The sequence below is a fragment of the Schistosoma haematobium genome, chromosome 4 (assembly GCF_000699445.3).
Source record: "Schistosoma haematobium chromosome 4, whole genome shotgun sequence".
Taxonomy (NCBI): domain Eukaryota; kingdom Metazoa; phylum Platyhelminthes; class Trematoda; order Strigeidida; family Schistosomatidae; genus Schistosoma; species Schistosoma haematobium.
The window spans coordinates 21,898,113-22,042,291 of NC_067199.1; the positions used below are offsets into that span (position 1 = coordinate 21,898,113).

Genomic DNA, 144,179 nt, shown 5'->3' on the forward strand with positions numbered 1-144,179 from the left:
GATTACGTAATTTCAAGAAGTAGAAATATAATTAAATTGTTAATCTGTAAATCTTACTTTAGAGCTGTAACAATCTCTTTTGGAGTACTTTCAAAATAAGTATATAACCATTGGAATACATGATTAACCACTCGAAGAGTAGTAAAGAGAATGAAATAAATCTTACAGATTCCTCTTTAAATTATGATAATTGAGATAGTTGTTTCATAACATCTAATCCTGTTTCTTTGTTTAGTAATTCAATTTTAAGTGTGTTGAAGACAATCCAAAAGATAATATGAATTTCATTGAATACTAGACACCGTAATTGCATTAATTTACTGATGATAAACCAATATATGTATTCATCTTCAGTGATTGTTAAGAAGTTCGCATGAACAAATGAAATGAAGACATGGAGGTCAAATGAGCTGTATGTTTTAAGAAGAAGGTTAATTATTTTCTAACTAAGGCTGATGAATTTTGTTTCAAAGTCTAATGTACGTTACCCTTCTCTTTTTCATTCGTGAGATTTTTTCATGTACACAAGCTGCTTAGAATACTTGTATTAACTCATATCATAAATGAATTATGCCTACTCATGGCTAGATATATGAATTTGAAAAATACCATTGATTAGTAAATTTGATCCTGAATAATAGAACGGAAAATTTCAATCGGTCTCTTAACACTGATGCTCATAGACCTAAATAATATATCTAAAAATACATATTTCCCGGTAAGATTCTTAGTAAGTACACTACGTGTATCTTATCGGTCATCAGTTGGTTTGAAGTAACCACTATACGGAAAAAAATTTCAGCATGTTTAAAATTAAAGATAATAACTTGATAATTGCTAAGTATTGAGTTATGTTCAAGATTTGTGAACTAGATATTGACTGAATAACCGCCATTTAGTTCAATTAAAATAGGTACTATTTATCTAGTTTACTCAAATATGATCATACCTTTACTTCTTATTCACATGACAACTTAGTAGTATAATATTTAGGGAACCAAACAAACGAATATCATTGTACCAATAATTCAGTCTATTAAAACAGGTTACCCTGATATTATGCGAATTGAACAACGAATATACTATGTAAAAATATCAGTCTAGTTTTTTTTGTTGCTATAGTGATCTTTCTTGTATAATTATTGGCTAGAACTTAGATCATTTTATTATTCTTATCACTAATAGTACACTTGTCTTTTTATTATCGATCTGTACTTTTTACCGATTATTTGTGTTTGTCATCTATTTCAGTATCATCATTAACTCATAGATTGCCTTGATTGGCTGAATATTTTTATATACCTTTACAAATATTCATACATATTCGTGTAAATAATAATGACAATCTAATCGCTTATGTGTTCTTCCAAACCATTAATTATCATCTACGGTTTTTTTTCCTGGCTAGATGGTAATATCTGTCACTAATTCAATCATCAACATGAGTTTGAAGCTCTAAAAGTGTCATCATTCATCTTTAAGCATGAAGTCAAACCTTGCTAATGGGAAGAAAAAAAACAAGAAATCTAGGAACAAAACTTTAGTTTCTCAAAACGTTACTCGATAATTTCAGCATAGATACTCTTATGTTCTACAGAATTTTATACATAATCAATAGAATGATTTGGTGAATGGTTCAGATAGAGAAAACATAATCTATTTGTTAAAAGTTCATTTTGTAAACTCATAAGTATACGTATATTTATTCTTTCTTACGTCTACCTAGACTGAATACTTTTAGAAGCCACTCACCTTTATTGTGAATACTATTACTTATACAAACATTGTTACTTGAACGAATAAAAGGGCAGAGTACGTTCATTCTACCAACATTGTTTTTATTCACCAACCATATGTTTCATGTTATTTTTATAGTTACTATTATTATTAGTAGTTTCATTTAATGTTATTGTATTTTTTTTCAATCACCAGACTACTTACATTGATCAAACCTCTGATTTATTGTACTAAATTAAAGAGACTATATCCTTTCCTCAATTCTCACGAACATATGCACGATCGAACTATGTATTGCACTTAATTTTTTTGTTAAATACTATTGAAGTATCATCTGTCTTTTGTTTTTTTTTAAAATAATTTTACTAACAATACTGACACTAAGATGACACATTGAACGCTTTCACATATACATGTAAGTATTATAGTCTTGATTTAGGATAATAGACGGAGAGGATCTAGTTTGGAACAAGAACCTATGACTTTGAAATGTATTTTTGTGATATAGCCCAACTTCATATGGTACATTTTTGCCTAGATAAACACTAATGATATGACTCATATATGGGGTAAGTGGTAATGTGGGTAGAATAATTGTATTTCTCGTCATAATGACAACTGAAAATGTTTAAGAGATGGGTGCGAAAACAAAGTATCCTGATCCCCCATTTTTCTGAATATATATATATATATATATATATATATATATATATATAATGTTTATAGATGGCTATCCATATGTTAACAAATAACATCTTACATTGTGAATAATTTTGTCTTGTCACAAAAAATATACTACAATTTAGAAGACAAGTAAACTGATTCGTAAGGTGACAGTATTTGCTGACAACTTAACCCTAGGTTTTAATACATTTAAAATAATGGAGTAGTTTTGTTTAAATAACTATATATATCGTATTATCAATCTATTAATGGAAAATGGATAACACTTTGTATTTTAAGAAGTTAACTGGTTCGAGTGTACACAAGTACATCATCTTTATAGATAGATACACAGAGATAAGATGTCATACTGTTTGGTTCGCGGCTTGTGTAAGAACGTTGATGATGTTGTGAACAAAGTCGCATAGTACCATAATGGTTACAAGCGATTATCAGGGTTTGTCCATTGTTTATTAAATGTAGGGTTTCTTCAGTTTGGAATGGAGTTTTCCAATTAATAGAATTCATTTTTTTATATTCTGACCAATTAATAATTATTCTATCATCGATATCGAATTGATATGACCATTGAGTGTTTCATTTAGTTGTACCTTATTAATGACAAACTTGTGTTTAAGAGTAGACAATTTCCCTCTCGGAGAGTACAACCGACAGGGTAAACATTGTTATTATTTTTTTGGGGTACTTTTTGATTACACATGGGTGAGTGAAACTGAGAGTCGTTGAGTACCTCTTGCCAGTTCCTTGCTTACCATTAGTCCATATATTTAATTATTTACTTACAAGTCTTAAATATGATCAAACGTGCTTCTTGAATTCCGCTGGTATCCATTATCAGAATACATAACTGACACTAATAATAATAATAATAATAATAATAATAATAATAATAATAATAATCGAAAAACGGTTAGTTTTTATATGAGATCGTTTTCAACAATTTACAGAAGTGGAGAAAAGCTAAATATTCAGGTTACAACATGTTGCATCAGTAAAGGAGATAGAACTATTCTACTTGGAATTGAAATAAATCACTTGTATTATCTTTAAGGATCCCTATAAAGTGTATCATTGCTAATCAACAGAACTATTTATACAACCAATTTATAGAACACATATGTTTATTTTATTTAGTAAACTTAAAATCTAAATAAACGAGATAATTGACTGATTATAAAGCTACCTATTGATTTCCAACAATTGGATAACTTTCAGATTAAATATGAATTACTTCAATACATACTATTGATAATTAATCACCAGCAGAAGGTCTATGATCAATCCTTGACTATTTTCATTTATTAAAATATCACTTAATGACCTAAACATATATTGATCTAATCTAAAATGGTATTTGTATTATACTTTGGACAAAAAGTTACTACTCCGAGTACATTACGTAATAATGTTGCTTAATTGATAGAGAAGACAAAACAGACTATGAATAATACTCATTATTTGTTCATATAAATAATATATACGCATAAATGATTGTATAAATGGTCTTATCATGATATCTATTCGATGAACAATGGAAAATCATTCTAAGAATTTGACTATTCAAAATAATGAAATCCAATGTTTAGTCTATTCGCATACATCAAAGCATAATTCACTACTTAAAGAAAAACACTTCAGTCAAGAAAATACTACAATAAATTTGAATAATACAAATTTAGATTTCAACTTTAAATTGACCCATACAAAATATCATAATGATACAGTTTCAAATTTATATTTAGATAATATGAATCAATTATCTAATCAAATAATTAATCCACAATTTCGTAAAACTGCTATCATTGACATTTGTAAATCTATTGATGATAATAAATTGGATATAGGATATTTAATTTATTCACGTCCAGGTATTATAGCTGCATTACTCCTAGAAATTGTACAACATTATCCAACTGATAAAAGTATATCACTTTCATCAGAATCATTGGAAGTAAGTGCATGTGTGTGTGTGTGTGTAAAAATCAACTCATCTATCATTTAATCTTTTATCGTTAAATAAATAAGGTTTCTTAATAATCATTTATAATTACTTTTTGTCATTGAAATCATGTGCTTCTGTGCATATAAAGATTTTATTTAAGTCCACTCGATATATTGTGTCTATCTATCAAGTGAGAAAACGAAGAACTCTTGAATATTCTTGATTTTAACTTGACTAACTACCAAGGAAATTGTTCAGAAGTTTATAGAGCAATATGCTAGTATGTTTGATGCAACAAACAACAACAGGGATTCAGTGAAGGTTTAACTTATTGAGTTGAATTAATTTAGTTACAAAAGACCGTTGTAAAAGAACTAAATACTATCTTTAATGCATTTAGTAGAAATAAATATTTAGAAGAACTGTGGTGTATGCTACTTATATTTGTCGGCATAAGTAGTATGTAACATCAATTGGAAGTGGAAACCCTGTCTTCAGAGGCCTAAGAAGATCTAACTGAAAAGGATGGGAATGAATTATACAGAATTTGAAGTATATATGATGGATATTTGCAAACGAAGTATGCAATGTATGGTTCTCATGTTTTACGATTAGATTCTTTAGTTTTGTGTTCGGATATAATCTGTTGTCCCTACCTATGTTCTCGTTCACAACAAATTTATAAATAACTAGATGAACAAGTCTAAGATAAAGCCATAAATAATAATAACCAAGGCACTATTGTTTTTAAAACTGGAGTACAGAGGTGATGTCACCAATAGAATTGTGTCGGTATATTAGGAATTCTCAGCAGAAAATGTATACTACATTCAAATTGTTTAACCCACAATTAAATCTAATGTTTTTAGCAGCTGTAACTAAAGATAATACATGTTAATCCATCTTTTATATCAATCTAAATGTTCACCAACTCCGGTAGAGCTAGTTATATTGGGAACGCAAGTGGAAGAATTCGTTGTACAAGGCGGTTAGACAAAAATTGCGATCTGCAGATTTTACATTAATTTGAATACGATGTATTCAGTGGGCAAAATGGAGTATTTTTGAAATTGAATGCCTATGTGAGATATAAAAAAGCTCGTCATAAACATTACGAAAAACCAGACTTCCTCGATCAGCATTGTTTGGAAATTGGAACGCATATTTGTGTGTCATATTAGTTTCGATGTTGAACAAAAAACTTGTTAGACTTGAAAATCATTGAGACATTAGAACTAATGTTTTCATTCTTAAGTGCGCGGTCAAACAGTTTAATTGAACAGGGTAAATATGTGGACTATTATTTAATGGTCAGTATGGAGTTGTGGAGATTATCAAGTTTCTGATTGAGATCATGAACCGATTGATGTTAGACCACTACTGAAAACCTGAAAGCACTGGATGGCCGTTTCGTCTGTGGATGAGCACTACTGAGGAGTCCCAAAATATTACGTGATGGGCCATTGAACCTATATTTTAGTAAGGTTAAAGAATATAAAAATGACTTCCTGATATCATTCTTATCAAGATCTTTGACGTAAATTCATGAAATATTTTTGATCTTAGAGAGTCAGAAAACCGAATAATAGTGTAAATTAAAAACTGACAGACGTCTTAATCGTTGTGTTTAGTATTATGTAAATAGATAAACGAAAAATTCCCGGAGAAGATACATTTCAACCTCAGAAATTAAAGAAATGAATGGAAATAAACTGAGAAAAGTGAATAATGATCAAGGGGAAGTTATCAAAACACTGATTAATAAACGATTCCCCACACATTGAGTTTCAGAATGAGTGAACATTTATATAGTGAAAAGTTGTAAATACTTGATAACGTTAGACATTGATTTTTGCAACATTTAAACATACAAATTGTCATATAACAGTGTAAATGACCATGTAGCAGTTAACAAATTTATTCTGTAATATCTCTGTACTTTCTATAATATTAAACTCATTTATTTGTTGACGAAAATCACAAAACAATGAAGGCGCTAGTTCTGAACCCACATACCCCAATACCCATATTGTTACTGTGGGATCGATAGCTTATCGGTTAGAGCAAACAACTTTAAACAATCAGGTATCTGGTTTAAAGCTCACTTCACCTAATTCAGTCTAGATAGCTAAATTATATCTCCAGCTCTCGGACATATGCGTGTATCTTAAAACTGAGTACATGAATCAACATTTAGTAAATAAATTATATTATGTTTTAATTTACCTTTGATATTACAGTATTCAAACAAGTACAGAATTTAGATGGATGGTAAATAATGTGTACTAACGCACTGAGTTTAAGTATAATAAATTCCACTTATCGCATGAACAAACTTAGTGAAGTTATAATTTTTCACTTATATATTTCTAGTATAGGAGTTGTGGAGATTATTATGTTTTTGATTGAGATCATGAACCGATTGATGTTAGACCACCACAATTGAAAACCTGGAAGCACTGGACGGCCGTTTCGTCCTATTGTGGGACTCCTCAGCAGTGCGCATCCACGATCCCGCTCACGGGATTCGAACCCAGGGCCTTCGGTTTCGCCCGCGAACGCTTAAGCAACTGGACCACTGAGCCGGCATGCAATGGTGATAGTTTCTAACATCAATCCAAGTTTTCAATTGTGGTGGTCTAACATCAATCGGTTCATGATCTCAATCAAAAACTTAATAATCTCCACAACTCCTATACTAGTAATCAACATGTGCTCACTAGTGACTAGCTTCGTGAGGGAATTCTCGGAGTTCTAGTGAGAAGCCGTGACCAGTGGAGCTAATCCTTGTCGGGTAGAGACAGGTATCTACCTCAGTACAACGGAAGTTGGTCGCGCAATTTCGTGGATTGGTTGATGTTAGAAACTATCACTATTGCATGCCGACTCAGTGGTCCAGTTGCTTAAGCGTTCGCGGGCGAAACCGAAGGCCCTGGGTTCGAATCCCGTGAGCGGGATCGTGGATGCGCACTGCTGAGGAGTCCCACAATAGGACGAAACGGCCGTCCAGTGCTTCCAAGTTTTCAATTGTGGTGGTCTAACATCAATCGGTTCATGATCTCAATCAAAAACTTATATATTTATTTGATTGTTTTTTTTAATTTCTCTCCATTTCTGGTGGGGGTTCTTTTTTTCTGTTTATTTTTCAGATTATATGTTCAATAATTGCAATATTTCAACAAATTATACTCAACAACAAATTTCGTACTGATTTTATTAGCACAGGTCTTTTAACATATTTATTACCTTATTTTAACATTGAATGTCAAACTGATGATACTGAACATTTACGTATTAGTTTATTAAGTTTATATGGTACAGTAACAAGTAAATTATCAATCAATGAAATAGAAGATTTTCTTTTGCCAGAATCTAATACACATTTCAATGATGAAACAATAAGTGAAGAAAGATTAGAAATAACCGATAAACAAGTGAATTTTAATTCTATTCATAATACTTATTATGTTTTAAATGATTTATTTAAACAAACATTGAAAGCATTAATTCAATGTCATACTGAAATTGGAAAAACTATAGCACTTATTTTATTAGCACGTTTATTGAATTGTCCAAATCAACGAACTTGTCTCTATCATAATCGTAGTTTATTTAATGAATTAATTTCATGTCTTACACAAATGATTCAATATATGGTACAAAAATTCACTATTGAAATACAACAACAATTTAAGCATAAAATTCATTTATATGAACAATATGATAAAATAATATTTATAAAAGCTAAACGTTTATTACAATTTACATTAGAATGTTTTAATCAATTAATGATTGACTTGAAATTACGTAATCGTTTACGTTATAGTTTACCCATTGAATTACGTTCAAATTTATTTTCTGTTATATTATTACATGATCAAGATGTTCAATTATGGCTTGAAAAAATTTGGTTACAATTAGGATGGGACAAAATGAATTAAGAATGTGCATTACAAATTACTTTATAATATAATACTTTAATTTCATAGTTTAATGCATTTTGTTTAGTAAATACATATTTTTTTCTCAGTTGTATACTGGTCAGACTTTTGTTTAAATAAATAAGGATTACAATTAGTTATTAAGTATTTTAAATAAAATAAATCAACTTTTTATGAGGAAAAAATATTTGACCGATATTGCCATAAAAGTAGGAGAATTGTGTGATGTGTGCTAGTGATATAGACAAATATAAGTAGTATGTATCACCAATCAAAAGTGGAATGCTTGGAGGCAGAAAGTGGAGAAGATTGAAGAGAACAGAATGAAAACAGAGAATGATTGATATGGAAACAAAGGAACAATCAAGTCTGAGACAACTGATAGATATTTTGCAAATAAATTATTTACTGTATGGTTCTCAAATTTTACTAAGATTCTGTAATTTTGTTTTCAAATACATTTAGCTGTCTCCACTGGTGTTCTCGTTCACTACAATGATAGCACCTATAACGTTTGATTTATTGATTCTGTGAGGTGGATAGTTTCTGATTGAATATAGGATTTTTCACACAATTTTCCCAGTGATAAAATGAACTTAGACGAGAACGAACATAGCAGAATAATATGAATAGAAACATTTCGTGGTTAATTTTCATTTACTTACATACAGTTTAGAAGTAATGGTGTCAATTATTCCAAAAAATAAACTGTGTACATACTTTAGATTAAAAAAGTTCTCATCAATAAGGATTCATAAAATGGTAATAATAATAATATGGAAGTTCTAGTAGGGAATTTTAAAAGAGGATAGAGACAGATTAATCACAAAAATATTAAAAGTTACGTAATAACAGCAAAAAGGATTGATTATTAAATTAAAATGAGTGGAGCTCAAATAAAGTCCAAGAAAGAATGAGAAAAGTGAATTTCTTATTGTAGATACCAATTGTTGAACAACTACACATTGGAAATTGAGGTCACCGGGGGGATGCCAAAGTGATAACAACATCGTTATGAATGTACAAATCCGATTTAAGGTATTTGATTTAGGCAAAACGTAGAGTTGGAGACCGTTTGTTTATCAATAACTTTGAATTGTTTTGAAATCTCAGCTTTATATACAGTATTAGGTAAATGATAGGCAGTCACAATATTGAAGGCGTGTTGACCTCTTTGTCTCAATTTCTAAGGAGTGTGCTTGGAGATGCGAACGTTAACTTTCCTTTCCTTCCACTACTTTTGCTTCGTCATGTACATGTAACTTGATATACACAATTCAGAGTAACCTAACGGGAGTATCTGTCCATTTTTTTAACGAGGAATTCATTTGACCAATTAAAATATTTTTTGGGGCCTATCAAGTTCTTTTTAATGAAGTCCTTACCTTAGAATCAATCTTCTCAGATATTTCCTCACCTTTGAAATCAAGTTGTCTTGACATAAGGTTTCTCTCAGCCGTATCATACTCTATTACCTTCATTCTTGTAGTTCAATTTTAACATCATCTTTAAATTTTTATGTGAAATTTAAATATTCTGTTACAGTATTTTGTTTCACGAATAAACCGCTTTCTTTTTACGAAACGGTCTGAATCTTTCTTTTCATTTAAAGCACACTCAAATGTTGTCTAACATTAGAGGTTCAATAATTTACTTAACTATGAGGAGTTGAGCTTAGAGAACTAGTGTTCAGTTATTCCCCGGTATATAACTGTTAGAATGATGAAGAAATATAATCACAGGTACCTTAGGAGTGCCAGTTGTATCTGATGGAGTCATCACATTGAAGTAAAGTAAATTCATTTGATTGTAAAAGATTTGTATTATTACTAAGTGATCAGCAATTATCTGTTTGAACGAAAATCTTCATAGACATCAAGAGATGCACTACATAAACACGGAGGCTTCCTATACCGATTCAATGTGAATATCTTTCCTTTGAAGTAATGGGATCATGAACCAACCACCTTTCTAAGTTTTTCAGGAAATTTCAACAGTAATTAATGAAGGTAACTACCAAGATGGGGTACGTTAGTAGAGGGAAAGGTAACAGTTTCTATATTTTGCTAATGCTTATAAATCTATTAAATCGAAGCTCAAAATTGGTGAGGGTTCTAAATTTGATATAAATTAATGGTAAGAAGCATTAAGTGACCTCTTAAAACAGATGCTAACAACCAGGTTTTTTTAATTTATCATCTTTTAATCAACAGCTCTGTCTATAAGTTATTTTCCCATGGATTTTTTCTGAATTAATGACTATGACCATCTTATTTTACACTGGTTAGCGTTTTTTCAGCGAGTTAGTTTTCTAAGGGATGGGGTTGCTAACTCCATGCGCAACTCCCCTCCTTTATCCAGGATTGGGACCGGCAGTAGCCGCAGAGAGGCTCCAGGCGGAGTTAATTACTTTATACATAACCATTTGATTGGTTCTAATGTTAAATGAGAACATATTTGAAAGAGCACAATTTTGTTGTATAAAGAGTAACGAAACAAGCTATTAACATGATTATATTAAATATTGATTCAATAATGAATGTTGTTGGACAGATGATATTACCTTATTTTGCACATACTATTTTAACAAAACTTTGCAGTGACTGAAAAATTTTTTCATCGTAAACTTATCTTTAACAGAACAAATATGAAACTACATCAAAAAATACACATGCAAAATGCAATGGAAATGCTTGCTAATACCTTTACTAGTATAAATGGTTGTAAGAAAGAAATTGATATTAAAGTTTTTCCGTTGAGGATAAAATGGTAGATAGATCGCTGTTGTATAACTTCATTTTAATATTTTTGCGAAGCATCCGCTTGCATTTCATGCATACTTTTTTGCTGGGAATCTTAGATTTTGACTAAACACGTAGTATTGGATAAATGGGGTGTTATTACCACTGAAGTGTAACGAATTCAAAAACTTTCTTACTCCATCAAATTCTAGTCTAGATTATCAGAATGTCTTAGTTTCACGCTTGTGTTACTGCTAACTCTTGTCGACTGTTTTTGTTATTAAGTGTAAGTGAATTCTGTGCATTTGCCACGTCGTAGAATCACCTTAACTCTTGTCCTCTTTTTTTCAGCTTTCCTCATGCACCCTCCCCTAATACCCAAAATATCTCCAGGCTAGATGTGAACTACTAAAGAAGATATATTTCTAATGTTAACGATCGATTGATTTATGTTAAAATGGTAATAACCATGTTTATATTCATGATAAGTTGATTTTTTTTAAAATATTTCTAATTGTAATTACTCACCTTGAGGGTAACTAAAACACACACAAAAATACTGAGTACTAAAAGACAAATAAAAACTAAGGTAGGTAGGTTGTTACATTGTAAAAAAAAAGTGAAAAAATATTTTGCGAGTGACAAATGCTTTTCTCCATTGTACATGAAAATTATTTTTCACTTAGGCATGAGTACATATGTTACTACTTTCTTATTCATCTATCTGAGTTTATACAAGTAACCATGTTCATACATGTTATTATTATTATTGTTAGTTTAATATGAATAGAAACTATAGTGTATACTGATATAGAAACTGAACTGCATATGACCTCACAGTGTACACCTAAATGAAAATACGTGGTACACAGTGTGTTTTTCACAAATTGTTGTCATTTTATTATTGTTTAGCTTTGCTTCTAGTCATTTTTTCTCTCTGCTACCTTTTTTTTAAGAAAAAGAAATGATTATTATTACTTCAAAACTTATTTTATCATTTAAATTCACTTGCTACCACTTAGCTGAATTATTGTTAATGTCAAGAAGGAATAGTGATTCTAATGTTCATATCTATCTGTCTTGACAACGGGGTTTTTTCTAAAAAAAAAAGCAATTTTTCACCAGATGACTTTGATGAACACAGATCAATAAAATTATTCAATTGTGAACAACGAGAACAATTTTTCACGTTTAAACAAAAAGAAAAGAAAAGCTTATATTAGTCTATTAACATTTTAAATGAGAATAAACATAATTGAATATGGATTGTATTTTGATAAGAATTAGTCAATAGCTGATAGATGGTTGTTTCAAGAAAATAAGATGTGAATACTTTCTAGAATTGAACATTTACTTATCTGTTTGCGTAATTCGAAGAAACAACATTGTAAAATGTAATGCTAACTAATGGAATTAAATACAAAATAAAATGTATTATACTTACTGATGGTTACGTTAATGTTAGTTTTAGAAAAGAATGTCAAATATCATATAAGCACGAATAACTCATCCATTTTTTGTGAAGATTTTTTACCTCTGGGACTGATGACTCATAGTTATCATAGAACCAGAGATTGATAGATGTCGATTTGATCCATACAAACTTTATTTTTGTTATTTTTAATAGTTGAGATTATGAGTAAATTGAAGCTACACCACCACGGAAAACTTGGGATTACTGGACGGCCGTTTCGTCCCACTGCGGGACTCCTCAGCAGTGCGCATCCACGACCCGCCTCGCGAGACTCGAACACAGGACCTATCGGTTTCGCCCGCGAACGCCTAACCTCTAGCCCACTGAGCCGGCCGGGACCCAACGGTGTTAATGTCTAACTTCAACCAATCCATGAAATTGAGCGACACATTCACCAATGCCTTCAGTGAGTTATTACCTCGCAACAGACCCGGTTGAACTCCATTGGTCACTGCTTCTCACTAGAACTCCAGGAAATACCTCTTGAAGTCAGTCAACTAGTGAGTATATGTTGATTAGTATCAGAAAGGAGTTTGTGGATATTATTGTAATTTTAGTAGTTGAGATCATGAGTCAGATGAAGCTATTTTGTTGTCATCTTGACGTATAAAATTAGTTGTAAATAATTCAAGAGATGGGGAATTAACCATAAGCTTTAATTCTCATATTCTAATGTGATAATGTAACAAATATATTTGTTGTCTCATTTTAGATTTGTTCAGCTATTTATTATTTAAAACAAGTTAATGACTTGACCTCAGAATATTTAGAAATAAGTAAAGGAGCACCATGTTGTATGAAACATTATTTTGTGTGAAAACATATGAATGTGAACAATTAAGGATGAACTGTAAAAATTATTCTCAATTAAATTAGTATTCATTTTGATGACGTAACAATTATGCAGTCGAGATCAGTTGTAACATCCAATTTGTCTGAATTTGGACAGAACTAAACAAATGTAAACCATTTAAATATGATCTTATTAGTTTTTTTTAAAAGAAACTATATATTATTTTCACATATTTCACGAGTGAACTAACAAAGATCACTTTAACGGGGTCGTTAAGTCATGCACTTTAGTTGGTAATTAGGAGACCAGATTACTAATTCATATGTATTGGTAATTTGAATCTTCCCATTGATCAGTCTCTTGTTGGCATATGCGTATCCTGTGTACATGGCCCCGATATCGCGATTAAGTTAAAAGGTTTTTTTTTTTCAAATCAGAGATGGATGGTTGTTGGCAGTAGAATCCAGGAAGTGAGTACCATCATATTTGGGACTCGTCAGTTAGGTGTACCTCCATTTCAGAGTTAATGTTCCCTCTGGATGTACAAATGCCAAAAAGAGACTGATCATTAAGAGTCCTAAAACAACAATGGAAAAATTTAAACAACCACTACAAATTAATCGAAAATTCAACCCATTTCACAAACCATTAGGTAACTGGCCCCAAAAGCTAAGTGAATAACGCGATGGCATTGGGTTCGAGTTCCGGAATGAACATCAACTCAGGGATGCAGGTACATTCAGCTAAAGTCCCAAACAAGATGACACACACGTCTCGGATTTAGCTGCTAACCACCATCCATATCTGCTTATAATGTTAAGTTATAAGTTAATCTTTACCCACAATTATAGGAAAGTTGACAATCCAAAAAATGAAGAATCTTATTGAATTCAAGATATAAAAATAGTGGTATTACTTTATTTTCTACGTTGTATTAGTTTTTAGAATAGTTTTCCTTCAAATAATTATGAATAACTATTGTATTTCAATAGAATAGTCGATAATTTCATATTATTTGTCAACAACGATGTTTGTCTAACACTCAGTTTAGCTGTACTGGATGTTAGATGGATACCAGCTTCTCAATACAACTATATGAATCCATTTGGATGTTAGTCATCACTAAACAAACGGATATGATTAATATAGAGAGTCAATAAACTTGATTTGCGTCATTAACTGATAAAAGCTGGGAGACCACAGGAAATCAAAAGAACCGAACACCTATAATACCCCAGTTTGGGACTTGATATTTTATGGATTCCCGCGACCCTAATCATGATTGAAACCAGTACCTTGAGATGTTTTGCTAAAGACCAGCATTTCCAACTGCACTCAGTTAGCAACACAGCGATTACTGTTTCATTTCTGACGTAGTTGAACTCTATTGACCATAGCTTCTCACAAAACCTCCGATCATGTGTGTACACTGCAAATCAGGTTCCAAATTAAGTGAAACATATATGTAGTGACTGGTACTATGTCAAGCTCACATGGGTCATTAAAGCTTCTGGATAAACTAATTTATTCATTCTTCTTCAATCACATTTTGACCTTGTTAATTATTCGCTTATTAACTTTGACTGTTTCTATATGAGCGCATGTGCGTTAATTTCTCACCCTATTCATTACGTGTCTGTAACGTATTTTTCCTGAGTATAAATATAGAGTCACGCTTGATTAAATCGATTTGGATCACTCGCCTTCTCTGAATCACTTCGTTTCCCATTTTTCCAAGGAAATTGTCCGCTTCACTTCGCTTTCTCCACCTCGTTTCTTTGTCTGTTCGAATCAATGAGTGTACGAAATATCAGAACTCGAAATTCATAGTGGCTTATATATTATCAATATCCTCCAAACTGAATGAATAATAATTGCTCAACTGATAAGATGAGAAAGCTTTTAACACATATCTAGATTATTGATAGAGGCTTTTTGATGAATAACTCGAATATCGAATAAGAGTATATTCATTTTAGTCGGTTAGCAGATATTAGGTCAGATTTACGACTTACATTTGTATATTAGGGGGACAATTTGTGAGCGAAAAATTCATTGAGCTATCAAATAAGTACATTATTCTGAAGACACAGTTACTAAACTGCAACAGTATATAAATTTGCTATTGTTCACTTTACCAATGGAATTTTTATTTATGAACGATACTACTTACAATTTGTTAGTAATAAAATGTGATTTGAAAAGGCAATTGTAAAATAAGGTCTCTATAAAGCTTGTCTAATAAAAAAAATTATTTATTCAAAATATATATCTAAATAAATATATACTTAAATCACACTAACATGTCGTTGAAATCTACTTAAAATTAAATAAAGAATAGAGAGTGATCAGAATGTATGGTATATTCTCAAGACAATTTCATCAGTTTAGTTGATAATTCAAACGATTTTTTCAAATAGACAGCTACTTACATAAACCTTTAATTAAATATTGTCTTTGACTTATTCAGTAGAGCTTCTCAAACTTTAAACATTATTCGAAAAAAATTTCAAGATACCTTTTCTTAAATTGCAATTCCATTGTACATATTAATGGATAGAGGTTGAGATATTTAGATCAATTGTGAATGAACTGGAATTATTAATGACCATACCTTGTTTTCGTCAGTTACTAACATAAACTCATTCTTTGTAATAAAATAAAATTCACGCTGTTTGTTTGATCCTACTAAACATATATTATACCTGTTCTAAGTTATTAGTCTGAAATTTTTATAATTTGTCCTTCTTCTCAAGTCTATAAAAGTTTTTAGAAATTAAAAATGAGGTTCAAATCTGTATTATTTGAAATAAAAATGATCGCTACAACTTCACCCAGTAAAGAAAAACTAATAAATATAATTACTTTTAAGACGTATCTTTTATACTAGAGATAATGATAACAACCGTCTGGGATTGAAGTTCAAACCGGTGACAGTAATTGTTAGAACATGAAATTCCGAAATCATAATCATAATGTCGAGTAGTAATTGAGAAAATTAGAAACAATATAAGCATCTATTGGCATAATAAATCAATCAATATTTTAAATCAAGATACTTGATGAGTGTAGTTTCTAACATTGGCTAGTAAACTGAGTATTGCTACACAGCCAATCGTTCTATAGCTGACAAACTACTAACAGGTGGTAAAATAGAACTCTTTCATATTTACTTTGATTTTGGCAATCGGGTACTATCACAAGACTTTGTAAACAACGTGTCAGTATATAAAATGTTACAATAATAGCTTGTTACTATCAAATCTCGAGAAACTTGCGTAATATCTATAATAATCTGTAAGACGTTTTTGCAGAATAGATGGACCAGTGACTAGCAGTGGAAAATGCTTATATGAGGTACCGACTGATCAAAAATCACCCAAGATTACCGGCAACGAAATAATTTAAATCCTTTCTTATAATTTGCAAGACAGTAGATCATTCTTTTGAAAAATGCTTATTTAGGATTTGCTTAATATTTAAAACAAGGGGTGTGACATTGAAATAAATCATGTAATCACTTCGGTTGCACAATTATATTACGTTTGCTTATGAAATACAAAGTGGGTATTCACTGTATAGTTTGTTAACTAGTTCATTTACTTCCTTAAAGGAAATATTAACACTTATCTCCCGTTAAATATGTTACTTTCATGTGTAACTGGCATTTCATAGAAGCTTAGTGGTTACGGCATTTAACTCTCAGCCACGAATCCCCAGGTTAGAACTCCGCTCCACCTACTTCACCTTAAGTAACGGGGTAGTATCACTAGTCCTCAAACTTAGAGTGTGGCTCATATTCGAGTACCTGATGGATGAGTTGACTTAAACTTTCATAAAAGCTGAGCTTTAGTAAATTACTGTATTTATTTTATCTTTATTTATCCACCAAATTTAATAAGAGTTCCAACAAGAACGAAACGTTTGGGGTCTAGTCAAGTATAAGTCAATGCAACTCATAGTTGAAGTTTTTGAACTTAGCATCATGTGACTATTGATTATCTAACATCAATCAAATATGAGAACTATCTTTTGAATAAATCATACCTTCACATAACACATTCATAACTTGTTTGATTTATATTAATAAATAGCCAAGAAAGTTGATCTGTTAAAATCTTTAGGAATACCTACACCGAGATGTCTTTTAAATATATTCTTACGTTTATTCAGGAAAATACTAGTGCCCATATTCGGTTTATTTAATATGAGAATCAGAAGAGTTATATAGTAGTAATTCATTTTCCTATTATTTTTTGCATTGTAGATAATGCCCTACTACCAATGCATTTTTTTCTTCGAAATGAATGGTATTATGGGAGTGGAATAAATTTAATTGGCTAACATCAGTAATTTTACTTAAGGTACATGAACTACTCATAAAATGATAGTAGTTTGACTATTTGAAGTTTCAAAGGAGCTGTCATCAGTATAAATAGTAAACTGAGTCATACTTTCGATAGTAGTTTACCTCAGAAAATTAGCATACCAACTATTTTCATGAACAAGAATCAAAGTCTGATAGTTTGATCTAATCCGGTACTTAAGATGAATCAAAGTTGACAGTCTACCCGTCCTTGAAAGATCTCAACGTCTCCTTAACATAATAGAAACGACAAGTAAGCAACATCGAACCAAATTACCCTCTTTGTTGGATGGGCACATCTAGAGTCGCTTCCTTGAATAATACATGATATAGGAGAAGAGTAAGGAACAGGTCAATCGTCTACCATGTTAAGATAAGTTGAATTATTTAGGTTTAGTACAATTAATTGTATGGATAGAAACGTTGTTTAAGGTATTACTAGTCAAATAATTCTGGATCATAGTTACTCAGTCACGAACAATCTAGAACCTGGTATAAGTACACGAAGTCACTAACTACTGGTCTGGCCATGTAGGGAGATGAAGACTTTCAGGTCGTGGTCCGCGAGATAACCACAATCTACCATTATAGAACAAGTGATAATTCAAAAAACCCTGAATTTCAGTAATTTAACACTTGATTTAGCATTCACCTACGATTCTTTCTCCCCTGAACTAATGTAAATTGGTCTGACAGCCGTTTGTTTCAGCTTCTCAGTCACATATCTGTCGAACGAAATGTGTTTTGAACAGGACTACCAGATATCGCTAAACTTATTGGTCATGTGAACCAATGCAAACTTTCAAATGTCATAGTATGAGGAGCAAGAATTATATTTTGCATGTCTTTTTGAAAAACTCTAATGTTAAATTACCTTCCATACTCAAACTTGAACGATAAGCTGACAACATGACACACATTAGGAAGACAGTCAAGAATTTACTGCTTCGCGAAGCATATCGTGAAAATTTTTATAAAACATGTGCATCTTAAAATATTTTATAATGTGAATTGCGACACGATCTCATCATTTTGTTAATATATCATATTATGAACTAAATTCTGAAGTTACATACTAAATAATTAAAGCTTGATCCTTTATTGATTGGTAAAAACCAATCTAGATACTTCAAGCAGTAATTATAAAGCATGTGAATACTTTCTACCCAATGTCTACACAAATTTCATCTACTGACCACTACACACTAAAATTTGCCACACTATTTTTTCTTAGGAACGCGAGTATTACATTTATTTTAAGTGAGATAAAAGGATTCAAAAAGTAAGAATTCTGTTTCCACAAACGGGATGAATTTTTATTTGGTAAAATGAATCACTGAAAAAACCAGCAAATTAAATGAACTGAATGAAGTCACGAAGGGAAGTAAGAAGTGTACACCAATGTGAAATTCAAATAAATCTTTTAAGTCGCAAAATTTCGCAACCTTTCTAGAAAATAAGAATTTCAGGAGAGAAATTTAAATACATACCTTGTACAACCGCGTTGATTCATCATCAGTAGACACTTTATTCTCTTTAAAACTAGACTGAATTCTCTTTTTTAGATAACTTTTATCGGAATGCTTTAGGTTATTCACATATGTTAAGAGATTTTTGTAAAGTGACAGGATTTCTCTTCTGGAAGCCATTTATTCAATTCAGTTCAAAATTCTTTCAATAGACCGAATAGAATTTGGGAAAATCTGTAACAAAAAAGCATAGATTTTATTATGCATAGTATATCGACAGATTCATCAAGTACGTGAGTATGAGCTACACTCAGAAAGTAAGGGGTGATGGTGATAACCGGATGTCCAAACCGAAGTAGGTGGAGAGGGATTGGAACATGAAACTTAGTGACCGAAAGCTGAACGTCTAATCACTGTGCCATCGCTCCATTAGCGTTTATGACGAACATACAGCTACTTAAAAATGATGAAATATACAATTATAACTTGCGGGTTCGAGGAAAAAATAATCGAAAGCATTATCAATGTAGGCTTGTTTATTTCACTGGGACATTCGAAAAAAAAGCGACAGTAAAGTTATCCCTTTATATTATTTACAACAATGAAATTGTTTCTTTACGATGGATTGTGCACAAATACTATTAGCTAATTGCATCTATAGAAAAGACTATAAAAACACCATCCCCGTTAGTTAAAATGCCATCGATATTGAAATGTAGCCAAACAACTTAATAAAAGTTAGATATAAACTATCATCGGTACTTAGGCCAACATTTGATGAGTTGTATCAAGGTGTAAGTGCAGAAAGATATTTACTCAGTAAAACGATGTGAAAGTTATACATAGTGAAGTCGTGGTAGCAAAGTTAATGAGAGGAACACGATATAGTAACACACTTGTCAGTCAGTGAGATACAAGGTAGGACCAGGTACATATATGCATCAGTCCAAGTTGCCATACCTCATTAGCACAGCAAGATGAACACCGGATTCATAAAAGTAGTTAATTTAGAGGTGGTAATATATAAAAGAAAGATTGCAATCAAGGATATAGTACAGGAAGAAAAAACTAGTTCATAGAAAGAAAGATATGAAGCAATTTTAATCTCTTAGTTTAAGGGAAGACAGAGAGTGTATACACCAACGCCATTGTGATTGATTCAGAGCCATGTCACCAAGAGTCTCCAACCATTGGTTACGATAGTCACGCGGACCCCAACCAAGTAGTCTGCATCTACCAACATGGCTCAGACTAGAAGTTAGTGACTTCAAGCACTGATGCCACGTTTTGGTTTGGCCGCCCCTAACTTTCGTCTAACCATCTCCAGCACCGGTTAGCATTGCACGTCGTGGTAATCGGTGTTCGGGCATACGTAGCACGTGGCCCAACCATCTCAGTCGATGAAGATTAACAACCTCATCAACTAATTTACAATCATTCCTTAATACCCTGTGTCTAACCTCACTATTACTTATCCGGTGATCCAAGCAAATGCGAGCAATATTTCTAAGGCATCTGTGGTCAAATACTAGTAGCTTACGAGTGTCTTCTACTCTTAATGGCCATGTTTCGCTGTCGTAAAGTAGAACAGAACGGACTGCCGCGCAGTATACTCGTCCTTTTATTGATAGACGGATATCTCGCCTTCGTCATAGGTGACGTAAGTTGGCAAAAGCCAAACGAGCTTTTCGAATCCGTGCTGAGATTTCGTCAGACACTAACCCATCAGGGCTGATCAGACTTCCAAGATAAGTGATGTTGTCAACGCGTTCGACTACTTCACTCCCTATCCTTAGTTCAGGTGTTGACGCAGACTAGTCCTGAAGCAACAACTTGCATTTAGAGGGAGAGAAGCGCATTCCAAACATTCTGGCATTGTTGCTTAGTGCTACCAGAAGACTCAGAATTTTATCAGCGTCTTCACCAAACAGGACTATGTCATCTGAGTATTCTAAATCGATAAGTGGACCTCCTGGAAGGAGATCAATACCCGAGAATTCAGTCGACGAGAATGTTATACCCATCAGTAAGTCTATGATGAAGTTAAACAAAAATGGAGAAAGTGGACAACCTTGACGGACACCAATTGGGGCTGCAAAAGCAGATGACATTTCGCCATAAGCTTTGGCTCGACTAGTAGTATTCGAGTAAAGAGCCTTTACAAGGTTTATGCACTTCTGAGGTACGCCTTTCAATAACAGACACTGCCACAGAATCTCGCGGTCTATTGAGTCAAATGCTGCTTTTAAGTCAAGAAAGACCACAATTGTCGGACGCCGATAAGTATACCTGTGTTCCAGAACCTGACGAATGGTGAATATGTGGTCGATGCAGCCACGACCATGTCTGAAGTCAGCCTGAATTTCTCGTAACACACTTGAAGGGATTAAGATAATGGAGAGAAGGCGAGTAGAACAACAAGTGGATAGAGCGCAAAACTTGACAGGGGTCAATCTAGGAAACAGAAGATAAACGAAATGACCAGGTGAATAATTACTTAAACAGAATAAGGAATCAAGAACAAGATGTTGATATGGTGGAAATTTACAGAAAGATGAGAAACAAATACATTCCAACGAATGAAACCGATTTTGCCTGATTTTACCCATTGATTTAGGCTTTTTATGTTGATAGCTCGGAATAAATTCTTACAAGTACTTCCGATTAAAGAGACTATAAAAGTGATAACTTTTCCGTAAGTCCTATTAACTACGTCAGTCATGCATATGACTCGGGGTGCATATGCAACGGTTTAAATTCCAAAACCTCATGTCAGCACAGCGAGGGAATTAAAAAGAAATAAGTGCTAAACATAACAAAACACAACTCAAAAGGAATAAATAAAGCAAAAAAATGAAGAACTAGGTATGACAACTAATTTAATATTTAGAAGATGGAGAACAAATCCAACCAAACCACTTTAAGTCATGTCAGCCGACGTCTACAACCACTTACTATGACTATTAGGTAAGACGAAACCATGAAATTTCCAACTGTCAAGACAGCACAGATCACCAGTAAATAGATTCAGGGACTGATGCTAGGTCTTTATCGACCTTCTCCAGGCTTTCCTGCATACTGAACTGCGTGATAAGTATCAGCTAAGCATTTGTAGTACATAGCTTATTCATATCAACTGATGTAGATTGATGACCTGAATAACCGGTGTACCCTATACTCTACGTCTAACTCCAATATCACTCATCCTGTGATCCAACCTTATAAGGGTAGTGATTTCCAGTACATTACAAACATTCATACGCTTTTACTTAAGAGATCCGAGAAATTACATTTCGCCTTTGCTTACCAGAACTGCGTCACCTTACGGATCATACTCCCGTTAAGAAGACGACCCAGATCTCTTACAGAGTACAGAAGACCACAATTCCAGAGGTCTTTGGCCTAACTTACGATGAGCGACTTCATAGGTCAGACCATATCAAATTGAGAGGCCATTTCATTATGATGCACAAGGTACTATGAAATGATTTTGAGGAATTACTTTTTATTTTTCCAAATCAAATCAGGACAACTAAAAGGACACAGCAGGCGAGTTCGTCAATAAAGAACGAACAGAATATTCTAGTAACGGATTAATTTCAGTCGCATGCATGGGTTCAACTACCAAAAACGAAGATACAGTCGTGTCTTCAAAATATAGAAAGCGTTGCAATTTTCAGCAATTTTACGCTTTCGGTTTATCATGAAAGTACGTTATTAGCTAACGTGTATGAGGAGCTACGTTTAAACATTCAGTTTCAGTTTGGAAAGGACAGTAGGCTTCATGGTATGTGTCAGTCCTGGCAATAGTGGTCTCTCAGTTGATCCAACTTTCTTTTGAAAGAGTCGACGGATGGAGCCTCAACCACGTGCTGAGGCAATGAATTCCACTAGTTGATGATTCGATGGGAAAGTCGATAGTCAGCTGACAAGTAATTTGTTCTCGGCTTATGAACTTTTTTGGAGTGTCCTCGTAAATTCTCTGTTTTAGAAGACAAGAAAAATGAGGGCATATCAGGTGCAAATTTATCACTAAGCAATTTGAAAACTGTAATCAAGTCGCCTCTAGTTCTACGATAAGACAGTGAGAAAAGGTTTAGCTTGGCCAGTCGAGCATCATACGAAAGCTTCACTATTCCGTGAATCAGCTTAGTCGCCGTTCTCTGAACCTTTTCCAGAAGCTCACTCTTTTTTAAGCGGAGGCTAGCCGCTTGTATGCAGTACTCAAGTTTAGGACGTACAAACACTGTATACAAAGTCAAAAACGTTTTAGCGTCGACATGACTAAAAGACCTACTTATTGACCATAAGGTTCTAAAACCTTTGGCGGCTATTGCACGGCAGTGTACAGTAGTCTTTAAGTCTTGGCTAACGATGACTCCTAAATCATTACGTGTCTGGGCAACAGGTAGCTCAGTGTTATTCATCGTGTATGTATCTGTACCTTGATGACCGATATGTATCACAACACACTTGGAAGTATTTCTCGGCAACTGCCAGGTTTGAGGTTATTCAGGGGACTTCAATGCACCTATGGTAGACTAGGAAAATCTGCGAACTAAATCGTCGGAGAATTCTTTCGAGCAGGAACTAGTTGATGCGGTTATCACATGTGCCTTAGTGCAACATGTGAAGGAAGCGACTAGGTACGACCTGGACTCTGAACCTTCCTTACTAGATCATACATTTACTCACTATGAGGATGACGTTGCGAACCTCCATTACATGCCACCCCTGGGTAAAACTGATCACGCAGTTTTAACTTTCGACTTCCATATAACTGTCAATCACGAGCACGCGTTAGCTCAATCCAGACCTAACGTCTGGAAAGCAAACATACCAGATATCATGCACTCAGCATCGTTAATAGATTGGACAATAGACCCAGAGTCCTCCATTGAAACGGCTTGGAACGCATTTCGAAATTTATACTTAAAAGTTACCACACCTCACATCCCTTGAACTATACCAAAGGGGCCGAAAAACTCACCACCATGGTTCAGTAGGGAGGCCCACATCCTTCTCCGTAAGAAAAGAAAAATGTGGGATAGATTTAGGTTACTGAGGACCGATGAGATAAAATCTCAGTATCGAAAAGCTCGGAATACCTGTGCCTCGACCCTCCGTAAGTCTAGGAAGTTATACGAAGAAAATATTGTCAAGGAATCCATAGAATGTCCTAAACGCTTGTATTCCTATATAAGCCAAAAGACAAAAAGAAGACGAAATATTCCTGAACTATGGGGAAACAGTACTGCCGCATCATTAGTGGAGGACGACTTTGGAAAGGCTCAAGTGTTCTCGAACTACTTTAGCAATGTATATACCATAGAAGCACCCTTCCCGTCAGCGCATACAAATCCCCCCACGCATACACTGGATAGAGTGACCATTAAAGAACTCGATGTCTTTGGTCTGCTAAATAAGCTTGACATAGGTAAATCCACGGGGCCCGATGAATTAGATCCTAGGCTACTGAAGGAATTATCTAATTTCGTTGCAAGCCCTTTAAGTACATGCTTTAAGTTATCCGTAACGCAGGCTCGTTTACCAAAAGACTGAAAGAACGCCATAGTAAATCCTGTCTTCAAAACAGGTACGAAACATAAACCTGAGAATTACCGACCCGTTAGCCTAACTAGTGTGGTTGCTAAAATCGTAGAAAAGATTATTCAGAAGGAGCTGTTTAAGTACCTCGATAAAAACCGGATCCTTTCGGAGAGGCAGCACGGTTTCAGAATAGGTTATTCTTGTCTCACTAACTTATAAGTGCGCTCTTAAGGACCAAAAGCCTTCATTGATTTCAGCAAAGCTTTTGACAACGTTCCGCACAACCGGCTGTTATATAAGTTAAGAAACGTCGGAATTGGAGGCAATTTATTGATGTGGATGAAAGACTTCCTAGTTGGGTGCCAATAAAGAGTAAGGGTGAACTCAAAGTTATCTAGCTGGGAAACTGTGCTTAGTGGAGTGCCCCAGGGTACAGTTTTGGGGCCAGTGCTATTCCGCTTGTATGTGAATGACCTTGCTCGTCTCTTATCATCATCGGTCTTGCTATATGCTGACGATGTCAAGATATGGAGAACGATACGATGTAAGGGTGATAGCTAAGAACTCCTAAATGACCTGGAGAAATTATCTGAATGGCCTCAAACCTGGCAGTTGCCGAGAAATACTTCCAAGTGTGTTGTGATACATATTGGTCATCAAGGTACAGATACATACACGATGAATAACACTGAGCTACCTGTTGCCCAGACACGTAATGATTTAGGAGTCATCGTTAGCCAAGACTTAAAGACTACTGTACACTGCCGTGCAATAGCCGCCAAAGGTTTTAGAACCTTATGGTCAATAAGTAGGTCTTTTAGTCATGTCGACGCTAAAACGTTTTTGACTTTGTATACAGTGTTTGTACGTCCTAAACTTGAGTACTGCATACAAGCGGCTAGCCTCCGCTTAAAAAAGAGTGAGCTTCTGGAAAAGGTTCAGAGAACGGCGACTAAGCTGATTCCCGGAATAGTGAAGCTTTCGTATGATGCTCGACTGGCCAAGCTAAACCTTTTCTCACTGTCTTATCGTAGAACTAGAGGCGACTTGATTACAGTTTTCAAATTGCTTAGTGATAAATTTGCACCTGATATGCCCTCATTTTTCTTGTCTTCTAAAACAGAGAATTTACGAGGACACTCCAAAAAAGTTCATAAGCCGAGAACAAATTACTTGTCAGCTGACTATCGACTTTCCCATCGAATCATCAACTAGTGGAATTCATTGCCTCAGCACGTGGTTGAGGCTCCATCCGTCGACTCTTTCAAAAGAAAGTTGGATCAACTGAGAGACCACTATTGCCAGGACTGACACATACCATGAAGCCTACTGTCCTTTCCAAACTGAAACTGACTATAAGTAGCGTAAGCTTTCGAATGAGTTCCAGAGTTCACTGTTGGTCCTTGAGTGTGAATTCAATATTCACCGGACTTGGATTTGATTGGTTGTCCCAAAAATATTTCAAGGACAGTGGGCTTCAAAAATGCTAGTCGAAGGTCAGTATTTCTTCTTGATATTTGCAGTAAGTATGTTCGTGACATCGTGGTTCGTAGATTATGACGTTCACTGAGCTGGTATTACTTGTTTGCGTAAGGCGGACAGATGTAACTTATGTATATCCAACCAATAAAGCTTAGATACAAATCTTAGCAATATTGTCAACGAATATTCGTTGATATAAATTAAGAATATTTTAGATCATATCTCTCAGGACTCCACTCGTCTTAACTCTCTATCCGTATAGCATCAGATTCACTCTTGCTTCATGCAATTCAGCCTTTTAAAGGCAGTGATTTGAACGTGTGAATTATCTTTGCTTTTGTGCATTTATTGCATCAAAGTATACTTGGTCAACTTTGACTTGATTTATCCTGGTTAAGGCTTGGAACTTTTCCTAAAATCCATTTTGTGTTACCTTTTTTAGTTGATTATCACACTAGTGATTATCTTGTGTATTTCTCCCCTTTACATCATTTTAAAATGGTCGGCTCTGCTCCCAAATGTGAACAGCCAAATCGCTTATTCATTGTAGAAGATGGAATTCAATATAATGAGTGCAAAACATAGCTCTATGAAATGAGTACTCGTTTAAATCCCATCGCATATAAAAGGTGCTCAAAGCCTACCTTCGATTGGGTTTGCATGCTTTATTGTTCGAGTAAAGCATAACTCGTCCAATAGACAATTAGCCTTCTGGTGTTGGCCAACAAAATGTTGATGAGGGCTAAATTGGTAACATGGGTAATGACAGAGAAGAATGTGTCAGTGTAGTAAGTGCTGTTACGGAACGAGCCCAACAACCAACCGCGCAACATGCATTAGATAAATCCCTTTTGAAACAATTCATTAGTAAAATACCACTGAATATTGGTAGTCACGATTCTAAGAATTTGGTCTCATCGAATATTATCGTAATTTGCTCGAATCAAATGACTCTGATCGTTAAACAGCCAAAGTAAAGCTTCTAGTTGTTAACAGGTAGAAAATGACAACACGATCAAAAGCCGTGAACAACACTTCCAAAGAAGTCAAATCCATTCTTAATTTAGAAAAGAAATGACTCTGCCATAAAACATACACACAATTTGGATTTAGTTGGATCCGCCATCAGAAATGTACTACCAGAAGAGATTTCAGTGGTAAATATCACTAAAGGGACGAGACTCTGTAAAAAGTTTGGAGGTGAGACCCCATCAAGTGAGAGTGTGATGCTAGTACTTGAAATTTACGAAGAAAGGACGTTATACTAAATGGCTCATGCAAAACTCGTGATCTGAATATCCATATCTGACCAGATCAGTCACCTGAGAATTGGATCAAGTTGAAGAATGCCCTTACTGAGTTAGAAACTCAAAAGCGAAACGGCAAAGCAAACCTTAGGGTTTAGAGATTTTGGGTAGTCAGGTATTAGAAGCCAATTCTTCCGAGACCTGTATGGGTAGAATTAGTGATTCTTAAAACACCTTAAATGTGTGCCACACGAACGCTCGTAGTCTTAGAAATGAAACGTACGAGCTAAGTTTGATGGTGGACAAGTTAAGTTGCGATATAATTGTTGTCACAGAAACGTAGCTTATTGTAGATACAAACTGTCCTCCAATCATTGCAAGGTATAGCTGTATTAAAAGTGATAGAGTAATAAACCGCAGGAGACACGAGTGACAATAGGAGGAATATACCGTAGTCCATCTTGTTTTGCTAACGGCTTTATCTTATGTTATATCTATTCTTGGAGTGAAGCTGAATGTTGTCTCACCGTTGGAGATTTCAACTCACTGCAAATCAGCTGGATAGAGCTTACAACTCCAGGTGAATGTTTCGTTAGCAACCTTCTACCAATCATTATTCAGTGTGCACTTGTACAATGTATCTTTAAACCGACACATTGATTTGGGACACGAACCGTCATTGCTGGACCTTGTCTTTACACACCACTGTGATGTCATTGATATTCAACGCCTCTCACTATCAAATAGTGATCACGTTGCACCGTAATTTAGGTTTCGAACACAGTATGCAATGCGTATCTGCTTCAGTCTTTCCCAATATCTGGTGAGCTAACATTCTAGCAGTCAGAGACTGTACTATCTCAACAGACTGGTCGATCAATGCAGATGTATCAATCGAAGACGAATGGGATAAGTTTAAAGCTACATTCTAATTCGTAACATCACCGTATATCCTATGGTAAATAGGTAGGCTATCACATTGCCCTCCATGGATGGACAATGAAAGCCGAAAGCTGCTGAGGCGTCGGAAACACTTCTACAACTTATTCTTGTCAACAGGCCACAAATCATTTAAGTGTGGATACCGAAATATATGTAAAAAGGCATAGCTAGATGCCGTACCATTTATGAGGGATAGTTGACAAATGATAGCTATACCTGTCCATAACGCTTGTTTTCGTGCATTAAACGAAGAACAAAACGTAGTGACGGTATTCCTCCATTACCGTTGCACGAAAATTCAGATATACTAGCTGGGTCAAATCTGAGACTCAGACTATTTCAGCAAAGTCTATCGTACGAGTATTGTTAACAATACCCCTTGCGGACAATATATCTGGGGCAATCAAGATGCTCTTCGACATCTTCCTTTCCCACACTCAACTCCTTAGGGATTGGAAAGATGCTATAGTTGGTCCTGTATTTAAAGATGGTCAGAGATAGACAGTGTCTATGGCTGCCTAACTGTTTTTCTAGTTGTATATTTCAGTAACAACTAGGAAAACAGTTAGGCAGCCATGTAAGTGATGCCCACCCCGAGGCAGCATGGAATGATATCCGAAAAGCTGTCGAAACAGCAGTGATATCTGCTAGTAAGGTAAACCACAAGGTTAGGGAGAAACACTGGATCTCAGCAGCATCTACCGCACTGATAGATGCTCGGAAACTCATTCCACCCGGCTCTGAACATAATGAAGAACAGAGTCAGCTTAAGCGCAAGCTGACGAGAAGTCTATGCAATGATCGTGAACAGTGGTGGGTAGCGAAAGCAAGAGAGATGGAAAAGGCAGCGGCAATAGGTAATAGCAGACAATTGTTCAGACTTGTTAAGGAAACCGACTGTTAGCGAAACAATCTCAGAGAAAGACGGACATATACATTCTCAATCCAGGAGATTGAATCGGTGGGCAGAACACTTTAGGGATCAATTCAACTGGCCTTCAGCCACACTTCGGTTTCCCACGATCTCCAGTCAACCTGAATGGCAAGTTAATGTAGGTCCTCCGTCTCTTTACGAAGTTGAAAAAGCCATAGGAAATCTGAAGCGAGGGAGAGCAGCAGGCCCTGACAGATTTACTCCTGAGATTTTTAAGGATGGTGGTTCAGTATTAGCAGTGAGATTAACTGAGGTCTTAGGTAGAATTTGGGAACTGGACGTAATCCCATTTGACTGGTCTCAATCACTGATTGTGCCAGTCTATAAGAAAGGACAAAAGTCCTCTTGTGACAATCACAGAGGAATCAGTTTGACAAATATAGTGTCTAAAATATTAGCTTCAATAATACTTCGACGCCTAACCAAAGCTCGTGAAGAGCAGGCTAGAGAAAATCAGGCTGGTTTTCGACCTGGACGTGGTTGTAAAGACCAGATATTTACACTACTTCAGGTTCTAGGACATAGACATACGTTCAGACGCCACACAATCGTAGTATTTCTCGACCTTAAGGCAGCATTCGACTCTGTTGGTCGTGATGTTTTGTGGCAGTGTTTGTCACTAAAAGGAGTACCAAAGAAGTACATCAACCTTATAAAGGCTCTCTACTCGAACACAACTGGTCGAGTGAGAGCTTATGGCGAACTGTCATCAGAATTGATTACCTCAAGTGGTGTTCGTCAAGGCTGTCCACTCTCTTCATTCTTGTTCAACTTTGTCGTTGATGTGCTTTTAGAGATAACACTTTCCTCATCTAAATTTCCAAGGGTTGGACTTCTACCGGGAGATTCACATTTTGACCTAGAATATACCGATGACATAGTTCTGTTTGGTGAGGACAATGAAAAAATACAGTCTTCTGACCAGCACATAAGCAACAATGCAAGCATGTTCGGGATGCGATTTCCCCTCCCCTCGAAAAGCAAAATGTTGCTTCAGGATTGGTTTGCATTGACACCCGAACTAATGATAGGGAGTGAAGTAGTTGAGCGTGTCGACTGCTTCACTTATCTTGGAAGTCTGATCAGCCCTTGTGGTCTGGTGTGTGACGAAATCTCAGCACGGATACAGAAGGCTCGACTGGCTTTTACCAACTTGCGTCATTTATGGCGTAGGCGAGATATCCGTCTATCAACCAAAGGACGGGTTTACTGCGCAGCAGTTCGTTCCGTCCTACTTTATGACAGTGAAACATGGCCGGTAAGAGTAGAGGATATCCGTAGGTTACTAGTATTTGATCATTGGTGTCTTCGAAACATTGCTCGTATATCCTGGGACCATCGAGTAAGTAATGCAGTTGTTAGGAAATGGGTACTATTTAAGAATGGCAAATCAATCGATGTAGTGGAACTTCATCAGTTGAGATGGCTGGGACATGTGTTACGTATGCCCAACCACCGACTGCCTCGATGTGCGATGTTCAGTGGTATAGGAGTAGGTTGGAAGAAAGCTAGGGGTGGCCAGACCAAGTGTTCTTCGTAAGGGAGTTTGGGAAGAGCCTTCACTACGTTTTTTTCCTACACGCTGAACAAGTTCAAATAAGTTAGTATCCTTAATAAGACATGGACCGGCATCTTTGATACAGTACCCTTGGTGTGGTCTGATACAGGCAGTATATAAAATCCCCCAAACGCCCTGGTACGGCAGAGAGTGGGGAGAGTCCGCTCTTCCTCTCGAAATACTCTCACACGGCCACGCGTATACAGCCTCTGCCAGGGAAGTCCTACTCATTGCCTTCTCATGGCGGGGGTGTTGTTTACGAAAACGAGAGGACGAAAAGCGAATGTCCGGCGCTTTAACCGGACCCAAAACCAATGGTGCACATAGGCTCTAGTATCCTGCGGGAACAAATGGCGTATGAACCAATCGTTGGTCATCAGCTACCATGGGACTGCATCTCCTTACGATGCTCCACTGCCTTGTGGGTTAGACCTTTAGGTCAAAGGCTCGTGGTGTGGCCCCCTAAGATAACCGCCTGCTTCGGTCTGAGCACCCGGGCAGTATCACGGCCCACACACAAATATGATGAACTGCCTATAATTATGGAAACTACTTTACTTGCTTCCACTAACAATCAAATGATTCAAATTATTATTATTATTATTTACCACATTATTCACCCTCTTTTATACTTATACAGCGGCGCGTCTTTGGTGGAAATTCGACTGTATCTAAACGTTCTCGAGTCACCGTCCGGTTGAAAATTGTATATTACTACTGATTATGAGTACTGAAGCGGTTTTTCTGAAACCACGTGCACCATTCAAACAGGCTGCCTTCAACGTTCGCACACTTATGCAGGTTAGACAACAGATAGGGCTGGCTATGTGTTTGGAAAGTCTTAATATCGATGTCTGCTGTCTATCAGAGGTTCGTATTCAAGACTCTAGTGAAGTACTAGAAATTCGCTCTTTGTCTGTCGCTTCGAAAAGCTTGTTTTACGTGCGCTTATCCGGGGACCCTGTGGCATCTTCGTCTGGTCTTGCTGGCGTTGGTGTCACACTAAGCGCTAGAGCTGAGATAGCACTAATCGATTGGATCCCCATTAACAGTCGGCTATGTGCTGTTAGATTAAAAAGTTCCATCAAAGTGAGAAGAAATCGGCGTAAGAAACGATGTCTTTTCGTCATCACCGCCTATGCCCCGACAGATTGCAGCCCGGATGCAATCAAGGATGAGTTTTACCACCAGTTATCTGTTCTTCTCCACAAAGTGCGTTCGACAGATATTGTAGTACTAGCCGGAGACTTGAATGCTCAGGTCGGGCGTCTAGACACAGAAGAGAGGACTCGTTGGTCGCAGGTCAGATAACGGGGACCGTCTACTGCAACTGTGCACAGACCACAACCTGTTTCTGGCTAGCACTAACTTTCGGCATAGTCATCGCCGATCTGCCACCTGGCGTTCTCCCTCTGCATCCCAAGCCTGGACTCAGATTGATCACATCGCGATCAGTTACGCTGGCGTGGTTGTGTACAAGACTACCGCCCCTTTTGGAGTACCTATCTCGACTCTGACCATGCCTTGGTCTGCGCCAATCTTACCTTTTCAGTGGACAACGAAGTGACCCCCACCACCGGATTGATGTTAGCAAGCTGGTAGCAACTTCTGTTGCAAGTAAGTATCGAACCGAGCTAGTTTCTAGGATAGCTACCATTCCACCGAAAAGTATAGATGAGCACTGGCTGCAATTGCATGACGCCATGAAAATGGCGGGTACAGTCAGTTGTGGGTTTGCGAAACGTCCCGCTTTTAAGCACTGGGTTTCTTCTGGTTCCTTACAACTCATTGAAGCCCGTCGGTCTACTCCGGGTGACCGTGAGTTTGACCACAAACGAAGGATGTTATGTAAGGAAATTGGGAAAAGCTTGCGTAAGGACCGAGAAGCCTGGTGGTCGGAGCATGGTAATGAGCTGGAAGCAGCGGCTGCATATGGTAACTACCGGAAGCTCTTCCAACTCATCCGAGCCACTGGCAGCAAGAAGTCTGGTGTGAGCGAAACTATCTGCGAGAATGATGGGATGCCAATCACTAACATCCATTGACGTCTTGGACGATGGGCAGAATTTTTCGAAGGGCAGTTCAACTGGCCTGCTGCTCCGACAACATCGGTCAGAATGTCCTGCACTCCATGGCCGGTGACGACTGATCCACCAAATGAGGCGGAAGTCCGCAAGGAACTCCAACTCTTGAAGCGTTACAAACCACCTGGCCCAGATGACTTACCTCCGGCTTTTTTTAAAGATGGTGGTGACTTTCTGACTAAGGAATTGACGACGTTGTTTACAAAGGTTTGGGAGCTAGAGAGTGTACCAACGTCATGGAGTGAGTCGATAGTTGTCCCTATCTTTAAAAAGGGTTCACTTCGTTCCTGTTACAACTATCGGAGGATAAGTCTACTTCCGATTGCGTCCAAGCTATTGGCTTCCGTCATACTTCGTAGGTTGTTCAAAACCCGAGAAAGATTGACTCGCGAGGAGCAGGCTGGGTTTCGTTCTTGTCGAGGATGTATTGATCATATCTTCACCCTCCGCCAAATGTTAGAACACCGCCATACTTATCAAAGGCCAACAATCGTAGTGTTTCTTGACATCAGGGCTACCTTCGATTTGTTGGATAGGACTGTTCTCTGGGATTGTCTATTGAAGAAGGGTGTGCCTGAGAAGTTTATTAACATCCTAAAAGCCCTATATACAAACACTTTAAACAGAGTGAGGGCATACAACCACCTCACTCCATTGTTTCATTCAAACAGTGGGGTTAGACAGGGTTGCCCAATCTCACCATTCCTCTTCAACTTTGCCATCCATGACATTCTGTAAACAGCGCTGATGGATGTAAGTAATGGCGGTGTGGATCTGTTGCCTGGAGAAAGACTTCTGTACTTCGAGTATGCGGATGATATTGTCTTACTGTACAATAATACCCAAGGCATGCAATCCGCACTTAATTAGTTGGCAATCAGTGTCCGTAGGTATGGTATGTGCTTTGCACCTTCGAAGTGCAAAGTACTTCTACAAGACTAGCAGGATTCTAATACTCACCCTGGACGGTGAGCAGATAGAAGTCGAGAAGTCCGTGTATCTAGGTAGCTGCATAAGTGCTGGTGGGGGTGTGAGTGATGAGCTCAATGCACGTATAGTGAAAGCCAGAGCGGCTTATGCCAATCTGGGCCACCTTTGGCGCCTCCGTGATGTTAGTCTGGCTGTAAAAGGTCGGATCTACAACGCGTCGGTGAGAGCAGTTTTGCTCTATGCTTGTGAAACCTGGTCTCTCCGAGTTGAGGACATTAGACGACTCTCTGTGTTCGATCATCGTTGTCTCCGGGGGATTGCTGACATCCAGTGGCAACACCATGTTAGTAATGCAGAGGTTCGGCATCGTGTGTTCGGGCACAGAGATGATAATGCAATCGATGTCACCATCTTGAAACACCGACTTCGGTGGCTTGGACATGTTCTACGAATGTCGTCCCAGAGAATTCCACGTCGTGCATTATTTGCCGACTCTGGGACTGGTTAGAAGAAGCGGAGAGGTGGTCAGCGCATGACATGGTGTCGTGGCATGAAAGAAAGCTGCAAAGGACTGGCTTGTGTTGGTCCTTCACGACTCCCCGGTTGGGGTCCGAGAGATGGTGCTACACAGTGGCTAGAGACGTTATCAGATATGGCTTAGAATAGAAGCTAGTGGCGATCCTGCTGTAACCTTCTTTTACTTTCTTCATAAAAAAGTGGTTGTGTCTCCCTTAACTGAAAGACTTCTTCTGATTGTAGCTTTCCGTTCCTTCATTATTACTACACTACCCTACACCAATCCCTTCGTTATTGTTTTCTTTTTTTTACACTCCTTACCTTTTTTTCTCTTCGAATTCTCATTGTTTTGTGTGGTGCATATATATTGGCGCTCTCTTGTACCAATATTTGTGTTCAAATAAATAAATAAAATAAATTTGGATACTCGGCGAGGTAACCATAACGCACAAAAACCTTTGGCAGCTGCTGCGTTGCAATGTGTAGTTGTTTTGAAGTCGCGACTTACTTTTGTGTTCCTGTACTTATGGAAGCAATGTACCGTTGATAGCATACTGGTAACTATTATCATGCCCAATGTGCATGAGCACACTCTTACTGAAGTTAATTCCTAACCTCCAGATTTAGGACCATCTAACTAGTTGGTTTAAGACAGCTTGGAGGTCGAGTGACCAGTCTCACTTCTTACTGCTCTCCAGATTTTGACATCGTCCGCAGACAATAATGACGATGAACTAAGAGATCGCGGTAATTTATTGACGTGGAGAAGGAGAAGTAGAAGACCTTAGATGGTGCTTCCATCCAGGTAGTGTCCCATTTACTCTCACTTTCTGTCTTCGACCGCAGAGGAAGTTTCTCATCCATTCCTGTATATTACCAGCTATTCCGAATCTCGAGAGCTTCTGCATAAGACCTAAGTGAGAGACCTTACCAAATGCTTTGCTTAAGTCTATGAATATATCAACAGCACACTGTTATCTTGGGCTGCTGTCCAATCCTCTCTCGCAATAAGTAATTTGCCTAAAAATGAATGCTTATATCGAAAACTGTGTTGTTCGGGAGTTAACAGATCGTATGATTCTATGTGACTTAGTAATTTAACCCGAATCACCTTTTCAAGTAACTTAACCACTATTTGGTCAGACTGACAGGCCTGCAGTTAGACACAATCAGTCAGTAACAACGCAGAACTTCGTACGTACGTACATCAGTTCAAGTTGCCACACCACATTAGCACAGAGACGCAGTGATCGACTCAAATCCCGTAGAGCTAGATGTAGTAAAATTAAAAGCTGTAATCAGAAAAATTAGGGTTTGAAGATGTTATTCAAGGAGTATAATCCAGTGAAATAAATTTGGAAAGAGAAAAAAAGGGACATGAAGAATTCAGAAGATTAGAATTTAGGAGAACACAAAGAGTGGATGCACCTGCGCCATTGCAAACGATTTTGAGCTATGTCATTCAGGGTCTCTAACTATCGGTTGCTATCATCTCGCGGTCCCCAACCAGGTAGTCTACACCTACCAACATGACCCAGTCTACTTGTCAGTGACTTTATGGACTTGTGCCATGTTTTGGTCTGGCTACCCCTAGCTTTCTTCCAACCTACTCCTATACCACTGAACATCGCACATCGAGGCAGTCGGTGGTTGGGCATACGTAACACATGTCCCAGCCATCTCAACTGATGAAGTTCCACTACATCGATTGATTTGCCATTCTTAAATAGTACCCATTTCCTAACAACTGCATTACTTACTCGATGGTCCCAGGATATACGAGCAATGTTTCGAAGACACCAATGATCAAATACTAGTAACCTACGGATATCCTCTACTCTTACCGGCCATGTTTCACTGTCATAAAGTAGGACGGAACGAACTGCTGCGCAGTAAACCCGTCCTTTGGTTGATAGACGGATATCTCGCCTACGCCATAAATGACGCAAGTTGGTAAAAGCCAGTCGAGCCTTCTGTATCCGTGCTGAGATTTCGTCACACACCAGACCACAAGGGCTGATCAGACTTCCAAGATAAGTGAAGCAGTCGACACGCTCAACTACTTCACTCCCTATCATTAGTTCGGGTGTCAATGCAAACCAATCCTGAAGCAACATTTTGCTTTTCGAGGGGAGGGGAAATCGCATCCCGAACATGCTTGCATTGTTGCTTATGTGCTGGTCAGAAGACTGTATTTTTTCATTGTCCTCACCAAACAGAACTATGTCATCGGTATATTCTAGGTCAAAATGTGAATCTCCCGGTAGAAGTCCAACCCTTGGAAATTTAGATGAGGAAAGTGTTATCTCTAAAAGCACATCAACGACAAAGTTGAACAAGAATGAAGAGAGTGGACAGCCTTGACGAACACCACTTGAGGTAATCAATTCTGATGACAGTTCGCCATAAGCTCTCACTCGACCAGTTGACACCTTACTAACGAAGATGAACACAAATCATTCATTTGCTGGTAGCCGAAATCACCGTAAGCAGTATTTGGAGCTGTTTGAATGATATCGATTGAAAAACAACATGGCCTTTAGTTTAAAATGGTTCGGTATTGCAGGGATTTCCGACCGTTGCTGCTACCTTGACGTCGTAGTTGAACTCGCCTATCGTGACGAACCAATCGAGCTATACTGGCTGCAACAGTCGGTCCTACCATGTCAGACAGGTCGGTTGAAGAGCGGTGAGACTAAAAGCCGCAAACCCAAGGTCCGAGGGCGAAGTCGTACTGCTGACTGTACAGAGGTGTGACGGCAGCAAGGTGTTTCCTTCAGACAATCAGTATAACAGCGGTGATGCCTTCCCTCAAGGAGAGGTAGGGTTGGAAAAGGTCGGCCCTAAAAATGCACACCTCGCCTTATCCCACGGATATCTGTCTCCGGCGGTAAGGTTCCAATAAGAACGGAGCTAACACGAAAATTACTCACAGAGGTCGTGTGTGACCGACCCCAATCAGGTGTCCCTTGGGCACTGCGGCGGCACTCTCAGATCACTGAGACCACCCCTAACCCAATTTCCTTTTCAAGTACCTCCAGAAAAATTTTTCCACGGTATGGGATACCGGGAAGTGTTAAATGCCCTCATAGCTCTAACAGCACTGATCACTGCAGTGATTGCTCTTGTTACGTGGATCACAACCAGACGGTCTACACAAATTCCTATTTATCAGCTCAAGGACCGGTGGCTTCATGAACTGGTATCATCTCTTGGTTTGGTTCCTATCGATTTTCTTCCAGCTAACTCTTGCACTAGGCAATATCGCACATCTAGGTAATCGGTAGTTTGTACTATGTAGTGCTTATCCCATGCACCTCAGTTGATGAATATTCGCTATCTCATCAGTCTGTCTACCATCTTTTCCCAGTAGCCTACCGGACTCCAATGTTGTTCACTTAATGGTCCTAACATACACGAGTAACACTTCGAAGGTATCTATGATCAAATAACCTAACCTATTATTATCCTCTATTCGTAATTGATGTTTCACAGCCATGCAGTAGAACAGAACGAACTATGTTATACACTGGTTCTTTAGTTGATAGACGGACATAGCGCCTAATCCGCAGAACATGCAAGTTGGCAAGGGCAAATAAACTTAGGTCTGCACTTAGTTTTGGTCAAACACCAACCAGGACTGACGGGACTCCTGACATAAGTGAGATTCTCGATTTGCTCAACGTTGCTACACTTGTTTACATGATTTTGCTTTGGAACTGTGCACAAACTGAAGTCATGGCTTAGTATTTTGACTATATTATGTTTGGACTGAGCATAATTGGTTTAAAACTATCACGGATTTCGAACAAAAACTCTCAAGTTCAAGCTGTTTGTTTTGGCATCTAATATCAAATGATTTCTGAAAATGTTTGTTGTATTAACTGTTCTTGTAGTTCCTCATGAAGCGTAAGCTATCTGATGATGGTGTTACCAGCCTCCCAAAAGTTATGAAGGTATCCAGTATACCTGAAATGAGTCAGTAAACTTGTTTTATTAGTAAATATTCTTATTTTAGAAACAGTATGTGATGCTCTTGAATATCTGTTTAGTCTATATCCTTCTATGAACTCAAAAAATCTTGGCCGCCCAATCGTTTTGAAGTCACAGTTATACACTCTTGTAAATAATCGGAACAAAGTAGAATCTCAACTGGTTTGTCGTGTTTTAATCATTTCTAATGCTCACTGTTTTTAGTCAGATATGCAGACATCTCAGAGAATACGTTTATTAAACATTGACGACCAAATCGATGATTCCGTTGGTATAATGAAATCTGATGATTTTGTAAATTCTTTCAGAGATTTCTCTATTGATGAGTCAAAGATTTTAGGTTTAGTTATAATTATATTATTCCTAAGTTTTCAGAACGATTTGCGGAATTCACTAGTCAAAAGTATCATTATTTAAGCTTATGTAAACGTGTTGCATCGGAGAATTTTTCGGATAATGAGATAAGCATTCTAATACAAAATGGAGCTTTAACCATCAAATCCGAGAACAGTTGGTACATTTCCACTCCATATCTTGGTGCATTTATTCGTGCCTACAAAGCTGGTCAACGGGGTTTATTAACAATAATTAAGAAGACGCGATTCAAAGAATTATTGCTATCTGTGAGTTCATTTTGCATATAAATGCTCTTTTAGTTAGTAAAACGGATAGCTAATTCCTACAGTTAGTTGTGTTTTTATGTATTCACTGAAATGAAAGTTTAGTATTTTAAGCAATATTTATGTGTATATTGTTTATCTAATTGAAAGAAGTTAAGCATAATTAAAAGGTAATGAAGCCAAATTGTTTTTGCGAAATATTATTTGGATTAAATAAATGCTTGTTTTGGCTGTAAGCGATTATTATTATACGCTAGTTCGACTTATTACACTTGATATTTTAAGCATTCAATTTTTAACAGGCGATTTGAGCACGGTTTCATCTACTCTCATTTTAGTATTTGGATAGCGTTCCTTCCTCTTATGTTAAAGTACTGCTTAAAACCTATTATTAAAATCAAAAATACTTACCATGAGGCTCAAGAGGGTTAAGCAAATAGGAAAGGATTACTTACCATGGGCTAGCGGAAAAAATCTATTTCTAAGGGTGAGAAAACAATAAGTGAAAGTACTTCATAGACATCTGGAGTCCGATCAACACTTAATGGCCACTTTTGTTGTTTTTGGAGATCTGGGATAATATAAGTCACTAAAACAGGCAAAACCTAGAAATCCTTGTTGCAAAAGATGGGATGCACTTATGTACAAAATAAGGTCTGAATGTTTTAAGTCTTAATATCCATTGTACTGCACACGATATATCGTTACTGTTGACTGCACCAATGTTCTAAATACTTGCAAAAACTATTGAATTTATACAATATGAATTCATATAAATTGTAAAGCCGCGTGCTCTTGACATGTGTTTCTTAGTCTTCCTACATGTTATCTGAAAAAAATACCAGTTTTTATCTTTAAAAATTTTGTTAATACTAATTATTAGACTATTGAAATTGATCGTGTTAATGTATTATAAAAATGTGTCTAGTAGATGATGAGTTCACTATTTCTAAATATGACACATTTATGACCATAGAAAAATAGACAGCTTTTCATAAAAATATTGTAGATGTTCAAAGGTGAAAAGTAAAGCAACACCTGTAATTTAGCAACTTTCTGGTCAAGGTACATATGCATAGCATATTTGTCGCGGTATTGGTCAAAACAATCTACAGTTTATAATGGTGAGACAAAGTCAAAATTGGAATTATAACCTGTTTTACATACAGGGAGATTTAGTAGATGAATAAAATAAAATGTCTGAGACGATCCTTAAGACACGATATATTTAGTTTCTAACTCGAAATTGAACTAAAAAGGCTAGTAAAATGCAATATTATGAGCTTACTTATGTACACTTCTTCATTCAACTAGCACCTTGTAATGATTTAATATATAAAATATAGATATTAGCTAATCCAAAAAATAAAAGTTCATACTCGGACTTTCTTTTACTCAAAGTCCCTTACGTCAGTGTCATTTGATTGCTTTTTCCATATCACAAAAAGCTGATGGTAGAATACGTACAACTTTTCACTTTATGTACCTTTAACACATTTGTTTTACTAGCGTATTGAAGGATTAAACTTATTGTTGCATAATGGCTAAGTAGTAATCAAAACATTTAACTTTCCACTACATGATGATATTTAAAATCCCGTTCTACTCTACCTAATTTGGTTTGTGGTCGAGTAGTTTTATTAACTTCTATAATAAATTTATAGCTCGAGGCAAAATTCACAGTCGTACAAGGTCAGTGAACCACATTTTTACCGATTTATTTTTTATCCTGTTTCTATATGTACTCAAATCGTAATAGGCATTTGAATACTTTTCTGGTTAGACAGTTCAATTCAGTCGTAAAAAATGTAGGACCAGGAACAGACGTGGTCAGTTCAAGTTGCTACACCTTATTAGCTCAGCGAGATTATTAAGAGAAATCCAAGAGTAGGAGAAGTAGTTCCAACATCAGTTGTAGTAGTAGAAACGACTAGACATAAACATTTTAAAAAATATATAAACTTTCAAGACTCAGGATCTAAGAGAATATGAAGAGTGAATGCATCTGCGCTACTACAACTGATTCTAAACCATATCACTTAACGTCTCCAACCATTGATTCATAATTACTGATCGGACACCAAAAGGATATTCTGAACCTACCTACTAGGTTCAATCTAAATGTTAATGACTCCAGAAATGACGTAAGTCGGTAATTAGATAAATATGTTAGGATCAGACATCTTCAATGAATATTCTTCGTTATTAAAACTTATACTTGAGTGTCTTTTCAGTTGGATAGGACGGGGTAAATTGTTTGATTCTCGGTGTTTGTTAATGAAAAGTCTCGTATGTACACAAAAACCACACATTACTTTCTCACTTTCAAATTTCCCCATTTGATTTACGTAAGGGGTCACCTTCATTTAATATACTTGTTTGTCATATCATTTATGCTTAAACCAGTATATAGATAGTTTCCTTGTTTATGGTTCTGGTTTTTCTTAGGGATAAAAGTGGAAGACTAACGTCTAAAGTTGTCTTTCCACAACTACCGTTCATCTTAAAGTGAGCATATAACTTTCTTCCAATTAAAAAAAATCTCAAATTTCAACCATGGATGTACTTAGTAAAAGAGATCACATTATCATAATAAACCTGAAAAAACCCAGTTTATTGCGTGTAGTTTCAAGGTTATTCATTGACAGGTACTATAACTAGGTGCGTGACATCCAAAAAATAACGACGATAAAATATTACATACGTTTCAGCAACATCATATCCATAACTAATAATTTCAACTTGTGAAATCTGTTGCTTCACTCGACAGTCTGGAAGTTCATTTACTAGTTTCTTCCGACGATATTTGAAAGTCACTTATTTATTTTGCCAAGTTACCTCAAATTTTTTTTACTGAATTACACGCAACTGCACATTAGTGAAATCGGAAAAATTACTCTTCTAGAAGTGGATCGTATTTCGAATTAACTACGTTAACGACACTCACTCTGAAAGCACTTATTAAACCTATACTCCTGACTATAAACGCACAGAATAACAAAGATTTAGCTACTTTCGATAACATAGTCGATGGAATATCTTTACTAATATTAAATTGTTAGCAGTTTGTCGTAGTTAATTCCTCAAACGGTTTTTGTCTAGCTGGTAGTCGATACCATATATCTCTTTGCAAGGCAGTTTTTGAAAGTAATGTTTTTTATCTTAAAAGATGAGTATTTCTCATCGCTAAACACTACATCTGTTGACACAATTCATTTAGATTGGATATCAAGTACTAATTGTGTTCAAAAAGCATACTCGTGGCGCAAACTAATCTTCCCATTATTTTCATCAATGCTTCAATTTATTGAATTATTACGCAATATATATCTAATGTTTATTTCATACACTTTTCTTCAGGAGATTTTTCATCGAAACCTGGGTAAAGGTGCTTATCTAGGTCATATGTATCACTTACTCGCCCATTTAGGAGCTGGAACTTTGAATTCGTAAGTCCGTCGTCTTCCTATTTACTTGCACATAAATCGGTATGTTTAATTCAAACGTTATAGAAGTTTTGCTTCCTGATAAGTATTCATGCACACAAAATCGATAAATAAGACAGTTCAACTCATTATAGAAATGACAATACCAGATGTAACATTGTCTCTGACCTAGCTCTTTTATCGGAATATGCTGGTACTAATGTGTGATATTAAAGCAGTTAAAAAGTAATCATTTTAAACGTCAACAACCATTACTAGTAAATAAGTAGTTGGTCAGGAACTCCAAGTTGTCGCGCTTACACTCAGTTCTTAGATTGCAACTCTGTAAAAGTGTACATATTTCAAGAAATGGATTAACTCTCATGATCAGTGTTTCTATTTTCAGATTTGAATCAGAGTCCCCATATATTGGATGGAACGCGTTGTCCATTATCTCTATGAGTCAAGCAAGGGAAACTGGTGGTTCCATGTCAGATAGTTTGAAACATTAGATTACTTCCCTGCCTATTATGGCTTAGTCGTTTAAGTGCTCGTATCTTATCTATCCAGCCACATGTCTCTTACTTAGTAGGATATGCATTATACTACGAAATAACCTTAGCCAACCAGTCATTGAAAAACAGGGAGCACCAAATAGCTGTTTTGTCTCCATATGGGATTTCTCAACGTTGGGTACCCTCAAGCGCATCTAAGACTAAATTTAGGACGTTCAAACCTAGCAGCAAACGCCTAATCTTCAAACCACCAAGTCAGCATCCAGTCGTTTTTGTAGATAAACTTTCTGCGTTCAGTTGGTTATACTATGATGTATTTATCTGGACGGAGGAAGTCTACTTTCATTCAGTAATAGCGTTGTGTAATTCACAAAAGTTTTGAACATGTTATTATGGGGAAACTTTGTACTATTACTATTATTTTCATAATACTCGGATGTCGATTTCACGAATATTGTTGTGTAGTTTGCTTTCACAAACATATACTTTTTGTCATACCAGTAATCTGTTTTTGCTCCTATTGGTGTTCACTCTTGTACAGGATTCAAACTAGCTCTGGTTTGCTTATCAGAATGTAACGCTTCAAGAAAAAATGATTAACTTTATACAACAGGTTCGACTGGTTCTACTTTGACAAATTATTGGGAAATTAACTTCACTGTTTCGGTTTCCACTTTTGGTATAATATAAAAAATGTTACTTTCTATATTTGTGTTGGTTAAAATCAAATCCATTTTATATTGTAATTAGCTTTTGCTTAAGATGCACATAGTAAACCAAACGTAGTGAACTTTCGAGTAGTTATTTAAAGATCTTGTAAGAAACGGTGAACTATCGGGATGAATGAACTAAACACATTAAATGAAGATGTCAGATTGTTTTAGCTATGCAATTGCCTTCATTTTAGCTATATCTAGATTTTATTTGGTTTCATTTATCACCTATTTTATGTTTTAACTCTTATCTTTGTTTAGTTATTATTAAAACGGTCAGTATCCTTCTGCATTTGTTTTTTTAGGCCCTAAGATTAGAATAAAGTAACTGCACGATGTAAATAAGTGTCTTTAGTATTTATATGGATTTAAGGATCTCGACAAACAGGCTGCACTCTTACTGAAATAGCGGATAACTCAAAACTACTTGGTGATAAATTAGTTGGAAAATTCCCAGCCAGTTTTATCTAGCCGAAGTTTTGTACAATAACGTTAACCCCAATTTAGTTTGCGATTGCGCATTGGTCTCAGCTAAACGAATCAATAGTCAAATATATGTAGTGTGTTGGTGGAGCTAGATACAATCATTTGTATCCAACTTGATATCTTGAAAGGCTAAGAATATCGTTAATGAGACCTCAGTGCTAGTCATCTTAACAGGATCACCTCTACAAGTAACATGTAATCGCAAGGTCTGTCTGAGTTCAACAGCAATTAACACACTAATTGTGTGGACAATTATAAACTACATGGTGATGGAAAATTGTTCAACGTAAAATGAAACCAGCAAGCCAAATAATATGACCAAATTCAGAATACTGATTTTGGACGATGGGGGCTTGTGTAGTGTTTCCAACTGTTAAAGCAAGGTCTGATTTCCCATCACAAATTTTAAACAGATATAAGAACATTTCTTTATAACAATAATATCTTCACCAATGAAGTATTGTCTTTTACAAGGAATCAGCCAAAAAGTATGATATCATAATGACCTGTTTCTCTAGATTTTTCACAGCACGTTGTACTTGGTGTAGTAAGACAATTTAAGTGAAGAGACAAAACTAGAGATTAGTGAATCTTCTTGTCATAAGAACTTATGGTTGTTCTACCGTAATACCTAAATTTTGGACAAACTTTCATAGTTTAATCAGTTTGTGGCTAGTGAGTCACTTTTACGTTCCCAATAGCCCTGTTCTCTTTGTAAGCAGCTACGACCTTCGACACATGCACCTCTTTTGTTCATATCCTTGTCAGCTATATGCTTATGTGTCCTAAGTGTAGGTATCTATATAATCATTATCTAACCCGACATCCATCTTCTTTCTCGGATTATTCATTATTACGACCTACATTAACGCTTGTAATAAGTAATATTTTGAGTAGACAGGTTTTGCCTTGTGTCTCTGATTTATGGCTGAGTGAAATACATGCATCCAAAAACTCGCATTTTATGTTATTCTGTTATTTATTGACGCAGTTAATCCGATGAATTTATACAAATTAAACCAAGTAGGTTTATTTCATCATTTCTCGTCTATAGTAGTCAACTACAGGTCAGAACCTCGATCTGACTAATCCCTAAAAGATTAAGATTACAACAATTGCTTAAACAATGAGGTTTTGTCGTACAGAAAGAACATAAACATTCATCACTAATGTTTGTTAAAAGGATATTTGAATGCAACTAATTCGGATTTTTGGTTATTTTACAATGTGTCCTGACGGCGAAGTTACACAACAGTTGAAAGTGTAAAAATGTACTATGATTGGGAAAAAGATATTGAGCTAGAACCGACATTTAAGAAGGCTCTTTTACCGTTAGGACATAATAAATTTGTTTAAAGGAGTACGATGCCTATTTTTGACATTTCCAAAGTGCTTACAGAGTGAAAATACATTTATCATTGTGAAATCAGGAAATGTTTAGTCTTCTTATATAGCCCTAACTAATTTTCTATCCGATGAAAACTAAGCTAGCAACATAATGTGCAGGAGTATGTGAAAATCCGCTCGTTTACTGCTTCCTGTGTGTGATCTCACTATGGATGTGATTTGGTACATAGAGCATATTGAATCCCCCATTTAATACGAGATAAAGTCGTTTTTCTCATACACCATTTTATTGAGACGAGGTGATAAATCACGTATAAACAAATCTTCAGTTATCATTCAATAAAATAATTAGGATGACGAACAATAAAAGTGGATTATGCGGTTGAACATTTTCTTGATTGTGCAAAAATATAGACAAATATGAAATAATTGTGAAAGACACTTAGCTTGTTTTATCTAATAAGCAATATGTTGTTAGTCTCTGGATTATGTTCGGATTACCACTGTGCGATTGTCAAATAGTGAGTCAGACTGTGAGTATGTCTTTGCAATTAGGTTAGAATCTATTGTGTTATCTTCCACAGATCCAATGGTCCCATAAGACCGGACTAATGACATTTGCCCACGCGAAATCGAGGCTGTGCTAAGAATTCGTTGACATCTAACAGTAGGTTCAACACGTCTTGGCCTGTATACCAGCAGATGAGCGGGATAACGACATACTGATTGGGCAAGACAATGGAAAACTACGAGGAATGTGACACAAACTATCAATGGTAAGAAGAAGCCAATATGACTAACTTCCTCCGTTCGGCATCGAAATAAGTTGTACCAAGCCCATTGTGTGCGATTTATGGCATTTTGTACGTCCAAACATACGGCGAAACGATGACCAGAGCGTTCTTTTACAAGGAAATTTTGATTCCCTCCTTCTAGAGAGTTATATCTTAGGAGATTATTAGTGTAGTAATCTAGGAGGCTATAATACGCTGCTGAACAATTTTGACAAACCGTCGAACTGATATTTAAGGTGCTAGGCGAGGGGAAATTTAATACATTGAGAATAGATATGTTGGGATTATTGATGAACTGCATGAAACAACTTAAAGCATCATCAAGCTTTTCGAAGAATGTACGCACGTTTTTACTGTAGACTTGCAAGTTGTATAGAGAATCCGTATGTAGAAGGCGTCTAGGCTGTTCTATGTTATTGAAAGAATCCGCTGATATACTAATGCTTTGATCGGAATAAACTTCTTCAAGACAATGGGAGCAGAAGGAACGATTCCATTTATCGAAAATGAAGTCGATAGAATCTATTGTACCCTGAAACCGAATAGTGATACCATAATAGTAAGAAATCTGCAAACAAAATCATACGCACATACAACATGAATTCCTGACATTTGTGCCTTTGAAGTAAAAGGAATAACGTTATTCACATAAATGCTTTAATATCTGTATAATTATCGCGCAACCGTCGTTAACTTTGTGGTTTAAAGCTATGTTTGAGAAAAATGTTACCGAGTTTGCTATAGCCCTACTTCAATTACATTCAACCTTTAAGGTAGTAGGTAATTGTTGAACGTTGATTTATTACACGCAAAAAAGATACCAATTCGACTACAGATTGAAATCCTCCCTATTTATATTGTGGATTGTCATGCCTTGTGTGTTGATAAATAGATTGCATTGTACACTGTTAGCCAATAACAATGCCGAATATCTTTTTTAGACGTTTTTAATAAGTAATAATGTACTGCAAGTACACTCGCGTTGTTGAATATGCACATGCAGTAGTTAATAAGCTCGTTATACATACACCTTAACGGTATGTTTTTCGTGTGAAGCCTGAAAGACATACAAAATTCGTTTCAGTTATTTATCAGTCGAGTTGAAAGGAACTGTTGAGGAACAGTCATTAATGACTGTTCCGTCGGAAGACGCATGTCTATGAAAACTCAGAGGTTCCTATACCTAGTCTTCATCACTAGAAAGCTATGAAGAAAAGAATAGTGGTCGTTTTCTAGAAGCAATATTCTTAACTTTTTCTTTTCGTTGACGGGAATAAACATCACTAGAAGTGCTGATAGGTCATGTAAAACATTACTTTTGTCCCATCCTATTAAGATCATAAGCATGAGTGGTAGGATTATAATTTATGGACAACCTTGAGCAACCGATGGTGACCTACAGACGATCCACTTTGCCACGGTCAAGAGATGGTATTTACGACTATGAACTACAGTAAGGATTTTCGTCACGAACTGACATAACCTATAATCGCAAAATACCATTTTCATACATGTGTGAATGTATTTTGTGTCCAAATTAAGGACTTGTTATCCTTAGTTTTATTGGTTCAGACGGGACTGTGATATAGGCTTTTCACATTGATGGTTTTACTGGGATTTCTGAGATCAGCATTTTAGAATATTACCACTCACTTCAAAGGCTGAGAATATTTAAGTTCATTTCAAAGACCTATCTTTTGTTTCTAAAATACAAATGAACAACCGAAAATTAATAAGTTTACCCTGATTCGAAGTGCAAACCTCGAAATCACTCACCCTTTCTGTATTCGCCAAGAGATCAGCACATGCCTCGCCATTCGCACTATAAGCCTCTTGCTCTTCTATGACTTTCTTTAGTTTATACACAGTTTCACTACACCAACCACAAAATGAAACGGGTGCTGTTTTGGTTGACATATTGTATATTATATTCTTAACGTATATCGACACATTTTTACGGTACTCAATGCAAATATTATTTATTAAGATGCTGTTATTCCCAAGTGATGAACATGCCTCGAAATAGATAGCCAACAAAAAAATTACTGAACTCAAGTACTTCCTAAGTGCCATTGCATCCCATAAGGCAGAGGAAAAATTCAAAAGTAACCCATACTCGACCTTCAAAGGACACGCTTTTACAAGCAGATAAACATGGAAAATTTAAAGTAGCTCCTTAGTTTCCGAAGGTACGTTAAGATTCCAAAAACAGCATAACTCATTTTGGAAATGGGCAAACCTGAAACGATTATTAGGAAAGATATTTGTTAGGCCTGAATAGCCTGACTAATCATAAACTGCAGGTCTGAAATCACCTACGAGAAGCTATGTATTCTGAATAGGTTTGCACGTTTGACGAACGTCGTCCGTTACTTTTCAGGACAGAAATTAACTTGTAAACTAAATCCTTCCCTGGATATACACCTCATTGAAACCAAAGTACAATTGATTATACATTTCTACAACTCTTTCTACGGGTACTGTATACAGGGACAAAATGTCCAACTTGTTTTTGTCTCACTAAGTTGTGAACAAGTTTGTGAAAGACCGCTTCAAGGTATGCTCTTTATTACTGCATAACATGTACATTCACATATGTAGATGCATGATGATATTCATGTGGGTTTGCAATAGCTCTTCTATATTCAGAACTGAAACTACCTGGGAATTTCTAATAAATATACATTTTCAGTTTTTCAGTATGTATCAAAGTGTGTTTAGGAATATACTGTCTACTTCCATCCATTATAGAATTCTCTTCATATTTCATTGGGACTTGGTTAGTTGTTGTGTATGTTTGAAATTCAATTCCCTCTTATCTCATAGCTTAGTTTCCTCATAACCTCGACCTTATTTTCGGCTGTTATCTTGCGATTGACATACAGATAAGATTAAATGATGTTTTAGTGAATCGAGAATCATTAGATGCAGATACACGTCATAAATACCAAAACGACACCTGATCCGAGACAAAATACCTATCGAGCGAAACATGTCCACGTCTCAAAAAACTAACTAAAATGGGTTGAATTTCTAATTGAATGGTTAGTATGAAAGTGATAAGCTGTTATTTACGCAATTGGCAATGTTAGCAACTGTGCGTTATCCAGCATTTTACAGTACATGTTCGCCTATAAACTGAGTGACTGACATATATTATGATGTAATATTCAATGGAAATTTGGTCTCAAGCCTTAACTTTGTTTTCATTCTGGAACTTTGAATGTGCTCCACTGACTTGTTCAAAAGAATTGGTTGTGGACAATCTTGGCAGTTCTGTCGATATCACAATAAGTTTGGTACTAAACCTACCAGGTGCAGCCAACCGTATGCCTGGCTCAAACAGGCTCCCAAGAAAATAAAAAACGAATAACCTTAACAACGGTGGCGGCGATTAAGTAGAGGTGCCTAAACAGTTGCCGATTTTACTTTAGAGATTGAAATTTGGGCTTGAACGTTTTAGTGGATACTAATACTGCATCATTTCTGAGAATAAATACAACTGGATCAAAATCTGTTACAGGAAGACTAAAGAACAAAAGGTGTGGTTAAAGGAGATCTGAACAAAGGTCAAAATACACGACAGGGAGAAGAAACAGGTAGATGATAGTACTGTCCAACAAAAATGCTGAGGAGGGATTTTCATCGTTCTCTTCCGTTACACTTTGTCTGTCTGCTTCGGAAGATTGATGGAATCCCTGAAGATAGATATTCGGTCCCATATTTTTAGGAATATTTTTATTGATTCTCAGATATTGAACTCTTTGGTATTAACTGTTTCTTTTGTTGTTTAGCACTCTAATATGTGTTAGGGAAACTTTTGACTATACAGCACATAAAGTGTGGTCAAAAGAGTTTTGAATAAAGGTTAAAATATACGACAGGGAGAAGGAACAGGTAGATGATAGTACTCTCCAACAAAAATGCTGCGGAGGGATTTTCATCGTTCTCTTTCCACTACAAAATGTTTGGCATCTGAAGAAACTACGAATTTCACAAATGTCAAATACAGTTACATAATTCTTCTAATTTTGGCACGAATTCCGCCACTGATAAGTTACAGTATGTACTGGTGAAGTTTGCATGCGTAATCTAATCGGACCCTCAAATTTTCCAAAGGCAAGCTTGAGATAAATCGCTCACTGAAAACAGAAGGCGCATCTGTGCTTGCTGGACTCAGGAGGCTAGCACCAGATAGGCCAAATCTAGCTGCCTGTTACAGTCCGGTATTATCCGTCCATTTGATAATAAATGAGAATTTAGTCTACTTATGTTTTAGGCTGATTTTTGAGGCTAGCAAACAACCAGAGGATTACCTGGCTCAAGGAAACTGGTTAACGTATTAGGAATCAGACTTCCTATTCTCTCCGAAAGTATCTGCTCCAAACAAATCATGGGGTGGTATGCTTAATCAACTGCTTGAAAACGTCTGAAAACTGATTGCGTTCTTCTCAAAACGTCTCAAACCAGGAGAGACAAAACGCCCCTGTTTAGGTAATGAACTCGCAATCTACTTAGCCTCTAGACATTTCGGACACATATTGGGAGGTAGAGAAATGATAATTCATACACATGCACTAGTTCCATCATGTGAAATGATTATATCGCGTTATTCATTCACAGCTTTGGCTACTTGTCATTAGTTATTCAATGTTTAGTTAACATTCTCCTATGATAAAGAAACGTTAAAATTGATGGTTGATTCAGTGTCACTTCACCAACAATAAATAACCACTATTCGAGTCACGATGTAATACATTATGATAATATTCCTCCTTACAATTATATTGTAAATCACCAACGTAGATGATCTATGTCGAAATGATTGGAGGCCTACTCGAGTTAGACGTGAATGGTGTGATAAAGTAGCTAACGTCGAAGTCACACCTCGTGGTCAGCACCTTACGTGGACTACCCCATTGACGTATCACGGTACCATAGATGCTTTGAAGACTGTACAACACAGAGGACGTTATCACAGAAATATATTAGTTAAGGTAGATACAAGCGAAAGTAAGACCACTGCCGCTTGGGCCAGTCCATGGCGTATGATTAAATAATGCGCGTTGCTTATACATGACCTTGGCAGGGAGCGATGATCTGTTCGACATCCAGTGATCCAACTGCCGGATGATTTGGCTACGGCTCAGTGACATTTCACTGGCCCTACAATACTCCCCCACCAGATTCAGCGGCCGTTTGAATCGGTACCAAACATGTTGGGAGCAGTCGCGCGCCGGAGAGTGCCAAACGAATATTATAAATCCTCCAGGTATTGCTTATCTGTAAAAGAAATGGAAAGGAGGCGGCAGAAACTGGTCGGGAAACAGCGAGTCATAATATGTTAGTAGGACGTTGCTTAAACGTAAATTGATTAACCATAGAAATAATGAAAAGAACAAAACGTTTTATTGTTCTATCAAGTCGCGCTGAAATATATAGCCTTGACAAGTAATTCAGTTCCTCCGATGACAAACGTTAAGTCTGCCGCAAGAGTAATGATGCTATAGCGATAGTAGGATAAGTGTATTATCAATCGATGTCCTTGTTTGTACTGTCATTAGTTTAAAGTTGTAAGTCGGACAGTGTCGTTGACAGCTATTAATTAGTGTCAAATTCTAGTTATAACTATATCTAACAGACTAACCGTAAGTACAGAAGTATAACAGTGAAGAGTGGTCGTTATTTCGTTGTGCGAAGCTATTGACCAACTTGTAGTCACAGTTTGAAAAGTCGATGACTGCTGTTACAGTCAGTAAGGGTTGAAGGCTACAAATCGACAGCAAAAGGTGGCACGATGAAGTCTCTAAAAGATGATAAACGGTGAATGCTACGTGTTTGTTCGGTTAGTGAACAGAAAAATATCGAAAAGAACATAAGAAACCAAGAGTGTCACTCTGGACTCATGTCATTGACACCCGTGAAAAACGCTGTCAGTGTTGGGATAGAGGCGACAATATCGTTTTCAGTTTGCAGGAGGTTCGCTCGACTGCATAAACTGATGATTCGCGCGAATGATATTGTCGTCAGACCACCAATTGAACTGGACAGGTTGTAAATCGTCGGGTAGTTGAACAACCGATTGATGTACCGAAATCATCGGTGAGATAACTGCCACGAGGAAACAATACTTCATAAAATGAAGTACGACATCGAAGTAGAACAACTACAATAGTTCAGATGTGTTACAATGTCAAGTCTAAATAACATCGTTCTTACGTATACTGACAGTTGCACTGAACGTTCGTTTAGGTATGATTAGCGTAACAGTTGGATGTGTGAATAAAAACATATACGAAAACTATGGTTGGGTTCGTGGGGAATTTTTGAGGACGATTAGATATTTTTCAAACCCGTATGGCATGTAAATAAACCGAAAATAGAATTAAAATGACTGTCGTGTAATAAGGAAATGGAGCCATGATTACCCGTGTGAATTAATAGCAAATACAAAGGGTATAATAAACATTAATTAAAATGGTAACCACCAATGTAACTAAGGTTTAGAGGGTCCAGGTAACGTGGCCATTTCGTAAAAGGCTGATACAAAGAGCTTATTACCTAGCGTTAAGTGACATATTAAGTACGACAACGTGTGCACTTGGGACATGGACTAAGCGTGCTCGTGTACATGCAATATGTTTTACCACAGTATGTCGACTAACGAGTCATAAATGTACATGATTTCGACTAAAACTTGACGGCAGTGACAGAATATATGACTAGTTTACGTGAAAGCAACTACGAAATGTTATCACGCATCATAAATATAGTACGAAATGATCTAATGAAATTATGAAACTCGCCTGGGTTACTCTTGCCTTTAAGTAATGAAGTAGGCAGTAGTTTGAATCTGGATTATGTACGAGGTACAGTTAATTAAATTTTTCGATTAACACAGCGTTGTAGACTGAATTTATATAAGTCCAGAATTAATGTAAGCCGAATAGATAGCATTACCTAAGAACAGTCTAAACGAGATCTAAGATCGCAGGAAATTTATAGTTCAAACTCACCGTAAACTTCTAGCATTCGTATCCTCTGTTTGGCCATGGAACTCAGCAATTGGAAATTAGACAGGCGGTGGTCAAAAAGAAAGTAAAACAGACTAGTGGATAGTGGTTAAGCAGAATGATGAATTTATAGTCGACAGTTAATCTTGTCTCGCTTATACCAGTGGATAAGTTACAGAGATATGCGTTCGTGTTGCCTTGTGGCTATACTCACGAGTGGTTGATATTTTAACAGACATATTACACAGGAGCATTTACATGCTGCTAGTGCTTGTTAAAGAACCACGATAGCCGATTATAATCGTAGTTGATTGGTTAGTTCTGTCGATTGAACGAATTATTTAGGTTTAAATGCCAATCAACATTGACATGAAGCAACGAAAGTTCACAGTAACAGATTAACACAGACGATGATAAAAATGAAAAACAATAAGTATAGAATACAATAATAAAGATCATAGTGATAAGTTGCGTTATTCGAAGTCTTGCTCACCAGTGTAAATCACCAACGTAGATGATCTATGTCGAAATGATTGGAGGCCTACTCGAGTTAGACGTGAATGGTGTGATAAAGTAGCTAACGTCGAAGTCACACCTCGTGGTCAGCACCTTACGTGGACTACCCCATTGACGTATCACGGTACCATAGATGCTTTGAAGACTGTACAACACAGAGGACGTTATCACAGAAATATATTAGTTAAGGTAGATACAAGCGAAAGTAAGACCACTGCCGCTTGGGCCAGTCCATGGCGTATGATTAAATAATGCGCGTTGCTTATACATGACCTTGGCAGGGAGCGATGATCTGTTCGACATCCAGTGATCCAACTGCCGGATGATTTGGCTACGGCTCAGTGACATTTCACTGGCCCTACAATACTCCCCCACCAGATTCAGCGGCCGTTTGAATCGGTACCAAACATGTTGGGAGCAGTCGCGCGCCGGAGAGTGCCAAACGAATATTATAAATCCTCCAGGTATTGCTTATCTGTAAAAGAAATGGAAAGGAGGCGGCAGAAACTGGTCGGGAAACAGCGAGTCATAATATGTTAGTAGGACGTTGCTTAAACGTAAATTGATTAACCATAGAAATAATGAAAAGAACAAAACGTTTTATTGTTCTATCAAGTCGCGCTGAAATATATAGCCTTGACAAGTAATTCAGTTCCTCCGATGACAAACGTTAAGTCTGCCGCAAGAGTAATGATGCTATAGCGATAGTAGGATAAGTGTATTATCAATCGATGTCCTTGTTTGTACTGTCATTAGTTTAAAGTTGTAAGTCGGACAGTGTCGTTGACAGCTATTAATTAGTGTCAAATTCTAGTCATAACTATATCTAACAGACTAACCGTAAGTACAGAAGTATAACAGTGAAGAGTGGTCGTGATTTCGTTGTGCGAAGCTATTGACCAACTTGTAGTCACAGTTTGAAAAGTCGATGACTGCTGTTACAGTCAGTAAGGGTTGAAGGCTACAAATCGACAGCAAAAGGTGGCACGATGAAGTCTCTAAAAGATGATAAACGGTGAATGCTACGTGTTTGTTCGGTTAGTGAACAGAAAAATATCGAAAAGAACATAAGAAACCAAGAGTGTCACTCTGGACTCATGTCATTGACACCCGTGAAAAACGCTGTCAGTGTTGGGATAGAGGCGACAATATCGTTTTCAGTTTGCAGGAGGTTCGCTCGACTGCATAAACTGATGATTCGCGCGAATGATATTGTCGTCAGACCACCAATTGAACTGGACAGGTCTTAAATCGTCGGGTAGTTGAACAACCGATTGATGTACCGAAATCATCGGTGAGATAACTGCCACGAGGAAACAATACTTCATAAAATAAAGTACGACATCGAAATAGAACAACTACAATAGTTCAGATGTGTTACAATGTCAAGTCTAAATAACATCGTTCTTACGTATACTGACAGTTGCACTGAACGTTCGTTTAGGTATGATTAGCGTAACAGTTGGATGTGTGAATAAAAACATATACGAAAACTATGGTTGGGTTCGTGGGGAATTTTTGAGGACGATTAGATATTTTTCAAACCCGTATGGCATGTAAATAAACCGAAAATAGAATTAAAATGACTGTCGTGTAATAAGGAAATGGAGCCATGATTACCCGTGTGAATTAATAGCAAATACAAAGGGTATAATAAACATTAATTAAAATGGTAACCACCAATGTAACTAAGGTTTAGAGGGTCCAGGTAACGTGGCCATTTCGTAAAAGGCTGATACAAAGAGCTTATTACCTAGCGTTAAGTGACATATTAAGTACGACAACGTGTGCACTTGGGACATGGACTAAGCGTGCTCGTGTACATGCAATATGTTTTACCACAGTATGTCGACTAACGAGTCATAAATGTACATGATTTCGACTAAAACTTGACGGCAGTGACAGAATATATGACTAGTTTACGTGAAAGCAACTACGAAATGTTATCACGCATCATAAATATAGTACGAAATGATCTAATGAAATTATGAAACTCGCCTGGGTTACTCTTGCCTTTAAGTAATGAAGTAGGCAGTAGTTTGAATCTGGATTATGTACGAGGTACAGTTAATTAAATTTTTCGATTAACACAGCGTTGTAGACTGAATTTATATAAGTCCAGAATTAATGTAAGCCGAATAGATAGCATTACCTAAGAACAGTCTAAACGAGATCTAAGATCGCAGGAAATTTATAGTTCAAACTCACCGTAAACTTCTAGCATTCGTATCCTCTGTTTGGCCATGGAACTCAGCAATTGGAAATTAGACAGGCGGTGGTCAAAAAGAAAGTAAAACAGACTAGTGGATAGTGGTTAAGCAGAATGATGAATTTATAGTCGACAGTTAATCTTGTCTCGCTTATACCAGTGGATAAGTTACAGAGATATGCGTTCGTGTTGCCTTGTGGCTATACTCACGAGTGGTTGATATTTTAACAGACATATTACACAGGAGCATTTACATGCTGCTAGTGCTTGTTAAAGAACCACGATAGCCGATTATAATCGTAGTTGATTGGTTAGTTCTGTCGATTGAACGAATTATTTAGGTTTAAATGCCAATCAACATTGACATGAAGCAACGAAAGTTCACAGTAACAGATTAACACAGACGATGATAAAAATGAAAAACAATAAGTATAGAATACAATAATAAAGATCATAGTGATAAGTTGCGTTATTCGAAGTCTTGCTCACCAGTGTAAATCACCAACGTAGATGATCTATGTCGAAATGATTGGAGGCCTACTCGAGTTAGACGTGAATGGTGTGATAAAGTAGCTAACGTCGAAGTCACACCTCGTGGTCAGCACCTTACGTGGACTACCCCATTGACGTATCACGGTACCATAGATGCTTTGAAGACTGTACAACACAGAGGACGTTATCACAGAAATATATTAGTTAAGGTAGATACAAGCGAAAGTAAGACCACTGCCGCTTGGGCCAGTCCATGGCGTATGATTAAATAATGCGCGTTGCTTATACATGACCTTGGCAGGGAGCGATGATCTGTTCGACATCCAGTGATCCAACTGCCGGATGATTTGGCTACGGCTCAGTGACATTTCACTGGCCCTACAATATACAACACAGGCTGCAAGTTTAACCCACCCAGGGTAGCTGGGAAGAGTGTAAATGTTTGCCCAAGTACTTTATTCGGTTGCTCTTCATTGAACTCGTCTCAACATAGCGACGTTTCTCTTATAGCAATCAAGTATGATGTGAATTTTTCAAATGGGTTTAGAAGTAAAGATCAGACGGTCTTGAATAGTTTCGGATTCAGACAGAAATAACAAAACAAATTATTCTTCATCGATTAGCAGAGTAAAACACACGAAGTGATACCCAAGTCCTTTCCAACAATAAAAATATAAATTTACGTCTAGTTGTTGATAAAGGAGTATAAAGAGAAGACCACGTGTGAGAGTCGGATATGGAAGAATAAGCGTAACCAGAAAATACGCTTAGTACACATATACTACACCTAAAATAATAATGAAAACACTCGATAATACAATCTATATAGATTTCCACGTCTGCGTGGCGTAGCAACGCATGCTCCCTATAACCAATTAGCTTCATGAAGAACCGTTCTTTACTTGTCGCAAAAAGTTGAACTTCGTTTACCTGGTTAATTTGAAATATAGTGGAACTTAACATCTAACTGTTGCACGACAAACAACACAATTGACTTCCGTTAATGTTCTTAAAAAGCCTAGTAAATCATGTGCTGTTTGACAAGTAACTATAAAGCTGATAGATACGAAACAACTGATTATGCCTGGAATGGTTAAAATATAATTGCGACCCACTAGTCAATGATGTTTCGTGGGAGGTACATTCGTAACACAACAATGTTGATTAGAAGTGTCGAGGTAACCAATTTTTAAATCTAAAGGTAAGTCATACGACTCAACGGCCATAACTTGGTAGGACTTAGTTCCTGTTTTTCAACACAGAATACATAAAACAGATATATGTATGATCTGAAGACCTTGGTTACGATAAGGAGTTCTGTGAGACCAAAGCTAGTTAAGCAATTTGCCCTCTATAGTCCAATATCACAGAAAAATTACATTGCGTTGTGTGATATTCCAGTGATTCGAAGCTCAATACCACTATCCTATAGACTGATTTACCCAAAATGGTAGCAACACCAGTATGGATATTTCTCAAAAGAATATACTATTTTCCACTGATTACATAAAATAAAACACTAGTTTGAAGCTGCAAAGTCTCTAAACAAAAGACAATATCATTCAGACAAAACAACACAGTAGTTTATTATGCTTTAAATGTTAAATCGGGCAGCAGTGATAAAAGACCGGATTACTTATCCATTGTATTGTAGACAGCCTATGGCAGCCAAAAATGGCTGACAAATAATCAGCCTAGAATCACCTGAAAATTTTGTATTTCAGAACGGGGTTAGGGGTCTCACTTTGAATTCTGAATAGGAGGAGACTGAGGTTGCTATTGACAGAGGATTACGATATTATGTGACAGTCAGATTAATAATCGCCAATAAATACGTATATCGTCTCGGGCAAAATCAATCGTCCAGAAAGTAAATAAGGTTAACTTAGGATAAACGTTAGAAAATATTTGTTTGACAAGGTAGACGTTCTACTAGTCTCCCAGTTTTGGTGATTATACATTCTCAAATGGTGTACGTTCTGGTTTTACGCGAGAAATAATGTTTAGTTTACAGAATATATTCGTTTGCTTTATTAAAAATAGTATGTTTATTTACATAGTATAAAATTAATAAGGAGTAAATTGTTTTCATTACGTCCCGAAAACCCAGTAAATCAAGTGACTGACAACAAGTATATTCACACTGTTACCCAACAAACGAAGACGTTGCTTCTCCGTTATGTGTTCTGGAAAATCTGTTAGATAAATATTCAAGTTGTCAGAGAAACTTCATTAACAATTACTGAAATGACTAGTTAATGAACAATTGAATACATATGATTTATCAATACATCTGTCTTTTAGACCTAAAGCTATTTAAATATCGAACATTACTTAGAGAAGTAGCGGAAGGCTACTCATTAGGCTAATTTAAAAGAAACCCGCAAACAGGTCAACTTATGTTTATTTTTCTTGTTTTTCTATCTGACTGTAAGTATTGAGTTGTGCTTTATTAAATTGAATTGGCACATTTGGCTTGTCCGACCAGCTTCTTTTCTATTATTCTCTGTTTACGTTAACGGATGTATGAAATATACATATCCAAAACCCATCCTCCTATTTGTCTTATTCTCTTCCTTTATTCACTAGCGCTCATCAAGTTAATAAATAAGTGCGAGGTTAGGCGGACTTATAAAGTGGTGAGCCCCACGTGATATGGTACTAGCGCTACAAAAGAAGTAAATGTTATCGGCCGTATTCCTTGAGAATGACACACTACGGAAGTTTCACCAACAGAATAAGTTTCATTTAAACATAGATTAAAATAAAATACTGACAAAAGAAAATAGCAAGGAGGGAGAAATAGCCCGTAAAAATATCTCCATGGAAGTCTATCAATAAGGACGATAGTACTCAATTTGAGGTGTCTATTAAAATCAAAGGGCAATACATGTTCTATGAATGCAAATAAGCAAACAAATGTGATTAGTTAGTGTAATTTGGTCATTGTCGACATTTTTGTGAATCAAGCTGAAAGTGAGATCTGATTTAAAGTATAACGATGATATATTGATTCTGAAACCGTGTTGTAATAAATACCTTTGGTAATTTTACCTTTCAATTGAGCAGTTATAACACGGATAAAATACAGGATAGACTAACGTAATGACAGCATACATATACAACTAGTTCTAAACAACAATGAACGGTCAGTCCATTACACAAGACAATCAATTATAATTAACCATTGGTTCAATTTATTTTAGCTAAATGTAAATGATGCCTTTACAAACTTTAAAATATGTTGATTCATCATTTTAAGTATCGACTGACCATGTGGTCGGATATATAAGATTTTAGAACTTCGTAGTGGTTTGAAGGAATCGTATTTGTAGCCAAAATCCACCTGTGGCAAAAAATTCCAGGTTCTTAATGACAAATATATAATTAAAGACCATTTATACTTGGGTAAAGTGATAATATCGGTCTTGATGAAGAGGAATGATGTATAAGCCATAATGGTTATAATAATTGTGTCAAAAAGTACAAAACGATTTTGAAAATCTGTTTGCCTAGAACATCTGAGTTTGCATTAAAGTACTCGCCCTAAAATACACTCTTATATCATGTTTGTTTAGAATCCTCTTGATTTCTTCTAATGTTCCACTACGGTATGGGATGACTACGGTGTACTTCCACACTTTTCGTATACATTCTAGTTTAGTTTTTCTTTTATTTTTAATAATCTTTAAAAATATTGTAATGTAAAAAATTTAATGAACAGAAGTACCAAGCTTGTGACAGATAAGGAAGACCAACGAACTGAACTGAATAAAGTATTTTCTACTCTTGAGGATAACAAATACACGAAAGTTTTTAAAGAAGATTGTTATATACGAAAAGTTTGGAAGTACACCGTAGTCATCCCATACCGTAGTGGAACATCAGAAGAAATCAAGAGGATTCTAAACAAACATGATATAAGAGTGTATTTTAGGGCGAGTAACACCTTAAGATCGACATTAGTGGAAGTTAAGGACAGGTTACCAAAGGAAAAACAACAGAATATTGTGTATGAGATCAACTGTCATGATTGTAATGCAGCCTATGTTGGAGAAACATCCAGACAATTGAATGTAAGGTTGAAGGAACACAAACAATGTTTGAAAAATGTTCCCAAATCCTCGGGTGATTTGAAGAAACTAGAGAATAGGTCTGCAATAGTGTTAAATGTGTTAGAAACAGAACACAGGATTAATTTTGAAGAAACTAAAATACTTCAGAAAGGTTTTAACACTCATAAAGAAAGATTGACAGCAGAAGTGCTGCATATATGGGGGAACAAGAACAGCCTGAACCGAAAGGATGATATTCAACTAGCGACTACCTGACAAATTTTCGTATGACAAGTAATTTGAATTTTCCCTTTATTCAACCTGTTTATTTCACATGCATAGTTATTTTTGACTGAATTCAATGAGTTTTTAGCAATACAATTATGTATTTTCAGAAGGGGTTTTTTGGAGATTTTAGAAATTTCACTGATTGAAATCATGAGTCATTTGAAGCTAGACCACCATGGAAAACCTGGAAGCACTTGACGGCCGTTTCGTCCTAGTATGGGACTCCTCAGCAGTGCTGATCCACGATCCCACGTAGTTGAATTTTTCACATGATTTGTGGCTAACTGACTCATTTTATCCTATTTTACAAAAATCAACATCTAAATTCGATTGGTGTAACACAGTATAGTTATGATTGTTAAAAGCTATATATTTCTTTGATGATTTTGATTTTGATTATTACTCTGAAGAAGTCCAAACAAGTTAGCTGGACGAAACGTTGGAATTATTTAAATTTCAATTGTTGAGATTATTTCAAATATAATTTTCACATATAATGACTTCTCTATACTTGGCGTCCAATTTCTTTCAAACTATTCGCTCTAATCTTGACGAATGTTCGTATAAAATATCCAACGAATTTATATTGCATTACTTACCATTTTCAGTGATGCTACTACATGATTTCTGTTCTTTCCTATTGCTTTACAAAACTGTTATCATCAGTATCGCAATCTACGAAGTCTTTCTATATAATAATAATAATAATAATAAACTAGATTTTGCAATTAAAACATGTGTATGAAGTAAACGCGAAGAAAGTGAACTACCAAATATCATGTTTGGAAGAAATCTAGAACAACTGAAAACTAACAATTATTTAAAATATATCTATCAATTAACATCAACTTGTACACCACATCCATTAGCTGGATGGAGGGATAATCATTGAGTTCTGTGTGTATAAAACCAAACAAATCCATCAAGTAAGAGAATAAATAAGCCTTAAACGCTTTACTGTTTGGATAATGAGAAATTCAGAACAGAATATTTGAATTAAGAATGCAGGAATGCTAATTAATAATCTCGAAATATCGTAATTGATAACTGATTTTGTTGAATTCTTATATTTTTCCTTTCTTAGTAACATTATTCTTCAGAAAAAATTATGATTTAAAGTTGAGTAAACTGCAAACAATATTTGCAGTGAATTTTTTTGTTGAATGATATATTATGTTTAGACGATGATTTAAATCGACCGACAGATATCAAAAGTTGAAAATATAATAGACTTTAACAAAAAAAAACATATTTGTGATAGAGTTCCTAAACTTTTCAATACAATATATTTTAATTACAACTTACCAAAACTTTTTGGGAAACACATCATATTGGCTACTTCACGAGAATGGAAAAAACGTAGTTTCAATAGTTTGGCATACTGTAACACAGCTTGTTCATCTTCTTTATTGGCCTCATAGTAGTTGGTTATTTTTTCACTTGTCTTTATAAGAAAGAGAAGAGAGTCACCAATTAGTACAAACAAAAACCAGTTATTACGGAATAGACGCACAATGACTAACAGTGGAATTCGGGAACCGCTTTTTGTCCTGTTTGGAACTCGTCAGCTTAGTGCAGCCTCATCTGAGAGTTTATGTTCACTCCGAGACTGAAAGCCAGTATCTTTCGCTTTAAATACTCAGGGGATTATCCACCTAACTAGTGAATCTAGATAGCCATTCAATTATGCAACGCGCTGGTTTTCAATCCCAGAATGAACATCAACTCTGAGGTGAAGGTAAACCCAACTAGAGTCATAAACAGGACGAGACGCACTTCCCGGATTCCAGTGCTTGCCACATATCACTTATTTTATTTAAAAAAACTTGTAACATAATGGCAGCCAGCACAGGATGTACATGCAGTAACCAAAACTGACCAAAATCCAGTCTCTAATATTAACGACAGAATAACCCGAAGCACTATGTTGCATGTATACAAATTATGAAAGGAAATTATTGAATACTTTAAATTTATCATTAAAGGGAAACAAATTATTAAGAACTCCCTTTAAACGATTCTGCTACTCTTATTGCCTACTATTTTTAGGACACTACTTCACTCGACTGGTCTCTGAATCAAAACACTGTAGAATAAGAACGAAACTACATTCCAAATAAACTAAATTGATTGGGAATAACAATTACAGTAAGAAAAACGTTAGTATATTTACACTATTAAACAAGAAGAATCTAGGGTCTCCAATATCCGCTAGTGTTGATTTGGGCAATAAATGGCCAATCGGCGTGCTCCAACACAGTCCTGAACTGAACGTGCTTTAATCCAATCCATATCCTTGTAACACAAACAAATCTAGATTCTTCGGTAGTTGTTATAAGGAGGACATATGAACTACTCAAGACTGGAGTTGTATCGAAAAAATAATACTAGAAATCAGATTTTTGTTGAAGATAATGATCGATATGAATTTATGACACGTTATAACCAGACCAATAATATAGCGAGTAGATAATCTCATATGCGATTAACAAATAGCAAAATAATGACATGTCCGTAAACTTCTTATGCGGTTCTAATGTACCGACCAACTTAGTAATTATGTGTAACGTTTATTTATAAGATTTTCAACCATATCTCTAGAGATTTTAACAATACTTATGAAGTGAACGAAGTTATGTATTCACAAACAACCTCTTTATTGATGAGCAAATGTCCACAACAGTATCCTTGTTCATTTCATAGAGAGTAAAATATGGAGATTTCTCAATATATACACACTGCCTTTAACAGTCTAACAAACAATATGAATTTTTACCTTACAAGCATACTTTGAAATATTTCAAGACTGAATTTATCAACACGTTGCTTGTGATTTAAACGATAGTTTACGCATATCTAAAGCCAGATAAACAACTAAATTTAGCATATCTATTTCTCGACCCGGAAAGATTGAAAAAGCATCAAACTCTAGAAATTAAAAATATACATATGTGTCAAAGGAGAATAAGTGTGGAATGAAAATTACTGTGAATAATAATGATTAATACTGAATTCATCTTATAATGATTATGTAGGCGCACTGAACTTATAAGATAGGTCTGTACATGTTTAAAATTCACAAAACACCAGATACATACCAGATAGTTAAAGTAAACGGGTTATTCTAATTCTATTAGTTACCTCTGTACTAATTAAAATGATTGATATTTGTATACAGTTTTCTCAACTGATAAATTGAACATCTATCATGACCTTAATCATCATTCCTAATTTCTTAACTCTTGTTTCTCAATTTTACTCAGCTAACTGTTGTGTCGTATTACTGGGGTTCAGTACGGTCTACGATGTTACGGATTAAAGAACGAAAACGATTGAGCTTCCTTAATGTGATCGGTTCTCTTCGGAGCTGACAATAGTCAATTATGCTCAACACATTAAACCTCGATGGCTAAGACAGGAAGAAGACGGAATTGCAGGTAACCTGATATCTGTAGTAGCACAAGCAACCCAAACGAAATTGGTACGAAAGTTGTTACTATAGTAGCAGAACATGACCTTTGAGCATGTAGCAATCTAGCAGAGGGCAAAGGTCATGTGGAAAATCGAATCGGTAAAAAGTATACGATCCGTTATCGTTCCGGGAGAGATCTTAGCTCTTCTAATGAAATTTGACTATTCTTGAGACTGCCTTAGCACTAATCTATTTTTTTAATACTACATTATCTCTGACACAAATCTCCAATTTCAAACGACTCTGTTCCCATGTTCTTTATAATTTCCTTTTCTAGAATATTTATACATTTCGTCTATAACTGAACAAACTTTCTAATTTCCCGGCAAATATATTTCCATAATTGTATGTCTACATGTCAAACTCAATGTTACTCAAGACCATATTGACATAGATTATGAGTATTTGTTGCTCCTTTGGTGATTAATATCAGTGTTTCAATATTGCAAACGGTTAAGGAAAATTCACAAAATAACTGAATTCGTATTGATCTGCTACACTTGTTATTTAACCTTCAGTCAGATTAGTATTTTATTCATAAGTATCAATAAAACCGAAACCAGTTAAGACGATTACCATGACTCATCATACGAATTTTCCCAAACAAAAGATTCTATTGGTGAACAGACCATCGTCAAAATAATCCGAAGTTAATTTTTCGATGGTTGAGCAAATATGCTTTTTAAACCAGTTTCTAAAAGAATGCTATACGTAGTGGAGAATTTTTTAAACAAAAATACCATTCTTCACATTTAAGAAAAGAGGCATACACCTACCTTATCATAACTTAATAACAAAATAGGCCTTTTCTTCTTACTAATAGAAGAAACTTACTTCATTTTCCATAGATGTTTGAAATACAGATCCTGTACCTTCCAATCGTTTTGAATAACCTTTTGTAAAACATCTTGTTTTCTTATCACAAGACCTGACGATATCAAGTACACGGAAATAACGTTGAAGGCACTTCTCATCTAGAAAGTATAACTTGTAAAAGTAGGCAAGTTAACTCATATAATCTTACCTCTTTAGGACTATCACTTGGTACCAATACAAACTCCGATATTGGTCGACAGAACTGGATATATTCAGTGAAATTGTCATCTGTATGTTCTATATGGCTTATATAAGAAAAATATATACACGGATATATACGTTTTGCAAAGAAAAACGCAGATTTTTGAAGGTCGAATATTATTAGCAGTTCTAGGTTATTTGATAATAAAGTCCCTTACTGAGTTTTTAGAGCCACGTGAAATAGTTATTAGGTGAGACTTTAATTTATGTACGAACCAATCAGATTTAGGATGACAGATCTCGGATTTTGGCTCGAAATTTATTTACTCAATTGTCTAAATAGCGTCCTGGCATTTTAGCTGATGTCAGTTCGTGATGAAAACCATAAACCTAATTCCTAACCCTAACTATTAACTGTAAATCATAATCTCATCATATTGCTTTATAACCCTCATTTAGCCATAGTAAGTAGGTGGACATTCCGCTTAAAGGCCATCCATAAATTATAGTCTCACCAGTTATTCTTTAGTGAAAAAATACTGGCCTACAGCAATTTAAACGCTTCATTTTTTACTTATGAAATATTATTGGTATCTATTAAACAGGATCTTTGTGTAGACAATAAACCTATTTCCATTTTATGCCAATAGAATATAGATTCATAAAAACGGAAGATATCAGGTTCATATTACTTTAAGGAGCACCTGCACTATATTTGATTATCTGCAACAAAACTACATGAGGAACCTGTTTTTTTTCAATATAAAAACCAAGCACTCAAAGAATTGTCCATCATCGTAATTGATTCATATAAGTAGAAGAGTGGAAAACTGTAGGATAGATGAAATGGATTCAAATGAATAGAAATATTGAACAAGCCGCTTTTTTGAAATAGTGAATCGGAACAATCTGTGGTCACTTAAGTTCATTGAACTGAAAATTAACTCTATCAGGTAAATCTGTCATAGTTAATGACTAATAATATAGTAGCTGGATTGGAACATAGTATAAAGTATACATACATAAACAATAGACTGTGAACATATATTTCACAAACTCGATCTGTTTAGAAGTTAAATATAAGGATTGTCGATGAGCTATTAACTAGGGTAGAAGGGCTCTTAAGTATTTCAGGAAATTATATTGTTTTTCAATCGCATCATTGTTTTCAGATGAAATGTGCTTCCTAAACATAAAAGAATATGGAATTCTACACTAATTATTGAAACTCAAAAATATTTACCTGATAACACCACTGCATGAAGTACATTGACAGCCAGGTAACATGGGTGCATCGACCGGTGGTCGCATATCAATCGACTCGGATTGTCCCATCTTAAAATTTGAATTCCAAGATGATGAACGCAAACGAGCAAGAAGATAGAAACGAAGGCGACAGTTAGGTATGCCGAATTGCAGAGGAGAAAGTAAAAATTGCTAAAATATAAACCAAATTAATTAGATATATAAATATAAAACGTAGTACGTTAGTTGATCGAGAAATACATTCAGTAGTTATATTTACATGTATATGTAACACATTCACTTTATTCAGATGCAAATGAAATTTAAATTTAATCAAATTAGGCTAATAAAGCTTTCTGATGAAATCTACCATTGGTTTATTGTTAAAATCAAACACTTAGTTGTATGTAAATGATAACACAAACATCATAGATATTTATTTACTCATAGTTCTATTGGTAACGGTTATTAATCTTCAGTAACTCTTGCAACACTAATAGTAATTACTAAATATTTACGGTTTGGTGAATTAATTTTTTGTAAACAAGTCTTCAATAACACTAGCAAAAGACTCCGTTTCGCAAGAATATTACTTGTGGACATCAAGTTAATCAGATAACCTAGGAGAATTAATCTTCATTCCTAAAGAACGTTACAAGTCAAAATGATTTCACGTAACGGTTTGTAAGGTTCTCATAATGTGGACGCACTTGCTAAACAATCTTGATTTTCCCGAAAACAAAGTTACTTTCAAGTTAGTAAACATGGATGGTTTGCGGTTACAGAAGAAAACTTAGGTTACAAGTGATAGTGGGATATAAGTAAATGTCGTCTAAGAAGAGTTAAATAAACCTCCGCATAAAAGCGCTATAAACCATTCTCAAGTATACTATGTTGAATAGTCTTCAACTTATTCCTTAGATTATGGTCCTGGTAATTAACAATCATTCTCATCACATATGTTTACATATTTTAACAAATGATATGACTCAAAACCAATTAATTCTCAGCCTTCTTGAATCCCATAAATCAGCAGTTCTTATAACTGCTCAGGAATTTCATATCTAATCTACCTAGGTCTCGTTTTAAGCTGGAATGATAGGTCGTGTATTCATTAATTTACACTATTGGGACATACAGAGACTTTTCTACTCTGAGGTACAACGCGAACGGCTTTCGTTTACATGTCACCATGACAGATTGAATAATATGTTAGCTTCATCAAGGTCATACAGCTTTCTAGTTGATTGTCGTCAAAACTTCCGTAATTATTCCTACTTTTTCACACAAAGATGCCTAAGCCCCATCAACGTGACTACATTTACAAATGACTGGTATACAATAACTTTTGAAAAAGCACATAACACAGACTTGAAACTTAAATTGATGGGAAGTATTACAGAGAGACTCGGATGTTACTTCTGTTCTGTCAAGTCCCCTTAAACGTGCATGGAATTGAATAATTACAAAGACTACCTTAATAAGCTAAATTTGCGGAGCTTTCATTACCGTTCCTGACAACGAGCACTAACAATCTACAGTGTATAATATTTATCCGACAAAACGAAGTGAACTATTTCTTCGGTGACTGATAAAATGACATCAGTTTGATATAAGCGGACTTGTCTACCGTTAGGTTCAAATGATAATCAGTTCATTTCGTTTAATGTACCGTATGGTTATTTTTCGCAGAATGTCGTAGTGTAAACAAATAACTATACAGAAATGGTTTAATAATATATGAAAGATCTAAATCTTAACTGATAAAATTTAATGATTTAATATCCGGCTTCAAAGAAAATGAGAGTAAAATTAGGTACTCTTACTCGATATTCATAATCACAACTGTTTAGTACTTCTATCAGTTGTCGCCATGGTTCAGAATGTTCAAATCCCTTTACGTTCTCAAGTATAATTCCTGTTGGTTTCAGACTAGAATTTATTTATGAAGTGATTGAACTCACATGCTTATTAGATCAAGAACATGAAAAAACGAAGAGCTCCTCTTATCTGCTTCACACATGCGTTTCCCTAACCTTGTGAATGGCTGACAAGGTGGACAGAGACTCCATATATTTGCATTTAAGCTGCACACATAGTCTGGACTAAAACTCTAGGGCTTAAAAACGTTGCACATAACTAATTACCTCGATAACACGATTTAGCGTCAATGTATTGGGGAAATTGTACTTATATACATCAGTTGCAACATCATTTATCTCTACGGCAGCAACTACTTCATGTTTCACAGTAGACCCTTAAAGTAACGTTAGTTGATATTTTGAATACCTTTAAAAGCAATATGCATTCCTCCTATTCCTGCATACAATTCCAAAACACGCATTTTAAATAAAAAAATGAATAATAGATATCTGGAATAAAAAGTTAAAGTATTTCATTATTGAACAGATATCAGAAATGTTCTTGCGAAGATTACACAGGTGAAATATATTACAATTAATAATTATACACAGCTTCAATTCTATTACAACTCGTTTAAGTTTCCTTCGAGTGTTTTTACCATTGTCGATATGATTGTTTTTATCTCTATAATTATTTTCTTAACTTTCTACCAATATATTACAACTGTGGATCGGCCTGAATCAACATATATTCGCAGAAGATACGACTCCATTTACTTTCGTTTGCCCTTAATAGCCATACTACATAAATATATAATGTCCTGTTAAAAAAATGAAACCTTGGTAAATTTAGGTTTTTCTCAATTGAGTCTGTGCATTCTGATTAAAAATTAGTAGGGATACGTCTAGTGTATAAATACAAATAATTGTGAAATGCACTTCTTCGTCACATAATAGAATGAAAAAAGCTCGTGTAACCAATATTTTTTTACCACAAAATATCAAATCATTTAACCGGGTTATAGGTTATCTAGTGTGAGCTCTTACAAACAACAGGAATATATTTTCTATTGACCTGAAATTTATTTGCATTACTAATCAATCATTGTTTAGGCTTGTTAGAAATCAATCCTAATTTACCTATCCTGAGTACAACTTCTTTGAGAACAAAGATTACTTCTGGTGCGACAGATTTTATGACACCGACCAAGACTAATCTGGAAGCCATTTACTCGAATACTAATAACCAGTTTAGAGCTTATGGTGACATTAAGTGTTATTTGTCAGAGCCGTCCGTCTCCGCTAAGTCGTGGACATACTCTTTTACCAGGATTCAGCCAGTTTTAGGCAAGATAGGAATCTAGCATAAATGTTCACTGATTCGAGTTGCCACACCACGTTAACATATGGAGGTGGTCGAATCAATCTAATCAGTGATAGTAAAAAAGGATGCGACGTAGAGAATAAGATATGCAAATAAATCCATGAAGCAAAAAGTATAAAGTGACATTGAAGCTAAGAATTCAAGGTTAGAGAAAAAATGAACGTATCTATGGAACTACGACCGATTTTTAGCCTACACTGAAAGTATTTAGACACTAATAATGATGAAGCTGACCCCGACAAAGAAGTCAAAATCTACCAACTGAGCGCAGACACACAGACAATAAACTAACGAATTAATCCGACTGTTTTCGTTTGCCCACCTTTCCCTCTCTTCCGACATATTGTTGCTCTAGACAACATTGAGTCTATTTATTTATTTGAACACGTAAATATTGGTACAAGAATGCGCCAAATATATATGCGCAACACAAAACAATGAGAATTTAAGGGGAAGGAAAAAAAAGAATAATAACGAAGAGATTGATGTAAGGTGGTGTAATAATAATAAATAAAAATGGGGAAACGGAAAGGTACAATCAGAAGAAATCTTTCAGTTAAGGGAGACACAACCACTTTTTTTATGAAGAAAGTCAGTCAGCTACAACGTAAGACCAGGCACATATATGCATCGGTCCAGGTTGCCATACCTCATTAGCACAGCAAGATGAACACCGGATTCATGGGAGTGGTTAGGTCAAAGGTGGTAATATATAGGAGAAAGATTGCATATAAGGATACAGTACAGGAAGAAAGAATTAGTTAGTAGAAAGAAAGATATGAAGTGATTTTAATCTCTTAGTTTAAGGGAAGACAGGGAGTGTGTACACCTACGCCATTGTGATCGATTCAGAGCCATGTCACCAAGAGTCTTCAACCATTGTTTACGAAAGTCACGCGGACCCCAACCAAGTAGTCTGCATCTACCAACATGGCTCAGACTAGAGGTTAGTGTCTTCAAGTACTGATGCCACGTTTTGGTTTGGCCGCCCCTAATTCTCTTCCAACCATCTCTAACACCCGTTATGAAGAAAGTAAAAGAAGGTTACAGCAGGATCGCCACTAGCTTCTATTCTGAGCCATATCTGATATCGTCTCTAGCCACTGTGTTGCACCATCTCTCGGACCCCAACCGGGGAGTCGTGAAGGACCAACACAAGCCAGTCCTTTGCAGCTTTCTTTCATGCCACGACACCATGTCATGCGCTGACCACCTCTCCGCTTCTTCTAACCAGTCCCAGAGTCGGCAAATAATGCACGACGTGGAATTCTCTGGGACGACATTCGTAGAACATGTCCAAGCCACCGAAGTCGGTGTTTCAAGATGGTGACACCGATTGCATTATCATCTCTGTGCCCGAACACACGATGCCGAACCTCTGCATTACTAACATGGTGTTGCCACTGGATGTCAGCAATCCTTCGGAGACAGCGATGATCGAACACAGAGAGTCGTCTAATGTCCTCAACTCGGAGAGGCCAGGTTTCACAAGCACAGAGCAAAACTGATCTCACCGACGCGTTGTAGATCCGACCTTTTACAACCAGACTAACATCACGAAGGCGTCAAAGATGGCCCAGATTGGCATAAGCCGCTCTGGCTTTCGCTATACGTGTGTTATGGTAGGTGGTGGTTGAGCATTAAAAAAATAGATATGCAGTGGCAGATAAATCGCCAAAATGAATAGTTTTGTAAGTTTTCGGCATTTGATGCTGACCTGATTAACTTCAGTGGACACGTCTAGCTTAAGTCGCTCGGTCACGCATCCACTGAGTAAGGAATCAAACCAAGCAAATAGAGGGTTTGGGACCCTGTACGATACGAGTTTATCTATAAGAAGTTGGTGGCTAACCATATCGAAGGCCTTAGAAACGTCAAAGCATAGCACTAAGACTGGATATCCTTGGTTACGTTGAGAAAAGACTAAATTAAAGAAGTCAAAGTGGCATGTCATACAAGATCGATTTCTAATAAATCCATGCTGAGAATCATTGATAAATCTTTGGCGAGTAAATAGTTGAAGAGTTCGTCACTAACAGTTTTTCCTATAATCCTAGAGATAATTGGAGTAATACTTATGGCCCAATAATTGTTTATGTCAATCATATCTCGAGATTTGTAACATGGTATGATATACACAGTGTTTCAAAAGTAAGGGTAAGTACCTGATTCCACTTACCGTATGTGGCGATCGGTTTCCCATTTGCCTTGTGTAAGTCGAAAACTGCTTCGTGCAGTCTGTCGTTTAACCTGGTTGGAAGGAAGCTAACTTCTGCGCAAGTGTCGACGAGGTAGAGAACTTTCATCATCACATCAGTGATGTACAATAGGTGGCTACGTTCCCTGGCTAAGGTTGCCGTTGAGGCGTGTTCCCGTGGAAACTTCCCGAAATGTTGTTGGTTGGCTAGGAGCCTGAGAAACTAGTTTTCTGAAATTTCTAGAGGATTTACCATACTTATTGTAGTACAAGCACCAATCAGTATTATTTGCTTTTCATGATCTACAGGCAGATCTTTTTCGTGACAAACTCTTTTTAGTTTGGGAGCGTCAACGGTTATGATGGGTATTAGGATAACGAGTCAGAATGTGACATCTGTAACGTTGTTTGAGGCTTTTATTTGACAGAATGAACCTCGGCGTTAAGGGTTCTGGTGATTTCTGCAATCCGGTCAACAAATGCAACCAGTTTGTTCACAGTGTCGTTCCGGAATAAGACAAGCACTACCTGCACTTGCTGGGAAAACAAACATGAAAAACCGTTTAAACAGACCCTCATCAAAGATCCCTTGACCAATGACCTTTCGCATTCGTAGTAACATGTCTGTTGCTGAGTCACGTTGTAGATCGGCGTTGTTGAATAGTTGGTCTAACTCGGCGAGACTCTAATTTAGCGACGACTTTTGAACGAATCTTAAGTGACCTTGACAATTATTAGCCAATCAGAAGACAGTTAGTATAAAGTGAGGATATATTGTAAGTAAGTAATTAATTACAGAGAATATTCTTCTTTTAAATGATTTAAAAACTTGTTAAGGTTTGATAAATGTTCAGAGGCTCTGAATTCATAATGCATATGGCATAGAAACTCGTTCATAGGGTTAGTGGTTAGGGTTGTAGCCTAGGGTTAGGGTGCTATCATGCGATCAGTTTACAACGGATTTTAGAGGTTAGGGTCAGGGTGGGGTTGTAGCTTGTCAAAAAACACCTCTTCTCTAAAATCCGATGTAAACCGATCGCATGTTAGCACCCTAACCCTAATCTAACCCTCAACCCTAAACTCTAACCTAACCCTAACCTTAACCTAACCCTTAACCCCAAACCCTAATCCCATGGACGAGTTCCTATACAATATGCACTATGAATTCAGAACTTCTGAGCCTTTATCAAACCTCAACAAGTTTTTAAATCACGTAAAAGAAGAATATCCTCTGTAATCCATTACTTTCTTGTAATATATTTTTACTCTATACTGTCTTCTGATTGACTAATAATTGAAATTGCTCAAACGCTTCTCATTGGCTCGTCCCTAAATTAGAGTTTCGCCGTCCCATCTGTTTTAACCTCTCATTAATCACCTCCTCTCTAAAATCCGCTGTGAACCGACCGTACGTTAGCATTGCGTATTGAACTTGGCTCCGTGACCTTGAAATCGCTCAAACGCTTCTGATTGGCTCGTCGCTAAATTAGAGTCTCGCCGACATCACAAATAAACATACTAAGTGTGACGTACTTGTCGCGATCGCGCTTTCACTACTGTGGGGAATTGTGCACGTGAAAAAGCATGAGGCTACGCAAAACTTGGCTTTACGCTAAAGTCGACTGATTTTTAACAGAGAAATGGAAATCCTGTTTTGAAATGTTACCAAACTCAGTGTTGTGATGAGATTTGTGTCAATATAACAATTCAAAGCACAATATATTGGTGGTATATGATGCACATGTATTTTCAAAAAGTGAAAACCAAATAAGGATTTGACACTGGCTTGTAACCTTGCGAGTTTTAAGCTGTAGCTTGAAAGAATGATGGCAGTAATTGAGTGCTTACCACTACATTCCACAAACCAATTGCTTTATACGTTAACTTTAAATGCAGTTCAAACTGCATAACATTTTTACTTATCATTAACGTAAATTGGAAGCTGTCTTCCGACAATTAAACACGAAACTATCCATCTAACCACAGATCTCCGAAGAAATGTAATATTCTAAGAAGTAGGTTTTGATATTGAGCATGACAATCAAATTAGTTATGTCACATTAGAAATTGCGGAAATGTCTCACAGACTTCGGGTAGAACAGGTTACTTACAATAATGCGCCAAGGTCACCGAAACCTAACGTAACGCAATTACTGAAAATCATGTTCGTATGCCAATATCACATTTTTGAAATTTAGATAAGTGATAACTTTTCCTGTTCTGCCACCGTATTTCCAAACTCTATTATGTATTAAAGGTTATATTTTTTCACTTTTAACACAAAAACCTGGAAACGTTTGACTACTGTGTTAGCGGTGCTTGTGAAGTCATTAGCTGTAAGTTAGCTATAGGATGTAGTACATTTATGCTAGAAGTCATCTATCGCAGCCCAAGCTGCTTAGCTGATGACTTTATTTCAGAGCACATTCATCTTTGGATTGAGAATACCAGATGCTTGATAATAGGAGACTTTAATGCACCTGATATTAGTTGGACTGAGATGACCACAGAAGGATCTATAAACTCCTTTGATAGTAGGTTACTGATAACAATAATGGAGCATGCACTAGTGCAGCATGTATCCCAACCCACACGTTTTGGTGTTAACCAGGGTTCTTCTCTGCTGGACTTGGTAATCACTCATGAGACTGAGGATATTGTCGACTTAAATATTCTTCCACCGTTAGTGAACAGCAATCACGCTGTTTTGTCATTCGCGTTTAGAACTAGGGACATGTTATACGATCAGGTTACACTTCGCCCAAGTGTATGAAAAGCTAACATATCAGCCATTCAGGAATGCGCTGCTAAGACAGATTGGTTAGTAGATACTAGCATATCAGTCGAAGAAGCATGGTCTGTATTTAAAGGTAAATTTAGACTAGTTACGTCCCCGTTCATACCATACTTGGTACCGCGAAGACCGAATAACCGCCCACCATGGATAACTAAAACGGTCAGGAAACTCCTTAGAAAAAGGAAGAATCACTGGAATATGTTCATCTCTACTGGCTTAGAACAACACAGATCCAGTTATTGTAAGATTAGGAATGCCTGTAAAGCGTTAATAAGCAGGACTAGACTATCATAAGAAAAACAATTGGTTAGGGATTCTAGATATAGTCCTAAACGGTTATTCTCGTATATTAAAAGGCGAACTAAGAGAAGCGATGGAGTTCTATCACTTTTGGTACGAGATAATCCGTTAATCTTAGCAGAGAATGATTCCGAAAAAGCTGAAGCTTTATCGGAATATTTTAGTAAAGTGTTTTCTATCGGTAATGAGGAACAACCGACGACTCATCGCGACCGTAACGGCTCTGATGGATCCTGCAGTCATTGAGAAAGATACTGTCCTAAGGCTACTTCAGCATCTCAAACCTGATAAGTCCAGTGGTCCTGATGATATTCATCCTAGGATTATGAAAGCCATATCAGATGAAATTGCTGAACCATTAGCGATACTGTTTGACATGTCTCTGAGACAGTCCAGACTTCCTAGAGACTGGAAAGACGCTATAATAAGTCCGGTGTATAAGGCTGGGAGTAGGGATTTAGTTAGTAACTATAGACCCGTTAGATTAACTAGTGTAGTTGTAAAACTGACGGAGAAAACCATTCGGATAGCTGTTATAAATTATGTTGAAGGGTAAAATCTTTTCTCCAGGACACAACATGGTTTTCGGAAAGGCCTATCTTGCTTGACAAATCTTCTCATTGCACGAGAAGAGTGGGCTGCGGCAAAGGATTGGAATGTTCCTGTGGATGTGATTTTCATAGATCTAAGTAAAGCCTTTGATAAGGTTTCCCACTCATTTCTTAAATTCAAACTGGAACGTTCTGAAATCCCTTATACAGTCGTCGATTGGATAAGTAACTTTCTCCATGACAGGAGACAAAGGGTAAGGGTTAATGGGGCTCTCTCCTCGTGGGTACCTGTAAAAAGTGGGGTTCCCCAAGGTACAATCCTAGGTCCTCTTCTCTTTTTACTTTATGTAAATGAATAACCGACTGTAGCAAAATCATCCGTTCTACTCTTCGTTGATGACATAAAGATTTGGAGACCCATACATAGTATGTCGGATAGAATAGTATTACATGACGATCTTAGCTCATTGGTGGCATGGTTAGACAGGTGGTCACTAGAATTAAATCCTAATAAGAGTGTAGTGATGCAGTTAAATAACTCTGATGAATCGTACGACTATATACTACGTGAATTCGTGCTACACAAAGCAAGAAACTATAGAGATTTAGGAGTCATATTAAGCAATGATCTCAAAACCACTAGTCACTGTAAGGCTGCTGCTGTAAAAGGCTATAGGGTATTATGGTCGATTCGTAGGTCTTTCCAGTATTTAGATGATGAAATGTTTAGATTATTATACCCGATTTACGTGCGACCACATTTAAAATACGGGATTCAAGCAGCGTGTCCTTGTTTCAAGAATGAAGCAGATATGCTAGAAAGAGTCCAACGACGAGTTGCTAAGATGGTACAAGGTCTATCTGGCCTATCTTATGAAGACAGACTGAGGCACCTTAACTTATTTCCATTATCTTACCGTAGAATACGGGGTGACCTAATATTGCCTTATCGTATACTGAACGATGATCTTGGTATTAACACGTCTTATCTTTTGCTTCCGTCTAGAACCGATCATTTGAGAAGACATTCGAAGAAAGTTCAAAAAACCGAGATCAAATAGTTTACGTCTGGAGTTCCGTTTCTCGCACAGAGTAGTGAATTACTGGAATTCTCTACCGGAACACGTAATATCAGCACCGTCTGTTAATATATTCAAAACGAGATTGGACCACCACAGTATTACAAACTGCAAGGATTATTATAGGTCGATAGACCTCCTATCCTTATTACTGAAGACTGAAGAAGACTACTATCATTTAAGAGGTTGTAGTGCGGAGTCGTTTTATTACGTTCATACAACTCAATCTATCTATTGGCCGAATAGAAAATATGTGCTGCGTGTCAATACGTACAGGCAACAACCTGGATATAATTTGTGCGAGAATAACAGACTCCGGATACCTACGTGAGGACATACAAAATAACTGATACTGAAGATGCCACAGATGTTTGGAGCTTGAAAACGCTTTAACCAGTAACACCTCATATGAATCGTACCCACCAAGTGAAATCAAGAGACAGAAGAGAGGAGGTCCGAAGATATATTTGGTAGGCTTTCAATATATCAAGGATCGTCTGATCTAATCTGGCTAGCGATTGCAGTAGATTTTGAGCACGGCGTTCTCACTCGTGATCTGGTGCGTATGCATGAATGAGCGCCTTCAGCTAGGTGAGTCCATTAAAACTAATATGATGAGCATCCAATGTCGAAAACAAGGGAAAGAAAGACTCTGAACAGTGCGATCACCAAACATCTCCTTGATACAGGACATCAGGTAGATACTTTACAATCCTTTAGGGTGATTAGTAAGCAGCCAAACTCCAGTCTTCTGAAGTTTGCTGAAGCCATTGCCATCAGGCGACAAAAACCTGACCTATGTATTCAAAAGGAGACGGTGGTTAATCTTTCCTTACCCTGGTGACAAATATTCCTTCACTGAACCTTAAAATTTTTTTCTTTTTTTTCCTCTTTTTTCTGTTGCATTTATTACATCATTGGTTCTAATTTATTTTTTCAACTATCTTTCAAATTAATAATCTTTCAACTGAACTCTAATCACTATATTCCTATCAATGTTTATTCATTGTGTAATCAATTGTTTCTAACCCATTTTTGAACTGTTGTCACAATTAATGATGTAGAATATTCTTTCACATTAGGTATACATTTACAATATTCTGTAAGCAATTTAAATCCATTATGCAATTATGATTTTTAAATATCACAGGTTGTAAGCAGCTGACGAGAACCTAAGAAATAAAATGAATTCATGCTATTCTGCTAGAATCTTTATTGGTTAGTCAGTATACAAATGAGAATGAATTTTACAGTTACCAGAAATATCAATGAGGGATAAACGTTGACGATTGACTTTCAAGTGTTTTCTTTATATTTATTAAAAATCATATTTAAATAAATTCAACTGGGTAGTATTAGGCATTATTTAATCAGTGAATTACTCCGCAAACAAAATTTACAGTATCATATGATATGTTCATTAGAAGTATTCGAATTATTGTATCACCCAGGAATTTCGAAAGCAATGCAATTTAAGATAAATAGAACTATATGAGCACAAACAAATTTATTGTATTTAGCATTCGAAATCAATCAGGAATCAAGAACAAAACAACCATTATTTCATATAAACACTACAGATGACCAAAGTGTTATCACCAAAAATGTAACTTTTCTTAATAAGATATATGATTACTCGGTCCTAACAAACATAAGATTCATTTGATGTAATGCTAAATATGAACCATCTGTCACAAAAGAGCCAGTCTAAAATTATTTATATGATTCTAGGTTTCAGTCGTTATTTTGAATTGGTTGTTTTTTTAGATTTCACTCAAGACTTGCTAAGTTGGTCTGTGCCGAGTTATTCATCATAATGGTCACAATAACTACCTTATGTTTCACGCATATGAGTAGCACTTATTATTATTAGTATGTGATAAAGATAGAAGATTTAATGATTGGATGAATTCATAATTATTTAAATACATTGGGAACGCTCTAGACATTTGCTTTAACAAAAAATTATTTGGATGTGTCTCCCAATTTCGTGTATTGGTTGAAGTTAGATATTAACACCGTTGGATGCCGGCTTAGTGGTCTAGAGGTTAAGCGTTCACGCGCGGGACCGATAGGTCCTGGATTAGAATCTCGCGGAGCGTGATCGTGGATGCTCACTTTTGAGGAGTCCCACACTAGGACGAAACGGCCGTCCAGTGATTTCAGGTTTTCCATGGTGGTCTAGCTTCAATTGACTCATGATCTCAACTATTAAAATGACTATAATATCCACAAACCCCTTCTGATACCAAATATTTTCTGCAACTTACTATGAAGTTGTTTTTGTTTTCAGAGAATAACTTATCCACCAAACTTTATAATTCTAATCTTTAAAGCAGTCAAGTTGCCTGGTGGAACAATAAAATATTCACAATTAAACGGTTCATTTCAAACAACAAAATATCTTTATTCGGGAAGTGTCCTTCCAATAAATCAATATATCCGAGTACATTTAGTATTTTGACACTTTCCTTATGATTGGCTGTTTGTGGTGTAGAATTAAGGAAGTTTATTATTTAAAATAAAATTCTATGGTAGGTGATGAAACTAAACTATACTAACTAATCTGAATGAATCAATAAGTTTTGAGATAGCACCTCCTTGATTTTTCCACGAAATAGATGACAGCGTTTATCGTATTAAGAAAAAGGAGATATATTAATATAGTTAAAATTAGTAAAAATATATGTCAAACCACATATCAAATTTACATTAGTGTGTGAGCCAAAATAACAAGAAAGACCCGCCAGAGATGAGAAATGTATTTGAATGTACTAGATGTGATTCATTGCATATTCAAGGATATTTGTGCAGACAAAAGTCATATAAGCACTCTTAGCAATAACTCTTTGTACCCTAAATCCTAATCCGAACACTCCTGATCATTACTGATAACCCTAGTTAAACCCCTAATACCAAATCCCTAGCCTTATTAATTATGGAACATGTAATGATTCATCAGTCATGTCAAAACTACTTATCCACTGTTATTTAGTTATTTTTTTTATGATCAAACACTATTTTCTAATAGTTTGGTAAGTCGCTCAATGTTGTCAGTATAGTTTAGACTTATAACTTTACTCATACTAAAGCTAAGTATAGTCGAAATCATTAGAATCCATTCAAAAGAATAAAATGTATAGGTTTAAAAGAATGTTGCATTTTTTCGATCATTGGCTTCAACATCTATACAGTTCACTTATGTATTGAATTCTGTATTAGCTAAACAGACACACAAAATCACCTTTTATTATGATGGGAAAGATAATGAGTTATTTATTTCACCCAACTGATCACTTGAAAACTCTTGATTAGCAACTAGTGTGAATTACCAATACAGTGATATTTAAGATCTTAAATTAATTTAAAACGTATATAAACTGACGTTTGTTGATTCCCATTATTAGAATAAAATTATGGTGATCTGATTGATTGATTGAGTTAACTCATAGGCTTTACTGAAATTTTTCTGTTGAAACCCATATGATGTATTAATTAGTTTACATTTGTCACTAATCTCATCCATAAATGAAAACAAACTACTTTCTGACCAATATATTCAACAATTGGTTTATAAAAACTTGCATTCTCCATCATTACCATTATCAACAAATATTTAGATCATGATTGGCTAGAATAAATCAATATGTAAACAATAAACTGTTGCTTAGTTATGATATCATCTTTTTTTCATGGAAAAACAATGATAACAAATATTTACCTTCATTTATTTAAACAAAATCAATTGACATTACAATAATGTTGATGACCGATACTTTTACTGCAGCTCATGACAATTTAATTAAAAATCACGGAACACCAGGATTATGGTTTGCTCATACAGCTGATCATTGTGAAACACCGCCGAAACCACGTGTACGGCTTGATGCCATTGGAATAGCTGATCGTAATAAAAAGCACCTGACAACAGCGGAAATTAGTGGATTCGTGAATGATTTTTCAAATGCTGGAACCAATTTCTCAACTGATGAAACAAACATAGAACAGAAACCACAATTACGTTTAAGAACACCAGAAGCATATGGTATCGCACAAAAGTCAAAATCAGAAAGTGATAAATGGTGCGATTTTGCTGAGAATTTACACTATCAACCTGTGGTAAGACCACCCAGAATAGGAACTGGAGAACTTGCCAAAGTAAGTTAATTTACAGTAAATCATTAATGTAAGTATGCAATCTTGAAAGTAATTGAATGATAAATGAACAGTGACTATGAATAAAGTATACGGAAGGAAAATATTAGCCATAACTAAACATGGTAAAAAACTTAGATCAAAACCATTATAGGCTCAATAGCGATAAACTTCAAGATAAGCTTCCGAATTCCCAGTGATAATTAGTGACTAGTGAGTTTCAAACGTCTCGGAATAAAGGTACGTTACCTGTCAACTCCATTGGATAACGTCATGGTTCGAATGGGCTTCATCCAATCCCTGACTGAACCATAGGTGCTTTTTGTTAAGGAGTCTTAAAGTGGCATAAAAATAATGTTTATTAAGTACTGCGTTTTATGGTTTCTCAGTTGATATCAGTCTGTAAAGAAAAGTAGTTTCAACTATTCATCAGAAACCTCTCACCTAAATAAAACTGTCATGTTAACGTCGTAAGTTTCTCTAGTTTTAGTAAATGTAATAGGATTGATTTTGAAATGTGCATACTATTTTGTTGATTAACACTTAACTTTAGAAACTTTTCTATTCGTACTTCAGTGATTGTAGAAGTCAAGTCAAACCTAACCATAATTTGAGCATTAGAACTTATACGGAAGAACATATACTAGTGTCTTGATTTAATAAAGAATTTTATAAATCTTAGTTCTGTTCACATTATATTATTAGGAAGACAAATGTACAACCATAAAATAATTCATTTCATCCAACAATTCTCATAGTATAATTTGTTTAATTCCACAGCAAACTTCTATGTGGATTAACGTTAGCTCCTAGGAAATATCATTTTATCATAAACTTGGCATGAAATAGGTAGCAAGAGATGAGTCAAGTATGAACAACAATAAAAACTAATATGTTTTTACAGATTCACTAAAAAACTTAAATACAAATAAGGGGGATTGAAGAATGCACTTCATTATTGATTAGTCCTGGTACGGCCGAGAGTGGGGAGAGTCCGCTCTCCCTCTCGAAATGTTCTCAAACGGCCACGCGTATATAGCCTCTGTCAGGGAAGTCCTACTCACTGTCTTTTGCTGGCGGGGGTGTTGTTTACGAAATTGAGAGGACGAAAAGAGAAACTTCAGCGATTTAACCGGGTTGGTGAAAACGGAGAGTTCACCCAGGGGAGTTTGAAAACCCTGATTCCAAGCCAGTGGTGCACATGGGCTCCAGTATCCTGAGTGAACAAATGGCGTATGAACCAGTCGTTGGTCACCAGCTACCATGGGACTGCATCTCCTTACGATGCTCCACTGCCTTATGGATCCGAACTGTAGGTCGAAGGCTCCGGGTGTGGCTCCCTAAGAATACCACCTGCTTCGGTTTGGGTACCCGTGCAGTATCATAGCCCTCACATAAATCAAATGAGATTTGTTTGGCGCATACGTATTTGGTGCCTCCTTGTATCAATATCTATGTGTTCAAATAATGATAATCGTAACTTATTAACTAGATTTACTATAATTGAGAAAGAAAATGGTCAATTCTTCTGTTTTCGAGTAAGGAATTCAAATGCTTCTAGAAGATCTGGGATAAAGTTTGAAGTGTGATAAGCTTTAAGTTTTTTGAATTTATGAGGATTAGTTGCATAGGAATGGATAATGGTTGGTACGGTAAAAATAATTTAACAAATCATTCCCATAGACTATAATCTGTATGAGGATTGCCGTATATTAGAAGTTCATTGAAGCTTGAGTTTTTTTATTATTTATTCTGTACCTAATTAGTGGTTGAATGTATTCATATTCTCTGAGGGACCTGAATACTTTGAATTCAACCCTGCATGGACTCATGATAAGCCCCGATTTTAAAAGTAAAAACCAATATACCGCAATCCAGCTTTCATTGGTTTTCAGGTTGACTTCAGTTCGAGATAATGGGCACCAAAAAGTATGTAATTTTCACTCAGTTATTAATAATCAATTGTGATATGCTTTCGCCTACATCACTAACGATAATTCCGTAAAATCCATATAAAATTCTTCCGTTCCAAACTACCAATCGAAGCACCATAAGAACCAGTTAAGCATCTGTTTTTTTCTATGTTTTTCAGAATCGAAAATTTAGGTGATTGTACGTATGAAGTACAAGACTAGAACCTACCACAAATAACAAATTTCAGTACATACATGGTGTAGACATCTGGGATTAGTTTTCTGCAATTCATGAGCAGTGAAAGAAAAAACAGCAGTCGAAAAGTCAAATAAAAGCATATATGTAAGGCACTATGAAAATACCACAAACCTGTTGCTCAGTAAATTTACGTTAAAAATATGCACACTGAATCCCTCAAATGATAACTTCTGAAACATAACATTATCAATGATTCATCCAGTTATAAAAAATCGAATGACCTCGGAATCGAAACCAATGAAAAGTTGTTTTAAGGAAAGATAAGGATTTGATAATTGTTCCATTTTATTTCAGTATTCTCCCAAAAGTAACCTATATCTCTATGTCAGTTCTTAGTTTACTCAATAGGCGATCGTTTATTATGGGATTTTAGATCATTTTCCTTAATATTTAGTTGATTATTCTTATGTTTTTGATAAGTTATTAAAATAATCTAGACACTGGATAAATGATATACCTTATAGAGGTTGTGAATTTTTTTATTCACTAGGCTATTTTAAAGAATATGACACAAGAATGTGATTGGTTTAAACATAAACCATTTAGTCAATCAAACGGTGAAATAACTTCTGCTAAAAAAATATCATCCAGTTACAGCCGGCGTAATGAAATGAACAATTGGTTTACACATTCACAAACGAAAGAACCTTCAAGTCACTCTACTTCTAACCATCCAGTTCGTTCAAGAGTAAAGTATGAAGGTGTAGAATATGCAATAAGAGATCGTGTAAGTGGATTGATGTCTTAGTACAGAGATTATGTAACTACGTATTGTAAAACAGTAAATTTATTATTTTGCATAAACTGATGATATTTTATCTCTCCGTAAATAAAATTCATTTTATCGGGTCTATTCTACTTCCATCTATAAGGTCGTTACACTTAGTCCAGTAAAGTTATTAGTTGTCTATAACAAAATATACATTGTATTATCTCTTTTGAAATTTTATATTATTTTATTTGAACATTTATAAGATAATTTAGTTGAGTATTGTCATTGAATGAACAAAGTATATTGATTCTTTAAATGGTTTTATAAGCTTGAATAAATGATTATTATTAAGGTTAGAATGAAGTAGATGTATGTCATGCACTTTTTCAAGTCATTATTTCATGATAAATGGATACAGTACAGGTCTAAATCAGGATTTAATTATCTACGACGATCAGTTCAGCATAATGTTGCAGTGTGTGTGTGTGTGTGTCAATTAACGGTTTGGATTATTTTTAAATAAAGGAATAACATGAAAAAGAAACTTTGATTTATTTACTACATAAGTATTTCGATACACATAAATCCGTTTAAAACGAGTGCAAGATGAGTGATTCATTTATCACAAATGGTTAGGTAACATCTGTGTGGTGCAGTTTATTTATGAATAGTAAATTGGGTCAATCTTTGAAATGGTACCAATATACTGATATACTTTTTTTTTCTGCATCTGAAATCGATTGTTGAATAAGGAGTTTGTAGTTATTCCAGATACACTAAATAGCATAGTAAAAGAAGTAATTAAGAGCAAAAATATACATATTTAAATGGTATTTCAATGAAATTTACCAATAGTATCGTTTGATTCAGTAACTAAGACATGAATGACTTTACTTTAGTGAGTGATATTCAAAACATATAGTTTAGACTGATTTTACGAAAATTCTTAGATCTTTTGAAATGAATTAGCCTTACTAACTGATATCAACTGTCTAAGGATAATATGATCACTATATGATCTGATTACTTTGAAGTTAGTATTTATGAATAGTTTCAACCTAGATTAGAAATATTGTTCTATGGTTGATTAATAATGTTTGATTATTTCTGAAAGTAAATACAATAAATTCACTTGATATTGTTTGTTTGAATCTTCTTATTGCTGTTTAGGACTACAACTGATCAGTCCGTTATTGGCATATGTACATACTGTGAGTATTGCCTTGATAAAGCCTTAATTCACAAGCACTATATGCAAAGATGGATAGTGGTTAGCAGTGGAATCCAGTTTGACGCACGTTCCGTCCTATTTAAGACTCGTCAGGTGAATGTACCTGCGTCTGAGTTGATGTTAACTCTGGGACTCGAACTCAGTACAATTCGCTTCAAACGCCATCGCGTTATCCACAATAAAGATTTGAAAAGTGCATTTTAATTAAATACATAGATGATTATAATAAACTGTCAACTGGATTAAACCAAAAGTTGATAAATGTAGCCTGTTTTTGAGTTTCGTTTTTTTAACTTAAACATAACAATAAACCACAATTTGAATGTTTTAAGATTTCATTTTTTTATATTGAAATAATTAGACTGGAAAAATATAACCATTAAAGATGCACTCGGTTTAGTCACATGACTATTGACAGTTGACTCATTTAGTCTAGTTTTAATTATAGTAATAAAGTTTAACAACCTAGTTTGTTACATTATCACTTCCACATTATATTTTACGAGTTTTCACATAATCACTAAATTATAGTAGGAAACGTTTATACGATCTACAATTTCAGTTGACTGATCACTGAGTGGTGATCAATGTCATGTATGTCAGGTGCTTCTTAGTACAGATCGAATCCTATCTGCCAAGTTGCAATGTGGCCACCAGTCGATAGGATTCGATCTGCACTAAAAAGCATCTGACATACATTACATTAATCACTATGCAGTGATCAATCAATTGCAAATACATCTCAGTCCTACAGGAGGTCAGTCGCGGCCCGGATTACTCAGTGGTAACGTCTCTGAACGTGACACGAGATCGAATCCCTTAGGGAGTATCAGTTCCCTCAAGATCGCAGATACACCTTGTTGACGAGTGCCAAGTAGCACGAGACCTAAATCCAGGGTTTCTTGTTGACTACCTCCAACCTTCATCTGATCTGTCATTTCTCTTAAGAGATTATTATGACGGTATTTCTATGTATTATGCAGTTGTTATATCAACGTTTATCTGTCTAAAATATCAATTTACGTTACATCATTAATTGGACAGTCTAACGATGTGTAATTTTGTCTATCACAACAAATAGGAGTCCAACTAACTGATAAAGATTGAAAATTACAAAGTATCATTTTATGTTGATGTTAAAATCCTCAAGTTGCATATAGTTGGTAACATTGTTTTGTAGTTACAGATTAGATCAATAATTTTTTATTACTTAACACTTTTTAAATATTCAGTTTTGGAAATAGTGCACCCTGATGTTGCTTTTTGAGGTCAAAAACCCCTGTTAAACTTGACCAATATTATATACTATGAATGAAAACTGAACTATGACGTCGTTTGATTTGCTTGTTTAGATCTGCAGATGAAGTGGCCTTATGTTATTACGTACTAATATAAAGTTTAGATGATTACAAGTAAAGATTACAAATAGGTGAATATAATTTGTTAGATAAATAATTCATTAAAAATAAATAAATAAGGGTAGAAATAACAAAGCATGACAATTAGTTATAATTTCTAATGTTAATTTCCTTATCCAACTTATTAATTTTTCGTTACAACAGGGTTTAGACAATTTGCTTAGCATGAAAATGTCACCTAACGAACTTTATAGCTCAGTTCCCTATGGATGCCCAACTAAGGAGGCACAAAACAATGCTCAATGGTCTAAAACAGGAACTGAAATGGCGTTGTGTTTAGGCAGAAATTTACAACAGACGGATATTGATAACCACTCGTCTTTGTTAACTCGACCACATTCTGCAACTGTCCGAGGATCTGATGCTGAGCAGTGGAGACTACTTGGTCGCAATGGACACATGAGTAATTCTATGTCTTTAGAAGCTGAAGAAGGTAATTTGTTGTATTCAAACAGGTTATTTTGACTGAAAGATTGTCGGTGAGAACAAAGTTTCTTCCAGATGTTTTTACTACTATCAACACCATCATTACTACCACTTCTACCACTGAGTCATATACATCTTTCATTGGTTTGATATTTTACATATGTGTATATAAATGCAACAATATATTTAAAATAAAGCCTGAGATGGATTGACTAAAAATAATTACTCTTAGCTTGTATATCTAGCTCTGAGGCAATGGGGATCTTAAATATCTGGAAATAAGATAGTTGTCAATGTCTTATCCCTCTAAAAAATAACGTTTGCTTGGGTTCGTTCCGTATTGTTGTATTCGTTGAATGTTGAGCATATTAATCATTAGTTTAAACAACATATAGCCATCCAACAGTCTACCACTGTTATCGTCATTATTACTACTTCCATTGTTTTCTATCTTCATGATTATAATAATGACAATATATCTTAAATAAATCTGTCATCTTCAACTTAATAAACCACTGAATGAACTAAATTGGGATAGTAGGACTTAAAGTATTCTAAAAGCCACTATATAATAAGTCAGGATGACCGAATATACTAATGCCATGTGACAAGTAAGTTTAGACACATGTGGAAATAAATCATTTAGTAATAGAAAGGGCTTTTAATTACTAATAATTGCCTTCAAACCCCGATTATTAACTCACTGTCTAACTAGACTGAATAACTTAATGAATGTATATTTAAACTGTCATTGTTTACGTATTCATTTTATTGAAATTAGACCCTTCAAACATTGTGCATCATCGTGTTCGACCAGATGGTGAAATCATTTTAGAGAAATCTGTTTCTGGTTCTCAAGTTATTGATTGCCTGAATATGTGCAATAATAATAAAGACGACAGTAATACTGCCTTTTCAGGTTACCGTCTAAGAACTGAAGAAGCTCTTGAAGCTATGAAAAGAAACCAAGGTCAAATGTCTGACTACTTAGGTAGTAAAGCAAGTTCAGTAACAAAATGTTATGGAAGAAAGTTTCAGGTAAGCTAATAGGAAATGTATCCTTGGTTCTGGAACCCTTTTCACTAACCTGATAGAAGCTGATATTTCTTTGTTGCTTAACGTCACTTCATAATCTTGCACAACTAAGCTGTCCAGTTTGACAGGGCTTTTTTCCAATCGCACTTAGAGATCCGAGAACAGCGATTATAAAAATATATAATTAAATAGTTTATGAAATTTGATCAGCTCAAAGACATTTATCACCACAGTTATATAAATGAAGAGGTTATCTAAAATCTAGAAGTTCTGGACAGTTATTTTCTTCTAACCTGGAAGTCAACCAACTGTACGACGCCGTGGTCGTAAGACATGAAGAATACAAGTTCAGTCCTGTATGAGCACTATGTCATTCATAATAACTCCATCAGTCATTAGTTTTTTTTGTTACTTCATGTATTCCCATATGATAGATAGTAAATTAACTATTCTTTTAGTCGTTTGATTTTAGAAAAAAGCTAGTTTATTTAGTCACTGAAGCCGTTTCATAAAAAACTGTCTAATAAATTTGCAGTTATAGAAGATAATCTTATATACAATCAAGATTTGATTTAAATTTTATTCTCTTTTACACTAATGACTAAATTTAGCTAGAAAATTATTGAAAACCAGAAACTATATACAGATTTGGGAATATTTTATTCATCTGTTGTGGTCTCTAGTCTTGAAACTTTAATTCTCAAATGGGTTTTGTAGATATGTAGATATAAGTTCATATGTGTATAATCTCACATTTTTGTGGTTAAAAGTCATCGTTAGCGAGAGATAACATGTTAATTTTATAATTTCTTTTAGTGAAATAATGGTAATTAGCTGTTCGTCGAAAAGATTAATGACATTTTTATTTATCCTTTTCCGATTTCATCACATAACTGGAAGATCCGTGCTGTAAGAGGATCAGAAGCACATGAAGCTGCATTGAATAATAAAGGTTCTGCCATGAAAGAATTAATCACTCATGATCATCTACCTCCCAGTCCTATTGGATGTGGATTTGCTCATGTTAGTCAAGAAGCCCAGGAAACTGCTAATCTGAGCCGTACAGGTATGATTTCTGGTTTACTCGGTGGTCCTTCAATGTCAAATATTCCACTTGTTGGAGTTGAAGCACCTCCACAAAGACATGTTCAATATGAAGCTATTGAATATGCCAATCGTGATCAAGGCCAAGAAATGAAAAGCATTTTAACACAGAATTGGAAATAAAATGAAATCTAGTTAACTTTACAGGGAGAAATAAATGTATTTATGACAAATGATGATTTGTCATTTCTCGGTACAATATAGTTACTCATTATGTAGACAGAAAGGTGAGATTATAATCTATGGACGATCTTTGAGCGATGCTAAAGTGACCCTGAGAATGCCCACGCACTAAATGGGACTAAATGAGGATTATAAAGCAGTGCGAGGAATTGGAATTATGATTTACAATTGGCGGTTACGGTTAGGAACTAGATTTAGGGTTTTTACCACGAACTGACATAAGCTAAAATGCCAAAACGCTGTTTAGCCAAATGGACGAATGGATTTCGCGCCAAAATCCAAGACCTTTTATCTTATATCTGATTGTTTCCTTCATAAGTTATAGTCTCACCGATGAAAAAATGATACAGATCAGGTAAAATTCGGATGGCTTTGAACAAAGACCTGGACAAAGCAGTAATAAAAAGCCTACTAGTCTTCCAAGATTTATGGTGCATACTTTAGTTTCTCATTTGAAGAGTCACTATTTAAATAACTAAATTATACAATCAATTGGTATACCAAGTTATTCAAATGAGGAGAGTTATGCTATGCTGCCAAGCCCATCAGGATAAGATGGAAAATTTTAGTTTCCTTGGATAAAATTCATATATAATCTCAAATAGCATTCAGCCAGTGGATAGCCTCTTTTATAGTATATCATTATTTAACGCTTAATTTGTTTATGATCAATAACCAAAGAATTACTGTGCCATATAAAGAAAATGACAACCTGTAAGTGAAACTACACAAAACTCTTACTTCTACTTAGGATGACTTGATCAAAAACGTAGAATAATAATAATTGGCTTCTTTTTTATTGAAAGCCAACTTTAGGCATTACAAATGAGTATTCTCGAGTCGTACGAATCGTCTAGAAACGTCAAGTGCGACTTTTACATAGCACTCAGGTAAGGGTCTTGTAGCGTCATTTTGTATGCATTTTACTTACTTTGAACAAACATATTGTGAAACTCGGGAAACTATTGACACGAGTACTTATAATTCGATAAATGACGCAAACACATTGAGGTTTTTTCGAATAAACCAGTATTTGGAGCATAAGTATTTTGGTTTAAAATTATTGAAACCGAACAAAGACCCTGAAGAGCTCAAACGACACCAAAAATTGGTATACGTATTTAAATTTAGTTAAACTTTTAGCGTTTTTAACGTCTTTCCATTTATTAACTGGTCAAAGTACAGTTGTCAATTAATAAGCAAAATACTTTGTCATATGTATTTAACTACTTATTAGTAGAATATATTTTCTTCAAAAAACCTCGCTCGTCATTTGCGTTTCGAATCGCATCACACGTAAGGTCAGAAAATTATGGGATTATTAACTAACTCACTTCCTGAATATCTGAGATAGCTTCTGCTGGCCGATCGTCATTGTGAAACATATAAAAGGGATGTGCGTTATCCTATGGTTTCCAATCAGTCTTCAGTTGATGTCATAAATATGAAGTAAAATAATCTTCAAAACTATTCAAAACATTTAATAGTCTCTATTTCACACATCCCAAATCACGTCAGTCAGATTATATCTAAGTCTATCATAACGTTTATTTGCAAGGACGAATATTATATTTTCATATATACATGAGTATTTATAGATAATCATACATAACTTTACTCACAGGTTGACATTATTTTCCATATTGAAAAGTGGTTTAAGAGGAATGTCGACTAAAACTATGAGACAACCATGACAAAATGGCTGGAGAAAAATAAAGGAAGTTAACTAACATTGTCTCAGCCACTTAACATAAATCTACTGTGTTCATTACAAAGGCTTGACACATTTTATTAGTGTGTGAAATATCAGACTATAACCTTATTGTTGGAGTTCGAAACTAAATGTTAATTTGACCTCATTATGTTACTATATTTGTCCCGGGAATAAATCTCATTGCACTTTTAATTATACGAACAAAATATTTGTATGTAGAAGCTTTTTGATGACTGATAAACTTTGGCCTTAAAGTTCTAATCACCATACTTATTTAGAGTTGAGTCAGGATACGGGCAATTTGACCTAGATTATTTTGTCTGTTCATGAGTCATTTGTTCGTATTATGAAGTTGACCTTTGAAATTATCGGTCGATTTTCATTAAAGTCAACTGAAATTAACATAATGAATAGATTAGTTGTTAGCCCGTTTAATTCAAACTGGTTACTCATTTTCATTGCTGTTAGTTTATATATTGAGACTAATCGGTGAGTTATTACTAACAACTTCTACACAAATAGAATTTATTGCTGTAATCATTAATGCTGTCCTTCATTTTGTATGATTACTCATTACACAATACACTTTCAGTGCCATTTTATGCAAAAATGAATGGTCAAGTAAATATATACATATGTATTAAATCCATTCGATAGTGGCTTAATTTTGTCTCATTTGAAAAGAATTTAACTTACAATTCATTTAATTACCTTTTTAATAACACGTTCCTTGGGAACCAATGAACAATAAAGAAAAAGAACAGAATGACAACAATCTTGTTCTGTTTTCTTTCAAACCAACACATTATTTTTATGTATCATGAATTACACAGTAATTAATGCAAGTGGTAAAGCTCAAATTTAATGCATTTAGTAATAATTTTAACCGAGATTCATGAAGTTCTACTGAAAAGTCATGATCAATGGAACTTGATCGTGTCGAGTGTAAGGTACGTAGCTATCGAAGACGATGGAAGATGGTTGTGCAATATTATTGACTGGCTAAAATTAGAAATGTACACTATTGGATCCCAACTAAGTGGTCTAGAGGTTAATCACTAGCGCTCGAGACCCAATGTCCTGATTTCGATCCTTTGTGGCAGAATTATGGGTACACACTATTAAGGAGTCCCATACTTGGACGAAATGGCCATTAAGTACTTCTAGATTTTCAGTAGTGGTCTAATTTTAATCGATTCGTGATTTGAACGAAATATTAATTATACTCTAAAACCTTCGTTAGTTTATCATACGTATCCATGACATATTTTTCATCTTTTATTTTAGTTCACTTGTTGTTATACCATGCTGATATATATATAAATCTTCAACTAACTTTGTTACTACAGCTATGTTACATTTCGTTTACAATGTTAGTATTAAAATATTACTGGTTGTATGCTGTTGATGAGATCCACTTTATGTTAGTCTAAAATCATTATTTATTATTTACCTTTATTTGATAGAAATGTAGGCCATTTTATCAAGTAATGATTTCAAATATTTATTTACTGGAATTCATTTTATATACTATACTTTTATATATAATTGTGTATGACGTGTATGATATTCAAACACGAATACTTCAGACAGATAGGTCAAGTTCATGGGTGAAAATAACCATTCATTCCTCTCTTCTTTTTTTTCAAAAAAAGAGAATTTCATTTCATCCAAACAACCTCAATTATAATACAAATTATAACATCAGATTATAAATTCACTTTAAGTACTCTTTCTTATTTCAATTTTGTTGAGGTTGTTGAAGAAACACTTAAATAGTGAATACGAATCGAATAACTTTTTCATAAAAGATAATTCAACTATTTACCAGACAATTCACATATATGGATAGTGGCTAGCAGTGGAATCCAGTTTGACGCCCATTTCGTCCTATTTAGGACTAGTCAGGTGGATATACCTGCGTCGCAGAGTTGATGTTCACTCCAGGACTCGAACTCACTACCGTTCGCTCCAAACGCCATCGCGTTATCCACTGTTTGCCACTATCCATCTTTGCTTAAAAAGCTTGTGACTTGAGGCTATATCGAGGCAATCTGCACAGGATGCACATATACCAACATCAGACTGATAAATTGCAGTCCTAAATAAGAATGGGAAGATACAAGCAAAACAACACCAAGTGAATTTAATTCACATATATTTTTTTGATTTAGATCATATGCCGATTGATGTTAGACCATCATTGAGAACCTGGAAGCACTGCAAGGCAGTTCCGTTCTATTGTGAGACTCCTTACCATGTGATCACTAGTCACTAGCTTCGTGAGGGAATTCTAAGAGTTCTAGTGAGAAGCTATGACCAGTGGAGCTAATCCGTGTCGAGTAGAGACAGGTATCTAACTCTGTAAAATGGAAGATTATGGCGCAATTTCGTGGATTGGTTGAGGTTATACATTAACACCGTTAGATGCCGACTCAGTGGTCTAGAGATTAAATATTCACGCACGAGACTGAAAACCCGGGGTTCGAGTCCCATGAGCAGGATCGTGGATGCACACTGCTGAGTAGTCCCATAATGGGATGAAACAACCGTCCACTACTTCCAGGTTTTCCATGGTGTTCTAACATCAATCGGTTCGTAAGTTGCATAAAAAACTTGGTAATCTTCATATATATATTTTGTATCACACAATTTTTTTCCATTGAAATCTCTTACTTTTTCTTCAGCAATTTTTCTTCTTCATTTTCTTTTTCGTTGCTTGTAATCACAGGAAAAAAGAAACTTAAGTTTGTATAATCATATATCTTCGGATTAGTTAGAGAATATCATTTTTGCCTAGATAACAAATAACAACACATAGATCAGTGATTACAACAATCTTATTATGACCTATCATTTGTTTTACTTAGAAAATATAGCTGATTATGATTGATTCACATGAAAAATGTAAAACTTTGCTTTCTCAAGTATGATCTATGATTAATCCAATAAATAAATTATTTATGAATAAATTATATTCATAATATGAATAATGGTAAACGAATGATTAATGAAAAGTTTGTTCTCGTTTAGATACTGTTTTGTTTGTTTCTTGTCCAAATCTTTCACTGTTTACAAATTTGAAAGAAGTGCTCATTAAATATAACTGGTAATTATTGAACAATATAGATTAATAATTACTAAGGTAATCTTTAAAAAAATATGCTTGGTTGCAAACATGTTGGGTTTTAGATTATTGTTTTCTTTTTTTTGTTGTTGTTGATTACATTCAGTGAATTTGTTCCCATCTCAGTTAACCAATATTACACATAACTATTATGTAATATGACTTGATTTATATTATTTCAAACATTATCGTATTAATGTATAGGATTGGTTTTAAAAATCACTGACAACTGTCCTCAATTATATCATTTATTAAGACTAAAAGTTAGTCCTGTTAATAGTTATAGTTTAAGTAAATCTTGAATCTGGGAGAAGTCAACTATGAATCCAATATATTAGTTACTGATTAATTCAAAATATCTAGCTGCTGAGATACTAGCCTGTTGATTAATCAGTGCAGGTAAATCTATTTATAGTTGATTGATCACTGAGTAGTGACCAATTTCATGTTTGTCTAATCCTTTTCAGTACTGATCGAATTATATCTATTAAGTTGTCATATGACCACTAGTCTAGATGAATCGATATTGTGTGTGATATGTTGAGATGTTAGACGGTTGAAGGTAATAAACGGAAATTTTGGGGTTTGGTGATCATGGTATTCGGGACTCTTTTTGAGGAAACTGACGTTCCCCGATAGATTAAAACCAGTGTGACCTGTCCTAATAACCTGAGACTTATTAACTCACATTGCATCGCGTCAATTAGACCAATGGTCATATTACAACTTAATTGGTAATAGTAGGTCAGTATTAATAAGGATTAAAAAATATGATTTTGTTCACAATTTATTGATCAATAAATTGTAGATGCCTCAGCACCGCAGTCGTTACCCAAATAGATGAGTGGTAACGTCTCAAACTCTGAAGCTGGATGGAGAGGGTTCGGACCTCACAGGGAAAATGAATCTCGAAATACCAGGCACACCTTGATAACTAGTACCGTAAAGCATGAAATCTATGTCCAGGGTTTCCTAAAGACTTCGTCCAACTAAAAATAGGTTTTTTAATGTTTAACCTTCACTGACATATAACCAAAAGTTACACTAAAAAATTGTTTGCTGAAAATGAAATCTAATTCTTCTGCATTCAGTCTGAGAGTGAATAGTTATTTTATACTACACATTAAAATACTTGAAACGATGTTTTATTTACTAATTCGGTGCAATAACGATTGAGTTAAGTAGCCAATGGTACCTTATAGGACCTCATTTAATAACCGAATTTCCTACTGTACGATGTTGGTCTTCGTAATAATAAATTAACAGAAGCATTAATAATAATATTGGTACTGTTTTCATTGTGTTTCTAGTGACTGTCACTTTATATCATTACTAAAATAAGCTTAGCATGGCATACACAATCAAACACTTGTTTGTTGGTGTGGTGTTTTATGAACGGTATGGCTTAAGTGTAAAGATTTTATTCTCGTTTAGAACAATATTATCGGTGTTTTATTTAAATAAAAGTGAGCTTTTTACATTATTCCACAAGCCATAAACCAATCTGTTTTGGTGACCCTACTTGTAATCGGTTGACGTCGTAAACTTTATTATCTTCTCATTTTCGTTAATAATTTTATTCGGATGGATTCTGACTATATGACTGATCGAATTTCGTCTTTGTAGATTGATAATCTGGATCTGTATTAATATGTTTATTGATTCTAGGTTGACCCTCATGAAGTCTTTCTGTAAACTCTCTAACACCTCAGTGGTCATGAAATCTCTGAGTCATATGTTTTAATTGTGGAGTTTTCATTGTCATATGGGGCATATTTAGCGCCCGACTCATGCACAAATCTTTGGTAACCGTAAAATTTCCTCGAAAATACCAAGTTACAAAGTCACTAGAAACGGTTGATTTATTACATATGTAAAAATTCTAGAAAACGCAATTTCTATGTTAACTAGAATCTGATAATATTGTCCATAATGGTAATGAAAGCTTCATAATTAACCTACCCAGATTACAGAACGTAATTGCACCAGAAATACTCACTTTACTTACAAATCTCTATCATTTCACATTTCTTTTGTTATTAATTCTGAAAGATTTTATTGTCTAGTGGTTTCAATTTTAGGAATATGGCATTTATGTTACAAGCCCTTCTAGCAATAGGTTTAGTTCGAAAAGGAACCTGTAAACCAGTACGCCTGAAGAATTCGAGTGCAGAATGAAGTGACTAAAACGTGCTTCTTCATTATCAATAGTTTCTTAAATAGTATCAGTTTTTTAAATTGAGAAACTATTCTCAGTTGCATACAGAAATTTACTTGACATTTTTGATGGATACTGTGTATTATCAATAATTGATTGCATAGTTTTCATTTCACTTTGACGAAAAATTTTCAGTGGTTGGCAAAAATTCTCATATTCATCGATGACCTGAATTCAATTAACTGCCGTTAAAATTAATGACTTCGTGTTCCCATTGGTTTTTTTCACAAGCATGTAAATAAAAACTAATTCACTCATCATTATGTTTCCTACTAATTCTCAACCTTATACATTATCAATGATTACTTAACGCATAATTTCATATCGTGATAAGAATCTTGAAATTCCCTAAGTTAATCAAATATACAAAATAAATACTCTATTTGATTGTTGGGTCACGATGATAGTTTCAATAGTCATTGAAAGAAGAACACTTATCATCAAGTGTCCAGTTATCAAAGTATTTTCAATGTACCCATTCTCACGTTACCGGGAACGTGTTTCTGTTACATTATCTATGATACACTTATGTTTAAAAGGGGTTTAAACAGTCAATATTGGTATCTTTTAATTCTGTATTATTGTTATCATTGACTCATAAACTAACTTCATTGGTTTAATAATTTCGTATATGCATATAAATAATACTGTATATTAGAGTAAAGCCTGGTGAGGATCTAATCGAAAACAATATTGTTCGCTGATATATGTTGTTCTAAATTCTGTATTAGTTTTAATTCAGCATCGATTATTAAATGCATTAATCAAAATTACAAAATTAAATTCTATATAGATTAACTTTTGAATGTTATGATCGAAAGCTGTGCATTGTATGACCATTAAATCGTAGGATCAAAAGATATGCTCATTAAAGATATCGGATCGTGAACAAATTACAAGGAGTTATTATCCCAGGAGTCTCTGTGCTTCATACAAGCACATCGGTTAAACAACAAAATGCTATAAATAACTTGGTAGATAGAACCTGATCAACACTATACCTCGGATTACATATTATAAATTACTGTTATGGATAAGGAGATTAATTAAGTATGAACACCAGATGCCTGTGTTGTTGACATCCTGGACTATGTACATCATGTAACATATTTGACCGATAAAGTATTGTATAGTATTTGTATTGAGTTATAAGAGTAATTTGGAGAAAAGCTAGGGGCAGTTTAACCAAAACGTGGCATTGGTCCATGAATTCATTGATTATTGGACTAGGATGTGTTGGTAGGTGAAAATGTCCAGAATGAAGTTCATTTGATTTTCTTAATCAGTTGATGGAGATTAATAACATAGATCAAAACAATTCGCAATCGCGTAGATGGATTCACTTTTTGTCTCCCCATAGATCTTGATTCGATAATTTATCTTGTGCTTTTCTATTCCACCGATTATTTATTCTGAAGTCATATCGTCGATGCCTAATTTTTCTACTACCATTGATACTGTTACTTTTCTGCTACTCTGGAGCTTGCATTGATATTTTCATTTTGTTATGCTGATGTGGTGTGACAAAGTGAATCGATGGGCATATATATCAGGTTCTACACTGCTGATGACTGACTGACTGACTGATTGTGTCGATTTACATAGTTCAAGTTATCAAAGTAGCCCTGAATTTCTTTAATTTCATTCTGAATAGCTTGACCAGTGTATACTTTTGTGAAGTTTCAAGACGAAATGACAAAACAATCCATTAGTCCATGATTTTCAGTCCGTTCTGTCAGTATGAAGTTGTAAATCATCTTTCAAATAACAAACAATCTCTTAATGTCATAATCTGAATGAAAAACAGAGGTCTAACTGTATTTTCATCAATAAATAATATAATTATCAGAATGGGTTTTGTGGAGAGTTTTAGAAATTTCACAGGTTGAAATCATGAGTCAGTTGAAGCTAGACCACCATTGAAAACCTGGAAGCTGAGGAGTCCCATACCAGGACGAAACGGCCGTCCAGTGCTTCCAGGTTTTCAATGGTGGTCTAGCTTCAACTGACTCATGATTTCAACCTGTGAAATAATATAATTGTAAAAAAGCCCATGGACTTATATAAAGTACTTTGATAACAACTGAAAACTTTGGAAATTCTAATTATTGCTTTATCTGCTCTGAAAATAAGTAACGATTTCAGACAAAATTATCCGTTTAAAATGGTTATATTTCAATTGTTCAATTTTCCATATAGTATGATGGAAGTCTATATGAAGTTATTTTGTAGTTTATTAAGAAAACCTTATGCATTATAAACATATATTGCCATACTTTAATAACTGACCAAATTTATGTGAAATGTGACCTACCAATATTTGATTGGCCGATGAATGACCTTAACGAGTGCAATTAATATCGGATGATGATCCGATGACATGATTCCCAAGGACAATTAGATTGCCATTGCATAGCAAAAGAAAAAAAACACGATACTAAACATTAAAAGTGAATAAAATAGTTGTGTAAAGCTGAATAAATCACACCAATCAATAGGAAAATTCTGGTAGATAGAAAAAACAATCTATACTATTTAAACCCATGTTCATTTTATACAACAATTTATAAATCTTAATAGTTGAATTCGTAAGTTGTTATAAGCTAGACCACCATTGAAAACCCGGAAACACTGGACGGCCGTTCCGTCCTAGTATGGGACTCCTCGGCAGTGCGAATCCATGATGCCACACGCGGGATCCGAGCCCAGGGCCTTTGGTCTCTCGTGAGAATGCTTAACCTCTAAACCACTGAGCTGGCGTCCAACGGTGTTAATGTCTGACTTCAACCAGTCCACGAAATTGAGCGACATATCCACCATTGTCTTCAGTAAGTTACTGAAGGTGCCACAGATATTTGGAGTTTGAAAACGCTTTTACCAGTAACACCTAATATGAATCGTATCCACCAAATGAAATCAAGAGACAAAAGCGAGGAGGTTCGATATATTTGATAAGCTATCAATATATCGAGGATCGTCTGATCTAATCTGGCTAGCGATTGCGGTAGGTTTTGAGCACGGCGTTCCCACTCGTGATCTGATGCGAATGCGTGACCGAGCGTCTTCAGCTAGGTGAGTCCATTAAAACTAATGTGGTGAGCATCCAATGTTGAAGACTTACAGAGCTATTTATTTTGGGAATTTATTTACCGCTACATTACTAACTCACAATCACTTAAGTTACCTAAAAAATAATAATAATTCGGAAATAAATAATCAAATTAAAAAGAATAACAATAGATGATAAGTAGTGCTTATTGTAGTTAAATAAATATAATTCATATATAATCTATCACTATAGAAATTATTAATTGTTTAGATTACTATATAGTGAAGTTATCAGTAGATTAAATTGAATTGAGCAAATTATCTTTTCAAATTTTTATTTCATTTACAAACATTTACTGAAAGGATTATTAAGATAATGAAGAGAATAAAAAAAACAAAACAACTAACATATGGTTGAAAAGAAGATACAAAAAGGATAATAATAATAATAATAATAATCAAGTTTGTGACTTCATTTTTCCCTCCTGTTGTTGATCATGAAATATCACAATTTGTTATACTCAATATAAGTGAGATCAATAATGATTAATAAGTATAGTCAATATATAACCAGCTAGATATAAGTGTAGAATTAATAATTAGGTAATAAAAACTTCATGTCAAGTTAATCTTTATCAAAGAGACTAATTGCTTTACACATTTTTCTAGATTATCAGTGAAGTTAATCATTGAGTGATTTTGTTTTCTCTATAGTATATATATATATATATATATATATATATATTCTGAAAAAAAACAATAATTACAGAATTCACGCCAGTTTACAGGCATGATCAATTTGATATAAATAATAACATTAGACGTGCAGAACAAACATGTGATAAAAGAAAGTTTTAAGTATACTAGTTCGGTAGTTGTTTAAGTAGTATATATATTACAGCGATCCTATACCTCATCCGGGAATTTTTAATATTTCTTAAATGGACAGCCTGTTGATTTATGAACGGTGTAATTAAGGTCAATTCGTGTGCCAGATCGAAATAATGATAATTATCTACAACTAGAGAAATTAAAACGAAAACAGAGAGCACGGAACAACAAAAAAGTAATTACCAAAATATATCAATCCGGTCTACCTAAATGCGTGTGTCATGTGACACAGTGATATACTGGTTGTGTTATTCAAATTAGTTAAAGTTGCTAGGGGCGGTGTTAACATATTGACAGCAAGTGGGTGATTTTCTAAGGGAATTCACTAATAAAGATGGCTAAACATTTAAGGTTCCTAAAATATCACTTGTGGAATGAGATGCACTTAAAGGCGCTAGACCACTCAATGCATTTTCAGAGGAGCAGTATGCATCGATGCAGCAAACAAATAATGGGAGTGATTTAATCGTGCGGATAGATTGTGGTAGGTTATTCCAGAGTCTAGAAAATTTACAGGTGAAGTAATTCATATAAAGAGATGATTTAGAATGAGTTTGTTTCACTAGTGCCAAGGAATTACGGATGTCATAATGAGAGGTTTCTGCATAGTGAATCGCGTGATCGGATGTAAACGATAGTTTATGAAGTAGTTTGAAGAAAAATATAAGATTTAGTTTGAGTCTCCTCCTTCATAAAGGGTCTAGCCCAAGTTTATTACATCTAGAATTATAAGTTAAGGTACAATCAGCTCCAAGAATACGAAGTGTAAATCGTCTCTGTACTGATTCCAGCCTTAATTTATCCTTTATGAGCGCACTGCTAAGAATAAACGTGCAGTATTCCAGAAGAGGTCGAGTACAAACTTTGTACATTAGAATACGTGACTCAGTGTTGTAAAGATTTCGAGTTATGTAACCTATTAGACGTTGAGACTTAAAGATCTGTTTTAATATATGTTCGGTAAACAACAGGTATTGAGAATATCTAAGTCCTAAGTCTACTACTGTATGTGACCTAGGTAACACTTCTCTATTTATGGTACTGTCTAGGTTGAGTGATGTATTGCCGAAACATATCCATCCACATTTAGCCGTATTAAGCTCCAGTTGCCATTTTAAGCACCACTGTGCTACCTTGTTAAGCTCCATGCTGATGCAATTCTGCATATTTTTCAGGTCATGTGGAGAAAATGAATATACTACTTTAAGATCATCTGCATATAGAAGGGGCTTACCGACACAAAAACTTTCACAAATATCATTGATAAACACTAAAAAGAGCAAAGGACCTAAGACACTACCTTGTATTACACCACTTCTAACAGGGACAGTGTTAGACAATGAAGAGTTAATTTTAACTATTTGATGTCGATTGCTGAGAAAGGAATCAAGCCAAGCAAGCAAAGGATTTTGAACCCCATAAGATGCGAGCTTACTTATAAGAAGTTGGTGGCCAACCATGTCAAAGGCTTTAGAAATGTCCAGATATAGCACTAAGACTAGATATCCTTGGCTACGTAGAGAATAGACTAAATTAAAGAAGTCAAAATGACATGTCATGCAAGAACGATTTTTAAGAAATCCATGTTGAGTATCATTGATAAATTTTCCTGCAAGTAAATAGTTGGAAAGTTCATCACTTATAATTTTTTCCATAATCCTAGAAATAACTGGAGTAATATTTATTGGCCGGTAATTGTTCATGTCAGTCTTATCTCCAGATTTTCAACGAGGTATGATGTACGCGGTTTTCCAACAGTAAGGGTAAGAACCGGTTTCCATAGAGAGAGTAAACAGCTTTAGAAGAAGAAGTGGAATATCTGGACCACCATATTTGTAGAGAAAAGATGAAATCCCGTCTACTCCGTGACCTTTCGAAAGCTTAAGGGTATTTATAGCCTTATTAATTTTCATGCATGTGAAGGAGATAGATTTTATTGAGTTGCTAGTCACGCACATAACTCTTGAAGCATAGCCACTTATGTTTTCTACACCATTCGCGAATATACTACTGAAAAGGTCGGCCATGGTTTTAGAGTCGTATATAAAAGTGCTATTATGCTGGATGCACGATATATCAACATTTCGAGTTGCTTTAGTGCGTTTATTGAAAAGGAGAGTTAAGTTTTGTACTTTCGAGTCAGTATTAAGGGCTAACAGCTCCTCATTAATGGCTTTTAACCTATGTTCCTCTTTAATTTGATTAAAAATTATTGTTATTTGTGCAACTGCTGTGAAGTCGTTTGACTTAAAATAACGATTCTGTAGGCGTTTTAGTTTATTACGATATTTAGCTGGTATATATAATTCGTAAGGTTTACTAAACCTGTACGTTTTAAGAGGTACACTGGAATCTAAACAAGAGTTAATGATCAGATAGAATTCGTCGATAGCATCCATGAGACTATTACATGAAAAAAGTTGTCCCAGTCTGAAAGTTTAATCAATGAATGCAGGAGGTCCCAGTCAGCATGCTTATAGTCTCTATATTGACATGTTTTTTGAATGGGTGGGTTATAAGAGAGATAGATAGGGAGAGTGCAAACTACTATCTTATGGTCACTGTTTTCAAATTCATCATATACCTTTACAGACAGTGGGATAACATCTCTACTAAATATTAGATCGAGTATAATATCGCCTCTGGTTGGGGCACAAACCCACTGTGACCAGCAGTGCATGTTAATGGTTGCCGAGATCTCATCATTACATGACTGACAACTACCGGTACTCCAGTTGATCCCAGGATAATTGAAATCCCCAGTGATAACCTTAGCATTAAAGTTTAGAGAGGTTGCATGTATGAATGCATTGATAATAAGATCATTCCCACTATTCGGACTATCAGGAGCTCTGTATATACATCCAAGTAGTAGACTATGATTTAGGGTGTTGACTGATATCCAGACTGATTCTGGTAAACTATTCAGGACACTATCTTCAACTTTATTAGTTGTTAGGGTATCCAAAGCATATATAATACAACCACCTCCTCGCTTAGTTTCTCTGTCGCAGCGATAAAGTCGATAGTTCTGGATATTTAATTCTGAATTTGATACTGCTTGAGAGCACCATGTTTCCGTGATAAGTATGAAAGGAGGTTTGGCTAGAAAAGCTAATGTTCTCAAGGCTGAAATTTTGTTCAGAAGTGAACGTGCATTGATAAGTAATAAGTTTAAAAAGGGAGTGTGGAGTGTAAAAAAACCGAGAGCTTCCCTATTGATGTTATGTAGTTTGGATTTGCATAAACTGTGGTTTATTATGTTTGACTGATAGTAGGTTTAATATCATAATTCAACTGAAGTTAAATGCATGGACTGATGGATAGTGTGGAATTCAATGGTACCGGGTTCAATTTCATGCACATTTATGAAGATGGACTTCTAAGAAGTACTTACCTGAGATATATATGCGGAAATTTAAAACGGTTCCTAGAAGAAGTGAATAATTATGATAACATAGTAATCATATGAATTTTAATACTAAAAAAGTTTATTTAACTGAATGACAACCAGTAAGAAACGATATTCGTTATTTACTATTCTGTTTTAAAGAATTTCCTAAATTAGTAAAATCACTAATACTTTACACAATATTTCACGGTGATATGTAGACCCATTCAATTTTCAAGCTGACTTTGTTGATTTATTCTGTAGGGCCAGTGAAATTCCACTGAGCCTTAGCCAAATCATTCTGCAGTTGGGTCATTGAATACCGAACAAATCTCCGATCGTAGTCAAGGTCAAGGAAAACCAACGTGCATCAGTTAATCGTACGCCATGAACTGACCCATGCGGCGGTGGTCTTACTTTCGCTTTAATATATTTCTGTAATAACGTCCTCTGTGTTGTACAGTCCTCAAAGCATCTATAGTACCTTGATACGTCAATGGGGTAGTCCACGTAAGGTGCTGACCACGAGGTGTGACTTCGACGTTAGCTGGTTCGTCACACCATTCCTGTCTATAACTCGAGTAGGCCTTCGATCATACGACATAGATCATCTACGTTGGTGATCTACAATCCATATAATCTAAAGCTTAATATTCATGAATTCATTCTAGGTAAAATGGTAGTCGTATGCATTATTCGCAATGAATATTGCCAGTATTTTACGTTTTGGAAAAGATAAGTTTTTGTGTCATTATAAATCATAACTTGAATACAACAGTGAGTTTACATTTAAGTTATTATCTAAAATTTTCAGGTGGAACGATTGGTTTAAATAGAGGAACTTGAATTTCAAGTGATAAGTTGTTCTCCTAGTTATTATTTATATGGGTTAAATCATCAACTCATCTTAACGAGACCATCTTTAAAAACCAGGAAGGACTGGACTTCAGTTTCAGCCCTCTTATAGGACTTCTTGCCAGTGGAGTTCAACTATGTCAGATGTGAGAGAGTTACTCACAGCGTGTAACGGAAGATGATCGAGCATCATCAGGAATAGATCGAAGCTAGACAATGTACACCACTGGACTCCGGTTGCGTGATCTAGAGGCTAAGTACTTGCAGCGACGGGATAGGTTTTGAGTTAGGTCGCCTGTGGAGGGATCGTGAATGCTCACTGTTAAATAGTTTCATGCTAAGAAGAAATGGTCATACACTGCTTCCTGGTTTTCAGTGGTGGTCTGGCTAAGATCACTTGGTGATTTGAACTATGAAAATTCTACAACATCCACAAAACCCTCTATATCAATTAATTGTATGAAATTCTTCGTTGTATCCGCACTGTCAGTCTTATTTTTATGAATCAATATTTATATATACCGTTACTACTAGGGAAATAAATTATCCTCTTGTTAACAGTAAGGAGTGACGTTTAATCAGTTTCTTATGGAAAATGTGTATTCTGTATAAATTATCACGATATGGCCATCTTGTCAGGAATTTTATGGAATAAGTGGATTGTGACTAACTGTAAAAGTTACTCGATTCAAGTCGTAACGTGAACTTTAACCTCTGGAATATAGTTGCATTCACATGACATTGAGCTGAGGCGGATATGATTCCCAGTCCTAACTATAGTGCACCTACTTTTAAAAAGTAATCTCAAATACTGTACGATATACAGGTTTATGTAACCACTACTTTTGTGCATTTACTACGATAGGTCCTGGGTTCGGATCTCACCGGGCGAATGGATGGATGCGCACTGCTGAGGACTCATGAATTCGACTTTTAAATTACCGAAATCTCCACAAAACCCCCTTCTTTGGTTATAGTCTGATTCCTAATTTTTTAAAAATAAATTATTTTCTAATTGACGCCATTCAAATATATTTTATTTCTTTTGGTCTAAAAACTTAGCAAAGACCCGGTGTTCAACTTATTTTCCTGTTTATAAAAACTTTTTTTCCCCATTTTATTCTATAATTCACTTACTAATGGACTTATAGAAAATCCGTCTGTTATTTACAGTTTGTCTGTTGGATAATAATAATAATAAATTACAGTATTTAGGATTATAAAAACTAAATCTTTTGTAGGGGAAATTTTCCACTTTGAAATTTTTATTAATTATAGTTTTTAAATAAACTAGTTAGTGATTTTCATCATTTAATATTAAAGTTAAAGAAATCCCATAATCTCTTGACGAATATAAGAAACATTCTTGGTTTAAAAACCTAAATAGAATAATGTGAGTTAATAATCATTACATGATTTGTTAAGGGTTAGTAATTTCATTGTTATGGATATTCAGTACTGCAATCGATCAATCTTTATTGTCATTTCTGAACAAGTTAGTGATTATCTAAACGCAGTAGCTTAATGGCTAACATGTTGAGTGCATGATGTTTCACTTAGCGATATATAAAACTTCATTGGTAAATCCAGAATGAAATAGATCATTGAAATAAATGAATAGAAATTGATATAAATCCAGAGGAAGACTATATGGAAGGAGTTGTTTATCAAGTTGTTTGTATAGAAATTAACTAGAAAAAAGGGTGTATGTTTCCGGTCGATTACAAGAACAGTAAGTCAGTGTAACTAAGACAATTATACTTCTCTTCTAATATGTCTTAAAAAAACTTGGTATAAACATTTCTCAGTAAGTTAATTTTAAGTACAGATGACTTCTGAGACAATTTATCACTAACAACGTTATATATTATACGTGACTTGAAATAAGATATCATATATTTATACTTGGAAGTATATAAATTGCTCATAAAATCTACGTAAGACAATAAATCTAGTTTACTTTTAAGACTATAAATTAATAAATCAGTGTTATTTAACCAAAACTAGTTAAAACAAAACTATATGTTTTCTTCTGCCTGCTTGATTATCTAAACTACTTATTCCTGTCATCAAGATATTTCAACAATTTATCTGTTTCCTTGTTTGTTTTAACACATGATTACGTTAATTAATTACATAACCTATTCAGGTGCGTTTACGACCTTTCGCTGTACAAGTTACAAAAACGTACAATCGGAGACATCGTAATAGCTGGCAATATGCGTTGAAAAGAATGAATATTATTCAGATGTCGACTTCTGAAATGCTAATATCTAACTAGAGATCACTCAATACTTATCGACAGTATCGATCAAGAAATAAGAAACGGAAACTCGCTGAAATACTTTGTGCTGAGAATTCTATATTGTACCAAAAATATAACATTGAATAAAGCTAATAATAAATAAATTACTGATAAGATTTACCAACATTGTTTCATAAAAGCAAACTGCTAAGAAGTATACTCGCAAATGGTGTTATTGAGCAAAGGTTAATGCACCGATGTTTTTCGCCACTGAATGCTGAATAAATCAATAAATCAAGTTTGCTAGGTTAAACTTATATAAACTAATTAATAGATATTAGTTGACCCACAATATCAATATTGCCTAACTTACATTATCAGAAAAATAATCTTAGAAATGTTCAATCACATTTCGAAAGTTTTGTGATGTTTGTATATGTCTCTATGCAACATTATCTAATAAACAACCGAAAACTCTAGAGTACTGGATAGCACTGTTGATGTTGTTTAAGATTATCTACCTAAATATACCACCAGTAATCGTATACGGAATGAAATCCAATTAATTCAAATCTTTTTTATAGTAAAGTATCTTTAAGCAATTGTTTTTAGAACAATAGTAGATATTTTTCTAAATTTAATAGATTTGTGATACAACTTAGCTATCGTCTAATGTAATCAATAAGCTACTATATTACTCACAACAGGGGGTGATTTCACTGGTTACATGTTTCGATAGTACTTCAGTAAATTCATCTTGAATCTAGTCACTTTATTTATCACATAATACATGAGAGAACAATATTAACACTTCCTAATCCAAAAGTTATAAGTGAATGGTTATTTTAGTCTATTAAAATAGAAGAATATCCTTAAGCTTTAGCGGTGACCCTTAGTAAGTTTTTGTTTACTATCAACCAAATGTCCTAGTATGGCTAAAGATTGAAAGAGTTCTCTCGAAATACATTCATATGACAAGAAGAGTGACAAAGGTTCGGATCCCTCAAAGTACATCAATTCCTACGACATCGGAGAAATGGCTTTCTAACGATTACCAATTGGCACACGACCTAGGTTCAAAGTTTTTTGCCTACTACCTTCGACCAGCTAACATCACTATTCGGTAATCATTTAATCACTATTTGAGTAAGAACTTTTTCGGTATATCATTATTCAATACGTGAACTGAATAAAGTAGATTAAGTCGTCCTCTTTTTGTCAGTAACTAATTATTAATTAATATAGTCCAGACGGAAAAATTGGATATATTTGATCTTTACAACCATATGTGCTGATGAACAATTACTACCATCCTTCTTTTCATGGTGTTAGACTCTTTTATACATAGGTTTTTCAACTGATATGCATCCTAAGATATTGCAATGAGCTTTTAGAGATTCCTTATAATTAATTCGAGCATTCTAATGCTAATTATCAGTAGTAAACTAAGTACTGAAATTTAAAAAGAGTGAAAACTGATATAGTTTTTCTTTAGTTTAATAACACCAACTCTTACCGAAAGTGAACGGATTGTTAATTATTTATGACTTCATCAGGAATGCTACTAATATAGGCTACCTAAAATGAAAAAGTTGATAAATGAAGACCACAACGTCATAATAAAAAAAATTTAAACATCTACTATTTTGATCGAGAATTTCATGAAACTATCCTTCTCCCAATATCTGAACAAAATTGATAAACCACAATGATTATACTTTATTCTGAAAGTTTAAATGCAAAATAGTCACCACTACCACCACCACCAAAAAAGGAACGTTTATGCTTAAACATCAATGAGGACAAATTTAACTTCAGTAATATCTATAAGCCTTGATAATTTTTTTTTAGTATTTTCAAAGTTGACCTAGTTTTATGACGGAAATGATTGTTGTTAATGGTACATTTTTATATACTGTCTTCTTCTTTTTTTTCTAATATTTAACCAACCAAAATGATTTTTATGTTCTCTATTTTTTTTCATTATTCTTTTTTTCAGTGAATTGATATATGTACACAATTTATTGGATTTAAGGTGAGATTTAAATTATTGAACCTTCTTTTTTCTCTCCCTAATCAGTTTAAAAACATGAATTAATGAAATCGACTAAAATCTAAAATGAAAGTTGTCTTGTTTTCCTCTATCGGTTTTTATATATTAAGATATAAAGGAACAATAATTTATTCATGTTTCAATTTTTTTTCATTTTATCTTAAAAATAACATGTTGAATTGTTTTAATTTGCACCAAGGTCATTCAAATGACCTGAGAGTTTAGGTTTGGGATTGTTTTGTTTTTTCTAGAAAGTTGTTTAATACACAGGAGATGATTTAGAAGAATAATGCATTATGATATTGACAAACCATTGTCATAGGAAAGAATCATACTTAATTCAGATTTTTTAATAATGTCTTTCCTCTAAATAGACGTTGAGATATTGTTTTAGGGACATGTATTAGTTGTGAAAAAAAATTTTTTTCATCCAGAAATATGCCAAAACCAACCCTCGGGTTAAATATGATACAGTTGAAAAGAAAAGGAGATGTAATCACTGAAATAATTAATCACAGGATGAATTCCTCGTTGAAGGTAACTTACCCATCAGCAAAATTAACGATGCTATGGGAAAAAAACTGCTCGCTCAAACAAACTAAAATTGACAGGTCCTATTTTTTTAGTAGCTCCAACTGTATTTACCAATTTACATGTATGTGCCAAAGCACATACATTGAAAGAACCAAGAGAAAAGTATATGTTTGCATTTCCAAGTATGTTCCAAAGAAATTGAAACTGAGAAGGGCAAGGGCTCTCAACAGTGCAATAGCTCGGCATTTACTTGACACTGGGCACACCGTTGACATTCCTCAAGCTTTCAAAATTATTAGCAGACAAAGAAGTATTGCTTCTCTTCTGTTTGCTGAATCGATTGAGTTTACCAACAGTGATCAGTCGAGGAGTGATTATTTCATAGTTAATCTAATTGAATTATGCTCTGAATATTGTGAGCTCAGACTCTTGGAGCAGTAAATGTTATTCTTAGGTTAAAAATACTAAACGAAAATATTTGTTCTAGAGATACCAGGAATCTATTTCATTTAACATCAGATTTCATACACAAACTCTCAGATTTCTTAGCTTAAAAGACGATGTATTCACGAAACACAACAAAAGTGAACATGAATTTCTACCAGTTTTACAAATTTTGATCAGTTTTGATAACAGTTTAGCAAATATGTATTATGTATCATTAAGTGAAATTGATTCGTAAAAGTTTCATTATTATATTTTACGGACACTGACCTAGTCCACGAATTAAGGTTGTATACGAGCTTTGTTTTACAGTGGAACACATTGAACAATTTTAGCCAGTGATAATCACATGATATTCTCTTTTTAAAATATGTTAGATTGTTTATTTATATCACTTCTGATAATCAGCAATCCAGTAACTGGTTAATATTAAAGTATTAATTATGGATAATCTACCTGGTCAATAAAAGTCCAACTTGAAAATCATAATAACGAAAATAATAATTCATAGGACTGTGTTGTGAGATGGTGTATTAAGAATGTGTAACATAATGAATTTTGAATTATATAGATGATAGTTAAGATTAAATAAGTTATAATGACTGGAAATAAACTCAAGTCCAGTTCGTAATTTTGACGGACTACTTAGCGACTAATCAGAATGAAGTGGGAATTACCAATTCCGCCACCTTTGTAAGCAATGACAGTTAGCTTAGCTCGTTGTTTTTTTTGGATTTTTGGTGTTGCTACAAAACTTAATCTTTTAGTGTTCTGAAATCCCTCAATTTGTGTGATACTTTTAGTGTTGATGCCAATTTTTTTAATCAGTTTTGTTTTTATGGCTTTTGCCAATGCTACTCAGGTCGGTGCACTCTTTCAGGCGTGCTTACGTGCATTATATGATAAAATGTTAATCCGTTTTGTCTTGAGTATTATTTCGTAGATATCAGAAACCAGAGTAAGCTGTTTTTTACTGTCCGCATGTTCGTTCATATCTATCATTTATGATTTTATCAAGAGCGATCAAAGGAAATGTACTCTAGTGTTATTTTCTTCAGTATTATGAATAATCCTATCCCATCAACAAGTCGAACTAGTACTGAGCGTCTAGTTGTTGTGGAAACCAGTGATGTTTTCGAAAGGATTATGAGACCCAGCTTTCCTATTCGAGTTATTTTTGGATAACCTTGCAGTTCAAGTAGTTCGTATATCCTCGAAAACTCGATTTCGATAACACTCATTGCCGCCATATAACTATTTCTCACAAAGCAAGTCCACTTATTCTCTTAAAATTGGTGATGTAGTCTTACTGCTAAGCTAATATCCTTATTCTGTATTTTAGGCAATCGATGAGAGCAAGTCACGACATGTGCATCTGCCGTATATTGCCATTTTACTCCAACTTTTACCTGTCATGTCTTATTTTTTTTAAAATAAAAGTATTGTATAATATCCAGTAAATATATACTTATTTACAATGAAGGCGATGAGGGAGATCATGACATAATTAACAGGACCGTAGTCGTATGTTCACTGAGAAGCTAAGCAAGCTCATAGATCGGTGTACTGTACCATATAGGGTGCCGTTATGCTAGTAGTGTTCCATTAGTATATTAGAGGGATTGCTGGCATATCATAGGGCATTCCAGTAAGTAACTATCAGATTAGACATAGAGACGGTTACGATATACATTACGCGTGTCCATACACTGACTACCGTGACGCTCTATGGTGGCTGGAATAGGTTGTAAGAAGGCTAGGGGCGTAACAATTTGTTTCCTTTGATAATGTATACTGGACCCAGGTCTGTAAGTTCCTCAAGAAAATAATAAAAGTATGTCCTTTATTACTCCCAAGTGTTACTTATTACATGTGAACTAGATGCTAAGACGCTCGCATTTCATGGACTTTTTATGATGGTTTATCTGATAAATCAAAATAGTGTCGGATTTTCAAATTTATTCAGGAATGGTTTAAATAACGATGGAATACCAAGCAAACATTTACGCCAGGTTTTCATTTACAACTTTCACATTGATAATGTTAAGTTGTAGTCCTTGTTATTCTTTTTAAACTAAAGGGCAAAAGAAGTAACTCGTAAATAGTGAAAGTGATTGCAAGACCAAAGTGAATGTACTGATTACTTTTTAGAAGGTGTTATTAGTACTGCCCTCCGTAGATTGTTCCATAGTATCATAATTCTGACGACGAAATAGTGTGTAAGGAGATCTGTGAGGGGTCACACCTTTTCCATTCTAAATAAACAAATGGTACTGGCTTTAGTTAAAAATTTGGAATAGGTCAATAAACAAATTACATGTTTTTCAGCAGCTAAGAATTTATATAACTGTGATTTACTAACATGTCCATGAATATTATTTAACGATTAGATCAGCTTTTATAACCTGTGAAATGCATAGTACGTGCTTAATACCGTATTGTACAGCTTTTAATCTTTTGCTCCAATTTATGTATTCTAATGTATTTGCGTCTTGTTTTACGGGAAGATATACAAGGTGTGTCTGGTAAACTAAAATTCCCAGTAGTTAAAAAGGTTTTTAATGTTTGTTTACAGCCAGCTCCATTTAATTAAGATACACAACACCCCTCTTCCAGGAATGTATGATGCTGTTTTCCAGGAAAGTAAAAACATCGACACTTGGTTACCCAGCTGTTGATGTTAATGCTGGGGAAATTGTGTAATACTAGTGATCTTGAAATATGATCAGAGCCAAACGTACAGTTTACAAACGAACACTAAACATATTCGTAAGCGATGATGGCTAGTGGCTAGCAGTGGAATCCAGGACGCGCGTTTCGTCCTATTCGGGACTCGTCAGCTGGATGTACCTGCATCTCAGAGTTGATTTTCACTCTGGGACTCGAACCCAGTACCATTCGCTTCAAACGCCATCTCGTTATCCACTCAGCTACTGAGTCCTGATAACCACTTGCTTGTGCAATGGGGTGAATTTGAATTCACTTGGTATTGTTTGGCTTGTATCTACCCATTGAGGTTTAAGATTGCAATCGATCAGTCTTAAACCTCAATGGGAAGATACAAGCCAAACAATACCAAGTGAACACTAAACATATTTATAACTTTTTCTTAAAAACGAACACTATTTTATCATGCGTGACAACATTAGCATCCAAAGTACTTTTTGTAAGGACTAGTGGGAATATAATAAATACGATACATAGATAACATATCCTCCTGTACTGCAAAAGTTCTAAGCTCTCAACTTCAGTTTCCGATAGCAAATTACACTGTAATGTATACATAATCTCACGTTAATCGTTTGCTAGTTTTGACGCTATAGCACACTATAGGAAATGAAAGATTGAGAAGCTCTACTTACTAAAATGATCTGCTTCATTGCTTCCTTCAAGCATTATAATTATATCGAATAAACTGAATTATACGATAACCAAGTATACTAAACTAAACAGATATCGTAATTATTTTTTTATTTGCAGAGACGTGTTACTTAAGGCAGTTAGCTATAGATTATTAAGTCTATAAACCCAAAAAACGAACTATACGCCAGGAAGGCTTACCCAATAGAGGACAAACGATATTGTTTCCAGACTGAAAACAACAGTCATTTACGCATAAAAACATAGTTTACAGAACAACAAACCTTTCTCCAGTAACATTATTCATTGATGGTTTAATTAAAAAAAAAGACTTTTATTAAGCTTTCTAGCATGCAATGCATGTCCGGCGTAACTCAGTATGAAGTGTTGAGTAAACATTACAGCCACAGCAAAATGCGCAGTCTAATCTAGTGTTTTAATAAAAATTACATCATAATATGACAAATTCATTGACTATATGAACTTAAATATGACCATTATTCCGGTCTGCGATACATTAAACTGACGTGACAACGTTGAGTATATTTCCACTCGTTATAATTAGTCATTAGTGTCATATTATTGTTGGAGTATTCATAAACAATAATGATCAGTTTAACATGTTAAGTTTATAAGTAAATATATTATACTATGAAGTAGTATTTCTTATTGAAGGACCTAAAACAATAACGGAGATCGTGTTGAAGATTTCGCCTACTCGGAGACACGATCTCAGGTATTAAATGATTAGGGATCGAGTCCGGTCAAATGTAAACTTTCAGTTGGTACTTTGTGATGTATTTATTAGACAATTTTACCATTGATAGTGAAAATCTTCAGGGCATGGAGAAGTGTGCTATATCTTGGAGGCTGTGTTTTCTAGTGTTCTTTATTGTTTTTTATTTGAGCATAATCATCTCAGATACTGGTGATCTGTGTGAAACAATGGCCACATTCTGGTACAGTCCTCAGTAAGAATTCAATCTCGGGCTTCACAATCTACCCAACTAACATGTTAATAACTCAAGATGCAATTGTTTCAGACAATACAGCTATATTAGTTCGTCTTGGTTGACAAGCTTGATCACTTCCTCAAGTCAGTGAGTAAGACCTGATAGAAATATCTCCGATATGAATTTTAGGCTACATTTTCGATAATACTTAAAGAGCTGTGGTGGATAGATTTATATTTGCTTCACAAAAACATTTTTTTCTATTCCTCGGCATCTTGAAAGACTAACTATGTACATTTAAGATATGTCAAAACCATTAAAGCGTAAATTTTAAAATGACCTCACTAAATGAATAATAATCTAGAGTGTGTTTAAACACATGACAACGGACCTCTCACTTATCTGCATAGTACTGATAGTGAATTACAACACACCTTCATGAGACTAGACCTCATAATCACACAATAGGACTGTTTGTTTCAGGGTAAATCTTTTCAAGCAGATCAAGCTAGTTATGCCATAACAATAAATGGTGTATATCTGGTAAAACGAAAAGTTTTATTTCCATTGTATTATACATTTTATATCTTCTATAATAGACGAATCTGTATAATATTTTCTCACATACGCAAATGGTTTACTTATTACGTTTGTTACCACACCTTACCTATTAATTTACTAAAGCAATGAGAACATTAAATATTTAACTGAATCAATCAAATCAATCAATGTTGACACGGAATGTATCATTACTAGAGAAATTTACAATTCTATTCCAATTCAATGAGATAGAATGATAACCAAGTACTAAGTAGTTCCATTATGTCTTTTAAAAGAAAAAAAAACATTAAATCATAAATAAAAATGACAATTTATCTGATAATAAATAATTTATTAGACGTAATAACCGAAAAAAAATTGAATCAACAATGAAACTCGACATTGAATTGCATGTCAATAATAATTTACTGATTTCATTTTTGTTTCTTTCAATATTTATCTAATTCAAACTTGAGTGTATGTTTTAATTATTAGAAACATTTATTGTTTAGTCTATAGAAGAGAAAAAAGAAAAGACTTTTCAATATCAATATCATGATTGATATGATTATTTTGATATTAAAAGTTTATTCATACAACATAAGAAATTCAAATGAATAGTAAGATGAGAAAGGATATATTGAAAAATATAGTCTCCCCCCTCCCACTCATTGATTTTGTGAATAAATTGTAAGTAATTGGTTTAGTATCCTCTAGAAGTTTTTGATGTACTTATTATTATTATTGCCCCCAAATGCCGTGGTATAGTCGAGGGTGGAGAGAATCCGTCTTCCCTTTCGAAATGCTCTCACATGGCCATGCATATACAGCCACTGCCAGGGAAATCCTACTCACTGCCTTCTCGTGGTGGGGTTATTTATGAAATTGAGAGGACGAAAAGTGAATGTCCGGCGCTTTAACCGGGTTGGTGGAAACGGAGAGTTCACCTAGGGGAGTTGGAAAACCCGGATTCCAAATCAATGGTGTATATGGGCTCCAGTATCCTGAAGGAACATATGGCGTATGAACCAATCGTTGGTCACCGGCTACCATGGGAGTGCATCACCTGACGTTTCTCCACTGCCTTATGGATTAGACCTTCAGGTCGAAGACTCCAGGTGTGGTCGCCTAGGAAAATCACCTGCTTCGGTCTGGGCAGTATCACAGCCCACACACAAATCAAGTGACTTGTGTGGAGCATATGTATTCTGTTCCCCTTTTGTAGCAATATTTATGTGTTCAAATAAATAATTATTATTATTACGAAATATAATATTAATTATTGTAGTAATTGTTAGAAATGTTAAAGAGGAATTTGTTACGATTATCAAGAAAAACTCATTATTTCATAATATGAACATGATCTGATCGTTAGATACCTATCTTAAAATTTCCTGATAAAATATACATTGGTTGTGAACTAAATAAATTTTTATCTCCTGATGAGCAACTTATAATGGAGTATGAACTTCTGACAACCGACACAGAGCCTAGATTCACAAGGCTCCCAATCGATTGTATATCATCATTTGGCATTGAAAAATAGATTATACTAAAATAACAAGTTATTAAGACTAGTGGCCATATTGCAAACTAGGACTCGATCGATCACATTATTTAGTATTAGTTTTTTCCTGAAAAACTGAAGTAACTTTGGCCGTGTATATTTCAAAGATGATTTTGTATATAGTTGTTAAAGGAAACATATAGTATACCACTAACTATTAGGGTGTATTACACTACAAATGAATGATGCTGACCCAATGTACTCTAGTGTTTGATTATTATAATCATCGAAAAACATATTAACAGGAAGTAGACAGCTAAATGTTGATAGATGGATGCCATAAATTACTTAAATCTGTTATATAGTGAATGCAAACAAGAATATCGTATTTGGTGTTATATGATTCTCCAGAATAGCCTAGATAGAATTCGGCATTCGTTAGCAATCGTCGGATGTACCCTAAAAAACCAATGACATCTCTATTATAAGAGGTTATATGAAATAATTTGGTCTGTAATCAACAACATGATTTTCTATAAGGCTTGAAGTACGAGTCTGTAACGAAGAAGTGAAGGTATGAATTATAAGTACATTAGCTTCATAAAAGTTGACACCAACATCATTGTTGTAACCTAATAAGAATCAAATTTCAATGAACATCTACTTGAGCCATACTTGAAATCTGTTAGCTGTACTCAATCATATTAACATGGAATGATTTTTCAATAAATCTAAGTTGTGTTTACTTTAAGTGAGCAGGTAAGTTTGTTTTTTTCTTTTTTAAGAAATGGATCAAATCATGCGAAACATTCAAACCAATTATATTGATTGATTGGTCATTGAGTGTTACTGTTAATTCATTTTGTCATAATATTGGTAGAAAGCAAAACAAATATCAAAATAGTAAGTTGAAATGCTGATACCGTAAACAAATCTCACTACTGAGAAGTACAATTCAATGAAGAAATCCCAAGTCAATTTATTATGTTATTCGAAGAACTAATTCAAAATTTTTGACCAATTCCATATAGACAGTAAACTGTATAACATTAGACTAATTTACGCTCCATTAAAAAAATGAATTGTGTCAACACTAAAAACATTATCGTGTAAGGATCAATGAATAAATTTAAGAGGTAGTTCATGGAGAAGCTGTGACTAGTCGAATTCAACCATTTCAGGCGTGAGCTAAGTATAATCAATAGAAATTAATGATGTTTTACCATAGTCGTGAATCAGGCATCAATTTAATTGTCTGAAAGTCAAGCGGTTACCTTGAAACCTCAAGGTTTTGGTGGGATCTTATGTGTACACTGCTGAGAAGCTTCCTTACAAATCGAAATCCCTGTACAATTCTTCCTACTTCTCAAAGGTTGTTTAACTGGAGACAGTTTATGGTGTAATGCTACGAAATTCAACAATATCCACAATATTCTATACTAAAACTACATTCAGTTAGAGGTCAAACCAAGTAATATTACTAGTTGAAACCATGAGTCAATTGAAGCTAGACCACCATGGAAAACCTGGAAGCACTGGACGGCCGTTTCGTCCTAGTAATGACTCATGGTTCCATCTAGTGAAATTTCTAAAATCTCCACTAAACCCCTTCTCAAGTAATATTAATTTGCCCATCACTATCTACATATTTAATGCTTAATTAGATCTAATTAGCGTTTGGTAACCACAGCGTATGACCAAACACTCTTAAGGTAATAATATATATATATATATATATATATATATATATACATAGTTGCCATTTACGGTACGTGTTACATCTTTCACGTTTGAAAAATCACCTGGTTATAAATGAAGTCATTATTTCATCTCACTCTAATAAGTTAAACAGTAAATATAAATGTATGTAGTATGATTAATGGATGGCAAATGAGTGCTCAATATTCGCTACGGGGTTGTGGAGATTGTTTAACTGCACTGAAATAATTAACTGATTTCAGCTAGTCCATCATTAAAGTTAGACATTAACACCATTGGATGCCGGCACAGTAGCCTAGAGGTTAAGGGTTCGCTTGTGAAGCCAAAAGTCCTGATTTTGATTTCTGTGTGAGGAATCGTGGATAAGCACTGGTGAGTAGTCCCATTCTAAGAAAAGGTGGCCGTCCAGTGCTTTCTAGTTTTCAATAGTGATCTAACATCGATCAGTTCATGATTTCAACGAAGTGCTTAATATTTGTTACTTAACGGATAAATGTACTTGCATTATAATGATGATTTTCTCACCCTATACTTACCACTTCAAGTTCTAACCCATTCGTTCACATGGCAACTAAGTTTAGATAATCTTTATTGTTATTATACATCACTTAGATTCGGTAGACTCTCGGCTTTTACCAGCAGCAGTAAGCCTAAACATACACAAGGTAAAAAGTGAAATCCTGAAACACAAAACAGAGAACACCAACCCAATCACACTTTCTGGAGAAGCTCTGGAAGAGGAAGAATATTTTACGCACTTAGATAGCATCATCGATGAACAAGGAAGATCTGATGCAGATGTCAAGGCAATCATTGGCAAAGCACGGGCATCATTCCTACAGTTGAAGAACATATAGAACTCAAAACAACTTTCAACCGATGTCAACTTCAGAATCTGCAGTATGAACGTCAAGACAGTTCTACGGTACGGAGGTGAAACTTGGAGAACTACCACAACCATCATCAAGAAGATGCGAGTACTTATAAACAAGTGTTGCGCAAGGTGCTCAATGTGCGTTGATTGGATACCACCAGCAACAGCCTACTTTGAGAGAGAACAAACCAGCTTTCAGCTGAAAAGGAAATTAGGAAAGTTGTATGAGGTGGATATGAAATACATTGTCGAAATCATGAAACTGCATCTCAGGGCAATTCCTCACTTTGAATCCTGAAGGCAAGAGGAAACAAGGTAGACCAAAGAACAAATTGCGCCGGGAATTGAAGACAGACAATAAATAATGGATAACAACTAGAAACAATTGGAATGGATTGGCCGTAACAGAGTTGGATGGAGAATCCTAGTAGGAGGTCTGTACTTTTCCATAATGGGTAACAGGTGTAATTAAGTAAATATGTAAGATTCAGTAGCTTGATGTATGACACAGCAACACATACAGTGATAAGTGCCAGGTTCGAATCTCAGTGTCACCATCGATACTGAGATACAAGTACGTTCAAAATTCAAACATTTGATAGATTTGTGACTATAGACAGTATCAAGGTATCCGCTTAAGCAGACTAAATATTCCAATATAACCTGATCAATTTCAGCCATGAATATTAACAACGATAGTACACAAACTCTTATGAGTAATTATTATTATTATTATTAATAGTAATAATAATAATAATAATAATAATAATAATAATAATAAGGATAAAACTATTTGCATTTCTTCTACATACGTGAATTAAAATATTGAAACATTAATTAAAACAAATTTCTCGTTATATTGTTCAACAATATGATGAATATTTTAAAATTTTTCGATGCACAAGTAAAATGTTTTTTTTAGCACAAAATAATATTGATAATGTAAAAATATGTTGTCTGACTGAATTTTTTTTCTATTCACCTTAGTAGGGAAGTAAAATATGAAAAACAATCTAATTCTTTCTCTTTTTTTTGAAGCACGTGTTATCTTCACCAAAAAAATTTCACTCGTTTATTCGTTACCAGTCGTCATCGTGTTTTTTTCTGTATGTATATTTTATGAATTATTAGTTGGATTTAATATTCCGAATCAAAATTCCACTTTTATACATACACGCATACAAATACACATACTCGTTTGATGTTTTATTAAATTATTTTTGATGTCAAATTATAAGTTGATTTGAGACTTGTTAACAAAATGGGAAGAAAAGTAGCATTGTTTTCCAAATACAACTTTTGTTACAACAAATTGACATGAGATACAACCGAAGGGGGAGTGTTTTGATTTATTACATTCCTTTCAAAGTTTAGCTTGTTAAATCTTCTGACTGAATGCTCAAATCAGTTTCTTAAGCTCTTCTAATAACCCCAGGCTAACTCTACACGACAAATTAAACACGAGAGATAAGGCGCGAAATATGCAAAGAACGCTTTACTTCAAAACATTTTATGTACAGAAAATATGAGGTATTTAAAGCATTTCAGATGGCCTTGAGTTTCTGGAAGATTCTGAAATCCTACTAAACAAAGTAACAGGATAGGTAATCATCCAATCAGATATATGACACGTGGCTCTTGACTTTTTAGGTGTTTCTGAGATACCTCTATTCAACGCTGATCGGATATGTTTCCCAGCATTTTTAAAGCCGCTTTGGGCTTTTTTTAAAAGGAATATTCTGAGTTCAACGATCAAGCTATCCTGAGATTTAGATTCACAAACTCCTGGTATAATACAAAGTATACAAACATTTAAGATGTTGAATTTTGTTTCAATATGTAGGATTCGATTCCTAGTAGGGTTATAGGTATTTGCTACTGACAAATCTGATGCGAGAATATTTGAAAGGACTAAAATGCTTTCTACTCTTACGTCAGTAGCATGTGCAAAAGTAAATGATACAATATAAGTTTTATAGTTTAGAGGATATTTTACTTAACCTAGAAATTTGGATATTTTGAATGTGAATATAACATGAATCACTTATATGCTTGGATGAACAATTTTTATCATTAGTTTAGTATCGTAAGTCTTTTTCTTATATCGGTAGTGAATACTTACATTCACTAGAAGAAATCCTTAACTAACACTACAATCTTCGAAAAATAATGACATTGATGACTAAATTCATTTTCATGTAAATGAATTATTTATGTGAAATTCTTTTACTACTGTTTATGAATAACGGTAAGATAAATTATTCCCCAGTAAATCTATCCAAATTACATAAAAATTCACTAAAATAAAATGTGAACTATTCACAATACAAAAACGCGCAAGGTCACTTAAATTCAAAGATTAACCTTGAAAATAATGATTAGTTTTTATTCTCAGAAGCGGTTTTGTAGAGATTTTAGTAATTTCAATAGTTGAAATCATGAGTCAATTGAAGCTAGGCCACCATTGAAAACCTGGAAGCACTGGACGGCCGTTTTGTCCCAGGATGTGGCTCCCCAATAGTGGACATCTACGACTCTGCCTTGCAAGATTCGAACCCAGAACCCATCAGTCTCGCGCGCCAACGCTTAGCCTCTACACCACTGAGCCGGCATCCAACGGTGTTAATGTCTAACTACAACCAATCCACGAAGTCGAGCGACACATCCAGTTGATTTTTTGTTGAAGCCAATGTCTAGGACGTCCGCAAGGGGCGGGATCGTGGATGTGCACTGCTGAGAAGCACAATACTAGGACGAAACGGCCGTCCAGTGCTTCCAGGTTTTCCATGGTGGTCTAGCTTCAATTGACTCATGATTTCAACTATTGTAATTTTTATTCATTTATTTATTTTCGATGTTTAAATCTATTTCAGACTAGTTTACAAGTGAATAACAATTAAAAAGAGGTCATTCCAAATATGTATAAAACGGTATTATTTTTTTGTTAAAACTGTCTACACTTAAGTAAACGAAGAAAAGCTATAGAGTTCATGCTGATTACTTTTTGTTCGTTTTAAAAAATCTATTTAAATCTAACATTGATTTTTGAACTAAAGAAATACAAAAATAAAACAACTTTTAAACGCCAACATTAAACTGAGGTATTTTATACATATGATGGTATTTAGTTAACAAATATTTCGAATTTGCTAACAATTATTTTTCTAGGCCAGAAAATAAACAAATGGTCTAAGGGAGGGAATAGGCACACACACACACAGAGATATTTGAATGAATACCATTAAAAGCTAATGTTTCTGTGTAACTTTAGACACAAAAGTCAAGTAGTTATCTTCTTTCGACAAATAGTTCTTATTATCAAATGTCCAAAAATTAATCTGTTAGATTGCTTGGAGATTAACAATTAAAAAGTTTTTTTGGTGAAGGGATAAAGTGTGTTTCTGTTTTAAAATTATTTAGCTTCTAATTAATGACTTCATTAACTAATAGTTATATTTATCATTAGGATTTCGGAATATACTATTTACTCAAATATTAAATCAACTGGTGTACTTGAGTTACTGAATCCTATCCCGATTCCTCGACCTATGAAATCTCTTAATTATCCAGCCCTCAATGAAAATAGCAAGTGGTTAAATAAATGGAACTTTATTTTTAGATTTGGCCCATGTTTAGAAAACAAATGGGATATATGGATTTACTGATAACCTTGAACTCCTTAAAGCTTCTAGGAAAGATGAGTAAATGAGGATAGAAATAATGAATAGTTCCCGAAAACTTGTAAAAAGTAGTTTCGTCATTTCATGGGTTGTAGAGAATTATTCGATGAGTTTTTGGTATCATCAGTTAATCGCTTATTCGTTTATTATCTTATCAATGAAGCTTTGGAGCTGATAATTCTTAAATAAGTATATAATTTTCTTGGGTGGAGAAAGAATTCCCTTTTATGGTATACATATACTTTCAGAAAATCATATATATATATATATATAAATTGAAAAGGGGTAGACCAAAGAATATATCGCGCCGGGGATTAAAAACAGACATCAAAAGAATGAATAGCATTTGGTAGAAAGTGGAAAGTAGAGCTCACAACAGGGTTTGTTGAAGAATCCTGGTCGGAGGCCTATGCTCTTCCACGAGGGGTAGCAGGTATAAGTAAGTAAGTATTCACAGTTATCATGAGGAGAAATTTAAAGACCCTACTTTTGATCTCTGGAAGGTTTATCGTTACCCAGTACTAAGAATTTGTGCAAATAAATACAAAACAGAGATTCAGTTTTCAGTAGTTCTGAAGTTAGAGATAATGTAAACTACTCTCGAATTTATTTATACTTTCATAACCCAAATTAACCAACTAAGAATAATATAAGAATGGTAATGTAATTAGAATACAAATTTTATTAGAACTATGTAATCTATATTGCTCTTATGTCTTCATTTATCCATTTTGAATCTTTCTGTTTTCATATAAATATCTTAATGGATTAATTTTTGCGCGCGAGACCGAATGCTCTCGGTTTTATTCCGCATGAGATTCGTGGATGGACGTTGCTGAGAAGTCCCTTACTCAGACGGAACGACCGTTCATTACTTCCAGGTTTTCAGCGATGTTCTAATATGGATCGGCTCATGATTTCACTAAAACTCAACAATCTCCACAACATTATGTTTACAACTATGATCAGATCGTTTGAAGTGCATTGCTCCAATATCCATCCCATGGTTCTGATAAACTTTTAAACGTATTATCTAGCTTTATCAAATTGATCAAACTTAACGATTTCATTAGAGTTAACTAATTCATAAACCTTTGAGTAACAATGATAATCATTAGAATAGTTTCTTTTCTAAACTCTACTTAATATCTTGAACTTTATGGCCTAGATGAATGATATTAATGACATCATCTGTTAATAAAAAATTCATAATGAATAGTGTATTGTCATAAGATTTTACAGGGACTTGAGAAATCTAAATAACTCTAACCTAAACTTAAAGACATTATCTATACGTCATAGGTCACTGTTTCAATGAGTAGTTGTGACCGATGGTTTATTTTGAGTTCTTATTTTTCAACTGATTAACAATAATCTTTTAAGAATCAATCATATCATGTTTGCGTTATTAAATTCTAGTAAAATCCATTGCTGTTATGTAATAAGCATGACAATTTGAGAGAGAAAAAAACTAATTTATCAAATGACCCAAGTTCTATGTGGATGTCTTGGTTTGTTAAACGTTATTTTGTCTATCTATTGAATAGAAGATATAACAGTAGATAATAAATAATTGATTTCTTCATACTCAAATTAACTAAAATAAAAACAATAATTTGAAAAAAAAAGAATTTTATTGTAAGTATTGTGAGAAAACTAATTTCATACAATAACACAATATTTATTTCGTGATTTTGTAGTGGCTAGCCCTATGTCCAGCCCACATAGACTATTCTAGCTTTCGGACAGACCAATTTATTCATTCCTTTTGAGTCACTTTTGACCTTGTTAATTATTCACCTCGTTTAGCCTTTGTCTTGCCTCTCTCCGGCTTCATTCGATTAGACTATAAATGTTGATTCACGCTTGGTTAAACCAAGTTGGTTAACATGCCCTCTCTAATCCGCTTCACTTCACTCTCTCTTCTTCGCTTCTTTAACCCCGTCTCTCTGATTGTCTGTTCTGATCAACGATTGTACAAAATATACATATTTAAAACTTTATTCTCATATTTGACTTATTTAATTCCGTTATTCACTAACGCGATTTAAGTCGATAATTATATACGAGGATTGACTATATGTATGTTTCGATAACAATCATAATACGATTTAACTGGAGTCAGATAGAGGGCCACTAAAATTCTTTCTAAATTAATTCTCTAAATGATATTTTAAAAGTTGACTTTTATTTCAGACCATGACCTTAATATAGTCCAGAAATTGTTTAACAACACTTATTATTAATCTTTGATAAAAATGAATCAAGGACTTTTAACTCTTTTCATTGAAAAGTTATCATTCATTCACACATTGAAAACGTCTTGGTACATGCATTAGAATACTTTTCAGCAAACACTCACTGACATTAATCAGCCAACGAGTACTAACCAATATCCTATTTATCTATCTCTGATCGGATTCTATTGATCAAGTAGTAATTTTGCCACTGGACTATAACTCGACCTCTAGTGCACTTCGTTTTGATTTTAAGTGATAAAAGGTAATCAACCTGAAATCATGGGCTGAGATTCATACTAGATGGTAAGTATATTAACAACATGTTTCTGTCTGCCTGCCTATTGTCTCCAAACATTTGACAGTTAATACTATTGGGGGTACAGTTTCACCATCACACATAGTTTCTACATTTTGTTTTAATTTGCTTAATAAACTATACTGTCCTATTCAAAGTTGAGAAAATGCATTTCAAAGTAGCTGGTTGAAATTTTAATTCCTTTACAGACTGTGTTTTACTATAATGAATAGTGATGCCTTTTGACATAAACTGAATTAATTTTAGTGCGATAAACAGAACGATTATATTCAAATAAACATAAAGAAATCAATAAGAACGAATATGATTACATTATCTATAATGAGGTAGAGTTAAATGTCATTTTATTTAAAATTGTTATTTGAGGTAATTGATAAAATAAATTGTTTTCTTCACTTGGTGCTGTTTACTTGTATCTTCCATTTGTTATTTAGGACTGTGATGGATCAGTCTATTGCTAGCATATGTACATCCTCTGTGGGCTGCCTCGATATCTCCCGAAGTCATAAGCTTTACAAGTAAAGATGGATAGTAGCTAGCAGTGGAATCTAGGAAGCGCGTTTCGTCCTATACGGGACTCATCAGTTGGATGTACCTGAATCCCAGAGTCGATGTTCACTCTGGGACTCGAACCCAGTACCGTTCGATTCAAACGCCATCACGATATCCACTTGGCTACTGAATCCTGATAGCTACCTGCTTGTGCAATGGGGTGAAGTTTAAACTCACTTGGTGTTGTTTTACTTGTATCTTCCCATTCGTATTTAGGACTGCAATTGCACAAGCAGGTGGCTATCAGGACTCAGGATCTAAGTGGATAACGCGATGACGTTTGAAGCGAACGGTACTGGATTCGAGTCCCAGAATGGATATGAACTCTGAGATGCAGGTACATCCAGCTGACGAGTCCCAAATAGGACGAAACGCGCGTCCTGGATTCCTTTGCTAGCAATTATCCATCTTTGCTTATAAATTGGTTTCTTTTCAGGTTTTATTCAGAAGTGATAATTTCTGAAGGCAATAAAAAAATCTTAAAGATTTTCTTACTATTTATTATTTTGGGAAGGAGAAAATTTTTCATCGGTCTTACACCATATCAATAATAACTTCAAAATTTTGCTTGTATAAGAAATAAAAATATACATTGAATTACATTTTAAAACTATATAGAAATAAAATATTTATCTAATTTAAGTTTTGTGTAGTTATAAGTATCACCTTTAATTTGTATTGAATATAATTCTATGGAACTGAAACCAACACAACATTTACCCTACCTAACATCTAGGTTTTTTCAAAATGAATAACTATCATAAAGTTATTTGAACAATAATATTCATGAATTGCACTAAACATAATTGTTAGTGACATACTTTAATATTTGTGTGTTCTTCTGAATGCTTTCGTCATCTGATTTATTGTGAAGTCGATCAAAGACATGACTTTATTTTATATCTAATGAGTAAATTATCTAGAACTATTATTAATAATTGATACAGCTTATTTACTAAATACATGAGTATATATTAGGCTTTGTGCAACTCTTATTATATATGTGAAGGCTATGGATACTAACAGACAACTCAAACCGAATTGAATTGAGTAGAGTTTGAATCTGTGACGTGAAAGTTGGATGGTGATGCCTTTAATTACTGAGTATTTTTAGTTATATCTCATCTTTGTAATATTTTACAACTATCCTATGCATTTGCTAGTATATTATAGAGATATTACGATAAGTTTGTTCTTATTATAAAATGACATACCTAGAGAAATATTAAAAAAACAACTTGTATTTAACAGATTATAGGAAATATTATCATCTGAAAAAAGCTTAAAAGTTCATTTCTTTTCTCAAAATTTCATAGGTCAAATACGACTTTTTTCACTGTTATTCAATAACGAATTCAGTTTAACATATCCCATCAACAAAAATGTTATTACTGACAAATTTTAGTGTCATTTAACCATTGTAATAAAATCCAAGTGTCAGATGTTCATTACTCACGTGTTTTATTTTTTTAAAGTAAGAAATTACTTTCACGCTGGCAAATTTATACTTGAAATAGTGGTAATATGATACTATGCATGGATATGTAGAGGATTGTGTACTGGGAACACACAAACTTAAATAAATACATGTACAAAGATGTGTACAAGGTGGAGAGAGAAGCAAACAGTTAGTCACGTTGACTATGAATATTAAATATGTAACAAGACTAATTTATAATACATCCTACACCTATAAAGAATTGATTGAATAATTTTTGTTAAATTGTGAAGATTTTATTAAAACAATTGTTAAATGGTCCAGCACTTGTGATTTCTTCATAACGTTTCCTCTTAGAGAAAATTACACTGTCTTATGAATTTTTGTATGACGAATCTTCTATACAGCATTTCGTTGACTGACCTTATTCTTACAAATTAATAGATCGGATCTATATTCATATATCCATTGGCTGCCTATTGGTCTAAGTGTCATACTTTTTGGCATTACTATCCAGTTTAGCTAAAAGCGGATTACGGTACCTAGTTTTACATTTAACAGAAATCTCTTACGTTTCTATTTCATATTAACTACTCAGATTCATATCTAACTATTGTGTGAATCTGTAATTGGTAACTGTTTCTACTTCACCACAGCAACTACCTGGTTAGATCTCACCAGAATAGTAGATGGTAGGTAAATGAATAATAACTGGTTGGGATAGCTTAGGTTAGTTAATCAAATGATTAGTATGAGGTTGAGAACTGAATGAGAAAAAAACAGCGGTCGTTAGAGTAATCCAATTAGTGATCCTAGGATTATTCAGTGAAATTATGAGTTGGTCGGGCGTAAAATTTATAACGTAGTGAAGAGGAGTGTGTATCGGATTACAATATATATATATATATATATCTTCTAGTGACTGGTACAAATCATTGTATTTGTTTATGATTGAACATTTTCGGTGGATTGGAGTAGGTCTTTGATTTTATTTCTTTGAATGTTTTCCACTTCAGGTGACCGTATTTCAATATAAAATATTTCAATCCTCCAAGTAAAACAATATATCATTGAATGGACAGCAAAGTGATATGATATACTCAATTACAGGTTACAAAACATTGAACTACGTCATAACTCAGAGTTCAGTGGTTCAATTTCAACTTTTCTCAATTCTGGTGCAAATATTGATAGAAATAATTTTATTCATCGACTATATAACCGACAACACAATCATTTACTTTCATTAAAAATTAGTAAACTATTTCTGCTCTATATGTTTTCTAACGCTATATGCCAGATGCATACAATTTCACTCATTACAATCATATCTACAGTTTTCATCTACCGTACTTTCACTTATGAAAATAAACCGTCTTATTTTCTTTACTAACATCCTGTTAAAAATGTAGTAGCCAACCAAACATTTCTTCAATTTTCCAAAGATCGTAACAGTAATATTATCAGTATACTCATTATACATAAACTCTGCCTGAGGCCGTTCTAAGGTTACTGCTAGTACCAAGCCCGAGTAGGGAAGGGTTGGACAAGGGGTTAACAACCCCATCTCACAAAAAAGAGCAATACTAAAAAAACGTTAGCCAGAAAAATCATTATGTACAAATTCCATTAATAAGTGTATTGAAATTTTTATTTCAATAATATGTTTGTCTTTTCTTTAGTTTACTGAACAAAAAAATCGAATAGAGTGACTCCAGTAACATCCATATCTCTGATGATGACATCAAGTGACTCTAGCTCGAGCACCACTAGAAGTATTAATTACTTCAAGTTTTCAGATATCTTTTACTTAAGAATGTTAACTATCCCCAAAACCTATGTCCAAGGCTTTCTAGTGACTTGGGATTAAATAAAATAACGACTCACAATATTTTTATCTGTCAATTAAAACTCGATCACTTGTTCATATAGTTTTAATATTTATCGGTAGACATGTGGAAAAATTTTGATTATTTATTGGTTTTATGAAACCCAATATATTTTATTATTATGATTTACACTTTCATTTGACTCATGAGATTAATAAAAAATGAATTGGAACTTTTATCATAAACCTATAATGGTCTTTTTATGAATATCTTCGATATGAATTAATATGTATAGAATTAAACTTAATTGGTCATATTTTGCATATGTTTCATATATCATACGGAAAAGTTGCTTAAATTACAACCTCTTGAGTTCTGCAGTTGAAGTTATGGAAATACTTTACAATTAGATGCCTTCCCAGAGTTCTGGTAAGAAGTCGTGACTACTGAGGTTCAGCTAGGTCATTTTTTATGCATTTACGCACCACCTGGATTGAAAGGTGCTTACACACTATTACGAATTCTTTGAAGTTAGATGTGTGAACCAGTGTATGGTAGTTCAGTGGTTTGAACGCGAAACTCTTGTCGTTTAGACTGAAGGCTTTGCGTTCGACACCAGTTTTAGTCCCGGATGCGCGCTAGTGAGGAGTTCCATAATGGGGCGAAACACCTGTCCAGTACCTAATGGTTCTCAATAGTTGTGTTAATGCGGTCAAGCCATGATGTAAACTATAGTAATCAATAAAACAGTTGTCTTCCAGGACTTTATAGATTTCATAACAGAAACTGTGAAAACCCTTTCCGGCGTCAATAGCAGTTTTTTGTCTTATCACTATGTGAAAATAAACCTTAGTTAATATTCTCAATAGCATTATATGTATATCTTTAACTTCTAAACTGTACTTTCACATGACGCAAATTAAATATTTTAAACATAAGATCTAATAAAAAATACTTTAACCCCGTAAAAAGGGGTGGTTTTCGTTGGACTTAGATTTTTTGTGAAATATAAATGATGTTCTGTGATGAGAAGATAATTAGTTCTTCATTTAAGACCTAAGTACAATTAATTTTCTTTACAGAGTGAATTCAACTGGATAAACAGTGAAAATCAGTGTTGAACAGCTAGCTTGTTCCTTTGTCGTATTTTTAAACTATATCAACATTGTATGACAAATAGAGCAATAGGACCAATCAACGGATTTTTAGCGAATGTTTGCTATAACTTTCTAACTTTGAGAAGATGACATCCCATTCAGCGTGAATTCTAAAACTCTTGAATTTGATTCGATGTAGTAGCAAAAATGAACATTGTTGAATTCTTAAAACTTGTATAATGATACCATTCTAGTGTCCGAATATTTGTTGAATTGAAAATAACTTTCAAACCGATCAAATATTCGCTAATTGTTTTACCGAATATTGTTGCCTATAGTTCGAAAAAGTGATCCAGTCGGTGTTCTAGAATTAATCTTCATTCATATATATATATATATATATATATATATATATATATATATATATATATGGGTTGGATAATTCAATAAATTTCACCCTTGACAAATTGTTTATTTCAAATTAATTTGGATGATGAATTCCATTTGTTTCACAGCTATCATTGTATTTTCCAATATAAAATATTTTGTTTATTTCAACATTAGCGATCATTTCATTATCTTCTAGCAGGATATTTCTATGGTGCGAATTTATTTATGAGCGCATCCAATGGTTTATTTATCTGGTAGATTTATTAATTTTTATTTTCTTTTAAAATTCTATGTAATCTAATAATGTCTAGAAATTATTTCATCAGATCACTGACGAAACATATCATCATCCGGATCACGCTATATTATGGTCGATTAGGGTGAAGGTCATTATAATTTAGTATGCGTTACCTTATTGATCAACCAAAGCCTTTCTGTTTATGTTTGTCAATAAATCTTTTTGTTTGCGTATGTGTGTTAGATATATATGTTTGTCCACTTATTTTGTAAGTTTCTGCTTCGAAAATTTGATTGGTAAACAAAAACCCTCGATAATATGTTCGCTTGGTGCTTTTTCTGTAAACTTAGTCTCCACAACTGAAATGTCCATCTATTAGGGACAAAGAGATTTCATGGGATACTTTCAACAGCTTTCGGCTTGTATACTAATTAACATAAAACATTCAATTTCAGTAACTATTGTCTTATTCCATACATACAAGGCTCACTGTATTTTTTAATCTAGGGGAATTCAAACAGAATAAGTTGTGAACCGGAGGAGAGTCGGTTTGTCTGGAAAACTCAGTAACTGCTTTCGTAAGTAGTGATAATTCAAATATCTGAAAGTGAATTAGCTTGTCTAAGACTTCAGGTACTTTCTTCTGACATAAGACGGTAAGCATGAAGCTATACTCCCGGTATTTGCCTACGAAAAAGACAATTTTAATTAGATCATGAACTGATCAATGTTAAACCACCATTGAAAACCCGGAAGCACTAGACAGCCGTTTCGTACTAGTATGGGACTACTCAACAGTGCGCATCCGCGATCCCGAACATGGGACTCGAAACCAGAACATTTGATCTTGCGCGAACGCTTAACCTCTAGACCACTGAACTAGGATCCAATGGTGTTAATGTCTAACTTCAACCAATCCACGGTATTGTGCGACTACCTTCCAATATCTTCGGCAGATAACTGTCTCATACCCGACACGTTTGATATTACTGGTCACATGGACTGGCTGAAGTTAAACACTGATACCGTTGGATGACGGCCCAGTGATCTAGGGGTTAAGCATTCGTGCGCGAGACTGAAGGTTCTGGGTTAGAGTCCTGTATGCGGGGTTATGGTTGCGCGCTGCTGAGGAGTCCCATACTGGGATGAGACAGATATACAATGCTTTCGGTGGTCTAACATCGATTGGCTCATGATCTCAATAAAAACATAACAATCTCCGTAACCCTATACCGATAATTTTAATGAGTTTTGTGACCCTACTACATTCATACTCGCTAGAATATGAACAACAATTATATCTAGGTAATGTGAAATCGGTTACTAATCATTGATTTGTCAGCGTTTTATAACTATCGTCATTATTATTGTAATTATTTCATGCAGTTGAATATTAAGTAACCGAGGCAAATTAATAAATTACTTTATTATTCGGAAGTTAATGAGCTAACAATGTCATTGGCATAGACTGAATCTCTGGAAGCAAGCTAAACGGCCTCACTAATAAATCTAAACTTCATATTTATGAGCTACCAGCTTGAAATCATAATCAAATGTAGAAAAAAAATCCGTAATCACAATTAGTAATTTATAAAATACAAGTTGGCTATCATAAATGAAGTTGTTAAATATTTAATCTTGTTATAGTAAGAGGACGAAATTCACTGCATCTACTTAGTTTATATGAACTATCAGTCAATTTTTACCTCTTTAATAACCTCTGTAAATTCTAGGTGTTGTAGAGTTTGATACATAATTCGTTATCAAGTGATGAAGGGGAATTTAATACTTATGATGCATGTTAAAATAATCTGACAATGAGACAAACGATTCTTATATGCGCTAAGATCAAGCAATTCCATTAAATGATACTGAATGTAATGACTAATTAGGTAAAAGAACACGAACTCGCCTCCGATTCGAGGCCTTCTCGACAAGATCACGGCACGGTTATCACCAGCATAGATAATATTAAAATCATCCTAGCAGATTCTAAAGAACACGCTTTAAATTCAATTTCTTAGATCAACCAACCATGGCTTAGCGAAAGCATACATCTTTGTTTTGATTGGTTTAACCTACTATGATCACATGTTTGTCACGTGTGACCTTGATATTGATGAGCTAGAAAATCTGACGCACAATATTGCTTGATTTTCATTGGCAGTTAGTTCAGAGGGGGGTAAGTTCACTCTTAGACAAGCAAACACGAAATAGTAAGAATATACATATCTCAAGGCACACAGAAACACGAATAGCACGTCCGAATGACATTTAATCACGCCACGAAAGTAATAAAAGCGAGAATGTAGTAGACAAGACTTATTTCACAAATTGCATATACGACCCTGGAATAGCCTAGTTTAGTTCAGATGTCATTCTTCAGTCATGGGAGTTCCTCTTCATCTGAGGATGAGGGATTTTGGCCTCCTCCAGGTCGGAGGAAAAGACACCCTGCTGGCAATAGACAACCTGATGACTCCAACAGCACGTCATCTAGTGATTGTGTGTCAAATATTTTATTCCGATCCAGTGATCCAATGTTCATCGCTCAAAATGGTTTGAAACCTCATAGATTCCATATGAATCAATCACCTAATTCGTCGAGTGGGATTTTCTCCCAGCCAGGCAATTTTTCTTATCAATCCAGTGAAATGAATTTTCCATCACTGTTCTCAGGGAGTTTTGATGCTGTTCAAAATTGTTCTGAAAAAGCGAATGCCAACCTTTGTTCACGATTTAACATATGCCGTATTAATGATGACCAGCCCAATGTAGAAGACCAATCTAATTCTTCCACTCCCCCAATGCTCCGAAGATTTCTAGATAGTCAAGACAATTCGAGAACGAATTGTTCCCAGTCATTGCCCCCGGTGCGATTTCAAACTTGGGTAGATGGTTCTCGTTTGAGTTAGTAGTGTTTATATTCTACATTCACTACTTCTATGCTTATATTCCAAAGAATTTAATATTTTCTCTTTTTTCTACTATTATTACTGCGATCAATTATGAAATAACATTATATTATAACACATTATATGTTATACTTAACAATGTATTCGGTGATTTTGTACATGCATATTACTTATTGTTTAACTGTTTGTTCTTACTAACACGCGTTATACACTATGGGAAATTAGTTGGCATTTATGATTTCATTGTCGCTGACTCAATGCGTTTTCACGTTACGTTGAATAACTGAGATATTTCCGTTAACATTATCATAGGCGAACGAGTTTACTATAGTGTACGTTATCTGTGGGTTTCTGTCGTAAGCGTGTATATTCGTTGTTTCGTTCGACTATTTGAGTTTAAATTCAGATTACATGAATTGCAGTTTTAATGGTGTTTTGTCTAGATTTATTTTCGTGCGTCGATAGTTAGGGAACAATCCCCATTAGAACAACGCAGACTGAGTCTTAAGCCAAAATAAACTGGTTGGAACTAACGCATTCACGGAATTTTATGTGTAATAAGAAAAGCATGAATACTGCTATTGAGTTTTGCTAATGGTATTGTCGATTGTTGAAATGTTATTGATTTAAAGTATTTTTATTGGTTAAGAAATTATAAAGCAAATCTGCATTTGAAAGGGATGAAGTGTGTAGGTGCTTGGTCTGTAGTTTTACTTGTGCTATATTTATAAGTTAAATGATATTTTATTTAAAGATCAAAATATTTCGATTATAAGTGTTGGATGGTATCGCCAAACTCTTTGGCGAAGCTCAGTAATTCTACAACGGGGAAATGGTATATTGATCCGAGAGAAATTGGAGGCGCATGACCAGTGTTATGTGAATAAGGCCACAAGTTAGGCATTCATTTTACAGGCTGTTAGTTACTTGGTAGTTGAGCCTCTTTAAATGAACGTAGGGTTGAGCGACAATGGTGTGTGTATTCATTTTTTTACGTGAATAAAGTTGTTTTACCTCTTGTTTTGCTGTCCGTTTTGATCTTTGATAATATTCAACCTGTTACTTTTGTAAGACTGTAAAGGCGAACATGTGGCGGGTTAGAGAAGTTTGATTAATTAACCATCAACTATCAGATCACAGACTTGTATCCTGTTTTGTTTACTTTTATTCGTTGACAGTATCTTTATGTACTCACAAACAGTGTGGTACCAAATTTACAAAGTTCTTAGCAAAATTTCTTTAGTTTAAGTAGACTAGTCATTTTTTATACCTTTGGCTCAAATTACAATCAACCTAATAAACCTTTTCCATTGAAATCTAAATTACCATCATGCGAAGATAACAAGTATAATTTTTGTTCACATTACCAGGGTTTAATTGATTATTTACGCAACACAAACAATCTAAACGAGACCAGTTTGTATTGTAAGCACGTGACCATTACAATCAATTGTTCAGCGAAATTAGTCATTCTACATGAATTGAAAAATTCTATCAGAATTTCATGTATTCTTTTATATAGGAAATAAATATTTACATGTAAAAGAAAATAGTAACCAAGCTATGAAATGTTCAGATTCTTGTCCACATTTATTTATTGTTTAAAGTGTAGTTGAATCATGTACAATTTAAATTGATTTTATCTGAATTCAACGTAATAGAATATAGTATTTATTCACAATTAATGATTTCTGTGCAAAAAAGTATCAGTGAAATTGTGTTTTATCCATGTTAATAATAACAATTTTTAGTCTAATTTTCAATCATTTATCAAATAAAGTAGTGATTTGTACAAGCTTCAGAATGACCATTTAATAAATCCATCGTAGAAAAACCGAATGATTGTAATTTCGATAGTGAATCGAGTTAACTACTAAATGTTGAGAGAAATTATTATATTTAGCCTTAGTATATAGAACAAAGTACGTTGCTTGGATAAAAGGTACTTGATGGAATCATTTCTAAAATCAGTAGAGGTTATTTCATGCATCTTAAATTCAGTCAATTCAAAATAAATAAATGCGTACTTTTGGTAACTATCTACGGTACGTTTTAGGTATATCATATTTGGAAGAAATCACTTAGTCGTAGATGAGGTTATCATTTGGTCTAAATTATGCAATTTAAATTGTAAACATAGTAAAACAATTAGTGTGTACGAAGCATGTTTCTTTCTACTTATTTTATTCTTCACACTGTCCTGCGAATCTAGTACTAATCACTTCCAATAAAAAAGGTTAGTAAACTATTTAATCACAACAGCCACTAACATGTTCAGCATCAGTAATATTTACTACTATTTATATGTTGAGGTACGTCCAGATGATTAGTCAGAAATAGAACTAAACATTTGAAATATGACTACTACAGTAATGAAAATTTATTGCTAGTAGTTTTAACGAAATGTTGGTTATAAAAAGTGCTTTCTACCGACAACTTCGCACTATATTCAAACCATTAGTGATTATCATTTTATTTTATTATACCATTATCTATACTTGAGGCCGGATTCTGTCTCGTTAAAACCTTTTTTTGTTACAAGTTTCAGTATGTTTGGATAACTCATTTGCATTTGATATGATAAGTATACTGAGTTCGGATCTCAGAGTGAACATCAGTACTAGGTTGTCAGTACACCAGCTGACATGTTCAAAATGAGAGAAAACCTACATCCTTGATTTAACTATTAGCCACAAACTAAAGATGTATAAATTAATTAGTCGATTGGGTAATAGAGCTGCTTTTTGAAATTTATTTTCTAAACAAAATATAATTTTCTAAGTAATATATTTGAAATGACAGCTTCTTCTCCATGGGCAATGGTCTTTGAAACTATGGAGGCCTATGTAACTGGATTTAAAGTACATTGTATAAACGGAGATTACTTATACTACTCAGTTTTCCCAAACCGAGATAATTAGTACGGTATTCGAGCCTGCAACTTGACCGTTAAAATAGTAATTTAACCACTAACCTATGATTGCATTGTTCACTTATTGTTAGGTGTTTTGCATCCAAAAAACATCTAAAGTATAGTAATGATCGACAAGACCTTGATTCTTTTAACTTCTTCTGACCTTTATTAGAATTCCATAAGAGATTCATCAAACTTCTTTACTTCTGAATGCTATCCTGAAAATTCAATCTAATGAAATGTATCAGTAACTAAAACAACAATTTTGTTCCATATAAAGAAATCATTCAATAAATCTTTTTGATAGTAAACACGATATATGTCAAAAATTATTGAATTACTGAACTTGTCGAACAATAAATAAGTTAAAGAACAAGTGAAGTGAATTAGGTTCTGAAAATTTTGGAAAGTTATATTGAAAAGCAAAAATAACAACAACATCGGTATCTCTTTAGCTACTTTACCGTGTTGTACGAGGTTATTCATCTTTTTCAGTGTTCAATAAAAGTTCAATTTCTAGCTATCTTGAACAGTTTCGCGTTCATTTGGTGAGTGAATTCTGCGTATAAGAGTATGGTTCTCACTGGAAATTTTATTCTAATCATATCGACCTATCTAAATGTTTTCTAGGAATACGCCACTGTAGCTCATCGCAACTTGTCGAGTGCGGAGGACACATAAAGTGAAAGTTAAAGCTTGAAATGAAGTCCCCAGTGAAAACTATTGTCTTCTATGTAGCGCTTACCTACCAAGTGAACGAAAAAAAAACTTGGCCTAGCATATATACTGAATATTGAAGACGGATTCGCTGCAAATTCGCGGATGCATATTCCATCTTATGGTGTTCAGAAGATCAGTTTAAATCTAATTGAAATATATACTAAAATTATTTACAGACACACCTAAGAATTTGTTGATTTATTTTAAACTTATTCCATTTTTAGCAAAATTACCTATTCATCACGTTTATTTATTTAGATGTTTATTCCCTTTTTCTTGTCTTCTATTTATAACTAATTCTTACTAATTAAACAACTTACAAGTAACCCCGCTGTTGTGTAATAGTATGCTTATTGGTAAATATTTATTGTTGTCACTTCGTTATTCGTGGCATCGGAAATGTTAATGTTCTCATTGTTAATCAGTCGAAGTGTCGGGTGAGCCTGATAGTAGTATCTTACAAATAATCATATGAACACTATGTGACTCAAATATAACTTTATAAAATATGTACTTCATAAATGAATTACATTAAAGTAATCAGTTGAAAAAGTTTTAACTCTAATTATAAATATGCTAATATAGTTTGAAACATATGTTAGGAATGTTCATTCATCACCTATCTCGATGGGTGATGTGTTCTAGTGTAGGATTAGGGTGTCCAAAACCTAAGGGTGACCAAACCAAAATATGACGTCAGTCCATAAAGTCACTGACAATTGGACTTAGCCATGTTAATTGGTGTAGACTACCTGGTTGAGGTTTGAGTGGTTATCGTAACCAATGGTTAGAGACTTTAAATGAGATGGCTCAAAATTGTTTGCAATTGTGGGGCTGCATCAGTTAATTGCATTCGCTCAGATTCCAAGCTTCTGAATGGCGCATAGCTTTGTGCTTTTATTTCACTAATTTATATTTTCTTTTCAAATCGTATTTTTGATGCCTAATCTTTCCTATTACCACCGATACTGTTACTACTTCTACTATTCTGGGATTTGGCCAGACAATTTCATCTCTCTGTGCTACTAGGGTACGGGAACTTTGACCGATGTACATACGTAGCAGTTTCTACATTGTAACTAGCTAACTAACCTATCCGATCAATCCAAGTTAGGTAGAATGAGTTTTCAGCCTGTAGGTTAAAGGCTATAAATCTATCTCGGTGGTTAAGCCGCCATTATTATAATGTGATTTATAGTTTTTGTTTTACAGATTTCTGTGATATTTAAACCCATTTTTCTCCAAATGATTGTTTAGTTATATGACTTAACACAATAATATAATAAGCATAAACGTTTCGAAATTCAGTTTTAAACACATCGAAGAGCCAATTTATTCAAAATTAAAATTTATTGACCTTTGGACTATATATAAGCAAATGTGTTCATATATAATTCGTTTTGAAGATATAAAATCATATTTCTATTTAAAAATACTTTTTTGTTAATAGGATCTTTTAATTATTAGTATTCACATTTACAAAATGTACATAATAGTGGATGGTTTTGAAAAGTAACCTTGTCATCTGTTTTTTACCAATTCTGGGGATTTGTGGAGATTGCAGTATTTTCAAAGTTGAATTCACAAGTCAATCTAAACTAGACAACTATTGAAAATCTGGAAGCACTGGACGGTCGTTTCGTCCCAGTATGGGACTCCTTAGCAGTGCGCACCCATTATTCCACACATGGAGGTCGAACCTATCACCTTCGGTCTCGCGCATGAACACTTGATCTCTAGACCACTGATCTGGCATCCAACAGTGTTAATGTCTGACTTCGATCGATCCGTAATTTTGCGTAACCCTTCATCCATTGTGTGAGGGGGATAACTATCTTAAACCCGACACGGATTGAACTCCACTGGTCACGACTTCATTTATTTTCGGTATAAAATCTGTTTATCTCTAATCTTATTAGAAATGTATAAACATGTTAAAATACTAATATATTTTATTCATCAGTCAACTTACAATACAATAGGACCAATTATGGTATCCTGGCAATTACAAGTTAGTGTACATTGATTAGTCACATCAACAATTTAAATTTCTAGTTCATAGGGTAAAATAAATAATCTATCCTTCAAAATTATAGATTTATATCTTGAATTCAAATGGCTACACATGTTATCTCCGACTATTAATTGTTGGTGTTCTTTATAATACCTTTCTAATATACTTAATTATCAGCAAACATTCTCTTACCCCTTACGAAAAAATATAAGGTAATCGAATGATCAACAATTATTTTGATTTTGGTGAAACTCAGCAATCTCCACAATCCTATACTGATGATTGTTCTGATCTCAGTAAGAAGTGTATCATGATTTTTATAAGGGAAATACTATTGAAGTATATAAGTTTAATAATACTCTCTGAGAACAACATCGACATTCATATGGAATCAGAGTGAATGTTTGTTTTATTCAAGTTTAACCTTGTTTATTATTTACCTATCATCTTGGTGATTTGCTTCCAAGTTGGAAAAAAATAACTTTTATGGTTTCAAATAAATGTGATATCTTCAAGTTTAAAACGTCTAATGTAAATATGATTATGAATTGTTTGTAAATGACCATGAATCATTTGATTTTTCGTTTCCCTTAATTACGGAAAATTTTATTAACACTTAAAAAAAACATTGCATGTGATGATATGTTATAAATGTGATAATCTGGCGGTTATGTAACAGAAGGGGTTTTGTGGATATTATAGTAATTTTAATGGTTGAGATCATTGAGTCAATTAAAGTTAAACCACCATGGAAAAACAGGTTCCAATTTTCATGTCATGAATCAATATTATACAGAGAAAACATTAAAAGAAACATAGTTTACTTCTTTGACCTGATCTTGATTATGATTTGAATTTATGGAATTTACAAATAATCAAAAGTGATTAAATTCAGTAATGAGTTGTACCGAAATATAGGTATCAAATATTTTAAGTTTAACTAATCAGACAGTATTCATCAAGTTATCTACTATCGATCTAATAATAAAAATCTTACCTTATGCAGTAAGAAAAATTAATATTTAAATGCAGATACATATTATATTATATAAGTTTATATAATAAGCTACGTACGTGTATACGTGTTTGTTCTAATGAACTTGTTTAACTGTTCAAAGTGAAGTATTCCTAAACAGAGATCGCAATTTATAAATCATTTACTGTAATTCAAATGCCATAGGGATCTTTTTTATGAGTTTGAGGATAACTAATGGAATAAACAATATACATTAAACATTATAAACTGGTCGTAACATTATTTAAGATTGTTTGTTGAAAAAAACTGGAAACAGATAATGTTGTTCATATTTGCTTACAACTACGTTTAATCTATCGAGATTACTCCATAAAAATACTACTGTAATGATTGTCAGTCATTTGAACACGACTGACTAAATTTGAGGTAAATTATTTTCAATACTCAGTGGATAACATATTTAGTGTTTGAAGCAAAACGTACTGGGTTCGAGTTTCAGAGTAAATATCAACATTAGGATTTAGGTATATACAGCTGATGAGTTCTAATTAGGATGTAATATAGATCCTAGATTCTACAATGAATCAAATACCAAGTACACTAAGAATTATGACAGTGCTATATCTAGGTGATTCGTTCAAAATGTACAAGTGACAACTGAAATTAATCATTTACAGTCTTGAATATCAACAACAAGAAATTACAAAATCTTTATATCTTTTCAGATTAGTATAAGTAAATCAGTTTGTGTAATGAACTTTATTTACTCACATGATATATGATTATTATGTATGGAAAAAATGATCTTGTATTTTTTTGTTTTTACATTCTAGATTTTATAATTTATCACAGTTCTAAAAAAAATACCATGTGATTAATGGTATCATCACAACTTAATGTTTAATAGTAATCGGATAATTAAAGGTCATTATGAGTACTGGTTATCAAAGTAGAATAGATTAACCAAAATGTATTTGATGCTTTCTTTGTTTGTTAAATGTTTGAATGCATATTTACACGTAATACAGTTGTATGAGTAAAATGTATTTTTTATTAAAAAAAATAGAGCAGTAAAAATTAACAGTCAAATGCGCATGACATTTTATATTTTTGTGTAATAATATTTTCTTTTAAATTATTAAGAGTTAGCAAATACTAAACAACAGTTTAGTTCTAGTATGATGTTTCTCAACAATGTGTACTCACAACTCTGCCAGGGGTCAACTCAAGGTCTTCAGGTTACTCATTAAGCCCTTAACCATAGAATCACTGGGTTGGTACCAATTGATAGCGTTAAATCACGATTATGCTTTGCCATGGTTATGACGATTGGATTTTATTTGGACGTCAAATCACAAGTACTTCAAAGGATTCGTGAAAATTTACAGCGTATTCAGTAGTTGTTTTTATGATATAATATCATACCACTGGGATCCTTTTTATTACTTAAATAATTATATCTAATAGCTATGTATACTGTAGGGATAGCATTGTCTCAATGGAATGAAAAAAAAAATTATCGCTAATAATTCCTAACTAGACTACTGACAATATGACTTTGTTTTCTACTTGTTTCATCCCTTACACATCATAACCTTCCGTTACAAACTGCTGGAGAAAGTAGATTGCTTCATTTTTTTCTGAATATATTTTAGAGTCTATTAATATTTTACATTGAAGGGGAAGGGAGGCTGCCTTTTTTGCAAGTCACAATCTATCTATACAATTTGTTATAAAATGATTATGTCAAGGCAGTCTGCACCAACATAGACTGATCAAAATTTGGTCTACCATCTTCGACAATGAGATAATTTAACTCCTTTGTGTAACAAATAGTTTCAGTGATGATAAAGCAAAGTTTTTAAACAGAATCTGTCATATTTCTATGATAACATGATAAATTTTTTTTAGTACAATCATTCCTTAAACCATTTTCTTCAGATATATACTTAATTTCACTGTAGATTTTGTAGAACAGTAGTTGCATATTAACTGAATATAAGTTTTCCCATCGTAAATTTTAATATCTAACCATATACTTGTCTATATGCTAACATAATTAATGGATATTTATTAAGTTTTATTTATTAGCTTTTGTTCTGCAAAGAATGTTTTCGTTTATTATTTTTTTCTTCAGTTGGTTACACCCAAATGACCATAGTATTTTGAATTGTTATACATTAAAGTAAATCCTTTCTTAATTAATAAACTTTGATAAGACAGACAATATCCTATACTCATGTGATCTATTAATAAACAATCAATTGAAGTTGTCATAAGAAATATGAATAAAACTCAAGACTAAGAAAAACATACTCTAAGTGAGTTTCATTCAGTTGAACCATGGAAAGTATTTTATTTTATTACAAATATTAATCTAGTAGATATTAGTTAAGAAATATCTCAAAATGAAGTTTATATAAAGATGGAAGATAATGTTTCTATCCAAATGTGACATCATTCTGAGAAGTATTAGAAACTTGAGATTGATAAAGAATCATTTCACATCTTGTCTTAGGATTCTTCATAAACTCATATTCGCATCATATTATAATTCAAAATTACGACTATGTATGTTCTACTACTACTTTTGAGTTAGTCCTAATTTAATATCATCAGTGATCTACTACATAACCGCCAAACGGTTGGATCCTTCATATGACATCTAATTACTTTCCAATGACCTTTACCTTTTCGAATGGCATCAGTTTGTAATGGATAGTACTTTTAAAACAAACATCAGATAAAGGTAATTGATAGTTCTATTAATTGATCACTAAGTGGCGACCAACGTAGAATTCGTCTAGTCCTTAGTACTGAACGAATTATATTGATCAAGCTGTAATGTGATCATTATTCAGAGACTCATCGTCGCATGAACCATATTTTTATGTTAGTAGATTGGAAGTAATTAGTTGAATGCCTTACACCACCTAGGTTTCAAGTTAGTCACCACATGTCAGCAACTTGATAGATAGAATTCTATTTATTAGCATGGAAATATGTTCAGATTGTAGTAGTTTTCGCATTTTAATTGAAGAGTCGATCTAAGTTGGACCAATATTGAAAAACTGGAACTAGGACGAAATCGCCGTTCAGTGCTTTCAGGTTTTCAATGGTGGTCTAACTTGGATCGGCTCATGAATTCAACTGTGAAGAATTCTCTTTCAAAACCAAGATACAGAGTTACTACTAAACGATTAACCAATGAAAATATCTCTGTCTCATAGAAAGTCAGCTGCTGCCTGTATAGCTCAGTAGTAACGTCTCATACTGTGGAAATGAGTGACGTAGATTTGGATCCTACAGGGAGCACCAGTTCTCTCAAGATTAGAAGTACGTCTTGTTGATAAGTGTTATCTAGGAAGAAACCGAGGTCCAGTGTTTCTCGTAACACCAACCGCTTAATAGGATAACTAATATTTAAACAATAGTAATGATGAAATGACTCTCCGATAATATTACAAATAACTTTAAACTTTGTTTCCTTTCAAATCATTTTGAGGATCTATTGCCGATTTAGTTTACTTCCTGAAAGTAAATGTATTCACATAGTGATAGGCTGTTAGTATCCGCTGGTAAAACGCTAATACCTCTAACGATACAAGTCAAGCTTAATGAATTAGTCAGTCATTTTCAATATCTTTACGTGTACATACTAACACTAAATTTGATATTGTAAGCGTATAATTGATAATAGAAAGAGGGATTAAGTTCATTTTTAAAAATTCAAAAAGAAGAGTTAAAAAATGTACAACCAAAAATCCATGTACCTCGTGATTCTACAGTTCATATGTATAATCAGATGTCATGTGATAAGAAAACTCCGCCTATAGCTCTTCTACAGTTACTGCCGGTCCCAATCTAAAGTAAAGAAGGGAGGTTGGACATAGGGTCAGAAACCCCACCTCGTAGAAAACAACCTCGCTAAAAAGAAACGTAATGTAATAAGTTGTATAAACCATTATTAGGGACTAGTTTCACACAAAAAAGTAAAGAAATCGAATAGACACAATGACAAACATGATAATGATAAAATAGATAACAACATACCAATATTATAGAGAAAAGCAAGATAAGCAGTTCAAGATTAACCTTTTTTTTCTAAAGGTCACTTAAAATTGCGCAATCATTCTATTTTATTTTGTTAAAATAAATGTGATGTAAGGCATGAATCAGAATGTCTCATGA

At 34.5% G+C, this 144,179-nt stretch overlaps 8 protein-coding genes across 12 annotated transcripts; 5 read left to right on the forward strand and 3 right to left on the reverse strand.

Moving 5' to 3' along the window:
* Positions 1-3,952: 3,952 nt before the first annotated feature.
* On the forward strand, positions 3,953-8,398 carry MS3_00007650 (uncharacterized protein; the record flags this gene model as incomplete). Its single annotated transcript, XM_012939912.2, has 2 exons — positions 3,953-4,372; positions 7,513-8,398. 2 exons carry the CDS (start codon positions 3,953-3,955, stop codon positions 8,302-8,304), a joined length of 1,212 nt encoding a protein of 403 aa, XP_012795366.1. The 3' UTR covers positions 8,305-8,398.
* A 10,137-nt stretch (positions 8,399-18,535) lies between these two features.
* On the reverse strand, positions 18,536-25,955 carry MS3_00000436 (uncharacterized protein). The gene is made up of 2 exons (XM_051208203.1): positions 19,169-25,955; positions 18,536-19,123 (listed from the first exon to the last, which is right to left on the reverse strand). Exon 1 carries the CDS (start codon positions 21,754-21,756, stop codon positions 20,962-20,964), a length of 795 nt encoding a protein of 264 aa, XP_051066511.1. The 5' UTR covers positions 21,757-25,955; the 3' UTR covers positions 18,536-19,123; positions 19,169-20,961.
* Positions 25,956-26,149: 194 nt separating this feature from the next.
* STK19_1 (Serine/threonine-protein kinase 19) lies at positions 26,150-43,944 on the forward strand (the record flags this gene model as incomplete). Of its 3 annotated transcripts, none has more annotated exons than XM_051215966.1 (7): positions 26,150-26,193; positions 38,287-38,368; positions 38,409-38,545; positions 38,588-38,723; positions 38,759-39,006; positions 42,364-42,452; positions 43,485-43,944. In XM_051215966.1, 6 exons carry the CDS (start codon positions 38,293-38,295, stop codon positions 43,519-43,521), a joined length of 723 nt encoding a protein of 240 aa, XP_051066513.1. In that variant the 3' UTR covers positions 43,522-43,944. The 3 variants fall into 3 exon arrangements, with proteins under 3 accessions (XP_051066513.1, XP_051066512.1, XP_035585293.1); XM_035729808.2 differs by having other exon boundaries at positions 26,181-26,219; XM_051215965.1 differs by having other exon boundaries at positions 38,588-39,006.
* On the forward strand, positions 30,883-35,912 carry MS3_00007653 (uncharacterized protein). The gene has a single exon (XM_051215967.1). The coding sequence runs from the start codon at positions 32,978-32,980 to the stop codon at positions 33,680-33,682; it is 705 nt and encodes a 234-aa protein (XP_051066514.1). The 5' UTR covers positions 30,883-32,977; the 3' UTR covers positions 33,683-35,912.
* Positions 43,945-45,975: 2,031 nt separating the features above from the next.
* On the reverse strand, positions 45,976-48,412 carry MS3_00007654 (uncharacterized protein; the record flags this gene model as incomplete). The annotated part of the gene is made up of 2 exons (XM_012939914.3): positions 48,060-48,412; positions 45,976-46,815 (listed from the first exon to the last, which is right to left on the reverse strand). Exons 1-2 carry the CDS (start codon positions 48,354-48,356, stop codon positions 45,976-45,978), a joined length of 1,137 nt encoding a protein of 378 aa, XP_012795368.3. The 5' UTR covers positions 48,357-48,412.
* Positions 48,413-58,515: 10,103 nt separating this feature from the next.
* Positions 58,516-74,215, reverse strand: TRDMT1_1 (tRNA (cytosine-5-)-methyltransferase; the record flags this gene model as incomplete). Of its 3 annotated transcripts, XM_035729809.2 has the most annotated exons (11): positions 72,287-74,215; positions 72,016-72,248; positions 68,880-68,962; positions 68,738-68,847; positions 68,555-68,703; positions 68,417-68,522; positions 66,589-66,782; positions 65,353-65,449; positions 65,163-65,315; positions 62,162-62,300; positions 58,605-58,708 (listed from the first exon to the last, which is right to left on the reverse strand). In XM_035729809.2, the coding sequence occupies exons 3-11, from the start codon at positions 68,932-68,934 to the stop codon at positions 58,605-58,607; spliced, it is 1,107 nt and encodes a 368-aa protein (XP_035585294.1). In that variant the 5' UTR covers positions 68,935-68,962; positions 72,016-72,248; positions 72,287-74,215. The 3 variants fall into 3 exon arrangements, with proteins under 3 accessions (XP_051066515.1, XP_035585294.1, XP_051066516.1); XM_051215969.1 differs by lacking the exon at positions 72,016-72,248 and having other exon boundaries at positions 58,516-58,708; positions 68,738-68,962; positions 74,145-74,215; XM_051215968.1 differs by lacking the exon at positions 72,016-72,248 and having other exon boundaries at positions 58,605-62,300; positions 74,145-74,215.
* Positions 74,216-80,519: 6,304 nt separating this feature from the next.
* MS3_00007656 (uncharacterized protein) lies at positions 80,520-89,186 on the forward strand (the record flags this gene model as incomplete). The annotated part of the gene is made up of 5 exons (XM_012939916.3): positions 80,520-80,918; positions 83,578-83,814; positions 86,593-86,881; positions 87,656-87,912; positions 88,810-89,186. 5 exons carry the CDS (start codon positions 80,520-80,522, stop codon positions 89,134-89,136), a joined length of 1,509 nt encoding a protein of 502 aa, XP_012795370.1. The 3' UTR covers positions 89,137-89,186.
* A 43,635-nt stretch (positions 89,187-132,821) lies between these two features.
* MS3_00007657 (uncharacterized protein) lies at positions 132,822-133,545 on the forward strand (the record flags this gene model as incomplete). The annotated part of the gene is made up of 1 exon (XM_012939917.2): positions 132,822-133,545. The coding sequence occupies one exon, from the start codon at positions 132,822-132,824 to the stop codon at positions 133,362-133,364; it is 543 nt and encodes a 180-aa protein (XP_012795371.1). The 3' UTR covers positions 133,365-133,545.
* Between the last annotated feature and the right edge of the window lie 10,634 nt (positions 133,546-144,179).

Coding starts and splice junctions, on each gene's coding strand:
- MS3_00007653 (XM_051215967.1), top strand. CDS start 32,978: ATGTCCTGCACTCCATGGCCGGTGACGACTGATCCACCAAATGAGGCG.
- MS3_00000436 (XM_051208203.1), bottom strand. CDS start 21,756: ATGGGTAAAATCAGGCAAAATCGGTTTCATTCGTTGGAATGTATTTGT.